General features: G+C 40.3%; 1 protein-coding gene and 1 pseudogene across 1 annotated transcript; both read left to right on the top strand.

Annotated features, from left to right (window-relative positions):
• Positions 1 to 37,263: 37,263 nt before the first annotated feature.
• chrm2a (cholinergic receptor, muscarinic 2a) lies at positions 37,264 to 141,239 on the top strand. Its single transcript, XM_088348546.1, has 4 exons — positions 37,264 to 37,414; positions 81,387 to 81,495; positions 82,572 to 82,620; positions 139,419 to 141,239. Exon 4 carries the CDS (start codon positions 139,462 to 139,464, stop codon positions 140,965 to 140,967), a length of 1,506 nt encoding a protein of 501 aa, XP_088204672.1. The 5' UTR covers positions 37,264 to 37,414; positions 81,387 to 81,495; positions 82,572 to 82,620; positions 139,419 to 139,461; the 3' UTR covers positions 140,968 to 141,239.
• On the top strand, positions 123,991 to 124,140 carry LOC148357248 (U2 spliceosomal RNA; annotated as a pseudogene).
• Positions 141,240 to 144,179: the final 2,940 nt, after the last annotated feature.

The raw sequence follows: 144,179 nt of genomic DNA, 5'->3' as shown, positions 1-144,179 counted from the left end.
AAACAACGTGTTCTCATGCTCCCTCCTGAATAGCCCGATAAAGTGCTGTTATCGCCCACCGTGCTCAACATTACCCAGTCAGACGTGACGAAGCTACTCAAGCGATCCCATCACCCACACTTAGTTCAGGACTTGAACAAGAAGATTTCCCGAACTTTTCTGGAATTACATCAGGGCTGAATGATTCTTCTGAGCACAGGATATTGAAAATGTCCTTCAAGACAACAGAGTGGGCAGATTGACATCAATGAGGCTCATAGGTTTATATGGCAGCGATACGAGATCAGGTAGACCCAAAAATTTCATTTTGGTACTTCAGGGCAAGGCCGAGATTCATTACTGATTTATTACTAGAACTTGTAAGACACTAAAGGAAAATGGAACAACAAAAAAAGGGGTTTTAATTTTGAAATATGTAATGGCCTATGATTAGTGATGTGCCTGGGGAGGCAGGTGTTGCATTGCATAATGGAATCATTAAATTATTGTATTTATTCAAAGGAAGTGTCCGTAACTTTAAAATACTCTACTGGCTGACACCATCTTCTGGCTGTAATCATCACTGCAGCCTCTGTCAAGCCCCTAGTGTGTGCAACTATGTTAAATTATTATACGCACAAGACAATAGCACGTTATTTTCTATGCTACAGTTTGTATATTGATGTCTTCCTCTGCCGATTAAATGATGAATAAGATGGAGGTTAATTTATTTGTAATCTGACTGTGCCTCACGAGACAATAATCTCTGGTTATGATTAGATTATTTTTTACTTAAAACTTGTTTGAACTAATTTTTACTTTGATTTACTTTTACGTTTTTTAACATTTAGATATATACTTATTTCTTTTCATCAGTTGTTCTGTATGCTATAGTTATCAGGCAGTGTTGGGAATAACAACATTATAGATAACTCTGTTTTTCAATGGCTTTAGTTTTTCAGATACAGGTGTTATAAAAAAATATTTTTTCCCTCCTGTTATAACGCCGTTACTGTTATTAACGGTCAAAATGGTACATTTGTGTGTGTTCCCATACGTTTTTCAGCATGTTTCCGGAAATTTTTGTGCGTGTTACCCTTTGTTTTATGGATGTTTACCTACGTTTTTGTACGTTTTTACGTACATTTTATGCGTGTGTAGGGATCTTTTTGTTTGTGTTTACGTACGTTTTTGTGCGTGTTTACATATTTTTTTGTGCAAGGTTAAGTATATGCTGATTGTTACTTTATTATTTTGTTTACTGTTTTTGTTGAATTTGTAGGATAAATCTCTTGCAGTTGAGGCTCAATAAATATGTGACGGTTCAAATTTATCATCAACACAATTACCTGTTCTATTCTAATCAACTCACTTGAATACTGCTCGGAAAATTTAAATTATTTTACATACAACACTTTCTTTTTTAAGTAAAGGAAATAGTTACTTTCCCTGGTAACTAGGTATTTTTTCTATAGAGTAATTCAGTTAGTAATTCAGTTATTAACTCAGTTATTTTTTGGAATAAGCCGTGAGTAACTAATTACTTTTTAAAGTAACGTGCCCCACACAGGTCATAAGTGGCCTTAAGTGCTACTGTTAGGTTTATTACCTTATTTGAGAGCAATACACAATGAGAGACAGGAAATATAAGTTCCTGCTCGTGAAGAAGTATGTACAGGCACATTTTTGAATGCCAGCATGGAAGATCACATCAAAGTACAGCATTTGTCCCTTTTAACAAAATAAAATTGATTTCCTCAGGCAAATGTTGAGCGGTTTAAGCAATATTTATGAGAGGATGACGAGACTATTGTCAGTAAAAAAAAATGCTCCCGTTAACTGTGCGACCCTTTTAATGATTAATATTGTAATAGATTTATAATAGGTTTATGGACCGCACTTTGTATATAACAATGACGGTAAACCACCTTTGTCCTTGTATTTGTGTAGTCCTACAGCTATTTCCTGTAGCTCATTTATGCCCACAATATTCTGTAAATAAAACATTTGAAAGATCTGCTCATCGTATTTTAGACTTTATTTTAAAAACCTACTTCTTCACTACCTAGAATCAAACAAACGAAAGAAAAAGAAAAAGTCAACTTACAACAAAAGTTTTGGCATCATTTATCTGGACCACCCCCAAATGGCTCATTAGAAGCCCTTATTTTGTGTACCCAAGCGATATGTCATTAATAATCCAGTTAGCTTTTGCGGCATCGAACGTGCCATGGATTGGGATCATTTGGAGGAAACTATTTCACAATGTTCCACCATTATACCAGCTTTCTATTGATGTCTAATACCAATGAAAATGTGTAATTATGACACCAGATCATGTGGTCGTGTACATCCTTGGTTTGTGAACCATTTTTGTCTGTTTTGTGAAAAAGAATATAAATTTAAAGTCAAGTCACATTTATTTGTATAGGCCTTAATCACAAGAAATGTTACAAAGGACTGCACATGCAACAATAACACCATCGCCTGGATCTGAAACTGTCAAATGGACAAGGAAAAACTTAAAAACCTCAGCATGATCAACGTAAGAAACCATGAGACGGGGCCACACAAGTGGTAATCCCCCTTACAGGATGACCAGGCTGCAATAGATGTTGCATTGTGTAGCAATACACAATACGTAGTCAACATCATTAAACCATAAAAAACATGGGTAACATGAAAATTGTTCAAGAAGTCTATGAGAGCGACAACGTAGCTTGCCATCTCAGCTGGATGGTCGATGCAGATAATGATATGCTTCAGGTCCAGGTGCAGATCCGCTGACTCATCCTGGTTCTTCCTTTTCCCTCATTTTGCCACCAACCAGTCAGTCGGAAAAGACAGGCAAAGAAAAGTAAGTTTTGCATCAATCATAAGCTATTGAATAATGGTGTGTTTTAAGTCTAGATGAAAACAATTCCACTGAAGTTGCAGATCTTACCTCAAGAGGCAGAGCATTCCAGAGCACAGGGCCCGGAGTGAGAACGCTCTTGAACCTGCACTTTTATTTTTGGCTCTTGGAATCACAAATAGACCAGTATTTTTTTAAGTGAAGGCTCTGTGCAGGAACATAGGGGAATCAAATAAGAGGGATAACTGGTGGCAAGTCCATGCAACCATTTGTATGTTAGTAACAGAACCTTGAAGTCACATCTTAAACGGACTAGGAGCCAGTGCAAGTTAGGTAAAATTGAAGTTATATGGTCTGAGTCAAAGGTCTCGCTGCCGCAATGATACGAAGGTGGAAGAAAGCTATTCTCGTAATAGTTTTTACATGTCATCTGCGTAGCAATGGAAACTGAAATTATACTTGTGAACAATATCACCTAATGAAAGCATGCAAATACTGAAAAGAAGGGGGCCAAGTACTGAACCCTGCGGAACACTACATGTAACACTAAAGGGCTCAGATGTCATTTCACCATATTTAACACAGTGCGTCCTATCTGAGAGGTAGGATCTCAACCATAAGAGGACGATTCCTGAAAGACCAATCAATTTTTCCAACCGCCTAGTAAGATATCATGGTCCACAGGGTCAAAGTCAGCACTAAGGTTCAGCAGCAGCAAGAGTGATGAAGTGATGAGTCAATTGCCAGTAGAAGATCATTGGTTACCTTAATCAGGCCCGTCTCAGGAGAGTGGTTAGCCCTGAATCCTGATTGCATGGATTCAAAAAGACTGTTCTCAGTTACAAAATCATTCAGCTGCTCTGCCACAACTTTTTCAAGTATTTTAGAAAGAAAAGGTAGGTTTGACACAGGTCTATAATTACTTAAGCTTTCTGGATCAAGGTTGGGTCGTTTCAGTGTAGGTTTAATAACAGCGGACTTGAGAGCCGCTGGAACTACACCTGATGAGAGTGATATTTTTATAATATTTAGAACTGACAGTCCAAGGACCGCAAAAAGACGTTTAATCAGCGAACCCGGAAGCGGGTCAAACAGGCAAGTAGTTGGTTTGGCTACAACAACTATTCAACCTGTCATTTTTTGAGTAGTATTTAATAAATTCACCCTCCATAAAGGATTTGCAGTTCTTGGTGATCAGCATAGCGACTTCATAGCTCGCCTTTGTCGCATTTTCAGCGCAGGGTCTTGAGAAAAAGCGTTGCAGTGCCGACAAAAAGATTCTAGTTGCTTCACGTTTTCACAGTGTTCGTTTCGAGTTAGTGTTTTGTAGTCTATATTAGTCGTCTAGCAAAGCCTCTTGGCATTATACTCTTTGAAAACAACCACAGTGTCTTGGCAAAATTCTCAACCTGAGGGCAAGGTGGCCAACTATTTCTGCTGGCTTAATTTTTTTTTTTTTTTTTAAATACAAATCTATTTTATACTGCGGTCAACATTATTGGCGGGCCACATATTATTAATTGAATGACAGAGACCATGGGTATGTAGAAATTTGATCATGTGGTGTAACAATCATGCCTGATCTAGAGGTAGTTAAGTGTCTGCCATCTTGCTAGGAAGAGTGAAAAAAAAAAAAAAAAAAAAAACGTTGTGAAAGGCTGTGAAAAAGATAATTTTCGTCAAATATTTGTTTTATCTGTAGTTTGTATTTATCTTCGGGCTTTGTATCACTCGTTTTCAGTTGCACTACACAATACAGAGATATCTAGTAGTCAAATGTTACGCAGTGTCCCTAAATAGTTCACATGAATGAGCATACAACGTTCCAGTAAAAGCCATTAAAGCATTTTGCACGGATGCCGACTTTACAAGACATTAGTGGCACGTTGCAATGCATGCAGAATTCAAATGAAGGCGTGCTTGATTAAAAACACACAAATAAAGATTTTACAATGGCAACAAGGTCACGGCATTCCCACCGGAAATGACACATCCGTCAAGACAGATTGCTCACGAGCTACTGAAAGCGGATACCGCGAAAACGCCCTGGTCCGCCTTCACCGTATCGGCGGCGTCTTTCCCACTAGAGAGATTACACGAAACGGCCCGAGGCGGGATCGATGGGGGCCGCTTCCCATTTCCATGCCCCGGCCAAGAAAAGCCGTCCAAATTGGATGGATGGAATATCGACCGGCGTGCTAACACACCGCTAACGTGTGTACACAAAGCGAGTGCACTGTAACACGTGTTAGATGTGTTTGTGTTATGGGCTGTCCCATGATGCTTGTTTGTTTGTTTAATGGAATTCTGCAGGACTCTGTTTTTGTGCATAAGGGGACGTCGATAGTGCAACAGACGGTACATAGTCCCTATACAGTTATGACACACACAAGCACTATATACATATACATTTCAATTGGTTTGTGTTTAATTTTTAAGCTTATCATGGCATACAATAACTTAATAACTCAACAATAACTTTCAAATGTATAGTCAAATATCCTATATGCAAATCATACAGCACAGATGAAATTACCGTATTTTCCACACTATAAGGCGCACCTAAAAGTCTTAATTTTTTTCAAAAGCTGACCATGTGCCTTATAATACAGTGCGCCTTATATATGGCTCAATATTAAATCGCAAGGTGTCGCAATTTACGCAACAGCCGCCGACTCGATTTTCCCCTGAACGTGGAGTAGTCCGCGGTGTATGCCGGGATTTTTATACCGGCGTTTCATTGGCTAACCAATGTGTCAATCATCATTTGAATCGATCGCTATTGGCTAAAGTTATTCGGAGCCTCGGATAGGCTAAAGGGCCGAAACAAACCCTGCAATTGGCCGAAAAAGATGTGTCAATCATCCGTTAAATCGATCGCTATTGGCTGAACTTATTCGGAGCCTCGGATTGGCTGGAGGTGTAGGAGAAAATGTAGGTTCGATAATCTTTTAAGTCTTCTTACGTGATTTAATAAAGTGCACCGGAGCTTGCCATGAGGGGGAGCCTTTTATTTCGTCATCCCAAAGAAACTCAGAGAACTCCAGACATAACAACGCTTTTATAGCTTCAGTTTGAGTACAACCCAAAAGGCGACCCTAGTAAAAACAAGGAAGATGCTGTCGTACCCTTATTAGGACATGTTGTTCGCCTCAGTTTGCTCAGAGAGTCCTTGAAGAGGGGCCTTGCAGGTCTCATGCCCTTTTAGGGAAACTCAACTGTCTTGCCAAGGATCTTCTCGAATGATATCAACATTCCCTCACTACTTTAAGCAATGTAAGCAAGTCTTTCTACATTTCTAAATGTATGCAACTCTATTCTACAAATGCAAGTCTATTTTCCACAACAGAGGGCCAAAACAAACCCTGCAATTGGCCAAAAAAGATGTGTCAATCATCCGTTAAATCGATCGCTATTGGCTGAACTTATTCGGAGCCTCGGATTGGCTAGAGGGCCAAAACAAACCCTGCAATTGGCCGAAAAAGATGACTGAATAGCAAGCTTGCTAAACTACGCCATAAAGAAACATGTTTCATTAGTCTGTATTTGTAAATATTTGACTCTCCTGGATTTACTCACTCACGGTTGTAAGAAGACCATGATTGCGTATCATTATTGAACGTGAGAACTTAGGTGAGCTATGCGGCTTTATATTTTCCCGGTATCTTGTTTTAGAACAATCTTGATGTTGCTGTGATGAGTTGAGTGAATTAAACTCAATTCCAAGTGTTTATTGTCATACGCACAGTAAAGTTGCGAGCAAAAAAGAAAATAGAAACTAAGGAATGGTTGGCATTTCTTGAATCCCAAGACTTTACGGACATCGTACGGACACCGCATCCGCACGTGTCTACGACACGTATTTGCTTCTTTGCAAGCTTTGGGAAAGTTAAGGGGGTAATCAGTTTGACTGAATCATCTGACTGTTTTGTCGACGTTCCCAGTGTAGCCTCTTATAATCCGGTGCGCCTTATCTATGGAAGATATAGGACCAAAAACTATTTTTTGGGGGTGCGCCCTATAACCCGGTGCGCCCTATAGTGCGGAAAATACGGTACTTCTTCTTCCCCGTGTGCTAACATAGGTATATAAAGAGGAAATAATAGCAAATGGAAATAATAGCAAGGTAAAAAGAAGAACAATTCTTTGTATTGAAATATACAAATATTTAGGGTCTACAACAAAATAATAGGCAAAAAGAACAAGAATCTAGATAGAGCAGTTTTGCATTGAGCAGTGGGGTGGGAGGGAGTAGGGCAGAGAGAGAAAGTTGAGAGTCCTGACAGCCTAACAGAAGAAGCTGTCTTTGAGCCTGCTGGTTCTGGCTCTGAGACTCCAGAGTCTTTTCGGACGGCAGCAGGTTGAAGAGGCTGTGAGACTGTTGGGTGGAAGTGGTGATTTTAGGCCAGGGTGAGGCGAGCAGCCACCTGGGACGGCATTTTTACCAAGACGCATGGGGGCGGCACGAGATCTTCCCAAAATTGTTTTTAAAGCAATTTCAGTAAATGTGCGCCGAAAGGCATTTTAACAACATATGGCTTTGCCTATTGTCGTTACAGTTTTAACGTCCCTGCTTGCTGTGAAGGTGTTCGAAGAGACTGAGGCTGACGAGGAAAAGCATAGGGGGGGACTTCACCTTTGGCTAAGGGAGGGAGAAGATTCTCTGTATTACTACTATACAATAAAAACAGTCACGATGCTTCGAGTAAAGAGGAGCTTTTCAAAGCGAAAGTTGATAAAGTTGTAACTATGGTCAACCATCTCTCAGTACCGGCTCACTGGCATTTCTGTCATGAGCATTAATCACGAAATAGGGGAGCAGATTGCTTATGACAATTTAATTGATGATTTTGCATCAGGGACAGCCAGGAGGGTCAGGTTTTAGTTCGTGTTTTCTTTTATTATACAACTACATTTTCTTAAGTGTGTTTTGTGTGGAACTGTGTGATTTGTTTTATAAGAATATTAGTCTATTTATCATTTTTATTATTATTGTTCTCTTTACATTTTTTGATGAATATCTACCATTTGTATGTAAGTAGTATAATTGTATTTATCATTCAAGCATTTTTGATAAATATTTCTATATTTTATGAATATAGTGTATTTGTATTTATTATTTAAATAATTGTGCAACTGAGAAACATATCCACCTGTTTTATTCATGTTCAATATGTGTCTTGGCAGTGTTTTTGGCGGGTTTTTGGGGGATCTCAAGGGAGGCTTTAGGTGGCCTCGCCCAGGGAGTAATTTAGTGTAAAAACGCCACTGGTGGGTAGGGTCACCTCAAACCTTGGTGGCCTTTCTGAGTGATGTGGTAGTTGTAGAATTTAGGAAAAATAAGAATAACGAATTAATAAGACAAGAACAATACTGAATAATAAGTAATTGGATCATGCATTATTATTACCTTTTAAATTGATTTATGTTAAAAATTAATGTTGCTTTTTTAACGGGACCTGACATTATTTAAAGTCCTTGTAATCATCTGGTGACGTCACAGCTCTACAGGATATGACCAAAATCAGTCAACTTTGAGAAGATTCCTCAAATCCCGCGATGGTTGGAATATTTTGCTACATATCTGCATGATTGGAGGAACACAATAAATCTGTGGCTATATGTGTCAAGAACCGAAAAAGGAGAAGAACCCAAATGCGTGACATTTCTCACACAAGCTTTTATTGTAATGGAAATGGGGCAGTCATGCACGTTAAACACAAAACGCCAGTGATTCGGCGACCGCTGGAAGAAAGAAGAAAGATGGAATTCTGGTGTAGAACAACAGAAAGCAAGAGATCGATACCAGTTACATGAGCAGATATCGGACAGATGGAGCGATACCGGACAGCACAGACAGGATTGATATCAAAACTGGACATCGAAATTAAACAGGACAAACTAGACGGGAACGAAACTGGAAATCGATATTAAACAGGACAAAAAAGACCGGAACAATAGCGGACAGGAAACACAGGCAGGGAACCGGACATAGTCAAAACCCACGTCTTGCAGGGCAGAGGTTCGTTGACAGACTGACACAGGGAGAGTGAGAGCACTGAGCTTAAATAAAAAGAAAGTCTATCCGTCAACGAACCGCAGCTGGCACCACATGGGTGCCATGTTAACCGTCACAAATTGAGGGTTTTTTATTTGTGTGTGTGTGTGGGGGGGGGGGGGGGGGGGAGATTCCTTTCATAGAGCGCATATTCATTAATGCTAACATGTACACAGTCCCGAAGAAAAAAAATCATCCTGAAGAACTAAATTTTGATGCCAGATTCTGTATTTTCCGTCAAGCAAACAAGATATTTTTCTAAAGTTATTTGCATAAATCATTTTATAAATTGGCTGTTAGGTTCAAATTGACAAGGCCACATGGAACAGATAGTACTGGTTTCCATTGTTACCAGTAGCAGGAGAATCATCCTAATATGACTCAGATAAGGCACCTTCATCATTTGGTCACCTTTGTTTTCAATGTAAAGCGCCATTTTATTTTGTATCACATCGTATAAAATGCATTGCATCACTTGTGGCATTCATATTTTTCTTGAAAAAGAAACTTTGTGGCAAATCCGTTTTGTACTTTGCTTTTGTGACAGATTAAAGGCTCAAAGGCTTTTGTGCAGCATCTTTGTGTTTCTAGACATGAAATTAATGTTAGCTAAGCGGCTAAACAAGTAAGCCACTCTTTTTACTGACTGGCGTTGCAAAAGAGTAAATATCTCATCTCATCTCATCTCATTAAACGTACCGCTTATCCTCATTAGGGTCGCGGGAGGGCTGGAGCCCATCCCAGCCATCTCCAGGCAGTGGGCAGGGGGACACCCTGAACTGGTTGCCAGCCAATCACAGGGCACACGGGGACAGACAACTCATTCGCTCATTCACACCTAGGGACAATTTGGACCGGACAATTCACCTGAAATGTGAATGTTTTTGGAATGTGGGAGGAAACCGGAGTGCCCTGAGGAAACCCACGCAACACAGCTGGATTTGATCCTACGACAGGTTCCCATGACATGAACTGTGCCGCACAAGCGCTAACCACTGCGCCGCCGTGCTGCCCAAGAGTAAATATGTTTTTTTTTTATTCGGAATTGTTTGTTTCTGTGGTGGCTTTGCTAATAATAAAGTTGTGAATTTATAACAGTGTATACTTGCTTTAATGATAGAATAAGAAAAAAATTATATTTTGAAGATATAGGCGAGGGAGATCAAGTGCCTAAGAAAGGTGAAACTTCATCTCATTATCTCATCTCATTAGCTGCACCGCTAATCCTCAGTAGGGTCACGGGGGTGCTGGAGCCCATCCCAGCAATCTTCGGGCAGAGGGCAGGGGACACGGTGGCGCAGTGGTTAGCGCGTGTGCGGCACAGTTCTAAGGTCTTGGGAACCTCCTGTGGGGGTTCAAATCCAGCTACCGGACTTACGGTGCAGAGATTTTTAAGTTCCCCCCCGTGCTTGCGTGGGTTTCCTCCGGGCACATTCCAAAGACATGCATTTCAGGTGGATTGGCCGGGCGAAATTGTCCCTAGGTGTGAATGCGCGGGTTGTCTGTCCCTGTGTGCCCTCCGATTGGCTGGCAACCAGTTCAGGGTGTCCCCTGCCCGATGCTTGCTGGGATGGGCTCCAGCTCCCCCGCAACCCTACTGAAGATAAGTGGTGCAGTTAATGAGATGAGAAGGTGAAAACTGAAAAATAAAAATACGATAAAAATAAAATAAATAAGAAAAAGAAATAAGAAAAATCTGATTTTACAATTCTTCTGTATCCGGTATCGATACCGTCTGTCCCGTCCTGTCCGGTATCTTGCTCATGCAACCTGCATCTGGTATCGGTCCCGTCCTGTCTCTTATCGTGCATCCTGTATCAAATATCAATCTCGTCTGGCCCGTCCTGTCCGGCATCTGCTTGTGTATCCTATATCTGGTATCAATCCCATCTGTCCCGTCCTGTCCGGTATCTTGCTTGTGCAACCTGTATCCGATATCGATTCCGTCTGTCCTGTCCTGTCCGGTATCTTGCTCATGCATCCTGTATCAGATATCGATCCCGTCTGTCCTGTCCGATATCCTGCTCGTGTATCCTGTATCTGGTATCACTCCCGTCTGTCCTGTCCTGTACGGTATCCTGCTCGTCTGCCACTCTCTTCCTGTTTTCCCGCGCCTGACTTATCTGCCCCACTTCTTCTGCCCAGCGATCGACGAACCGCTGGCGTTTGTGTTCCCGTGCATGACTGCCCCGCTTCCGTAAAATAAAGCTTGGTGTGAAAACGTTGCGCGTTTGGGTCTACCGTCTGTTTGGGTTCTGACAAAGCTAGCCTATGTGCTAGCTTAGTGGCATTACAAATTCACCACTCTTTTTCCTAATAGGGTTACAAAAGAGTAAATGTGAAATACATTAAAGAAAGAGAAATCATTGTCGCTCGCTATTGTAATTTTCTTGTTACACACAAGAGGAAAACACGGGAGAGTGTTGATTAATTAATCTAGCGCCGGTACTACATGTTTAATTTCACACATGGTGCATGAAGGGATTCATAAATCAAAATGTAAACGCTAACCCCTAATAAATAAACGAACGGGGTTATGTCCCCATGGCTTGTCATTGTGTTTTTTTCGACGTAATACCGAAACTGATGTGTTTAAAGACTGCTTGCAAATGAAGGAAACAGTTTTTAATCAGGCAAAAAGCCACTTACATTCTGCACAGCCTCTTGCGAGCGTCACAGTCGTATTATCGGCGGCACGGCAAGAAACACAAGACAAAAGCAATCAAGTGTAGCTGCGTCGCACTCACTCAGCGTAACCTTGAATTCCAGACGAGTGATGAAACGCGCCGAGCTGATGTACTGAAATGTGATTAGTTGCATCACGCTGCTTGTTCTTGGGGGTGAGAAGGGATTTATAGAATGGATTTCAGACATCTAAAACTTATTTCTATATATCACGAGGTTATGTAAATACAGTGATCCCCCTGTTATCGCTGTCAACGGGGTACAGAATCCCCCCGCAAAAAGTGAAAATCCCCAAAGTAGCGTTGCACTTTCATCAAAGCTCAAAAGGGTGGAGCCTACCTCGAAATCACGTCCTAACCGACTGAGAGTAAATGGCTGTAAATTAAACAACAGATCGACAAATGGTAATGGAAATGGTCTGCATTTATATAGCGTTTTTCAAGTCATTGAAGACTTCCAAAGCGCTTTACAATGTGCTTCACACTTACCCATTCACACACACTCACACACCAATAGCGGCCGTGCAGCCATTCAAGGCGCCAACCTGCTTATTGGGGGCATTAGGGATTCAGTGTCTATCCCAAGGACACTTCGACATATAACACGGAGGTGCCGCGAATGGAACCTGTGATCTGTTGATCCCAAGACGAGCGCTCTACCTCCTGAGCTAATGCCGCCCCCAAATAAAAACAGAACTGCAGTTGAATAAATGGTCTTCACTGTCATTATATAAATGTACAACACAATTGGGAATGCTTCTCCTTTCAGATAGATAGATAGATAGATAGATAGATAGATAGATAGATAGATAGATAGATAGATAGATAGATAGATAGATAGATAGATAGATAGATAGATAGATAGATAGATAGATAGATAGATAGATAGATAGATAGATAGATAGATAGATAGATAGATAGATAGATAGATAGATAGATAGATAGATAGATAGATAGATAGATAGATAGATAGATAGATAGATAGATAGATAGATAGATAGATACTTTATTCATCCCCTAAGGGAAATTCACATTTCCAGCAGCATCCCTGAGCTGAGAACAGTACAATAATAAAGCCAAAAGAATACAATATACAAATACCCAGTGTGACATGCAAATGCCCACTGTAGCGTGTTATATAGAGTAACTAAATAGTGCTACACAGAATACATATTTCAGTGCAAGAAAGCAATGTTTAGAGCAGGCTAGGGTACCCAGTCGAGCCATTTCTCTGCAACGATTCAAATACGACCGTTCCGAATGTAGCGGTTTCCCACAAGTTGTGTCTTAGGTTATCTGTTTCATCGGAAAATATCTGCTGTTGGTGAGGTATAAGCTTAGGTTGATTCGCCAGTCCAAATTGTCCCTAGGTGTGAATGAGTGAGCGAATTGTCTGTCCCTGTGTATCCTTCGGTTGTCTGGCATCCAGGGTGTCCCCTGCCCACTGCTGCTCCAACACCCCCGCGACCCTACTGAGAATAAGCGGTGCAGATAATGGACCCTTTTTAACCCATTATAAATATATATATATATATATATATATATATATATATATATATATATATATATATATATATATCCATTAATTATCTGCACCGCCTATCCTTAGTAGGGTCGCGGGGGTGTTGGAGCCCATGCCAGCCATCCTCGGGAATTGGGCAGGGGACACCCTGGTTGCCAACTAGTCGCAGGGTACACGCGCTAAGCACTGCTGCCCTATATATATATATATATATATATATATATATATATATATATATATATATATATATCCATCCATCCATCCATCCATTATTTGCACCGCTTATCCTCAGTAGTGCTGGAGCCCGTCCCAGCTATCTTCGGGCAGTCGGCAGGGGACACCCTGAACTGGTTACCAGACAGTCGCAGGGCACAACTTGCTCGCTCATTCACACCTAGGGACAATTTGGACCGGCTAATTAACCTGACTTGCATGTTTTTGGAATGTGGGAGGAAACCCACGCAAGCACGGGGAGAACGTGCAAACTCAACACAGGAGGTTCGATCTCTTGATCTCTCATGATTAAAGCCAAATTAAGTTTCATTTTCCATTTTTCCAATCCACATCCCTTTCCTATACAAACTAATCAGCCATTTTTTATGCTTGTCTGATGGATGCTTTATCCGAGTCAGGCCCAGAATATGCTCTGTTTTATTTTGTTTTGTTGTAACTGTGCGCAGACAGAAACCTCAGGGGTATGTTCACGTCACAAGATCATCAGGACTGATGAAGATGATCCTCCAAGGCACCGTCTAAAGGGACAGCAGGAGAGGAAGTCCGAAAAAGAACAGGGCTGTCAACATAAAGGAATGGACTGGTGTCAACTTTGCCACGATCCAAGAACAGGCCAGGGACCATTATCAGTGGAGAAGGATGTCCAGAGTTGCGTCTTCATTGGTGCCCCAACAACCCATGCAGTTTAGGGATCCATGAACCATGAATTTTGTAATGAAAGTCCTCAACTGAACTGCTCTCCTCAGCTCTTTTTTTTTTCTTCGTCCAAATAATCAATCTGGTCCCGGGAGACATGGTTTATGTACGCCAACATTGGCTGGAAACGCAAAAATGTGGTTGGATTAGTCTCTTGCTGTATCTTCCACTTCTCTACACAGTGGTCCTCACTTTTGACGAAAAAGTCACACGGGCACAGTGCCTCAAACGCCTGGTTTGTTTTCGGCAAAATCTCACGAAACCCCCGGTTGGATCGGCACAATTCAAGTAGGTCAGTTCCTTTACTTCAATACAGTGATTTTTTCCAAAAGGTAAGGGGGTTTCATACCTTTGTAGCTAGAAACTTTGGACTAACTTTCTAGCAAGTAGAGCTTCGCTTATCGTTGCAACTTTCTGCTCGAGCGAGTGTCTAAACACGTCTTTTAAAAGTGCCGCCGCGAGAAAGTTGACGCTAATTGTGAGGGAAATGATGAATATTTCAAGCACTTCTAATGAGCGTCTTACTTTGCCGTGCCACTTAATGACTTCTATTTTATGGATGAACGGTCAAAAGGTTAAGGCCGGCAAGGCGCGAGCACTTGTGAGAGTGCCGTAACTCTCTGAGCGCGTTAATTGGCAGCGGCGTCTGTTGTCTCCTGATACGCTTTGGAAACCCTTTTCTGTCTTCTGTCTCGCACTCACCTTAATTCCACACAAAGGGTGCAATGTGACGGTCCTCATAAAAGTGCTAACGCTAGCCCTTAATGAGCTTGGTGCGGCCACGCTTATATCATCGCATTAAAAAGCTCGTAAATGCTTCCCGGAGCTAATATGTGCTTACGTTGCCATCCACTCTCGCTTCATCATATGGTCAATATGCAAATAACACAACTTTTACTGGCCACCAGACGACATTTCGAGAAATATTTATTGTTTGTTAGTAGTCGCAAAAAGTAACCGGAGTCAGGAACCTTTTTGAGCCATTGAAGCAAAAATAGTTTGTTTGTTTTTTGAGAGGGAGATAGAAAGCCACTCCATATGTTTTAAGAAAAAAATTAACAAAACCGCTAAACCCCCTCTCCAGACAAAAGCTAATTTTTCAGCATATTTTATTTGGCTGCGTGACATTTGATGACTTTATCAAATCTATGAACTAATAATAATGCCAGAGCCTGTATCCCATCAATATCAATATAAATATGCCACTTTAATCCTTCTCCCTCCCACAGTGACTTGAGAGCGTTGAGGCTCATTTAGTCCTAAATAATAGTTTCAGAATTACATATCAGCAAAGTTATTTCCACCCCAAAATCATTTTCCATAGCCTCATATTATGTCAAATATGAAGGAAGCAATACTCTAAACATATTTTAATTTGAGATGTAAATTATCGATTTTTCAGTTCATTGATATGGATACTGGTTGATCAGTCCAGAAAGAATGATGAACATGTTTGATACTAACAAATTACATTTTTTTACATGACAACAAATAAAGGTCTGGATACCGAAAACCCCCGTTTCCTCAGAAAAAGTATTTTTATCCAGTTGGGTGCATCCCTCAGAATAGAATAGAATAGAATAGAATAGAATATACTTTTATTATCATTGTTACAAAATGGGTTGAACATATTATGACAACAAAATTGGACGTGGCACTCCAGTTTCACATTTTACTGAGAGAATAACAAAACAAAAAAGATAAAGATAATTTAGAACATATTTACACAAGAAAATGTGGGTATTTAGAGGCAGAAGATATTAACATTGAGTGTTTACATACAGTTTGGGATTGTATTAGTGCAATATGCAGTAGTGCATATTCTGCATGAGGTAGTGTGTTTGCAAGAGTATTAGTTTTTTGTGCAGTGTCTGCTAAGGGTGGTGAGGGCTCTGGGAAGAAACTGTCTCTGAGTCTGTTTGTTTTTGTTTTGTGTGACCTGTAGCCTCATGTATAATTTTCCTAGTGTTCAAATCAATATTTTTCTTCACCACTAGGAAGTACTAAGTATTACAAACTGTCCCTTTAAAACATTGACTTTCTAACATGTTTTATTGTTTTCTGATAGAATAAGATATAAAATAATATTTAGAAAAATAAAATGTATGTAATCATAGGGGAGGCTGATTATTATCTTAAAAACCATGAATATTTTTCTTTTGGATTACAACTGTGTTTTTTTTCCCATTTGTTTATACAGTGACTGCCACCTGTTGGCTTGGAGGCTCATTACCTTTCCTACAGTCCTCTAGCAACTTTTTTGTAGCTCATCTTACACCTTGGCATCGGGCACCTTGCAATATACCAGGTGGGCAAATTTCCCATGAGCAATCAGAAGGAAAACAGGGAGAAAGGAGGCAGGGTGGCTAAAGATGTGGGGGGGAACTTTTCCCATCTTGCGGCCTTTCTCGCTCCATCTGTTTGAAGGAGTCGACGTCCTTCCTGCTGAGTTTTGGATCTTGCAAAACTTCAGTGAAATTATTTTGTTGTTTTATTCCTTTTTCAGATGAAGTCAATAAGTTTTATTTTGGCTTGAAAAAAATCATGCATTATTTTAGCAACTACTAATAGATATATAAAATCAGTAATCAACATAGCCCCCAAAAGATCATTGTCGGTTCTCAACCCAATGGAGAGGACATCGCCGGCTTGCATTATTGTAGCACAGCCAGTCACAATTTTATCCACCTGTTTGACTTGTTGCCCTCTGGTAGGTGCTACAGGTCCCTCAAAACAAGGACAAACAGGCTCAGAGATGACTTCTTCCCCAGGGCCATCATTAATTTACCATTTAAGCTGCACACATGCAAAATTGCGCACTGCCCAAACCTTCTCAGTGCGTAAGAAAATCTATCCTGCGCATAGAAATCTCTGCTCGAAGTTGTGAAATTAATTCACCAGTAGATTTGTCCAGAATTGCGAAGCATGCAGGAAAAAATAATGCAGGTATCAGGACCATAACAGAGACAAGACCCACTTGCACAAGTTTCTCTCAGTTTTATAGGGAAAAAGGGAAAGGATTGCACACATGATCCGGTGATCGCTGGTCACGGGGACCAGGTCACTCTTAACGCGGAAGTGGCACTCCCGGGGCGAGCGATGGCGGTGTCGGGAGCGAAAAAAAACAGGTCAGTAGCCGGGACAGGAGAGCAAAAAATGTGGTTGAGATCAGCAACGAGTCGGAAGCCACAAGAGGATAGTAGACGTGGTCAAGATCAAAAGAGGCAGCGGGGGAATGGAGTAGATTGTTTCTTTTAATTATAATTATTATATTACTTTCTTAAAATATTTAAATGTAGAGAGACAACTGAGGTTTACTTTAATTATAACCTGCACAATTAGACTACTTAGCTATGAGACCTTTTTTGTTGCTCTCTAGAGTGTTTTTGTGGCTTTGATCCATATATTACCAATTATTATGTAACATTATGCACAAAATGACTTAGAACACGAAAAAAAATGAAAAAAGGAGAATAAAAGGAAAGGGCAAAAAAGGAAAGAGAGAAAAAGAAAAAAATAGGTAAAAAGAATAAAAAAAGTAAAAAGCTTGGTAAAAAAAAATAAAAGGAAGTAATTATTAAAAGAAAAAAGGAAACTACAGGACAAACAAAGAAAAAAAATTGAAGAACAAAGGATAAAAAGATAAAGAAGAAAAAGGGGAAAAAATGCACAATTTTGTGGTCTCTTTGATTGCTCTTGAATGAAACAGTCAATCTTTTTGACAACATTGTACCTTCCCTAAAAGAGTGTGATTAAATAGTTTTGTATAATGCAATTGACTAACTAAATCCAAAAATATGTTACTATTTTCAAACAAAAGATACTTTTTTAAAACCAAAAATCTCATGTAATAATTGTCAATGCAACCTTTCCAATATTACGAAAAAAACTTGCTAGTGTTGCCCAGCACAATGTAACTTTTGATTTGAGTTAAGTTGATCTCATGTTTTTGACAAGTGTGATCATGATTTTGTTTTAAGACGCAAGACTGATGTTACTCACCGTTGTTCAAAGCAACGTTCAAAAATTTTGTGTGATTGCTCAGACTCGTGGAAGCCTAGAAGGAAGGGTGGCCATCACCACCCTGAACAAGCGCACAAAATTGTAAAATCATATTTCGTAACTTTTGGGGTTTTTTCTCTTTTTTTGCTGCTAATGTTATTGGACAAGACCATGAAAGTATATACCTTGTGACTTATTTTGTTTTGTTGTTACTAATTGTTATTGCACTATTTTACATTTCTCTACTGTTACATGCGTGATTCTTTTTCATTCACGAATATTGCACTATTTTCATACCTTTGGTCAGTCTCGAATCACTACTCAAAGTACATTACATTAGTATTATTTTAATCGATTTATGTAACTGATTACATTTTTCAATAGATTTAACAAGTAACTATAACTGATTACATTATTAAAGAAAACCTCCAAACCCTGTTGCTCAGTATCAATAATGTCAATATTTAGACCGATCTGTACATTCTTAATCTGCAATAATCAGGAAATTCCGAGTTCATTAAACTTGTTTTTTGGTTCGGGAATCCTGTGATTAGTGCACTTGTCATAAATCACACTGTTTGTGCTCATCTCGCGAGGCGATTGATTAGATTCTCTGTTGTAATAACCACAACCGATAAAATTAACGCAGAGCAATAAATACGACACGGAGAGCTTGACCGTCTCTCCAGGATTTTCTAATTGATTGCCCGGAGTCATTTCCCGACTTAAATTTACTGCATAATTAGTTTTGAATGAAAGGAGCGAGCCACTCACGGTACATCGCCGGCAGGCCCTACTTGAGATTCTCGTTCTTGGCCGATGATTCGATGCAATCGGACGGTCATAGTTTGTCATTTTGACGTCTTGGCTGAGGTCATAAAAGTGAGCCATGAGCCACATTTTGGGAACAATTCACAGCAAGTGCGCATTAGAAATATTCACAGTGAAAATAAGAGCAAAAGTTACCTGCCAACTACCATGCCTAGTTATTTTAATGAATTTGACTCGGTGAAGTTCTGTTAGGGTTTGGCGTTCCTTTATCCACCAGAGGGGGCCTAATCTACCGTAAATTCCGGACTATAAACCGCTACTTTTTCCCAAACGTTCAACCCTGCGGCTTGTTCAGTGATGTTTATTTTGGACACTTATTCTGATAAGTCTTGCACTGACCAACTAAAAAGAAGGCGCGTAACAGACGCAGGGGATGACGGGAAGTGGGGACCGCTAAAGGTGATTGTTTGTGGACACGGCAGACAAAAGTGGATAAATATTTTTCCCACCCTTACCTTTGGAAATATACACTTTTTTTCCTTGGATTACTTTGAACGGGACCTGGACTCTGCAGGTCTGCATCATGTGAATTTCCCTTAGGGGATGAATAAAGTATCTATCTATCTATCTATCTATCTATCTATCTTAAGTACCGTTATCATTTTCCGTAGATTTTGCCGGCTATGGTTGTTGAACTGAGTACTATATGCTCATTGGTCGTTGAATTGCAATGATCGTAGCAGGGCTTTGAGGCTAGGACCTTAGCTTGGCCTTTTGGCTGAGTGTAAGAGTCCCGGCTCCTAAGCTTTGTAGCGTATTATGAACTGACCGATAACGGATAATGGATAATGAATAAAGAAAACAGTAACAATAACCCTTAAAAAATCCCCCTCACATAATCGCGGGACTCAAACTAGGGTTTAGGGTAATTTTGTGATTGTGTTTCAAGTTTTAACGTGGGCGCACGCGGCTAATATACTGGTGCGGCTTGTGTAAGTACAAAAGCTGTTATCCTATTCAAATGTGGTGGGTGCGGCTTATAATCAGGTGCGCTCTATAGTCCAGAGTTTACGATATTTGTAATTTGTACAGGGTGGTCCAATCACCTGCCTCCCTAATTAGCCTGACCATTCATAAGGACATTTTAGACACCACTCACTGTCAGGTTATTTTCGTTCTCCATATTAATTTTCCAACATCAACGTTTCTAATCTATATGTCATGAACCAGAACAGATACAGGACCGAATCGCGCGACGTTCTCACGCAAGCCTTTTATTTTATGGGAAATGGGGAGTCATGCACGTTAGGAAACCGGTCTGGCGTGGAAGGAAAGGAAGCCAGACACCGACGAGATCGATAATGAATCAGGGTAACGAAAATAAACAGGAGAAACTAGACGGGAACCAAAACTGAGAAACTAACCAACAGGACAAAAATAGACGGAAAACAAAACTGGAACCCCAATTTAAACAGTACAACAATAAACAGGAACAATACCGGCCTGGAGATATCGCAGGAAAACAGGATCGAGTCAGAACCCACGTCTTGTGGGGCAGAAGTTTGTTTGACGGGCTGACCCTGAAGCAGGAGAGCGCTGAGCTTTATATACACAGAAAGTCAATCTCTTAACGAGCCGCAGCTGGCCCAACACGGGCGGGGCCAATTAGGCAGACATGGGACCAAGTCACACATGTGCAAGTCTCAAGTAAGTCTCAAGTCTTCACCTTCAAGTCCCAAGTAAGTCCCAAGTATTTTTTTCTTGGGCAAGTCAAGTCACAAGTCAAGTCCCGAGTCTTAGATTGCCAAGTCCAAGTCAAGTCACAAGTCATAAAAACAGCGACTCGAGTCGACTCGAGTCCAAGTCACTAAGTCTCAAGTCCCCATGTCTGCAATTAGGCACCATGGCAACTGTGACACACACGAGCACGGCCAAGTGGGCGCCATGGCAACCATTCAACCATCCTGCTTTTTGAAGTTTGTTTTTGTTTTTTTATGACTCAGTTTTCTTTTTGTTTTTTTTGACCATTTGTTTGTGACTGTATTCATTATTTTTAAATTTAAATGTCATCTTTTTTTGCAGACCTTGCAACGCTTCCTTCTTTCTGCGTTTGGGTCAACCGCAAATTCCAGTTGTAGAATGCTAAAAGACATTACAACAATTGAGGCAAGCTATAGCCTGCAGCCAAGTGACTCACATGAGTGACTAAAAAGGAAACATTGAACAAAATGGAAGATGCCTCAATAACAGAACTTGACAATCGTCATGTACAGGGCTTGGCTGCTGTCATTCAGGCTTCCGTACAAAGAGTGCCTCAAGTTGTGTAAAAATAATTTAAAACAATTTAAGTTACAATCTTAAAAAAATCTGTTTATGAGCTACTTCGTGTGTTTTTCCATATATTTTCATTCAGTAGCCAAAATGCCGCTGCCCTCCGTTGCTGACGTCCGGCTCATCTCTTGTGAGGGTGATGACGCTGTACACAGTACAACAATGACCAGATTATGAAGGTTCTGTACCTATGTAAGATCAGTAGGCTTCTTCTGCCACTGGTAACCATTAAAACCATAACTATTTCATGTGGATTGGGCTTTGTTTCCAGGAAATGATTTCACAACTGACTGCTTTGGTGCAAGAACAAAAGATATTTCATTTAAAGCTAAAATCAAAATATGTTTAGAGTATTGTTTCCTTAATGATAAATGCTCGAGACAATATGAGCCTATGTCGAATTAATTCAGTTGAGAAATCAGGAGCCCTATCTGGCCGGTTAGGTAACCATCGAATAACATTCTGGATTAAAAATGTATTATTTTAAGGAATTTACTGGACACCAAATACCAATACCATTAGTACAAAGGTGACGTATCACTTTAAGGAAAAACCTTTGAATTCCAACTTCATTGCAATTTAGGATTACTTATATTTAGCATCCTGGTTGAATAGCCAGTAGATGGCAGCTACATTCGTGAGGTACAAACACTATCAGAACAAAAACTATCATGGCACCTTTATCAGTTAACCCCATTTTATAACAGTTGTAGAAAGTTAGCAGCAGGGTTGAGGAGTAACAGAATACATGAAACGGGGTTGCATAATTAGGATACAAAAACTATAATTGTGTTCCGTTAGAGTAACAGAAAAAAAGACGTAATCAAATTACAAGTACATTTAGTTAAAATAATTTGCCGGATTACAATTGTGTATAAAACCCTTTACCACATATACATAATGCGCCGATAGACAAATTTGGTCTATCATCATTTCAATCACTGACATAAAAGAATCAGAGAGGGATTAGGTTTACACACAATGTACGCAAGCCATATCTGCCGCGCAGATTGTACAGATTGTATGTGTCATGATCTGATACGCTGTCGGAGTTTATAAACATATAAACTCATTGCTGACAAAAGTATTCAAATAAAGGCATAAAAAAGGGTTAAAACTACTGCGCATGTAGTGAGCCCGGCGTGCCAGCCATCTTGCTTGGCTGCCCAGGCCGTTCTGACCACATCCGGTTGAGTAGGCGTTTTTTTTGAAAGGTCACGCATGCGCAGTGAATACAAAAGAGTCGCGCATGCGTATTACATAACAATGGAATTAGACTGAAAATGTAGATCTCTGGAAATGTGATTGTGTGTGTGTGATGATTACTTGTATATTAAAAATAGAAAAACCGGTTAAACAAATTTCTTTCATAGCATAGGAGTCTGAGAAATACACAACTAAAAGTAGCTTATTTTACATACGCTACCTTCCCCCAGAGGGCCCCGATCAGGTTTGGAACAGGGCACAGGCGAGTAGGATCCATACGCACCTGTCCCTAATCATCCTAGCCCTTGTATGACTGTTTGGACTTCAGTGTTTGTCGGGTCATTGCCATACCACTTTTGCTCAAGCTGCTCTTACCATGCCTGGATTCGTTTTTGTTTATGTTTTGGACACTTTTCTAGTTTTAAGACCTGGTTTGTTTTTGTCTGTTGTTTCCGATTTTGTTCATATATATTGTCCCTCGCTTAACACACCTGCCTCCAGCTTCTCCACATGTGGGTCTACCTCAGAGACCATGACAGAATGACCCGCCAACCAAAGGACCCAGCAGGAAGTATCCATCCTCTTGTCCCGATTTTTTGTAGCATTAAAAGAATGTCTGCCGCACCCATTTCTTGTCTTGGCGGCGAGGGGGTCGCCTCGGTCGCTTCTGGTCTCTGATTCAGGGGGGAAAGACAAAGATCTTCGACCGCCGAAGTCCCTGTCGCAAGAAAGTCCCTGTCCTGGCAGCAAATAAGGCTGCTTCTGGTCTTGTTTTGGCTGGGACGAACAAGGGCCTTCAGCGTCCCCTAATCCAATGAAGGTCTCTTTGATGTAGGCTCAGTCTTTTTGATTTTGGTCCGTCTAGCATACGGTCCTTAGAGGGGAGGTAATATCCTGATCTGTTGCGCTATCTTCCCCAAAGGGCACCAAAGACTTGTGTTTTTTTTTTTGTTATAAATATCATTCCTTGTTGAGCACACCTGCCTCCGGCTTCTCCGCATTTGGGTCCACCCTGATACAATGTTTGTCACACAGGTTGCACGTTTCTTTTTGGTCAGTATTTTATTTCTTCTTGCATGTAGCACTGATTGTGTTGAATTAGCGCAAGCTTTCAGTTTCCGAGGGCTGCTTTTTCAAGGTCACATTGTTAATTTATCTTAAGCAAAATTTCCCAATTCTATTTATACAGTGTACTTTCTCTTTGATTAGCATATTTGGTATTGGAGTTATCCAAAAGTCATACAAATATTCAAGTTACATTAGTTTAATACTTTGGTATTCAGATTATATTTCTGATTACATTTCTAAAGGGTAATTAGTAACTGTATCACATTACATATTTTAAAGTATCCCTTTCAAACCTGGTTAGTGGTAGCATCTTAAGTCTATCCCACTTTGCTACCCATATGTCTGTCTGTTATTCAACCACTATGTTAGCTAGCCGTTATCCATCCATCGCTTTTAAATTTATCTGTCTATGGGCCCGGTCACACAGCCGTTTGCGTCTGTATCGCGGGTAAAATTTTGCGGGTTTTTTTTGCCCGTGGTTGCCCGCGATGGAAAATGCGCAAAATTGGCCAACCCGCTGTTCATCGGTGGTATGCCCGCAAAACAGACGCCGGCGACTGTTCCGCTTCCTCATCGCGTCATTTTCGCGTCATTTTCTCGTGTGGACCACGGGTATAAAAGCTGCCGAGCCGGCGTTATGCCGAGAAATGCATCCTTGCCGAGATTTGCATCCCCTCGCTACTACAACCACTTTTACCTCGTTTTATCTCACTTTTATATCACTTTTTTCCCAACAAATGCAAGACGAAGTGGATTTGGTTATATGTTCGCCATTACATTCCCTAAAAGTGAGATAAAACGAGGTAAAAGTGGTTGTAGTAGCGAGGGGATGCAAATCTCGGCAGAGATGCATTTCTCGGCATAACACCGGGCTGTAGAAATCATAACCGCTCAAGACACAGACCCGTGAAGATCAAGATTTCAAGCTATGGCACCGAAGAAGCCAATATGTTATTATTGTAATAGTTTTTCATTTTTATTTTATTATCTTGTTATGAAATGAAAATAAATGTCAAGAAATAAAAATAGATTAAGACGAGGTCACTACGGTGACGGGGATCCATTTTCACCCCTTGACGTCTCGGGCACAACTGACGTGTGCTCGGCAAATCGCGCTGTATATATGCGGAGAAAGGCGTTTGACCGTCACACGCATAACACACTAATTTCACGTAATAACACCACGATACAGGCGCAGAACATGCTATGACCGTGCTCCACCCACGATTACCCGCTGAAATTTCGCGTCCTACCCATGTGTAACCACGCCCTGGCCGCGGCCAGAGCACGTCGTTCCGCGTCATTTCCGCGTCATTACCTCGTGTGCCGCCCGCGGTTAACACGTGGTCTAAAGTTTTGAGCAGCGCAAAACTTTTTCGCGCGGCCAACCGCGTGTGAATTTCCGACCGCGTGTAAAGCACTGCTGTATCTCGTCTATATTGCGATCTCAAAGCGTCCAACACCGTCTGCTTCACAGGCAGAAATTTCTGGCCGTGATTCAGACGCAAACGGCTGTGTGACCGGGCCCTAAGCTAGCGATCCATCATCCATCTATTGTTATTCAATCTACCCATGCTAGTTAGCAATCATCCATTATTTTTAAATCAATCCATGCATTTTTGCCATCCGTCATCCAATCCTCAATTCCTTTTTGCCATCAATCCGTCCGCCTGCCTCCCAGCCTATCTATCTATGCTAGCTATCCATAATCCATCCATCTATGTTTACTCAACAGCTAGCTAGCTAGCTATTATCCATCCATCCTTCCCCTCATCCATCCAGTGAAATAAGTTCTTGTCAAAATTTGTGTTTTGATCGTTTCGACTCTTCGGCTGCATCATATAATAATTACTCATCATTATCTAATTAGCATTCAAAGCTCCATTTAATAGTGTCACAACACATAGGTTATTCTATTTTTTTTTTAATAGATTGGATGCCATAAATGGTCAGACGGGCTTGGAATTTTTAGCTAATGAATATAAATTGCTTGAGTTAAATTGTAATCTAAGATGGCACGATCACACAAAAAAGACGTATAAAGTTGTGGTACACTTTTCCATTCAGGTGGTTTTAAGTTTTAAAAAAAAATGACCCAGATGCTTTAGTCAGTGTATGCATGCTAGCTGAGTTTAGGAAAACACAAACACACTTGGTTGCTTCCTTATTTTGTACACAGAGGTTGTGTATGCGGCATAGATTAGTCTTTGTAATTCTCATGTTCCCACTTTGGGCTACAGGTGGCGGAGGGTCAAATTGCCTCCTCTTGTGCTTTGATATCAAAACATCTGTGCCCAATAAAAGTCTACCAAAAGCGCATGTTCTCCTTTGCGGGTTGCAAAAAAATGACGGGCTATCTTCCGCCGTGAATAAAAGAACAGGACGCGTTCACTAGCAGCGGCTAGCAGCTGCTAGCGCTCTTGTATGAAGAGGTTTGAAGCATGCACATCTGAATAACAAAACAAGATAAGAGCCGGGGGGATGTGTCAGTGTTAACTATGTATTCATGTATGCCGCGGCCCGTTTTGATGCTTTGTCCTGCCACAACGTCTAATACCATCACTTCACTTAATTACCCGCAATTAAGGTACTCAAATGAAGTAAAGGGAAATGCAAATCAACCCATTTGGTGACATGGGGACAGTTAGAAAAGGACATCAATTAACTCACAAAACACTTACTTGAAATATCAAATATCCATGATAGATAGAAGGTTAAAAGGGGGTTAAAATCATTTGTTTTAACCCAATGCATGTTTTTAAAGAATCATGTGTAAAAAAAAAAAAAAACTAAAACATCATTTTAATAATAATATACAGTGAAATGGAGGTAATAACTTGGGCCGGAGTTCAGACAATTATTACACCATGGTTTGGGCCTGGCTTCTTTCTTGCCTATTATCTTTTTTTAGTTATCCACCCACCATTGTTCTTGGTTTCTTTTTGGTTGGACACGGGCGATTGATTTCATTTCCTTCTTCTCTTTCGCTCGGCTATAATCACCCTGTTCCTCCTCCCTAATTCCTCAAATCAAGGTAATTGGTTGGGCCCGGGCTAGTTTGGTGTAAAATACCTGTGGACCCGGTCAGGTCAGGCTGGATTTCTTAGGCCTAATTTTACCTTTACTGTGGTTTGAAGAAGTGTTGCCTTGTGAAGCATTTGTAAAATGTGTTGGGTACTCTTGATATATCTTTGTGTTTAAAGGGACAGTATGCATTATCTAACCATAACATTTTGTCGTGCAAGCAAAAATGCGTAGTAAAAAAGCACAAGGAAAATTATGAACTACAGACTCAAATTGGCAAAATCGCACCATTTTGGTTTTCCAGGTACCCGTTGCAGCAAGATGGCGAAACAATTATTTCAGCTCCTTCTATTACATGCTTTTTTAAGTCGATAGTTACTTTTTGTTACTAATTGAGACAAAGGGCTGCCACTTTGCATTGTTTGAAAAAAACATCATGTCATCACTATGTTTTATCAGCTTGGATATCGCAATTGGGGTTAAATAATTCAGTGAATCCCTAGAAATCTAATTTTACTGGAAAATCACAATGACCCAGCACTGGTGAGCTATCTTCAGTAAGCTGTCCTTAGGGGGCTACCTGCATAGCATGGGTGATCCTGCTCTTTAGACGCACATTTCTGGACCTACTAGTATTAAAAAAAAATGCATAGCTATATTATAGTTCACACGTTATTCAAAGGGACACTAAGTAATATTTGACCACGAGATTTTGCTGAACTGTGTAGTGCATCCCGAATCAAGTGCTACAAAGCACAAGAATGATGCCAAACTATGGAGACTAAACCACACAATTTTTTCCTCATTTTTTTGGCCCAGACTTTCACAAGGTTTTAGTTTTTAGGGGGTATCCTTAGCATCAATATGGCGGACAAATATGTAAGCTACCTATAGGTGAGTCTCTCTACGTAAATTAGATAAAGAGTACTTTTTAAAAATGTAAGTTAATGTAATAGTAATTTTTGCTTGTAATTTAAATTCAGAATGTTTTTAAAAAGTGCTAAAAATTACACAGCCTATGTCAGCAGCAGACTTACAGCTTCACGTTGAACACTAATGATCTAATGCTGTAGGTTTTTGATTTATATAACTGCCTTAACACATTGTTTATTCTTTTTGATTTCTTTAGTAGGATATTGTTGTACACAAAAACTTAACACTCTAGATGCGTGAATCAGAACGGACAATTTATCCTACAAAATATTAAAGGTTAGTCTACAAGTTTTCCCCGCGACCCGACTGAGGATAAACTTTGCAGATAATGGATGGATGGATGGATGGATGGATGGATGTACAAGTTTTTTTTTCCTTTGGCGACTTTAGGCAGTTTCAGAGGTTGGCTTCAATGTGAGTACCGTATATATTGTAATTTGGAATTAGATAGAGAATTTTAGAGTAACGCACTACTTTTGGGTGTCATTAATCTTACTCATTTGTTTATTTTCTATTTTTTATGGAACCATTTCATTTGTTCGGCCATGTAGTTGTTTTATTTATTTAAAAACATTAATAATTCGACTATGCCCTGCGATTGGCTGGCAACCAGTTCAGGGTGTCCCATGCCCACTGCCCGGAGATGGCTGGGATGGGCTCCAGCCCCCCCGCGACCCTAATAAGGATAATCGGTACAGCTAATTAGATGAGATGAGAATAATTCGAATATATATACAAAAACACATGAAATGCAAAGTTGATTTCTGGACAATGGGTGTTTGAGCCTTTACTACATGGTAAAGGCAAATGACATAACGGCATTGTCAGAAAATTTGTTTTTCAACAAAAAAAGAAAGCCACAAATGATGCAATGTATATTGTCAATATGATACTCAAAATTTTAGAACAAAATATTTTTCCCCAGTAGATTAGGATCTAGTATTAGTATTGTCACAAGCCGCTGCCCGTCAATATTGGGGTATGGCTCATCTCTGAAGACAACAGTGACCAGATGATAAAGGTGCTGTATTTGAGTCAGTTCAGAAGGCTTCTCCAGCTACTGGTAATCATGGAAACCAGTACGCCCATCTTTTTCAGTTGGGGGAGCAACCCCTTACCCAAACAAACCGTCCTGGAGATGGATGAGCGCGGCCAGGCTGTACTTGCCCACGACACAACATATGAAGTGGTACCCCGATCCGTGAGCTCTTTAAGTGATTTTTTTTAATGTATAAAGTTTTTTTAACCACTAGGAGGCGCTAAATAAAAGACAGTGTCCATTTAAACATAAAAATTACACTTTAATGGGTAAAAGTAGCCAGAAACGGATTACAAATCAAAAAGATTGTGCCATCATTTATAGATACTCAGTAAATAAAGATTAGGTTTGATAAAAATTATAGATAAATTATATTTCCAATGCTTTCAATTTTAAATACCACAGGCTGCTCAGACAAATATTTCCTTACCGAGTCGGTAAATTTCCATTTTAATTGGACGAAAAAGAAGAAGGCAAATACCTGAGTCCGAGTGCATGTCACAAGCGCTTCTCCAGCACTTTGGAGTCACGCTGAAGTGGTTCGCTTGCCATTAGTCCAAATAAGAAGACAAATCGCTCAGCAAATGGAAGTAAACAGTGCCCTAGCCTTCCAGTTTACTATAGTTCGAAATTGGGAACTAAAGAAAACAATAATCATATACATTTCAGACTTCCCCCACAACAAATTCTGAAAATATACAATATATATTATATATTATATATTATATATTATATATTATATATTATATATTATATATTATATATTATATATTATATATTATATATTATATATTATATATTATATATTATATATTATATATTATATATTATATATTATATATTATATATTATATATATATGGCAACTTTGTGGTTAGCGAGCCGCCTCCCCGTGCGGAGTTAAGTGGATGGTTAATTGGCCGGTCTAAATTATCCCTAGGTGTAAATGAGCAAGTGAGTCCATCTCTGTGTGCAACTAGTTCCGCGACCCTACTGAGGATAAGCGGTGCAGATAAAGGATGGATGGTTATATATAAATATATACAGTGGAACCTCGGTTTTCGAACGCCTCTCAGTTCGAACAAATCGGAGTCCGACCAAAAATTTTGAGAAATTCTTGCTTTGCTGTTCGGTCAAAAAATCGGAGTTTGAACGCCGGTAATGTGTGAGTGCGTACGCTAGAAAGCGATGCTGAGTGACGTACGGGTGTAGATCGCTCTTTTCGTGACCAACTGTTATCGCGTGCAGACATGCTTCGTTTTGCTTTCGCTTTTAATATAGGTGCACGAAGTGTTTTAGCCCCTAATTATGCCTCAGAAGAAAGTCAGTGCAAGCAGCAAAGATGCTACAGGTGATAAAAGAAAAGTAGTGCGTACAACTACTGCATTTAAGAAAGAAATAATAGCAAAATATGAAGAAGGTGTGCGAGTGTCTGATCTTCCTAGGAAATACCCCACTGTCCACCTGCGCCTTCTGCTGACCACCACAAAGGTAAGAAATCCTATTCATAATTATTTTCTTTATCCTTTTTTTTATTTTTACACGTTCATGTAAAGGTAAACATTCAGGGTGTTGGAACGGAGCCCAACTTTCAGGGTGTTGGATCGGAGCCCCCTTTCCAAAGAACCGCTCACCACATGTTGTGGAGACCCGGGTGCCAAATGACTTGTAAACGACCTGATTTTTTTTTATTTTTACACGTTCATGTTAGCGTAATCTTTCGTACGGAAGATTACGATAACGCGGACGTATGATTAGCCTGGGTTAGCTTTATGTTTACGTTAAACATTCAAGGTAAACATTCAGGGTGTTGGAACGGATTAAAACGATTTACATTATTTTTAATAGGAAAAATGATTTCGGTGATCGAACAAATAGGTTTTCGAACAGGGTTCTGGAACGGATAATGGTCGAGAACCGAGGTTCCAAAAACTGTACGTAAAAAATGTTTCGATGCTCGACACGGAATTCGGTGCCCTACCGAAAATTGTTGAGTCAAAATAGCCGAAAATAGTCTAATCGAATGAGATTTGGCGCGTAACAAGTGGGGCCGAGTGGAGCCGAGATGCACTCGGCGGCGCAAATTAGCCGAGCTTTAGCGCCACTTCTAACCGGACCGTCAATGAGTGAAGGGCTACGTCATTTTCAAAGTTAGGTTTTTTTGCAGGCTTTTGTTAAAGAAAATTACCCAGATACAGCTGTAGCAAACCGTGCAGTGAACATTTTTATTGACAATGTCATGTCACACTTTAGAAAAATAGTGCAAAAGAGGAAGAAGCATGTGACAATGGACAGGTTTCTTATTAAAAGAAAAGAGGAGGGCTAAGCAGTAACCTTCTCACACCCATCCCTGCATGCCAGCACACCACTGTTCAAAGTTAGGTAACCGATGTTTTATATTTTCTTCTTTTTTATGTCTATTTAAAAATATGCATATATTTATGGTCTTTAATGTTGTTTGGATACACATTTTCTTAATATTTTAGATATTTTTTTAATGGGTGGAACGGATTATAACACTTACCATTGTTTCCTATGGGAAAAAAATAGTCAGTACTCAACAAAATCGTTACTCAACCAACAACCAGGAATGCATTATGGTTGAGGACCGAGGTACCACTGTGTGTGTATTTACTATATATATATATATATATATATATATATATATATATATATATATATATATATATATATATATATATATATATATATATATATATATATATATATATATATATATATATATATATATATAAAACCCACGCAAGCACGGGGAAAACATGCTTCCCTCCATTGTTTAAATCATGCAAAGGAGAAACAGTTGTGAGGCATTAATCACGCTTCAAATCTTTTCTTTTGTCATTCCTCTCAACATGTTGTTTTCCTCCGTATCTTATATTATTTGTTTTAATCTACAAACGTATTTAGAATTTTTCAAATGCCAACATGTTGGTTTTTTGCCTAGAGTGCATATTTCCTTGCTCTCAAACATGCTGTGCCTTTAGAAAACAATTTGATACTGCCACTGTAGTTCCTTTAGATTCGTGCAATGTTCAGACTTGTGAAAGTCGTGACATGAGTGTAACAGTATGTATCAGACCCTGCTTTAAATCTTTACTTGTGAGTAATTGCCCGCCAATGCTGATATTTGGCTCATTTCTGAAGAGAGGGATGATGCTTTGCATCCAAAAAACAACACTGGTCAGATGATGAAAGTGCTCTATCTGAGTCGTATAAGAATGTTTCTCCTTCTCCTGGGAACCATGAAAATGAGCACTAACGGTTTCATATCGGGAACAAACCCTTTTTTTAAAAAACAACCAGGAGAGGCATTTACACTGCCAAGGCTATACTTGCCCAAGACACACTACAGGAAGTAGTGCCCCCACGACACTGGTGGTTAAAGGATTAATTAACCATGATTCATGAATCAACTCTGTAAGTGCACCAGTTGTTCATCTCTTTGATTTTTTTTTTTTTTTAAGAACAAAAAAGTTAATTCTGAACTGTTGGCACGTCCTTGTGGACATTCTGAGTAAAAGGTCGCAGCAGATTGAATTTGGCCAAGTTTAGTTGAACGCTAGACCTTTAATCTCACATCACCCCATGATTTTTGGGGTAAACCTACTATTTTTTTTAGCTTGACTTTTTATATAATTGTCACACAAGGTTAAAAGGTCTGCCTAAATTCAAACGATCTAAAACAGCAAAGAAACCCCAAGAAAAGTTGATTTGCAATATGTATACCATGGGAAAAGATAATTTTTGCCCTACTGAAATAATTGTAATTATTTATTTAGCATCTCAATTACAATATAAATCCAGATATTCATGTATGTGCATGTGCTTTTATGTGACTTATATGTCCAGAAACAACTGAACAATAAACATTAACACAATTGTACGTAAGGTAGGTGTCTTTAGCTAGTTTTTGTGTCAAGGCACCTTCAAAAAATACCGAAAAATTGATGAATATCTGCTTTCTTTTGGCATGCTTTCTTGCGATATCTAAGTTGGGTACTGCAGCTCCCGAACACCTACCTCTCCAAGCAACCCAATCCAATCTTCTGTCAGCCGGGCCATGTTCCCTGTTCTCGATAAAGTAAAAACAACAGAAAAAAAATGAAAAACTAGCAAAAAAACAATTATCGTAATATTACAAATAAGCAAATAAACATGAGGCTGTTGGAGGAAGTCATTCAGATGATAGAAAATGAAACTGTCAGCGCATGTGTTTTCGTTAATAAAGCTGTGATGGAAGAATTGAGGATTATTATTTTTTTAGCACACGGCAAGCAAGCCGAGTTGTTTTCCGATTGTTTTCATTTTGGATTAGGTGCAGCAAACGCATCCAATCTGCTGTAAACAACTTAGCACAAACTTCCTCCTGATTAAAGACGATCCGTCTCCCTCACGTGGGAGGACCACTTCCCCTCACGCCTCCCATCCGAGCCTTGACTCCCCGGATTGGATTGGGGCTCCGAATACTGATGCGTGCTCTCAACTTTGTTAGTAAACTTGGGGAGGAGGATGAGGCTGACAATCAAATGTTATAAGAGGCCGTTTGAGAAGTAAATCATACTTGCTCTCACATATAACATCTTTCACAAATGCACAACTATACTCTCCGAGAGACACAGTCATACAGATGCACAAACACCACTATACTCAGTCATTCACACAACTATACTTTAATACATTCCATTATAGTTTCATATACACACTACTAGTTTCACAAGCCAGAAACGGAGACAGGACCCAGTAGCGTTCGTTTACTCAGTTTTATTGATAAAGAGAGAGAGAATAGTGCTTGCATACACGATCCGATGATCGACGGACACGGGTAGCAGGTGACTGTAACGCAGCAGTGGCACTTCCGTGTCAAGCGAGGATAATAGTAGGCAGAAAGAATACTGGTCACTAGCCGGGACGGGAGAGCAAGGGCGGTATCGAGTCCAGAAAAGAGGTCGGCAACAGGTATCAGGCAGGAAACAGGGCAAAACAGGTCGGTGGTCGGGATGGCAGAGCAGGGCAGAAACGGGTCCAGAAACGGGTCTGCAACAGGTATCAGGCAGGAGAAAACAGGGCAGGAAAATGTCGGAAGGTATGAGCTTGCCGAGCTGGGAGCATAGGTTCGCAAACGGTCTGACGGCTTCCTCTTGGAAGCCGGGGGTTTAAAAAGAGTCTCTGAACCAAATAGCACTCAGGGCTGTTGGCGCCAATTGGGCAGTCACAGGTGCCCTCAATCAGCAATCATGACAACTACACTCTCGCATACATACTACTATACTCACATATATATTCTTTCACATAAATTAGTATACTCTCTCACAGAGACTACTATACTCTCATATACACACTACTTTACTCTCTCACACATACCACTATACTCCTATACATGCGCTATTATACTCAAAAATACCACAATACACACTTCCTATACTCACTCAAATGTATTTCTATACTTCCATTCACACACACACTACCACACTCTCTAACACATACTACTATACTCTCAAACACTCATTACTATGATGTCACACACATACTACTATACTCTCTCATATAAATTAGAATTCCATCTCACACACACTACTACACTGCCACACTGCCACCCACACACACACACACACACACACACACACACACACACACACACACACACACACACACACACACGCACGCACGCACGCACACACAGACACACACATGCACTACTATTGTCTCTTACACACACTATAATACTCTGGTACACTCAAATTACTATACTATCATACACTCACCACTATGATGTGACACACATACTCCTAAACTCCAATTTGACGTTGAGCTGTACAGCGTATACACACAGATTAGTGTGCACCGTTAGAGGTGAGGTGATCATCACACTACAAGTGAAAAACTCCTATAGTATGAGCAATTTCAATAGTGGGTGATAAATGATGGCAGTGAGTGTGGGAGTAGAGTAGCGTCTGAGATACTGTAATACTGTGTGTGAGAGTCAAATAGGAAGTTTAAAGGAGTTTTATTTTTTCCGAGAAAAAAATCATTATTTCCAACATTCTCAATGCCTCAACTATACTTTCTAATTATTTTGGAACTTATTTGTTTAATAATTAAGTGTGACCTTTAATGGAAAACACACACGTGTATGGGCAGATAATGTTTGCTCAATATAGTAATACATACATAGGTAGACAGGGAGATTATCAGGTAGACAAGTAGTTAGACAATAGTATTTGCAATATTTACCTGAAAAAATAAGATCAAAATCCCAGTTTCAAGGGTGTAAGATTGCACGGGAAAAATAAATCAAAGGTTTTACTCATTTTAAGTTATTTTGATGTAAAATTGCATGGGAAAAATGAATCAAGAAATGTTGCTTGTTTTAAATAGTAGCTTTGTTATTTTTGGAGAAAAACAAGACAAATATATTGTAAAACATAAAAAATGGTTACAAATCTGGTAAATTCCTAAATTACAGCAACTATTACTAACCATAATCAATAACTTGTTTTAATTCCAGAGCCACAGTGACCACAAATGATAAGAACATGATAACAGGATAATTTAAGCTCTTAAGAAAATATGAACCTGGTGCGCGTAGTTCAGTTTTGAACATTTACAACTGACAGTACAGTACACCCCAAAATTTTTTAATGCTGTGGCCCATCCCCGTTATCTTCGGGCAGTGGGCAGGCGACACCCCGGACAGGTTGCCAGCCAGGCCCAGGGCACATGGGGGCATACAATTCACTCATTCTCACCTAGGGACATTTCAATGAAAATGCTAAAAAACAGAATGGAAAATATAGAGAAAAATATTTAATACTGACGTATTAAAACCATCCAAAATATGAAACTATTATGAAAACAGAATGCAATATTAAACCTTCGCAAACGCATCGGAGGGAGATTATAAAGATATATATATATACTCTCTCTCTCTCTCTCTCTCTCTCTCTCTCTCTCTCTCTCTCTCTCTCTCTCTCTCTCTCTCTCTCCCTCTCTCCCTCTCTCCCTCTCTTTTTCTCTCCCTCTCTCCCTCTCTCCTTCTCTCCAAATCTCCTTCTCTCCCTCTCTCCCTCTCTCCCTCCAAACCATCCGTCTACCTCCTCAATTTTTTTTTCGCCACCTCTCTGCCCACATCTCTTCTTTTCCTCCATAAGCTCCGTAGAACATGAGATAGAAAAATAGAAATATAGGAAAGTAGTTGGTCAGGGTGGTAGTTAAAATAAAATAGCAGACAGGTATACACTACTCAGACAGACAGTCTGACAGACAGACAGGTAGCGAGATTCACAGGAAGACTGCTAGGTAGACAGGTAAAGGTAGACAATTGGTTAGAGAGGCAGCTAGGTAGACACTAAAGTTACATAGATAGACAAGCAATTAGAAAGATGCACATGTAGTTGGATACATAGACGGACAAGAATGTAGACAATAGTTAGACAGGTGGTTAAGTATACACACCAGGGACAGGTGCCTACTACATACACAGAAGGAATGACAGACCGGCAGGTAGACAAACAGGTAAACTGATAGGTGGGTATTCAGACACAGGGACAGGCAGGAAGACAAGTAAGCAGACAAGTACTTAGACAGGCAGGTGTATGTTAAATAGTGTATTAGACACTACAGTTACTGTAAATAGATTGATGGCAGGTAGAGAAAATAGACAGGCAGCCAGATAGAAGGACAGGAAGGTAGACAAGTAGTTAGATAGAAAGGTAGGTGGCCAACACAGTTACATAAACAGATGGCTAAGTAGAAAGTGATAAAGTTAGACAAAAAAGTAGGTAGACAAGTAGTTAGGCAGGTGGGTAGGTGGACAAGTCAGAGACAAGTGGACAACACAAAAACAACCAGGTAGGTAGAAAAGTTGTTAGAAAGGCAGGTAGGTATACACTTCAGTCACATAGACAAGAAAAGAGGTAGAAAAGTATAGACATAGACAGACAGGAAGGTAGGCAAGTAGTTTAACAGGTAGGTAGGTAGGTAAGTAGGTAGCTAGGAAGGTAGTCAGGTAGGTAGGTAGGTAGGTAGGTAGGTAGGTAGGTAGGTAGGTAGGTAGGTAGGTAGGTAGGTAGGTAGGTAGGTAGGTAGGTAGGTAGGTCGGTCGGTAGGTCAACACTACACACATAGACAGAATGACACACTGACAGGTAGACAAAAAGGTAAATAGATAATCAGGTTGACATATATAGACAGCCAGGCATACAAGTAGTTAGAAAGGCAGGTAAGTAGCAGCTAGACAGGTAGACCGATACAAAGTTGAACAGGAAAATAGACATGTAGTTATAGGTAGACACTAAATACACAGACAAATTGGTTGATGGATTGACAGGTAGACAGATAAATAGGTAGACAGGGAGATTATCAGGTAGACAAGTAGTTAGACAAGCAGGTAGATAGACACTACAGTTACATTGATAGATGGATCGGAAGAAAGATGGACAGATATGTAAACAGGTAACCAGTTATGTAGACAGGTAGGTAGGTCGATAGACAGGTAGAGACAGACAAATGCATAGTCAAACAAACTCATGCGGTCATGAAGTCACTTATTTATGCAAATCTTAAGTCACAACTTTGATCTTTGGATATCCTTTTGAGGCTTACCTAATAAATTATCTCCTTTGTGTATTTTCAAATGTAACTTTTTTTAGGGGCACAAAGCGCCAAATAAAGAACGTGCTCACAACCCCAAACCTACTGCCTCACCGCCCCATGGACCAACCCACTCCATCTTCCCCTCTCTTTCTCCCTCTCTTGTCTCACTCTCTTCTCCCACCCACCCACACTCACTCACTCACTCACGCACCTCCCCCAGTTCCTTGCGCACAGCTAAGGAGCCGCTCGCCTCCACAAGCAAGCGCGCACACATGCGGGCAGCACGACGCCATGAAGCGGAGCCAAACGGGCGGCAGAAGCGGCAGTTGCGCCTCCACAGGAGGGGAATCACTCCACTTGGAGCAGAATCGTGTGCGCACATGACCCAACTGTGAGAACAGGTAAGTCACACCTGTTTTTGTTTTAAGCGATACGGCACTGCGGCGGGGACCGGGAACCCCAAAAAACTGATTTGAACTGCGCAATAGCGCAGTGTTGAACGCAGGAGGCAGGATTCATCTGCGTCTGTTTTTATGACAAATTGTGCGCGCTCAAGTCTTGTCTATCCAGACTAATAAACATTGTTATTAAGCATTCCAAAACAATCCAAAACTCGTAACTCACTCTTGACATTCGGGATTGTGTATATCTCGAACTGCTACATATAGGTAAAATATTATTACAACGAATGATAATCACAATGATATAATCCAGTAATTTCCTTATTTAATGGACCATTTGACATGCAACCAATTGCATTCTCATGATGCTGCTGGGAGTGTGTACGTGACAACTTGAAGTGCACAGTCTGTGCGTAAAAGCGCAGAACCAAAAGGCGCACATGCACCGAGTGGATTTGTAGCACAATTAGGACGCACAAATAGTCAACATTTGTGGTTCAACTAATGGGGATGAAGACGTTTGACTAGTAGGAAATGGTCACCAGTGTGGTTAATTTTAGGCTGTTATGGTTGAACAGGGGCTTTGGAACTTTTTGACATAATATATTTTAAGACAAAATCCAGCAAAACAAGCAATCCCCCACCCTTGACAATTATAACTATACAGCATATTTCATTTTGTAGCGTTAATTTTTTATGAATTTATGAAATGTTTGAAATATTAAAAATCACAGAGCCTGCATCCCATATTGGCATATGCTTCTTGAAATTTGTCTCTCTCCTGCAGTTATTGAAGATTTTTGAGGATCATTTCAACGCATGTATTTACCTTTAGCTGTGTGGCGTGGTCACGGCTGAAAGCTATCGGGAATTGTTTGGTCGTATTTGTCCTCCATTTCGTTTTAGAGATGCAAATATTCGACATCTTTGAAATCTATAAACATATGCCTTAAAACACCTCGAGCATGATGTTGATTATGCGTAATTCTTCATAACTTGCGTAAACTACAGTTAAAACATATGTACTATCTGCACAGATCCAGCCACCCCTACCACTCACCCGATCACATTCATCTGGGTGCTTGGCTGGTGTTTTCAGGTGTTTACGGTTTGTCCGGTGGTTTTTCTGCATAAAGTGTCTCAACAGTGAATATACATTGTTTAATGAGCTACCTGATTCTATAAAGACGTATAGCAAAAACAGGGTCTCTTCGTGTAATACCATTACTGTAAACTGTATTTGGAACATACTAATGAAAAGAGCCATACCTGCTTTATATATAACCCTGTCGAAGGTTTGTCTTTTTTTTAACGCAGTATCCATGTATTGACAGTGTGGTGCCATTTTTAATGCTTGTATGTAGGAAATGCATCGATAATTTTGACAATTTCCCCATCATGTTTTGCACGTTTAAGCAATACCTTACTGCTTTTTAGTGAAACGATTATGAGGTTTTAACCATGAACACATTTAAATATAGACACTGTAGCAACACATATAGATAGAATTTATTTCAGCAGTTTAAGCTGCTCCTTATAACGACATGGCAGCTGGCAGATCATTTTTCTCATTTAGGGAGATTTGTTTTTCAAAATCAGTGATATATTACAAAAAGGAGCAATAATGAAAATAAATGCTGAAGAAAATGCTTTTAGGTCCAATAAATAAAAACAAAAAAAGGATAAACATATCTCGAAGACCTTTGTGTTTATGTCATTGATTGTTTGATTTTTTTTTCTAATATAAGAACAAGTTAAGATATAGCAAGATATAATGAATGTTCGACTTATTTCAATGGACAAATGAGTTATTCAGTAATTCAGTAAAGTTAAAATACAGTACATTTGAATAACTTAAAAAGAGAATCTCATCTCATTAGCTGCACCGCTTATCCTCAGTAGGGTCGCGGGATGCTGGAGCCCATCCCAGCAATCATCGGGCAGTGGGCAGGGGACACCCTGAACCGGGTGCCAGCCAATCGCAGGGCACACAGGGACAGACAACTCGCTCGCCTATTCACACCTAGGGCCAATCCACCTGAAATGCATGTCTTTGGAATGTGGGAGGAAACCGGAGTGCCCGGAGGAAACCCACGCAAGCACGGGGAGAACATACAAACTCTGCACAGTAAGTCCGGTAGCTGGATTTGAACCCACACAGGAGGTTCCCAAGACCTTAGAACTGTGCTGCACACGCGCTAACCACTGCCTCACCGTACTGCCCTGAAAAGAGAATAGATTTTGTAAATTATTTTGAACACGTTTTCACTTATTATGCATGTTTTTGAATATTTTTTACTGGATTTAGTTTTTTAAGTCTTGGTATTACCCTAAACACTTAACATTTGAATACAAACACTGCAGCGTTAAATAGATTTACATTTGAATACTTTAATTGGATGCATATAACTTGGCAGATGGTAAATTGTTTTTTCTGAAAACAGAAATATTTCGTGAGCTGACAAATAACACTTCAAAATGAAAAAAAACTGAATATCAGTCAAAAATATCAGTGTTCATTTCACTGTATTGTTCAATATTGCTTTCGTATTATAATCCAAAAACAAATATATAATGAGATAAAAATAATAACTATTATTAGATTTGTTTAAATAGACAAACAAGTTCAAGTATAGTGAAATAATAAAAATGTAAAAAAATTCACTTGAACATTTTTTTTATGTTTGAAGTCATTTTCGTTCTTTTTTTTAATTGTTAGGTTTATAACCCTAAACAATAAACACTTGAATACAAACACCGCAGCAAAATATTTTGATCGACAATATTTGAGTTGCATGCACATATTCTTTATCCTCTGTAAAGAAATTATGCTTAAATTTGTGACCCCCTCCATATTTATCTGCGTGCCGCCAAAATCATTTGATTTGCAAGAAAACTTAGACAAAGGCCAAGAAAAGGACAAGGTCTGACTTAAAAGATTATACAAATAAATCCCAGCCAGTGTCATTTGTTACCAGGCAGTATAAGATCTACATTGGACAGCTTGTGTTTCAATAGAAAACATGTTTTTGCGGCGGGGAAGGCTTTCCTCAAGGAATGTATACCACGACGTGTTTAATCCAGAGTGTCTCCAGGTAGGAGGGAACTAGAGCTGCAACTGTTGATTATTTTAATAATGGTTATCCATTATATCGGTCAATATATTTTTACGAATCAATGAATCAGATTTTTAAAGATCACAATTTGAATTTTTTCATTTTTTTCCTTTTATTCAAATTTTGTTTTGGACAGATGCACAAAACAACAACATATTATCCAAAATAAAACAATTAAAGAATCCAAATGTTAGTCAAATAATGGACAAAAATACATACAAACATGGCAGCACGGCGGCGCAGTGGATAGCGCGTGTGCGGCACAGTTCTAAGGTCTCGGGAACCTCCTGTGTGGGTTCAAATCCAGCTGTGCGGAGTTTGTATGTTCTCCCCGTGCTTGCGTGGGTTTCTTCCGGGCACTCTGGTTTCCTCCCACATTCCGAAGACATGCATTTCAGGTGGATTGGCCGGTCCAAATTGTCCCTAGGTGTGAATGAGCGAGCAAGTTGTCTGTCCCTGTGTGCCCTGCGATTGGCTGGCAACCAGTTCAGGGTGTCCCCTGCCCACTGCCCGATGATTGCTGGAATGGGCTCTAGCACCCCCGCGACCCTACTGAGGATAAGCGGTGCAGCTAATGAGATAATGAGATGACATACAAACATATGCTATACTTGTAATTATGTAAGATATTCTTTTCCTACCACGTTATCAAAAGATCATATTACATTTGGACTTATATTTCAAAACAAACTCAAAGAAAGAACAATACATTTAATTTTATGTGAAGCAATTTTTGTAACCACCCAAAAAAATCCATAAGGAATATAAACCCTCTTCAAAATGTTGTCAACAAAATTGTTTTTTAGTTAAATCGTTAAATATGATAAACATTCAAAATGTGCAAATTATATATAATATTCTAAAGAATCTGCCCTGTGTGTTGAGTTAATCATCATTGTTTGTCTTTGTACTTTTGATATTTTAATAATTTATTTTCTGATTTGTTTTTCTGTATTTCTGCAGCACTTTCTGTTCCCTTGAAAATAGTCTTAAACCTTTTATTGTTTGAGTGTCTCATACCGATTTTGTTTGGAAAGATGTAATGTTCAATAAATAAGGGGTGTTTTAAAAAATGTAGGATACTTTTTATAAAATGATCTTGAGATGCCCGGGCCAAAGTTATACTACAGCCCTTAACTACACAGTGAAATTCAATGCACTTATTTGCACTGGTTTAACGTGCTTAGTGTATCATAGATCGCGTGACACAACGAATCGATGATGAAATTAGTTGCTAACGCTTTTAATAATCAATTTCAATTGATTTTAGCGATTCTTTTGCAGCCCTATAAGAAACGACTCCTCTTTAATAAAAACAAAAAAGCAAAGCACGCATGACTGATTGCTAATAGCGTCTCCTGGTTGTTGTCAGCATGGCTCGACATCCTGCGCTTGACAGTGTGCCGCTGTGATTAAATATCTCCTCCTTAATACGACGTGCATGCTGAAACGTGCAAGCAGAAACGTGCACCAATGGCCAATGAGTGATTGCTAATGGCGTCAATTGTCTATCAAGTGCATCCGTTCTGTGTCGGGGAGAGAGGCCGACAACAATGAGGAAATGCTATAAGTATTTAGCCATAAGGTAGGTGAGTGCATCTTTATTAAGAAGGAGGCTTACAATCATGCCTAAAGGAACTTTCTAATATTTTTACTGTATTTTTCGGACTCTAAGGCGCACCTCATCACCCCGAATTGGCTAGAAATTTGAAAGTGCACCTTATCGTCCACTGCACGAAATATACAGTGCCTAGAAAAAGTATTGACACCCAAACTCCCCCAATAACTTTTTGTCATATTGCCACATTTCTGGCTTCAAACTTAAGGTTAAAAAATGAAAAAGTTTCTAAAGAATCAACAACATATGAGGCAAAATCAGAAAGTGGAACCAAGTTCTTTCAACATTCTATATCATATTTACAAGGTAAAAAAATGTTTTTGGCTCAAACAAGGATAAAACTAATCAGAGAGGCTACCTAGAAGCCCATAATCACATTGGAAGACCTGCAAGCATACACAGCAGAGGTGTGCGTAAGGCAACCATAAGTCGTATCTGGATAAATCAGTCCTTTATGGAAGAGTAGTAAGAAAAAGCTATTTCTGAAAGGATACTATAAAAAGGCCCATTTTAATGAAACCCAATGGGAGACACAATTAACATGTGGAACAAGATGCTGTGGTCAGATGAGACCAAAATTGAATTATTCTAGCTGAATGCAAAGCGTTACGTTTGGCGCAAGACTAACACTGCACATCACCCTGAAAACACCATGCCAACTGTCAAACATGGTAGTGGCAGCATCATGCTCTTGGGCTTCATTTCTTCAGCAGGGACTGGGGACAGGGCAATTCTGGCAGAAGATCTTTCAGACCTATGAATGTGGCACAGGTCCACCTGGAGCTTTTTTGCAATTATCTGAAAAATGCTGTAAACAAACAATCACCGTCACCCTTTAAGGAACTTGAGCTGTTTTGTAAGAAAAGAATTGGCAAATATTGCTGTGTCAGAATATGCAAGATGTTCAAAACGTATAGATACATACAAAAAAAGACTTGTGGCTGCCAATTATCCTCATATGCATGTTTTTGGAATGTGGGAGGAAACCAGAGTGCCCCGAAGAAACCCACGAAAGCAGGGGGCGAACATGCAAACTCCACACCGGAAGGCTGGTAGCAGCCTTTCGGTGTGGAGCCACGACCTCAGAACTGTGCCGCAGACGTGCTAGCCACTCAGCTAATGTGGGATCATTTAATCCCTCCTTGACCGTTAAGGGGGGTACAGAAAATCCTGGGTCTTCTAGTGTTAACGCGAAACCTAGCTAAAGACACTCAGGGAGGCTAAACATACAACTGTCTTTATTTTCGTGAAAATTGGTTCAGTTGTTTCTAGAAATCTAAAAAGTGAGATTTGGAGAAACCTTCAAAAAAGATTGCTTGAGTGGATGATCATAGGACAAAGACGGAACCGAAAAAGCTGTTTGGAGTGGTAGGTCTTGGCGTGGGTGATTTTGGAACAAGGAGGGAATTGAAGAGGGAGGTTGTGGGAGGAGACGCTTATCATTTTGGCAAGTGGCAGTCTTTAGGAATCAAAAGTTTTGAGCAACGTGAGGTTGTAGCCTTGGGTAATTATAGTAGAGGTGGCTAATTGTCTAACTAGATTCACCTGGGGAGAGGAAAAGTGAGGGTGACCGGAAAATGGAGTAATGGTGCCATATTTTGGAGAAAAGACAGACGGCAGGCGCGAAACCCTGACACTTGTTAGCATTTCTTAGCTTAGAATGTATCTGTATAGTTAGAAAACTAATGGAACCTTTTTTGTACCTTGCTTTAAGTTCTACGGTGACCTTCTAATGGTAATGGTTGAGCCATTGTCCAAATAAACAGCAACTAAAGAAAATAAGTCTCATGTTACGGGATGTAGTTCACTGGCTGTTTATCTTGTGAAAAATGGGATACTTCGGTGTTGATATCCTGCAAAAATGAATCATTCCATCCAGGACCATCCATTCAATGCAACAGTGTAAAATATTTCCTCCAAATCCGCCTAAAAGCATTCCTTCTTCTTTTGTCACAGACCAGAGCGGACACAGGACTCGATTGCATGCGTTTCTCAGATTTTATTGAAAGAGAGTGAGAGTAAGGCTTGCTTGATTGCTTGATCCGAGGACTGGCGGAGAGCGGGAACGAGCAAGGCGGAAGTGACACTTCCGTGTCGAAAGAAGACAGGCGGGAATGACAAGTCGTTTGACCAGGGCTGGAGATCAGAGGCGATGTCAAGTTCGTAATAGTGGTCGTAGGCAGGCGGCAGGCAAAACAGGCGTAGTCAGGTCCAGAAACGGGTTGAAAAACGAGACTTAGGCAGGAAACAAGGATTAACAGGAACGGAGTCGGACGGGAACGCTCACTGAGTGAAACACAAAAGCTCGCAACGATCTGACAAAGTTTGAACTGAAGTTGGGGGCTTAAGAAGGGTGTGGCCACCTATCAGCTTGTTCGGGCTGTTGGCGCCAATCAAGCTGCCACAGGAGTTCCAAATAGGGCAATTATGACAGAACCCCCCTCAAGAGACAGCTCCAGAAGTCCCAATGAAAATAAAGGAAAAGTAATCCAACAGACAGGAACAAAAAAAAATAATCCAACAGGTCAAAAGTAATCCAACAGGCAGGTATCAAAGCATCAGAACTCCTTGGAACGGACTGAAGCCCGGTCCAGAATTTGTCGAGCGGGGATCCACGAGCGCTCCTCCGGACCGTATCCCTCCCAGTCCACCAGGTACTGGAATCCCCTTCCCCTACGATAAAAGCGGAAAAGAGCGATGTACCATATAAATGGGATCACCATCCAGAAAGCGACGACCTGGAAGAGGAGGAGTCTCAGGAACCAGCGGACTTTGGCGGACAGGCTTGATCCTGGACACCTGGAAGGTAGGATGGACTCTCATGGTACCAGGCAGGCGAAGTCTGAACGCAGTAGGACTGATGACCTTTTCCACCGGGAAGGGACCCAGGAATCGTGGGGCCAATTTCTTAGATTCCACCCGCAGCGGAAGGTCCCTGGAAGACAACCATACTTGTTGGCCCACCTGGTACACCGGAGCCGGGACCCTCCTACGGTTGGCCCCATTAGAGTAGGTGTTGACTACCCGTAGAACATTGGTGCGTGCCCGAGTCCAGGTGCGGCGACAGCGTCGGGCGTTGGCAAACGCCGAAGGGCAGGAGACCTCACCCTCCTGGCTGGGGAACAGAGGTGGCTGGTAACCATATACGCACTGGAAGGGGGACATGCCAGTGGACGAGCTGATCAGGGAGTTATGGGCGTACTCCACCCACACCAGCTGTCGGGCCCAAGAGAGGGGCTCCCTGGAGGCTATACAACGAAGCGCTGTTTCTAATTCCTGATTCAGCCGCTCGGACTGACTATTGGACTGCGGGTGAAAGCCAGAGGAGAGGCTGACCGAGGCCCGCAGAAGACGGCAGAACTCCTTCCAAAAGCTAGAGGTGAATTGGGGACCTCGGTCGGAAATGATGTCCTTAGGTATCCCATGGAGCCGGAAGACGTGTAACTGGACCGCCTGTGTGGTTTCCTTGGCGGACGGTAGCTTGGGGAGCGCCACAAAATGGACCATTTTACTGAAGCGGTCCACGATCGTCAGGACAGTCGTCATCCCATCCGAGGCAGGCAGTCCAGTTACAAAGTCCATTGAGATGAGGGACCAGGGGCGATTGGGAACTGGTAGGGGTTGTAGCAGACCCGCAGGAGGTCGATTAGACGCCTTGTTCCGGGCACAGGCCTGGCAAGCTCCGACGTACTCCTCAACGTCCTTAGCCAAGGAGGGCCACCAAAAAGGTCGGGACAGGAAGTTGCTGGTGCGGGCTGCTCCCGGGTGGCAGGAAAGGCGGGAGTCGTGCCCCCATCGGAGGACCTTCGGGACGTAATCCCTTCGGGACAAAAAGACGACCCTCCGGACAATTACTGAGTCCTGCTTGGTCCTGGAGAGTCTCTCGGACACGATCCTCAATGTCCCAGGTGACCGTGGCCACCACCTGGGAAGCAGGAAGGATGGATGCCGGACCCCGGGATTGGTTCTCCTCCTTTTGAAACTGACAGGAGAGAGCATCAGGTTCATAGGAGAGGGTGAAATTAAACCTAGCGAAGAAGAGGGACTAGCTCGGGTTCAAACGTTTTGCAGAGCGGATGTACTCCAAATTTTTATGGTCGGTCCACACCAAGAATGGAACCGCCACCCCCTCCAGCCAGTGACGCCATTCCTCTAATGCCAGTTTGATGGCTGACAGTTCGCGATCCCCCACATCATAATTACGCTCAGAGGGGATAGACGTCGTGAGAAGAAGGCGCAGGGGTACATATTGTTATCGCCGGCCGACCTCTGGGAAAGCACCGCCCCAACTCCCACGTCGGAGGCATTCACCTCAACCACCAGTTGACGTTCCGGATCAGGCACTTGCAGGATAGAAGCCGTCGAGAAGCGGTTCTTGAGGGTGGTAAAGGCATTGTCGGCCGCTGAAGACCATAGGAACGCACCTTTTGGACTGGTGAGAGCCGTGAGGGGGCTGCTACCGTGCTGTAGCCCCGAATGAAGCGACGGTAGAAGTTAGCGAAACCCAGGAATTGTTGAAGCTTCTTCCGGTCATGGGGAACGGGCCAGGAGGTAACCGCCGACACCTTTGTGGGATCCATCTGTAGCCTCCCCTCTGCCACGATATATCCCAGAGAGGATACGGTCTGAGTATGGAAGTCACATTTCTCCACCTTCACAAAGAAGGAGTTCTCAAGCAGTCGGCAAAGAACGAGTTGGACGTGCTGCTTGTGTTCTTCGTGGGATTTGGAAAAAATTAATACATCATCCAGGTAAACGAAAACGAACCGGTTGAGCACATCACGCAATACGTCATTGATGAGGGACTGGAAGACAGCGGGGGCGTTGGTTAGTCCAGAAGGCATGACCAGGTACTCATAGTGTCCCGTGGGCGTATTGAAAGCCGTCTTCCACTCATCCCCCTCCCGGACACGGACCAGGTGATAGGCCTTTCGGAGATCTAACTTCGTGAAGACCGTGGCCCTTTGAAGAAGCACGAAGGCGGAAGAGAGTAATGGTAAGGGGTACCGATTCTCACTGTTATGTCGTTGAGCCCCCAGTAATCGATGCACGGCCGTAAGGACCCATCCTTCTTTCCCACAAAGATGAACCCGGCGCCCGCCGGCGAGGAAGATGGTCGTATAATGCCGGCTGGCTGCGCATCAAAAAAGTACTCCTCCATCGCTTGCCTCTCGGGTGCGGAGAGAGAATAGAGTCGACCCCTAGGGGGAGTAGAGCGGGGCAGGAGGTCAATAGCACAGTCGTAGGGGCGATGTGGAGGGAATGAAGTAGCCTTGGCTTTGCTAAATACCTCTCGTAAGTGGTGGTAGCAGGCAGGAACCTTAGACAGAGGGAGGCTTGGAAGCAGCGGGTTGGTCGGGGTGAGATGCGGCGCGCAGACAGGTTCGATGGCACTCGACGCCCCATTCCATCACGGTTCCAGAACGCCAATCGAAGTGGGGGTTGTGCCGTACCAGGCAAGGATGACCCAAAATGAGCGGCTGACCGGGGGATGGAAGCAGGTGGAACCGAATCTGCTCTTGGTGGTTGCCTGATAATTTCATCTTCACCGGTTCCGTAACTTGTGTGACTTTACCCAACAGACGCCCGTCTAACGCCCGGGCAGTGATCGGGGACGAGAGAGGGACCAAGAGTATTCGTAATTTGCGTGCGAGGGTGATGTCCAAAATGTTTGCTTCTGCGCCGGAATCAACCAACACAGATAGAGACTGGGGAATTCCGGAAATCACGAGCCGGGCCTCGAGGACAGTTCTTGGGGTTCTGGATGTTGGGATAATGGCTGAGTTTAATCGGATCCTTCCACCGTCCGACGAGCTCTTCCTTTTAACGGACAAGCTGAAATTCGATGTCCCTCGCCGCCACATTATAGGCAAAGCCCCTCGGAAATCCTTCGCCAGCGTTCCTCCGCAGATAACGACGTGCGATCCACCTCCATGGCTTCGTGAGGAATCGAATTCATGGGTTGTGCAGTTGTGAAACCACCTGGCTCTTTGGGCGAGTTGGTGGTGAATCGTCTCGGCTGGCCCTGCTCCTGTCTTCGTGCCTGGACTCGCCGGTCGAGCCGAAACGTCAGAGCGATAGCTTCGTCGAGGGTAGACGTGAGACATGGGACACCAATTCGTCTTTCAAATAATCAGCCAGACTTTGGAGGTAAGCGTCGACCAGCGCCTCGGCGTTCCAGTGACTCTGGCTGGCCAGGGTTCGAAAATCTATGGAGTATTCGGCGACTGTGCGTTTACCCTGGCGGATGTTCAGGAGGGAACGGGATGCATCGGCCGCTGAAGATACAGGTCAAACACCTTTGCGACCTCCTGGGCCAAGAGATCGAATGAAGAACATGCCACTGAGCCACGCTCGAACTCGGCGGTTCCCCACAGTCGAGCTCTTCCGGTCAGATGATTGATGGTGAACGCCACTTTCGCTGCTTCAGACGCGAAGTTACCAGGTTGTAAGTTGAAAATTAGACAACAGTTCACCAAAAATGCACAAACTTGTGCCAGGTCTCCAATGAACTTTTCCGGTGCGCCCACTCGCGGTTCTGCCAATTCGATGACGTGAAAGGTAGGAAGCGGCATTACAGGCGTCGTCAATCGGGTGCTCGGGGACTGAATGTCGGAAGGCGGAGCTGATGACGTCAGTTATCCTTACATCTGTTCTGATAGTCTCGCTACTTGTTGTTGCTGATTTAGCAGTTGTTGTTGTGTCCGGACTTGTTGCAGCAGGGCGGTGATGGTACTCGTGTTTTGTTGAACTTTGCCTTCAGCCCATTGTAAACGCTGCAAGGCGGAAGGAGGCTCTGCGTTACTTTGGTCTCCACTCGGAGAATCGCGTGCTGAGTCCATATTTTTGGTCAGATCGTACTGTCACAGACCAGAACAGACACAGGACTCAATTGCATGTGTTTCTCAGATTTTAATTAAAGAGAGTGAGAGTAAGGCTTGCTTGATTGCTTGATCCGAGGACTGGCAGAGAGCGGGAACGAGCAAGGCGGGAGTGACACTTCCGTGTCGGAAGAAGACAGGCGGGAATGGCAAGTCGTTTGACCAGGGCTGGAGATCAGAGGCAATGTCAAGTTCGTAATAGTGGTCGTAGGCAGGCGGCAGGCAAAACAGGCATATTCAGGTTCAGAAACGGGTTGAAAAACGGGAATGAGGCAGGAAACAGGTATTAACAGGAACGGAGTCTGATGGGAACGCTCACTGTGAAACACAACAGCTCGCAACGATCTGACAAAGTTTGAACTGAAGTTGGGGGCTTAAGAAGGGTGTCGCCACCAATCAGCTTGTCCGGGCTGTTGGCGCCAATCAAGCTGCCACAGGTGTTCCAAATAGGGCAATTATGACATATTTGGACGTTTCTTATAGAAATCAGTTTGTTTATCTCCATAACTCTCCTTTAAAAATAAAAAAAATCGTAAAAGTATCCCCTTATGGTACTCAACCTCTGACCTTTTGATTGACACTAATCTTGACCAATAGCAGGCTTTCTTCATGGTGCACAGCCCGCATTAGCCTATACGGGCCTGTTTGATAAAATGGAGATTGCCTCCTGTTCCGAATATCTTCAACCAGTAGTAACCAAATAAAATGACCATTGATACATTGGTTAGCCAATACAATTAGCAACATCATTTTATGCCATCTTTCAGGGTGTATTTAAATCAAAGCCGAAAATAAACATTATTCATTTTTACACCAATATTACGCACCATTGTTGATCGACTTCTGGTAAGAGAAGTCAATATTTTACAACTCTTTCACAATGTCTAAAATATGCCCAAAGTACAATACACAGTTGCCGAGGTTTTAGTGTCGTAAACTGATCGTCTCCAAATGGCCACTTTTGGAAACACCTAAACCTACCCTTAGAGAAATGTGTAAAATACAATGTTTTGTTTTGGAGATCGTGATTAAATTTGACAAGGTAAAAGGTAAAGCTATTGTCTCACCTGTTTTCCAGCTAAAATATCCATGCTACACTCATCTGCAGGCATTTAATTGCTGAATAAAAAAATCATTCAGGCAAGGATAAAATCCAACTCAGATTACTCAATGTTACTAGCACTCGCAGTGAATATTTATAATACTTCGGAGTCTTACCTTTCGGAAGAGACCCAAACCGTCCATATTCTCCAAACGGTTCTAGAACAGAATTAAATTGACTTGACGTCTTGGATTGGGATATTAGGTGAATTATACAAGAACATTAAAGGGATAATTTATGCAACAGCAGCTCTTACTGTAGTTTTAATTTCATGTGCTTTATATGTGAAAAATATATAAATACATGAAATGAAATGAAATGAAATGATTTGCATTTATATAGCGCTTTTCAAGTCAATGACTTCCCAAAGCGCTTTACATTGTGCTTTACATTTCCCAATAGCGGCCGTGATCTGTGCAGCCATGTAAGGCGCTAACCTGCTTATTGGGGGTAATTGGGGGTTCAATGTCTTACCCAAGGACACTTCGACACGTAACACGGACAAGCCGGGATTCGAACTGGGATCCCTCAATCCTAAAACGATCGCTCTACCTCCTGAGCTACTGGTTATTAGGTCTCACTGGGTTATTAGTTGCATTTTTGGGGGAAATGTATTTGATAAAACGCAAACAATAGAGTGAGTCTGTAAGTTATACAAACGTAACGTTACATGATCAACATGCCTGGACTCCAATTGACCAAATCTAAAGACATGTTCATCCTCTACGTCACGGTAGCGACACGCCGCTTCCTTTTCCGGCTCAACGTTGCTTACGTCAGACATTTCCGCTCCTGACCAGTAGCTTACATGTGTAGCGTGTGCTTTTGGGGAGGGTTTTGGATGACTCTTCGGTGTAGAAAAATACACATAGAACACGTACCTCTTTGTTACAGAGCAACACAGTCGGCACCCATTTATTGAACACAGGACAACTATAACTCTAGCTTCTACTTTTAGCAATATCGTTTTCTATTTGGTGCCATTTTGTTTAGTCTTCTTAGTTGTTTTTAAAAGTTACCGGTGTGTGCAGAAATATGTCCTCCTGCCCAAAGGTCACTAAAATTACTTCTTATCTAACTTTTGGGAGAAATGTAATAGAACCATAATGTACATAGCATTTGTTCCTTGCGCAGAAATCCATTTCGCGCAAGTTGAAAATATTTACTTTGGCGAAATGACGCCGTGTCTTTTGAACAAGTCATACCTAAGACTTATAACATAGGTACCTGCTGCCTTACATCTTGGCTCTCGGCATTGGGGTTGGATTTGGGGGCTTTGGTCACCTATTGACTAGTAAAAATCAAGAAAAAATATATATTCTTAACGTTCGTGTCCTGTTTGGTAAAAAAAGCGGGGACAACATGACAAGGTTGAAATTATCAACACAGGCCTAGAGCGCCCTCTTGCGGGTTAGTGTGAAGATAATATGTGAAGTTATATAGTTATATTCCCAGTAAACACGCGTTAATAATTTCACAGTTTATAACTAGCATCTTGTGCCGGACTAAAAGCAGGGATTTATAGTCCAGAAAGTACGGTAGTCAGGAAACCTGCAGTGGTGAAAAGTAGATGTAGCAGTGTGATACCTGAAGTCCTTGAGTTTTATCAATACTTGCAAGACCTGTTCTAGACAGAGGACTGGTGTGAATAAGGTATTTTTTTTAGTACTTCTAAAGTTCTTTTTGTCACAATCTACCCTCCTGGTATTAAATGATTATCAGACATTTTGTCTGCACATTTGTGAAAGAATGCAGTCCTGTTCTGTACTCACGTGTTCAGGATGAGCAGTTTAATCATTTAATAACAGGACTGCTCTACTCAAGCGTTAGTTTAACACTCTTATGACATGGGTATTAAACAAACACACAGATAAACAAAACTCATTCATTCTTCTTCAGGAGCTATTGACATTCTATATGTTGGACTGGGGCCTCAAATGTGCCTTTATATATGTGTTTACACAGAAAATCTGTGTTGAAGCGCCCCCCAAAAGACTTACGGCATACGCATCATAATATTTGGTTAGACATAAAAAACCACCCAGTGGTGACAAAAAGTTAAATGTCCTTTGTTTATATTTTGTACGCTAGGCCTAAATGTGTGCTCAAATTTAAACACATTTGATTACAGTCCAAACCTGAAGACATTTGACATAATCTTGGTCGCTTAATTCCAGGCACTTTAACCAGATCTTCCTAATTTTGGCTCAGAATAGAGTTAAGGCCTCTACTTTGTGGCTTTTTGTATAACGCTGTTGCTCTGGCAATCTGAAATTCATTTAAAAAACTATAGTAATTTTGAAGACCTAAATAGTCACGAAAACCCGCGAAACTTGTTCTCACTAATGCCACTGACAAACATTTGAGAAATTGGACATGTTTGTACGTTTAGAATTCAGAACACGTCTTCCATAAAGTGTTAAAATTGTGTAAAGCATACACATCCTTATTTCACTTGATCTTGTTTGCAGTCTTTTTTGGGCTGGCTTTCAATATTAATTCTCCGAATCGATTCGATTTTAAAGTTTTATTAGCTCTTTTTAAACATTTTTCATGCGACTCGCTCTAATTTAATCCAATATTGATCCATATAAATATATGAATGGAAACACATTTTTCTTTTGCATCAAGGACACGGTAAACTCATTAGACTCGAATTTAAATAATGTGGAGAAGGTCACGGGGCCAATGATTAAGTTTGTTTCTTTGACTGATGTTTTAACAGCTACATTTTATAAATTAATCAAAAATAAACTGTAATGCACTGGCATTTATGTGTAAAAACATTTTGAGATTTTTTTTTTTTTTAAAAGACTCTCATAAATATATTCGGAAGGGAAAAGACTGCACTTCAACATCAACAGTTAGTAATCAAATTATACCCATGCACTTTAAAACATTGGTTAATGCTTGCTTCTTTTACTATATTTAATTATCAATTTTTTTTTTTACATTATTCCGATTTCAGCATATTCTAACTTTTTTTTTTAAATAAAAAAAAATACTCACCAAAGTTGATAACATTTTCTGATATATCAGATGGTCTGTGTTTTGTTTTTATTTTAACAATTATTTTTTTGCAAAATGATTCATTAGTACAGCAATATAATGGTTTCTAATAAGCCATAATATTTGCCTTCTACCATGTCAGACAATTCGTCTCACTTAAAACGGACATTGTGTACTGTTAGGCTCCTCCCAGTGGTACAAAAACGTAATTCATTGACAAAAGAAACAATATTGATTTGAATAATAAGCGAAAATACATGAACGTTGTCTATATGTGCATTGTTTTAAATACTCATAGGTAAAGTAATTTGTATTCATATTACATAACATGAGGCTCACCTACAGAGAAGTCACGTATTTGTCCAACACCTTGCTGCTGGGGTACCTGAAAAACCAAAAACCTTGTGAAAGGCTCAGCAAAAAAATATTAAAGAATACTGTTACGGTTAGATCACTTTGAGTCTCTTTAGCTTATAATCTATCTTGTCGTTTGGCATTTATTTTTTGTTGCACTCCACAATACAGCAACCCCTAGCGGTCAAAAATAAAAATATCATATAATATCATATAAAGAGGCACTGCCAGACGAAACATGCTGACTACAAAAAAAGCTAATTCGAAACGAACGCGGTGAAATGGTGAAACAACTACAAGCTGTTTCAACGGCACAGCAGCCCTTTTTCCATGAGACACTGCGAGTCAAATGAAAGTGCTACAAAAGCAAGCTACCAGGCCACAACGCTGATCGCCATGCACTTTCACGGGGGATAAATTTATTGAAGATTGTTCAAAGAATGCCAGGTTAAATAGGCGACATTTACACAATTTCACCTAACCAAGTCTGGCACGCTTTCTGAGAAGTTTGGACACCCCTGGCCTACACACTCTCAATTGGTAGATACAGGAAGCAAGACTGGGAAGTGGGGGCTTCCTCAATTTGTGGAAAAATATCTGGTCAAAGTCACTCCTGTCATATAATGGTGATGTTTCATACTGAAATAATTCCAGGAGTTTTATACTTACTGGTGAGCTGCGTCAAACCAGTATAATGTAACAAAAAACTTGTGTTCATGTTTTGGCACACAGGGAGAATGCTTTTGAAAAACTATTTATATGTTATGGCAGAGAATAAGTTAAATCAATGGAATTCTATGAACCAAGCCCAACCAAAGCTCTCGTTTGACAAAAGGATGCCTTGATAGCTTCTCCTTGGTACCACCAAATGGCCGCCAAGGCCTTTTTAGCTCCTTATCAAATGCAGAGTGATTACGGAGCTTCACGATATGAAGTAGCACTAAAGCGGCCATTGATTGAAGAAGCTTCGCAGGGATGGATGGAAGGCAGCAGGGGTGATTATCTCGGGCAAACAAACGGCATTTGGTAATTGCCTTTGGAACTACACACAACTGCACAAAATCCAGAAATCAATGTAGCCTTCGCTTGCGTTTCCACAAGCACAAAAAAAAGAAAACGATATGCAGCGAATGTTCTTTTTTGGGTAAGGTTATAAATTAATCATATGTGAGACGAGTGCACAGGGAAAGCCAAACTGATATCCATGAGTAAAGTCAAGTCATTTGTATATTATCACTTTTTTATATTACCTAAGAAATAACCCGAGACTATAGCAGCAGGACCTGAAATAGTGCCGGAATTTTCACAGCCACTCTGAGAGTAGTGATGTTATTAAAATAGGATGCAGCAGGATAGGGAAGCGAAGACTGTGGAATTCTACTGGGAATTATGTGGAAGTAAGCCAGTCCAAGAGAGAGAAAAAAGCCTCAGGTGTGTCTTAGCCTTGCCGTGCATCCAGAAAACAGGCTTATTAGTTATTTCCCCAGTTTCACTTTGTGACATGAAATTTGTATAGATAAAATGACAACACACAATGATGTGCTGGAAAACTTCAGAAACCCATTCAAAAAAATGATGCAGAAGGATTCCCATGTTTTTTCCAAATACCCAAATTATTGATAAAAATGTAAACTGAAGTATTATTTTGCTTTCACTCTAAAAAGATGAAAAATACAGAAGAAATACTACCAAACTACGGCTCCAGTAATTATATAATACAAAATCAATACTAAAACATTTATTACTGCAATACAACAAAAATAAAACTGCACTAAAATAAAAATAGAAAATACTAGAAAAATACTACAATGGAAATACTACAAAAGTACTTAAAAAAACTACTAAATGACTCCTAGAGAAATACTTCAAAAATACTTCTCCTGAAATACTACAAATACCATTACAAAAATACTACTATGCAAAAATACTACAGCACAAATAATATGTCAGAAATACCAAAATACTACAACGGAAGTATAATGACAAAAAAATTACAAAAAATATTACAACAGAAATAACACAAAACACGACTACCCTAATACTATAAATATACTACAGATATACGACAACCATTCTACTATAGAAATAATACAAAAACACTACAGAAATAATAGACTACAGAAATATTACAACAGAAATACTATAAAAATAAAACTACAGTAATACTTCAAAACTACTACAAATATACTCCACAAACTACCATAGAAATACTATAGAAATACTACAGTAATACTACTAATACCACAAAATTTGAAGTGAGAAAATCCATTTAAGAAAAGGTGGAGGAAGATTGGGAAGTGTTCTAAAGTTTTTGTTGCTGGCATTCGATAGCCGACTATTAACACATTCAGGGCTCTGGCCGGCTATGGATTTAATTTTAAGTTTGATAAACTGTAAAAAATAAATAGCAGAAGATGATAATCATTTTTATTGTTTTTTTTTTAGTATAATTTACCCTATTTTTCAAATAAAAAAAAAAATAGTCCTGAGAATTAGCTAAATTACATGACATGGCCGATAGCTGAAGATTTTCCTCATCTAATTATTTTTAATATTCTTAAAATGAGCAAATATTAGAAAAAATGTTTAAAACAATAAAGATTATTTACCGATATAAAAGAAACACTTGGAATGAACAAAATTATCTAACATTGATTTCAATCAAATGAATGAAAACTAATACAAGAATAATGATAAATATCGGATGCTAAAAATGTTGCACACATTAAGTTTGATTTGGATTATGTCACTAAAATAAAAATATGGTTTTAAACAGTTTGTTTCTATTTTCCCTACCAACACTAATACAAGTATAGTAAAATGAAAATATAATACTTAAAGTAAAGAAAATAACATGGCAGACACTTTTGATTATTGTAAGTATGAATTTTCTGATGTAAGTGAAGAAAAAAACCTTTTTACAAGTATTATTTTAATCCAAAAACAACCTCAAATATAGTTTATTACAAATATTGCTTGAAGTGCAATTAAATGGCAGATAAACAAGCTTATTTTGAGTAAGATTCTTATGTTGGTAAAATAAGAATATTTGTTAAAACACTTATTCTTATTCTAATCCAAAAACAAAGACAAATGAAGTAAAATTAAAAAAAACAATACTTAAAATAAGAAAACTTTTTCCCCAATAAGGATATAACTTTTTTCAGTGTAGAAAGGGTTTAATTAAAAATGTGAAAATAAAATGCTTACAGTATGAATAACAGATGGCCAACGCTAAATCACAAGAGTGTTGTATCGCTGCAGGCGAGTATCATTTTGGCAGCTAATTGAGTTGTGATTAGACATGTAATAACTCAAAAACCCTTAAGAAGATAGCTGCATTTCGGTTCGGTTTGCTACATATTTCTGCACGCAGTTGCAATGATTGCCATCCGCTGATTTTTATTAGAATTTTATGGAGCTGTTGCATGGGAAGAAGAGCTGTTTATGTCTTTTTTTCTTCTGCATTGTAAACTTGCACTTTCTTTTTTTACGTGCTCGGGGACCTCGGATTTATCGCCGGTGTCTACGTTTTGTATCTGTTACACTAATGCGGGACGGCGTCCAGATGATGGCCGTAAAATAAGAGATGTCTCGCTGCGATGGCGTTCCGGCAGCGCACCGATTTGAAGGTGCCTTCGGGGCCTCAGGATGCAGGCCGGCCAGATTCCTTGATGAGATAAGTGGCTCGAGTGGCTCGTTTCCTGTCCTGGGGCGATGCGGACCACCGGACTACCGGCCCTGGATGTCCTTCTGTCGGGGTTTGATGGTGGCGGGGAAGCGAGCTGTGATGTGCCTCACCTGACATTATGAAAATATAACATTTCGATATATGAAACAATTGTATTTATTAGTGTTGAAGTTCTATGCCATTTGACTTGACAGTTTTTGATTTTCCTATTTAAAATTGCTGAATTTTCACATTCCAATATATATTTTACTATAGGTAGCATAGCAGCTGGGTGGTTAGCGCACAGCCCCAAGGGAGCGAAGCTCCTCGGTTTAATTACAGTTACCGGCCTCCACGTGCTGTGTTTGCATATTCTCCATGTGCCTGCATGAGTCCTCTTCAGGCATTCCGCTCTCCTCACACGTTCCAAAGACATGCATGGCAGGTCAATTGGCAACTCCAAATTGTCTTTAGGTGTGACTGGTCTCTGTGTGTCCTGCGACTGGCTAGCAACCAATTCAGGGTGTCCCTTGCCTACTGCCTGAAGATTGATGGGATGGGCTCCAGCACCCCCTTGCACCCTAGCGAGGATATGCTGTGCAGCAAATGGATGGATGGATTATTGAAATTAGTATTAGACAATCAAGCCTGACCTGAACCCGGGGCCCGCGGCTATCAAAGCCGGACCCAGCCCATGCCCAAGCAAGTAACTTTTTGTGATGGACAAGCCGGAAGAAAAGCCCAATTTTTATATTATTTCTGCGAAAGCCAGGCTGGGTTTCTCTCTCGCTGACTTTTTAAAAATTATTCACCTGTCATTGTCATTTGTTTCTTTATGTTTGTGTCGCACGGTGGAGGTTCCACGGGATGGATTTAGTCCACCTAGCAGACTGCCGAGAGCCTCGCGAAGCACGATATCGGGCTGCGCTGCTTGATAAGGGGACGAAATCCATCCTCCAGCGTGGGACAAAAAGATAAAGAAAAAATACTTCAGAGTGTAATGATTGACATTTTTAGGACCGGGCCCGGGCCGTGCTCCGGCTTAAGATTTTCCCTCTAAAGAGTATGTAATGTATTACCGTGCTGAGCGTCTGCAGATGCAGTGTGTGGAACGCAATTTTCTTGCCTTAATGGAGAGGGCGATAGTGAGATAAAGAATAGTGATTTGGCGCACACCTCAGTCCCAAACAAAAGCATTGGTGATAATATTAGCAAGCTAACAGCAAGTCAAGCCACCCAGTAATTTATTTCTGGTCGCATGGACTTTGTTCATAATGGATGATTACCTATCTATTGAAGCCTTTATTCAAAAGGAGCAGCAAATAGACTTCATTTAAAAGATAGGGTAGGAAAGCAAAATTATTTCCCTTGCTACAGTTTATATATTGCGTTCTTGATCTGGCAATCAAATGATGTAGACGATGTATTCCCACATGTAAACTTATACGAATTCCCTTATGTTATAAAATGTTTTGATCATTTCAAATTATGAACGCCATAAAACAATTTAGTACTGTATTTTCTTATTCTTTAAGATATAGTGCTACTTAAAATAAATTTCAGGCAAATACAGTGGGACTTCACTACTTCGCGGTTCCACGTTCGCGGGTTCAGAGTTTCGCGGGTCTAAAAAATAATAATAATGAAATAAAATAATATATATATATTTTATTTTTTTTTTTTAAGCATTTTTGAAGGGGCGTCGCTACTTTGCGGATTTTCACTTTTCGCGGGTGGTTTTGGTCCCCATTAACCGCGATAACCAAGGGATTACTGTAGTGAAAAAACTAAAAAAAGGTGCTAAAATAACAGTTTGTTGTCTATTTGGTAGATAACTTTTTTTAACACAAATGATCTTGTTTTCATTCTGCATAATATGCCTTTCTGTAAGTGAATAGCTTGTGTTTGTAAACTTTATTATCACTTAATAAGAGGAATTGGAATCATTATTGAGGGGAGCTCTTACCTGGGGTGGACAGGTATGTGTAGTTTAGATTATTTGTAAATCTGACTGAGCCTCACCAGACACATACCACACGTCACGTCACTGGAAACTGGAATACTCTAATTTTACAAACACTTGGGTCAAAAATAACCCAAAGGGCTAGAAAATGTTTTTGAAATAAATGGACTGATCGATTACTTGAATCAATATCACAATTCTCGCACATTGTTTTGATAGATACCACTTGGACCCATCTTTTAATTATTTGATTCAGTTTTTAGGGTTGTTCTGTAAAATAATCAGTTTTTTTGTAATATAAAGTTTATTTTAAATATAAAACGCCCAAATGTTTTTTTTTTTTTTAGACAAACTCATCTGCTTTTTTAATAAAAGAAAAAACAATGAAAATACTTTGGGTGGTTTTCATAACAACTCAGGTGGTTGGGTCAAATTAATTTAATTATATGTTTTTGTTGTATTTGTTTTATACATAAAATATTTTAATGTTAGCACATTCAGAAATAGTTTTTTTTGCCTATAGAGACACCACTAATGTTCCTTTAGACCAATGGTTCTCAAACTTTTGCAGGCTGGCGCCCCCTTGGCTCCCCAGTGTATTCCTAGCGACTACACAAAAGCAAATTCTGCAACGGGCGTTTACTTCCCTTCCACGTCCGCTTCGTCAAAACCAAAATAGGTGGAAGCTTTGTTTTCTTCTCGTTTGTTGACTCTGTTTAGTCCGCCATGACACTCAATGAGCTCACAGGGTGGGTGTGGCAAAGTGTGGTGCTTGCAAACTTCGAATCGCGTTTATTGGCTTGTGCTATTATTAAAGCTTGCCTCTGATTGGTTGGCACTTTTTAAAACTCGAACAGTAACAATCCTGGTTGGCTAAAACTCACTCACTACAAAACCTTGAAAAAAACAGTGCTTTGCGGTTTCACAACCACACTACCTTTAAACTTCTGACTTCGACTTCAGACTGCTGCCCCCTACCGCCTCCTACTCCCCCTTACCACCCCCCTACCACCCCCCTACCGCCCCATTATCCTAACCAAATCTTTCCAGCATCCCTTGGGGGGCAGTACTGCCCCTTTGGGAACCACTGCTCTAGACACATGCTGTGTCTTGAAGTCTTCCGTTTTGCAGAAGTCGAGTTTGTTAGACTCAAATATTTTGTTGTGCGTAACTATCTGTATATAGTTTATTTTGTATTGTTTTTGACATTGACATTGACTGTGCATGCCAAAACCAGCTGTTTGACAAACAGCATACACCAGCCAGTAGCGCACATAGACAGTCAAACCCACCCAACACAGAGCGCCCACCGTAATCCTTCCCTGCTGTCTGCTGTCATTTAGAAACCCAATGCACGATACGTTGACATAAATAGATAGATAGATAGATAGATACTTTATTCATCCCCTAAGGGAAATTCACATTTCCAGCAGCATCCCTGAGCTGAGAACAGTACAATAATAAAGCCAAAAGAATACAATATACAAATACCCAGTGTGACGTGCAAATGCCCACTGTAGCGTGTTATATAGAGTAACTAAATAGTGCTACACAGAATACATATTGCAGTAAGATTCGGTAATATCCAATGTAGGTGGTGTGGTTTAATGTGGGCCTTTACTCTGCCGGGTGGAGTTAAAGAGCCTCATGGCATGAGGAAGAAAAGATCTCTTCAGTCTGTCCGTAGTACAAGACAGTGACAGCAGTCTGTCGCTGAAACTGCTCTTCTGTCTGGAGATAATGCTGTGTAGTGGATGCGATGGATTGTCCATGATTGACCTCAACTTTTTCAGTGCTCGTCTCTCAGCTACTGTTGTTAGGCTGTCCAGCTCTTTGCCCACAACAGAGCTCGCTTTCCTAGCCAGTTTATTGAGACGAGAGGCATCCTTCTTCTTGACGCTGCCTCCCCAACACGCTGCCGCATAGAAGAGGGCGCTTGCCACTACTGTCTCATAGAATATTTTCAGGAGCTTTTTGCAGATGTTGAAGGAGGCCAGCCTTCTGAGGAAGTAAATGACCATGAAGACAATTAAATTCAATTAAAAATCCATCAAATAGTGAACCAGCGATAACCGAAGTGAAAAGTAGCAAAGGGTCTCTATTATATGTTATCTGGTGCACTAATTTTCCATCTGGCAAAAACTTCTGAATGAAGAGGAGGACATTAAATAAGTGTGTTTTTTTTTTGTTTTTTTTAAATCTGAATCCCCAATTAATCGAAAAAAAAAGAATGGATTTATTCATTAATTAAAATAATCGTTAGTTGCAGCCTTAATTTAGAACTTTATTTTCACACTTATTTAGTTGCGAAATTCCCGACTACGGGAACAGGACTTTTGACACTGTCCAGAGACGGCGAAACACAAACAAGCTGTTGGATGGATTCGCAACCACGCCAAGCTTGCTTTTTATTGCCTACGCACTGTTCAGCAAACACAAACAAACAGGCTGAAACGCATCCATCACACCTTTTACCCCGAGGTCAGATGATAGACGCGATAACACCCTGCTGATAAGCCGAGATTCCAACTCAGTTTTATGCTTGGTGAATTCAAAGCGTCTTTTGAGAGTGACGGGGAACCCCGGAGAGCAGTACGACGACGGGACGCCACGTTTCCAGCTGCTTTTAAACGCAGCGTCTCGCCCGCATGCGTGTCAATTACACTCAACATTACAGACTATTACGGGGGCGGAGCCTCCAAAGGGCATTCAGTTCCCTGGCGGTACCTGCAAGGTTAAGGAAGTGGTAATACTAATCCTACGAATAAGGCCAACTCCAGAGAGAAATGAGCTGTTCTCTTTGGAATGAACAAAGTCCCCTACAACGTGACGTCAATTTGCATCAAAGATGTGGCGGTTGATGACGAAGACCATGGAGGAAATCTGACGATAGACAATTTGCAGAGAAGGTCAGGGCAACTCCGATTTACATTTCAAACCTTAACCTCGTCCCGGCTGAGTTGAAGGTCGCCAAATGCCAAGGAAGCTAACAGCAGATTTTCATGTCAATTAGCAATGGTGCAGAGGTGTTTTTTTTTTTTTTTGCATAAATCATCAGGTGTCTATTCATTGTGCCCTCTTGTGTAGGGAAATTCAAAGGCCACGACACGCTGCGTTAATAAAAATGCTTCCAGAGACCCAAAAACAATGAACAAACTTCACAGAAGCTACAATGCCGTGACAAGTATATTCCCTCTGTTTGATTTGTGTGATTTTGTGCATATGTATCACTCACAAAAGTTTAAGATCACAAACCAGATTAATATCACACACAGACAACCCAAGGAAATAAAAAATGCAGTTTGGAAATGTTGATTCAATGTTTAATCTTTGACTTGGCCATCCAGAACCTTCATTTTTTTTTTTTAGCCATTCAGGGGAGGACCTGCTGGTGTGTTTCGGATCGTTGTCCTGCTGCATGATCCAAGAGTTCTTGAGTTTAAAGGCCAGATGGTTCTCCTTCATGGTCTTCTTGTAAACACCACAATTTATTATTCCGTCAACCAAGATAACTCCTAGAGTGCAATGACGACTCATCAACGTTACAAAAGTACCTCAAAAATCACCCAAAAAACTGCAGGCCTCTCTGGCCTGAGTTAAGGTCAGTGTTCATGCCTCTAATATAAGAAAGACACTGGCCAAAAATGGCAACCATGGGAGAGTTTGCAGGCCAAACCACTGCTGTCACAAAGAATGTTATCATATTCGCCAAAAAGCATCTTGATTATCCTTAAGACGGTTGGAGGAACATTCAGTGAACTGATAAGTCAAAAAATGAACTATTTTGAAAGTGGGTAGCTCATTATATCTGGAATGAAAATGGCATGACAAAAAGAACGTGATTCCAACAGCAAAACATGGTGGTGGCAGTGTGATGGTCTTGGGGCTGCTTTTTTGCCTCAGGAGCAGGACCACTTGCTGTGGTTGAAAGAAAAAATATTTTTGGTGTTTACCAAAAGATCCTAAAGGAGAACATCTGGCCATCTGTGCCCCTTAAACCCAAGCGCTCTTGGATCATGCAGCAGGACAATGATCGGAAACACACCAGCAAGTCTACTTCGGAATGGTTTAAAAAAAAAAAAAAAAGGTTCTGGAAAACAAAGTCAAATTCCGGATTTAAATCCATTTGTGTTGTGGTTTAACCTTAAATTGTATGGTCATGCTAGAAAACCCTCCAATATGGCAGATTTGTAACCATTTTGCAAGGAGTGTGCCAAATCCCCCCCACAGTGTTGTGAAAGACTCAATACCAATTATCATAAATGTTTGATTTCTGTTATTGTTGCCAAAGGTGGCCCAACTCGCGATTAGGTTCAGGGGGCAATTACTTTTTCACATAGGTTTTTATTTTCTATTTTTTGTGCCTTAACAAATGGAATAAACATTCTAAAACTGCATTTTGTATTTCCTTGGGTTCTCTGTATGTGATATCATAATTAGTTTGATTGTCTGAAACCTCTGTGAGTAATAAATATCCCAAAAAACACAGACATCTGGAATGGGGCAAATACTTTTTCACAGCACTGTACAACTTATACCTCACTGCTATTGACACACAGGCAGACGCAACATACAGGGAGTGCAGAATTATTAGGCAAATGAGTATTTTGACCACATCATCCTCTTTATGCATGTTGTCTTACTCCAAGCTGTATAGGCTCGAAAGCCTACTACCAATTAAGCATATCAGGTGATGTGCATCTCTGTAATGAGAAGGGGTGTGGTCTAATGACATCAACACCCTATATCAGGTGTGCATAATTATTAGGCAACTTCCTTTCCTTTGGCAAAATGGGTCAGAACAGGGACTTGACAGGCTCTGAAAAGTCAAAAATAGTGAGATATCTTGCAGAGGGAGGCAGCACTCTTAAAATTGCCAAGCTTCTGAAGCGTGATCATCGAACAATCAAGCGTTACATTCAAAATAGTCAACACGGTCGCAAGAAGCGTGTAGAAAAACCAAGGCGCAAAATAACTGCCCGTGAACTGAGAAAAGTCAAGCGTACAGCTGCCAAGATGCCACTTGCCACCAGTTTTGCCATATTTCAGAGCTGCAACATCACTGGAGTGCCCAAAAGCACAAGGTGTGCAATACTCAGAGACATGGCCAAGGTAAGAAAGGCTGAAAAACGACCACCACTGAACAAGACACACAAGCTGAAACGTCAAGACTGGGCCAAGAAAAATCTCAAGACGGATTTTTCTAAGGTTTTATGGACTGATGAAATGAGAGTGAGTCTTGATGGGCCAGATGGATGGGCCCGTGGCTGGACCGGTAAAGGGCAGAGAGCTCCAGTCCGCCTCAGACGCCAGCAAGGTGGAGGTGGGGTACTGGTATGGGCTGATATCATCAAAGATGAGCTTGTGGGGCCTTTTCGGGTTGAGGATGGACTCAAGCTCAACTCCCAGTCCTACTGCCAGTTTCTGAAAGACACCTTCTTCAAGCAGTGGTACAGGAAGAAGTCCGCATCCTTCAAGAAAAACATGATTTTCATGCAGGACAACGCTCCATCACACGCATCCAAGTACTCCACAGCGTGGCTGGCAAGAAAGGGTCTAAAAGAAGAAAAACTAATGACATGGCCTCCTTGTTCACCTGATCTGAACCCCATAGAGAACCTGTGGTCCCTCATCAAATGTGAGATTTACAAGGAGGGAAAACAGTACACCTCTCTGAACAGTGTCTGGGAGGCTGTGGTCGCTGCTGCACGCAATGTTGATCGTGAACAGATCAAAGCACTGACAGAATCCATGGATGGCAGGCTTTTGAGTGTCCTTGCAAAGAAAGTTGGCTATATTGGTCACTGATTTGTTTTTGTTTTGTTTTTGAATGTCAGAAATGTATATTTGTGAATGTTGAGCTGTTATATTGGTTTACCTGATGAAAATAAATAATTGAAATGGTTATACATTTGTTTTTTGTTAAGTTGCCTAATAATTATGCACAGTAATAGTCACCTGCACACACAGATATCCTCCTAAAATAGCTAAAACTAAAAAAGCCCCACTCCAACTTCCAAAATATTCAGCTTTGATATTAATGAGACTTTTGGGTTCATTAAGAACATGGTTGTTGTTCAATAATAAAATTAATCCTCAAAAATACAACTTGCCTAATAATTCTGTACTCCCTGTAGAAGAGCCGGGGTGACTGTTTAGCTAATCAAAATACAGAGCACAATGCATGAAAATGCGAAAGTCAGCAAAACCACGTAAAGTAAACCACAATACAGAGAGGGATCACTGTAATAGATTATGACCCTGCTAATAAGAAAACTGTTTAATTTAATCACCGGCAGCCCATTAAAAATAGGTCCCTGACGTCTACAGGCATTAATTGCATTGAAGGAGTTAATGATCTAGTGAGTACAGCGAGTGACTTTAGCAAAAAGTGAGCGTCTTTCATTTGGCAATAAGCACTAAACCACGACTTGCAGGTAAAGAGTAGAAGGGTCAAACCGAGGCAATGTGATGGAGTCTCGGGATGAAACTGTGCGCACGGGTATTATCCTTTTAGATTCTGGTAGGAGTGACCAGGTTAAGGGAGGTTCAGAAGCCTTGTCAATCCCCTGGCAAGTTAAGAGGTACACACCTATTATTGATAATTATATATATATATATATATATATATATATATATATATATATATATCATCTCATCTCATTAGCCGTACCGCTTATCCTCATTAGGGTCGCGGGGGGGGGGCTGGAGCCCATCCCAGCCATCTCCGGGCAGTGGGCAGGGGACACCCTGAACTGGTTGCCAGCCAATCGCAGGGCACACAGGGACAGACAACGCATTCGCTCATTCACACCTAGGGACAATTTGGACCGGCCATTTCACCTGAAATGTATGTCTTTGGAATGTGGGAGGAAACCGGAGTGCCCGGAGGAAACCCACGCAAGCACGGGGAGAACATACAAACACCGCACAGGAAGTCTGGAGCTGGATTTGAACCCACGACAGGTTCCCATGACATGAACTGTGCCGCACAAGCGCTAACCACTGCATCACCGTGCTGCCTATATATATATATATATATATATATATATATATATATATATAATATATTTTCCCCTCATTCAAGTGCATATTTCTCACGGCTTTCCCAAGTCTTCATTACAGAGCCGAATGGCCAGGCTGATCATTAGGATGATGGGGAGGTAGGCGGAATAAGCGGAATGATGAAGCGGGAGGCGAGCCGGATGAAAAATGCCATTGCGGCCGGCGCAGAAAAGGAGAAAAGAAGTGACCAAATAAATCACCGGCCAGCAGATAATTGGACGAGTGGCTCTCTTGGGGAACGACGCGGTGCTTCCCGTGAAAAGTGACACCATAATTTGCAATTAACTTGAGAGAGAATGGACCAACAGATCGCTTCTCTTTGGATAAATGGTGCGAATGGAATACCTGGTAGAACGGACGGCATTCTCATTACGGACATTAAGCTCGGGCCAAAAGTCGACGCTCGAGACGCCTCACTTTCTGAATGCGGTGTCCCCGAGCAATCAAGGCGGCGGGATATACGTTAGGTCAGGCGCAGGTTCCTCTGTTTTTTGCTTTTTCGTTCCCGACAATCCGCTTGCATATATCAACTTCCGACCGGGGCAATTTCAAAGTAAATGACTCGCCTCGTTCCAAAAGTAAAGGAATGATTTCAAGCGAATCCCCTCGGATGAGTCGCTGCAGAATGCAAAGCAGGAATAATGACGCACGTTTGCAGATGGATATGATGCTAACACTTTATACGCTCTATCGCAGTGGTTCTCAACTGGTCTGAATTAAGGACCCATTGTCCCACCCTGATTACAACCCGAGAAAATTGACGACTCGAAGTAATATGAGATAAAAAACACGTTGATTTCCAAGTAATATACAAAATGGTCCCATTAATGTACACTAGTCATGTACGTCCTGTGATCTGTCATACAATTTATAATATGGTGGCCGCCAGTATTGCCTACCGCAGTAAAAAATAAATGGGTACTGTAAATTAAAAAAGGAAAGTTGACTTTAAGGGCTGCTGCATTGAGGATAAAGATTTTATTTTTTACTGAATCTGGAACAACTGCCTAATTTGCCAAGGGATTGCTGCTGTTTTCAAAGTAAATGAAATGCATTTATATAGCGCTTTTGAGGTCACTGAAACCTTCCAAAGACCTTACCCATGTATAGACACTCACGCGCCAAGGGGAGTCTTCTATGCAAGGCGCATTTCTGCTTTTCAAAGTCGTGATCAAGTACTCAGAGAATCCAGGGATTGAACTTGCGATCTCTTGGTTCAAAGAGAAGCACTCTACCTCCTAAGCTACCGCCACTGAGTCAATATAATATTGTGCTGACCTGTCAATTAATGAATGGGGTTAAGAGCCTCCCAATGGTAGTTTTAGGTATTGCAGCTACAGTTTATAACTTCCTGTAGTCCGCATGAACCACTTCCTGTTGTAACAAGCCATGTTGGAAGCACTTTGTATGTTCTCCGTGGGAATTTCAGTTATATTAACCTTGGAGTGGAACAAACTTTTTACTATTCTGACCTGGATAATAAGTCCGGGGTATTGACGACAGATAGCAAACAACTCGTTAAGACCAGAAGATTTCAGCAAAGCTTTCAACCTGGAATCAAGCCTCGGTCTTTATTGTTGTTAGCTTTCTGTCGTCACTACGTATTATCCAGGACAGAATAAATATCAAGAGGCACTGCTAGACGAAACATGCTGATTACAGAAACCTGGAAATGATTGCGGTGAAAAGGCGAAGCAACTGTAAGCTGTTTAAACGGCAAAGCAGCACTTTTTCACAAGTCAAATGAAAACACTACAAAGGCAGGCTACGAGGTCGCGACGCTGATTGCTAAGCACTGCAAACCTTTCACGAAAAGTGCATTTTTAAAGACTGTTAAAAGAAGGCCAGACTGAATAATCGGCCTTCCCACATTTTCGACTTACCAAATCTGGCTCGCTTTGAGAAAAGATTAGACACCCCTAATGTACACACAAAGTCATTAATGGTAGAAACCAGGCATATCACTCAAAGTGTTGCTATACAGACACAGGTGTGCTTACATATTAAACATGTGTTTATCTTGATGGCAAAGAGAATAGACGACTACTTAATTAAAGATTAACGTACTGCTTTCACTGCTTATAGTTGGATCTTGACTTAAACATGTTACCCGTGCCATGTGGTTTACACATTTATTTTCCGACAGTTCAATCATATAATTCTTAGTAGATTTGAGAAGATAAGCACACACTTTTTGTGATTAGGGGTCATACAAATAAAGGTGACTTGACTTGATTTGGAAAATAAAAAAGAACTAAATAATTTCTTGTCATTATTGCACATTTCCAACTAAGCATGGTAACTAGTATATGCAACAAAATTTGAGTTGGTATTCCAAGGCAAATACATAATAAAGGCTTTGAAAGCCCAAGACTCACTAAAATGTCGTCCCACCAGTTGAGAACCACTGCTCTATCACATTGATTATTTTTAAGGTACCTAGCCAGTTAGCAGAAGTGAGGGTTCACTTTGATTTTAGAGATTTTTTTCTACTTAAGTCTACACCTTGTTGGGGAGATTTTCGTAAAATTAAGAATGTATTGACTAAGTCAGATATTCAATTACTGATGATTTGATAAATAAAAACAGCGCACCTTTTTTTTGATGACTTGATCTGCTTTAAGTTGTCTTTGTGAATTGCAGTAGCTTCTGTCCTGCCCACTTGTTTACTCACAATAGCAAAACTAGCTGGGATTAACACAAGGGGTGTCAGACACACGGCTTGATGACGCTGAGAGAAGCACAAGATAAAAGCAATCTGCAGTTTTAAATATGTCCACTTGATGTTGTTAAAGCCAGTCACCACTGCCAAATACATTGTAGCTGTTTACTCTTTCTTTCTCTTGTGCACTCTCTTGCTTTTCTCTCTCTATCTTTCTCTCTCTAGCTATCTTTCTCACTCAGTCTCCTTTCCTCTCTTTTTTCTCTCTTTCTCTCACTCTGTCCCTTTCTCCCATTCTCTCTCTATGTATCTCTCTTTGATTCTTTCTCACACTGTCTTTCTCTTTTGTTTCTCCTTTCTCTTGTATTCTATTTCTCCCTCTGTCACTCTCTTACATGATCACTGTTTTTCTCTTAACCGTACAACGTTTAGTATATTTTAAAGGGACGCTGTGTAATATTTGACCCCTAGATTTCGCTGTATTGTGTAGTGCAAATAATAATAAGCGCTACAAAGCACAAGGAAGAATGCAAACTACGAAAATTCAAAGTGACCAAACTGCATCGTGATTCTACTCATAAGTTTTTGGGGGTACCCTTAGCAGCAAGATGACGGACAATCATGTCAGCTCCCTTGAGGTTTTGTCAGGTCATGTTATCTAAAATCAATATATATTTCACGTCTTAAAAAAATGCACGTATATATGTTCATTCATTTGGGAAGCTAAGCAGGGTCGGGCCTGCTTACTACTTGGATGGGAGACTGCCTGGGAGTAAATAGGTCATTTGGGGCACACTCTGCTGGGACAGCAGTGACTGTACCCCCTGGTACAGTCGTTAAAAATGAATTTCTCCAAGGGGACAAAATGATTGAATTATTATTATTATTTTCACATTAGCATGTGTTTTTGTTATTTTTTCAAATCAATATGTTTTATTTTATTTAAGTTTTTGCACTTGGAGGTAGTGAATTATACACAATTTCCCTTCAATATTAACAAAAAAAGGTCCCATATTTCAATACTTGAATAAATACAATCAGATTTGTTTTGAAGTGTTATTTTTTTACTTAATAAAATCAATCATCAATTGTATTTTCCGTTTAAAAATACAGGATTTTATTTTGGGGCAAAATTACCAGTTCTATTTCAGATCCATAACCAATATGCTAGCTTACCATTGCTTTTGTTATTTCTCAACTTGCAAATGAATTGGATGACATATTAAGCAAAAAAGATGTTACCAAATAATAAGTAATAAAGAGTAAAGAGAGCAAACAGTATGAAATTTCCTTTTCCTGACTTAATCGACACAGAGATGCTGCAAATCGGCTAAAACTTTTCCGTTAACAACAGTCGTGTTGACCTTTACGTCGTAAACTCAGACTTATTGCGAGCCTCATTACGAGCCAATACAAAAGCGTTTGAAATTCCACTCATGCTAACTTGTGATTGACAAAGTTTGACGGGAGCTTTGCGATCCTGCGAAACAATTACGAGGACCGGCTTGACCCCGAGCTCGTCAATATCGGCGGGTTTGCGTCAGTCTCGTTCAGTAAAAAGCCGCCAGCGCTGAGCTGTTTGGTAATCCTAACCCATCGGGCCCGGTTAACAACTTCCAATTATGGGTGACGGGGGAACTAGACCCCATCTGCTTAAGCGACTTCGGCCCCCATGCGATCAATGGCGCGGGAAAAGACTGTAAAACTGCAGGAAAGCGAGACGACCTTGTCCAACCGCCTGATTAACCGCCCCAAAAAGGTTGAACGAGCCATATTGGACCCAAAAAAACCCAACATAAGTTTGTAGCCGCAAAAAAATTAAAAGCTTTATATATGCCTTATAAGAAAGGCTATGCATACTGTATGTATATACAGTAATCCCTCAGTTATTATGGTTTATGGGGACCAGAACCCCCGTGAAAAGTAAAAAAATCCACAACGTAACATCGCACCCTGACCAGAGGGTCAAACTTACCTCAAGATGAAGTCCATATAACTCTAACAATTTAAGATGAAAAAAAAAAGAAGAACACAGAGTTGCAATTTAATGAATGGTGTTTATTGCCATTATACAAAAGTACGACAAAATCGGAGGGCTCTTTTCACTGTAACATGATTCAGAGAGCAGCTGGCTAGCTGCACGCTAGTATTGTTTATATTGAGCGAATCCTCTGCAATGATTAAGACATAAGCATCTCAAATTGGTCGTTTCCCTCAAGTCTCAGTTTGATGTCATTCGTTTCACGACGTTTGTGAGATACAAGCTGCGTAGGGGTAGCTCTGGAGGGTTGTTACGTAGATAAGTCATAGCAGAGGTAAGTTCAAGTCTGGCCTGGGGGCCTGTTGTGTCCCGTGATCAAATTTTTACCGACCTGCAGCCTCTTCTGTAAATTAATACTTGGGTCGCCAGTAATATTGAAAGAAGTATTTGTACAAAAGAATAACCTATCACAATTTCACCAGATGATGGCAGCAGCCATTTGGCCACCCTGCCGTTGGTTTTCCGTGATAATTTTAACCCACCTTATGGCGACTGTAAATAAAAGAAGGAAAATTGACTTTGAGGCCTGCAACTTCCAGGACAAGTGGAAATTTGAGTATCTTTCTCACCGAAATTCGAAACAAATGTGTCTCCCTAATTTGCCAAGAAAATGAAACTGTTTTCAAATAATATCATATCAAGAGGCACTGCCAGATAAAACATGCTAATTACAAAAATCTATCTGGAAACAAATGCTGTGAAAAGGTGAAGCCAGTGGAAGCTGTTTTAACAGCACAGCAGCGCTTTTTCAAGAGTCATCCGGGATTGCTTCAAAGGCAAGCAAGGAGGTTGCAACACTGATCGTCAAGCACTGCAAAGCTTTTACGGAGGATGAATTTATTAAAGACTGGACAAGGAATGCCAGGCTGAATAGTTGGCCCTCACACATTTTTGGCTTACCAAATCCGACCCGCTTTCTGAAAAGTTTGGTCACCCCTGTCATAGCAGTAGGATGTACCGGCAGCCTTTCTCCCTAAGCCGCCTTAGTTCCTTCCCGAACCCAATCACAATCCACAGTGGCGCTTCTACAATTACCTCCAAACATAATCAGACGTTAGTGTCAATATCTGCAAACGACACAGGAATAATGTGGCGAGTGCTCCCTGTCAGGATTAGCGGCAATCGCTTAATCAAGTGGACTTTATTCCATAATAGTAAGAAAACAATGTTAATACCTCCGCTGGGACTCATATAAAGACCATTTTGCTCGTTGTTTTCTCAAATCTTTAGGATGAAGATAGAAGATGAAATTCTTGACCCATGTTCAGAAAAATAATTTTACCCAATGGAATGAAATGTTTCAGTTTTTATGTATTATTTCCCTTTTTACAACATTTTTTTTTGTTTTGTCTTTCTATTATCAAAATGAGGAAAAAAATCATTAAAATGATCAAAATGATCTTATATGGCAAATGGTTTTCCGCTTTTTAAGTATTATTTTCAAATACTCATCAAAATTTGTTCTTGAAAGGGCAGTATTTATTTTTTAGCACCTCCTAGTAGTCCAGAAAAATTTCATTCATTAAAAAATACAATAAAAAATAATAAAAATATATATATCTGTATATATATATATATATATATATATATATATATATATATATATATATATATATATATATATATATACCGTATTTTACGCACTATGAGGCGCACCTAAAAGCCTTTGGTTTTTTTCAAAAGCTGACCATGCGCCTTATAATACAGTCACCTTATATATGGATCAATATTAAGTCGCGAAGTCTTGCAACTAAGGCAAGCAGCCGCCGACTAGATTTTCCCCCGAAGGCGAAGTAGCCCGCGTTGTGTGCTGGGATTTATATACAGGCGTTTCAATTCCTAACCAATGTGTCAATCATCATTTGAATCAGTCACTATTGGCTAAAGTTATTCGGAGGTAAAGGGGGCGGATCCTTTTTATCATTTACAGGCTCGCATAGGCTAAAGGGGCGAAACAAAGACTGCAATTGGTCGAAAAAGATGAATGTGAATCACACGTTGGGTTGCACTACGGCATAGAGAAAACATTTTTACTATTCTGTATTTGTAAATATTTCACTCTCCTGGATTTACTACACTCACGGTTGTAAGAAGACCATGGTTACGTATCATTATTGAACGTGATGGCTGCAAGAGAACTTAGGTGAGCTATGCGACTTTATATTTTCCCGGTATCTTGTTTTAGAACGATCTTGATGTTTCTGTGATGAGTCTATTTTTAAACTAAATTCAATTCAAAGTGTTTATTGTCATATGCACAGTAAAGAACCCTGTTTCCCTGCACAATAAAATTCTTACTTTGCTGTCCACACAGTTGCCAGCAAAAAATAAAATGGAAACTAAGAAATGTTTGGCATTTCTTGAATCCCAAGACTTTAACCTTCCGAATGATATTTGAAACGATGCATTTGAGTGATTGGTGACATCGTACAAACACAGTGTCCGTACATGTCTGAGACACGTATTTGCTTCTTTGCAAGCTTTCGGAATGTTAAGGGGGTAATAAGTTTAACTGAACTATCTTACTGTTTTGTCGATGTTCCCATTGTAGCGCCTTATAATCCGGTGCACCTTATGTATGAAAAATATAGGACCAAAAACTATTTTTTGGGGGTGCACATATATATATATATATATATATATATATATATATATATATATATATATATATATATATATATATATATACTAAGCAAAAATAGATGAACCATCATTTCAAACGTGCATTTTTTTAGTCAAGCTACTGCTTTTATTATATCAAATGCCACACAGGAAGCCATCTTGGTACCCAGAAAACCAAAAACCTCACAAGATGCTAGGGAAATATATAGAGAATAAAATGAAACCATTTGGTCACTTCGAGTCTCCGTAGTTTCTTCTTTGTGTTTTGTGGCATTCATTTTTGGACACATGACACAATACAACGACATCTAGTTGTCAAGTAATGGACACTTTAGAATAAGTCAAATCATCTACCATCTACTATAACAGACCATTCAAATTCATATATGTATATTTATGTATAAGTGTGTTTTTATTTTACTCAATAAAAAGGTAATTAATAGTAAGATGAGAAAATGTATCCCTAAAATGTGTTTCTTGTGGTGTAATTTTAAGCATTTTTTTCCTTATTTTACTTTCTTCTTTTCTTTGTTATTTTATGAAATACATAAAATGAGCAAAACAGTTCAATATGGCAGGTTATAATGATCATTTTCAGCATATTTATTTTGGCCAAAATTGCTTCTTAATATTTGTAAAATGATCTTCTAATCAGCCGATAATGTAATCGATAAATCCCCCCCCCCCCCCCCCCCCCCAAAAAAAAAAAAAATTAGCATTTGTTAAAATGAAACACAAAAAAATTGTCGATGCATCATAACGTTAAAAAAGTATTTGCCAACAGGGAAATGCTTTTCCCCTTTATTCGGTTCTAAAATGGCTTTAAGACAGAACTCCACTGATCTGAAAGTGAGGCTTTAATACGTCTCCAACAGGGTTTAAATATGATTGGATTACGCCGCTGGATTACCTTTAGGAGGGTTAGCTTGCCTCCAGCTGCTAAAAGGAATGTAGAGCATTAGCGATTAAAAGGGGGTAAAAATGAATGGATTAAAGTGAATTCAATTTAAAATAAGACCAAAAATATTTCTCGAAAACTACAGTGCAGAATGATTTAACTGCGACAACAAAAAATGTTTAAATAATTTATAAAACTATAAGAAGTAAATGATATCTCCAGACAGAAGAGCAGTTTCAGCGACAGACTGCTGTCACTGTCTTGTGCTACGGACAGACTGAAGAGATCTTTTCTTTCTCATGCCATGAGGCTCTTTAATTCTACCCGGCAGAGTAAAAGCCCACATTAAACCACACCACCTACATTGCATATTACCGAATTTTATTGCAATATGTATTCTGTGTAGCACTATTTAGTTATTCTATATAACACGCTACAGTGGGTATTTGCACGTCACACTGGGTATTTGTATATTGTATTCTTTTTGCTTTATTATTGTATTGTTCTCAGCTCAGGGATGCTGCTGGAAATGTGAATTTCCCTTCGGGGATGAATAAAGTATCTATCTATCTATCTATCTATCTATCTATCTATCTATCTATCTATCTATCTATCTATCTATCTATCTATCTATCTATCTATCTATCTATCTATCTATCTATCTGATAGAATAAAGTGATGTTTATTCAAGTGGGACAAAAAAACGATACGTTTAAATAAAATGTTAACCATATAACAAAAATTTTAAACGTGGGTGTTATTTAATCACATGTTTTTCATTTATCACACCAATCAATTTTCACACATTTATTCTCACGTGTCTGTTTAATGAAAAGTGTGCTAATTTTAAATAACACACATTCTCTTGGACATTCCTCCTAAAATGTTAAGTAAAATTGGACTAATACTAATGAAACAATAAACTTACCAAACATGCACGGAACAAGCAACTATTCAAATTACATTTTTAACAATTAGGGAAATAACTAACCAACCATTTGTTTATAGCAGAGGTAAACCTATATGTATTTTCTTTAGAATATGTTCTACACCTGCTGACAAAACTTAAAGGGGACACTGTGTAATATACAGTGCCTCCTAGTGGTACAAACAATTTTCACCCAGTAAAAAACATGATTTTGAATACCAAGCAAAAATGCATGAACTATCTTAGCAATGTTGTTCGTTGAGAAATGTGTCTTTCTTTTACACCGTGCAATTCCCATTTAAGCCGGCGCCATGTTTGTGCGGCATTCTGCCGCCACGCTGTGCCGTTTTTCACTGGCGCTCGCTTGCACCATATAACACTGAGCCATCTAGCGGTCAAATATTACACATCATTGGTTTTAGTTATCCTTGTTTGTCGTGTATGAATGGAAGAGTAAAATTAAACTGTTGTATCCATTCCATGGGTCAGCCATTTTGACACATGTTGTAGAGCTGGCATGTCAAACATCATAATTTCATATGGTTCACTCGGACATTTTATTATGTAGAAAAAACTCAGATCACAAACATGAAACAATCGTAGGGCCATTCCAAACTGCAACATAATGTCATTCAGAAACACTAAAAAAATTACTGAAGAAAGTAACTCTACTAGTATGGTTGCCAAAGATGTGGGCTGTTCACAGTCAGCTGTATCGAAGATTTGGACCAAGTAAAAACCGCATGGGAAGGTTGTTAAAGTGAAGCGTACTAGTAGTCCAAGGAAGACATGTAGGTGTGAAAACAGAAAATGCACAACAAGACAAATGAAGAGGAAATGGAAAGAAGTAGTAGTCAATGTATGTGAAAGAACTGCAGAATTTCCGAAAGAAAATGGGATTTTCATAAAGGAAAACTAAAAGGAAAAACACAAAAGAACAAAACTGCAATGGGCTGAGGAGAGGCAATCATGGACTGTGGATGATTGGGTTATCTTTAGTGATGAGTCACAAATCTGTATTGGACAAGGTGATGATGTTGGAACTTTTGTTAAGTGCCGTTCTGGTTAGATTTACAAAGAGGTCTGCCTAAATAAAAAATAAGAAAGAAGAAAAAAATCCAGATTCCCACAGTCCTTAATGATATCGAGCTGCATGTCAAGCAAAGGCACTGGGGAGATGGCAGCCGTCAAATCTGCAATAAATGCACATATTTAGATTGACATTTTGGACAGCTTTGTTATTCCTTCTATTAAAAAAAATGTTTGGGGGGTTTCCCAAGATGACAATGGATCATGCCGCAGAGAAAAAACTGTGAAAGCATTCCTTGAAGAAAGATGCATCGTTGCAGATGCAGTCAATATGATGGCTTGCAAATAGCCCAGATCTCAACCCAATTGAAAACCTGTGGTGGTAATTTAAAAAAATTGACCCTAGCAAGCAGCTCGGCGGCGCTGTGGTTAGCGCGTGTGGGGCACAGTTCTGAGGTCGCGAGATAAAACCTTTCTGTGTGGAGTTTTCATGTTCTCCACGTGCTTGCATGGGTTTCCTCCGGGCACTCCGATTTCCTCCCACATCCCAAAAACATGCATGTCAGGTGAATTGGCCTTTCCAAATTGTCCCTAGGTGAATGAGCGAGTGAGTTGTCTGTCTCTATGTGCCCTGCGACTGGCTGGCAACCAGTTCAGGGTGTCCCCTGCCCACTGTCCGAAGATAGCTGACATGGGCTCTAGCACCCCCGCGACCCTTCTGAGGATAAGCGGTGCAAATAATGGATGGATGGATGGATGTCCACAGCAAGGCCCGAGCTGCAAAGATGAACTGGCAACTGCAATCAAAGAGAGTTGGCACCAGATTGATGAAGGATACTGTTTGTCACTCATCAAGTCCATGCCTCAGAGACAGCAAGCTGTCATAAAAGCCAATGGTGGTGCAACTAAGTACTAGTGATATTGTAATTTCTTAGTCTGTTTTTCATGAATCCAAATTTTCCTTATCAGAATGCAGTGATTTCATGTTTTTTCCCTGTGCATGGTCTATAAAAGTAGCATTTACTGACCACCACAAAGTTCTTTATTTGTTTACTTTTGTGTTTCTGAATACCAAGGAGTTGCACCTTTCAATAACTTTATTATTTTTCCATGCTTTTTATCTGAGTTTGTCCTACAGAATGAAATGTCGGGTTGAGGTACTGAAAAACAAAGCTAAACGTTTGGCGTTGACATTTGTTTTACTGATCTGGCCCACCTAAGAATATAAAGTCGGCGCTCAGCCCCCGAGCCAAACTGAGTTTGACATGCCTGTTGCCGAATGAAATGCCATCATTATCAGGACTTTTTGACCCCCAGACCCGAGTCCTAATCATTTGAACCAACCAGGAACCAATACTGACATTGAGTCCCTACCTGATATTTATTTTCCTAGAAAAAAAGGGAAAAAATTCAAACTTTAAAAGAGTTATACATGATAGTAAAATTTCATTTTACAGCAAAAATAATTCACCAAAATGAATTACTTCCAATCTCTCCTGAGCCACCATGACCACAAGTAATGAGAAAAGCTTTATATTCCCAATTTACTCAAAATTTTAAAGGGACAGTATGAGGTATTTAAATTTAAAAATTTAAAAGAAAACTTTCATTCAGTAAAACATTGAAAATAATAATAATAATAATAACAATAATACCAGGCAATAATATCCAAACCATCATACTGATGTTAATTTTTATTTAAAAAAAAAATCATAAGTCGAGAAATGTGTTTTTCTTTTACAAAGGTGGAATGCCTACCTAAGATTGCCACTATGTTTGTCTGACAACTTGCTGTTACACTGTGCTCTGTGGCACTGATTTTTGGTCGCATCAGACAATACTGTACCGTGTCATCTAGTGGTAAAATATTAAAAACTGGGGCTTTAAGCTATGAAACCACCCAATTGAAACTGATGTATAGAATAAATTTTTAAACTTTTTCGATGGATGGTGTGCCTCGTGATTGTCTAATGAAAAAAGGGGCCTTAGCTTCAAAAGGGTTAGAAAACAATAAACAAAACAACTGCAGAAAACCGTCAAACCGACTTAACAACAGAAATAATGTGGTACATCCACTTTATTCTATTGAACTTCTCCGTTGTGATTTATCCATCAATCATTTTGCAGCTCATTCTATAAATTTTCATCTGAGCGTGTTGCCAAGAAGCGTTCATTTGACTGGAATTTTTTGACTGTTGAATTATGCGATCTGGCAGCATTGGCAGAATTTCACTCGCACAGCAGCAGATGTGATCTCGGCTGGCAGATCTACCGTAAGACATGGCGCTCGTTTAAGCTCCCTCGCTCCTTTGCCAGCCTCCTCCCAAGGGGTAAAATGAAAACCTAGGAGATGGACGTGATGGAGCGGGGAAGACCACAGTAGCCACTGCTTGCAAAAACTTCATCAAGTTCAAAGCAACGATCTGATGTTCTTTGTCGTCTTTAGAATGAGTCGAAATGATTAACCCATGGATGCCTGACCTACCAGTACAGTCTTCTATGAGTGGTGGTGAAAGACTAATGGCCAAAATAATAAATTTCATCATTTTATAAACATGTTTTATGAAAAATACCTGGAATATGAGAATATTACAAATGTTATATTTGTAAATATTTCAATGAATAAAAACCCATGTGGTAATTTCAGACCCCACTAATGCAGGGTTAAAGGAGCCGTACAGAATCTGGAACTTTTTTACTCCCTGCCTCCATCTCCTGGGTACGGGCATGACTTCAACCTCACTCAGCTCATTTATGATGCGCATGCAAGTATGTGCATTTTTAAATGAGCCCAAATGAACTTGTTTTTTCATGTTTCTTGGGCTTTCGGTTAGTGCTTGGACTCTTCTTACGCTCACCATTTTCTTGCTACACTGAAAAACAGAAACAAAATAAAAAGATCCATCTCCAGCACGTTTCCCGTCCCCGTTTCTTGTACCCAATGAGTTCCGCTCCGAACAGCTTTACTATGTATGATAAAAGTAGAAAGGCGCATTGTAAAATAAAGCATAAGGGCGGTTTGAACTTGGTTGATTATGATTAAGATAAATAGCAATCCCCGTTTTTAGTGGTGTTGCATTCCAAAATACAACCTGTCATTTAGTGATTTATTTATATATTGCTCAAGAAAAGTAAATTGGTGGCTCAAGTATTTGTTTAACAAATAAAAGTACTGTACTTTATACTTTTTTTTTTCTTTACAAATAACTTCTGTACTTTTAAAATATCATTTTAAAAATCATCTTGCCTCTTAAGCATTTACTGATCCGCTTTACTTTAAATTATGAATTGCAGCCATCATGTGGATGTTAAAACTGCATTTACTTTCGAGGTTTGTCCTAAATCAAAATAAATGTTCAATTATTAAACATTTTTCCAAAATTACCAGGGAGCACCAAGTACCCAGTATGGCTCCAAAGTTAGTTTAGCTGTTCAAGAAGTCAAGCTTTGTTGGCGATAATACACCTCCTCAAAAGAATGCAGAATTTAATACATGATGAAGAGTAGCAAAACCACGATATGTAAACGGTGATACAGCAAAGAATTACTGTACTTAATAGAGAACACATTATTTAACTTTCAACTTTTTAGGAACGCTTTAAACGACACAAGAATAAAAAAGAAATGAAGTAGGGGTGCAGGGGCGATGAGCCATTTACAATCTTCAGGAAAGACAAGCATTTGTTTTTGTTTCCTGCTGTAGATGATTCATTTAAAAACACAATTTTTTGGCTTTGTGATGAGTCAAGACAAAGCCAAAGTCCATTATCGGAAAGCTCTATCTACACAGCAGACAAACAGAACACATTCCCAACTTCATTGATATAATCTTCTAATGCAGCTTGTAAAATCCTCAAATAGTAAAAACAGTGTGTTTTATGTAACAGTCTCGGAGCGAAAAGCTTGCAGGCTAAGAAAACTCGAATGCCTCAGTAGGATTATCAACCATAAACTTGATAAAAGATCTCCTTGAAAAAGGTGCCGGTGTAAAATAAAATAAAACACTTCATAACATGAGCTAAAAGAGTCATGATGAAAGACATTCCACCGGCTTTAAAAAGTTGCATTTGTTGGATGAAGTTTAGAGTAAAAAAACAATTCAATCCAGTTCTAGAAAAATAAGCTTGATGGTAATTAAATAACTGCAGACATTTAAAAGAGGCGATTGGTCAAGAACCTTGCAAAATACGAAAAATGACAATAAAAGCATGAATATCTTTTTATGGAAATGAGTTATTTACAGGGGTGGCACAGCACCTGAGTGGCAGGGTTCTAAGGGGGGGCAGTGGCTCAGGAGGTAGAGCTCTCGTCTTGGGATCAAGAGATGGCAGTTCGAATCCCGGCTCCTCCGTGTTGTATTTCAAAGTGTCCTTGGGTAAGACACTGAACCCCTAATACCCCCAATAAGCAGGTTAGCGCCTTACATGGCTGCACGGCCGCTATTGGGAAATGTGAAGCGCTTTGGGAAGTCTTGACTTGAAAAGCGCTATATAAATGCAGATCATTTCATTTCATAAGGTCATGGGTTCGAGAGTTTGCATTTTTTCTCCTTGCTGGCTTGGGTTTCCTCTGGGCACTCCGGTTTCCTCCCACATTCCAAAAACATGCATGTTAGGTTAATTTGATGGTTTAAATTAGGTGTGAATGAGAAACTGATTTGTATGTGTGCCCTGCGACTGGCTGGCAACCAGTTCAGGGTCTCCCCTGCCCACTGCCCGAAAATAGCTGGTATGGGCTCCAGCACCCCCGCCACCCTACTGAGGATAAGCGGTGCAGGAAATGGATGCATGGACGGAGTTATTTCCTGGAAGTTTTTAATCGTTGACTGTTAAGTTATAAAAGCTTTGGTTGTATGAAATAATTGTGATATAAACATTTCTGCTGAACGATGTCAGGTTATAAAAGGGATCACTCTATCCTAAAATAGTCTGTAAAAAGTGTTTTCATGTTAAAATTAATACGTTTTCTATCGGTATGTGACACTAATACTAACGTCACGGCTTTTCTTGCACAGCAACCATGGCAAATCATCACAAACCTGGAGGAGAGCCTGCCAGCTGCTTCCCTATTGCCCTGATTGGTGTCAAGTCTGGCTTGAACATGAAGGCGGTCGTGATAGACCTGTAAGTACCATCCGTCCAGCCTCTTCTGCATATCTGATATTGGTTAAAGGGTCGCAACAGTCTCAGGGGAAGTACAGACCTACCTATTTCCAGCCACTTTGTACAGCTCATCCAATGGATCACAAGGCCTTCCCAGGCTAGTATGGAGACAAAGTCTCTCCAGGTCACATGTCCTAGGTCACTTTTAGAGCATGTCCGAAAACACATCCCAAGGGAGGACTTCAGATGCCCAAGCCACCTCAATGGCTCCTTGCAACAAACTATACTGTGCCCCTCCTGGATGATTGAGCATCTCACCCTATCTCTGGTTCAGGGAAAACCCGTACACTCAGCGGTCAAACTCATTTGAGCGGTTTGTATCTGGGATTCTTTCAAGAAGTCACGATTCTCAGATCCTTAAACTCTCCCACTTGGTGCAGGATCTCATCCCTGACATCGAAGAGGGAACGACACTCTTTTCTGGATGAGAACCAAGGTCTCCAATTTGGTTGTGCTCATCTTGGTCCCAGGGTCTGCGAAACATTCCAGAATTAGTGTCAATGGGCAGCCTTGGTGAAGTCCAGTCATTACTGGAGACAAACTCGACTTGCTGCCGACATCGCGGACCAAACTTTGGCACCGATCATTCAGGGACTGTACAGCCCGGTTCAGACAGTACGGTATCCCATACCCCCGAACCACCACCACAAGTTTCCCCAAGGTACCTGAGCACTAACATCTGTCCCGAAATGAAGGAAGCCATCAGTCAGTCTGAAGTGAATTGTAATTGGAAATTGGAAAAAGGGAAGTCTTCAGGCCTGGTTGAATCTACTTTTAATGTATGGACTCGCAACATTTACATAATGCACGTGCTCCACTTAGCCTAGAAGGAAACATCCATTAGCACAAATGAATTCTCAATACTTACAGTGTTATTATGCAGAATGCCAGCGACAGGTGCTATTTCTTTTTCTTTATTTCATCTGGTCTTTTTTCTTTGTCTGTTTGTGTTAATGTTAAAGCTCGCACGTCTGGCTTGTAAAGACCTTGAGTCTCTGGATGAGAGTTAAACATCTTTCTTTACTTTCCTTTTATAGTTCTGCCGGAGCGAGAGGTTAATCACCGAGTGGGAAGAGATCTTCTCAGGTAAAGAATGCGAAGTGGTGGCTTGACTTCCATGCAATTGAGTTCATAAGTAAAAAGTCATCTGAGAAAGACAACAAACCATTGTTCAGGATGCAGTCGATGCATTACAAAAAGTGGGGGGGAAATGCAGGAATACTGTACTGAGGCACCTCGACATACAAGCTTAATTTGTAACAGGTTCTAACTCGTAGTTCAAATTGCTTGTGTAACGAGCAAGTTTAAATAATTGAAAACCAAATTGCCCGTTTCCGACCTCTCAAAAAAATCAGTATGACCCCAAATCACTAAAAAATACAGTTATAAGATGAGATGGTGTGGAAGTGTGTCGGAAGGAGGGGAAGGTCGGTGCGAAAAGAAGGATGGACCACTTATATTTATTTTTACACCCCGTTTCTTTCGTCCATCTCTTCTCAATTTCAAAGCCCTACAGAAAATGTAGTTCTGTAGCTATATAGGCATCAGATATATCAAAAGAAAGCTTAAACCCTCATTTCTCATTAAAAAAAGGATTGTTTCTCGCTTTTACTTATGTTTAGTAAAAACAGTTGAAAACACTGCTAAGTTTCATAGAAATACCAAGAAAGCTTCTGAGGAAAAGGTTTTTTTTTTGTGAAAGGATGGATTTCAAGCAGAACATTAAACTGGGTGCTTTTTTTTTGTTTGCATCCGTGATACCTCCAATATCTAAACAATGCTTTCCATAAACACACGGGCACTTTGCTTGCAAAATTGCATTTTTATTGCAATAACACTGAACAATACATTAACTTTTGGACACCTTGGCGATCGCGTTCCCACGGCCGACCGTGTCCCTGCGGACATGCACGAAATGTCATACTCTCTTACAAGACGACGACCATGGGACTTCATCATCTTATTTTGAGAGGATAAAGCTCTGTTGGGGAATTGTAAGTGTGTATTACTATATATCCATAAATTTGCTGTTCTCAGCACATAGGTACACTACACTAACGCGCTACGTGGGTCTGCCCATGCAATCTCCTTAGTTGGAAAAAGGTAGCAACAACACGAAGTGGGTGATCCCTCGATGTGTGGACAGAGATCTGTTTAAATCCACTCCTGCCATCTAATGTGGATTTTTCATACGGAAATAATTCCCTGAGGCTTTATTTTTGCTGAGGATCTCCACCAAACCCTGGGGTAGCAGTAGTTCAGGAGGTAAAGCGCTTGCCTTGGAAAAAACAGGTTCCAAGCTCAGTCCCTGGCTCCTCTGAGTTGAATGTTGAAGTGTCCTTGGGCAAAACACTGAATCCCTAATGCCCCAGATAAACAGGTAGATCCCTGCTATATGTGTGTGTGTATGGGTAAGTGCAGGGTTGGGTAGGGTTACTTTAACTTGATTACTTTCAATTACTTTTGGATTACTCCAATACCAAATATGCTAATAAAAGACAAAATAAACTAAATATGAATACAATTCTGACTCACAACACGTGGTAATCTTTATCTCCTGGCTCTGATCTCTTTGATCTCCGGCAAAACTAACATAAAATGCAACAGAAACAAAATGAAAATAAATCCTAACAGCTTGCCAACATCATTTTTGCCGTTCCATGTGTTCTGTTACTCCCCAAGCCTGCACACAATTTAGTAATTGTACTCATATTTAGTTTCTTTTGTCTTTTATTAGCATATTTGGTATTGGAGTAATCAAAAAGTAATTGAAAGTAATCAAGTTAAAGTAACCCTACCCAACCCCGGGTAAGTGTGACGTACATTGCAAAGTGCTTTGGGAGGTTTACAATGATTGGTTAAAAGCGCTATAGTAATGCAGTCCATTTACCATTTATAATGGTTTTGAAAAACACAAAAAAAACGTATTCTAACGTTTTAGCATTCAGGTACAATGCTTCTGAAAACATATTATGACATTAAATAAGTTAATTCATTTTCTTTAATGATAGGTTTGGAAAATGCCAAAAAATGCCCGAGTATGGTCAAGCACGCAACACCCTCATTGTATTGAGCGTCCTTGCCCAGTCATTTATTGTTGGGCTTCAAAATCGTTTAGAAAGTCCTACCAGTTGACACCACACATCACATCCACTCTGTTCACACTCTGAGTCCACTTGTCACTTTATTATCATCCACATTTGCGGCCTTTCGTCTGACGCATCGGCATCGAGGGCTCTTTGTTGCCACTAGGGCGAAGCAGAGGGGAATGGAACGGGAAACGGATCGGGGAATGGATTGGGCCCGAGCGTACGGCGCGAGCATCTGATCCGTATGCAGCACGGTGCCGCACGGCATCCATTAGCGGCGGGACGTGGCGCGAGCAAGCGGCTAAAAGTGTCAAATATGCATGAGTGAGCGACATCCTCCAGGCAACGAATGCGATCGTTAAGATGCTAGCGTCCTCCCTGCAGGCATGCAGATATGCGACTGTTGAATTTTTTAAAGCGCTCGTTTAAAAGAGACTCTTTGGCCACAGGCTTGCCTGTATAATTGAACAATTGTACCAATGACATTATGAAACAGCTCCGAATAAAATCGTATTTATTAAGGACACACTGTTCTAAATGACATTGAACTACTTTATTTTAGATGTCTTTCACAAATGACTTTATTCAGGATTGTAATTGGCAAAAGCAGCCTGAATACTTCAAGGAAAAAAAGGAATGTTTCTAGACTTCTTCTTGCCTTAAGTTCATGTTCGTTTGTGAGACCGTCAAGCTAGCCAATGTTTGAACCCTGTTTTAATTACTTTTACAAATATCAACGTCCTCGTTAAAAAGTGCTGTAGAAGATTTGGACCTTTTGACTCAGTAACGCCATCTTTGGCTTAAGTTATCATTGCAGCCTCTGTCAAGCTCTGCAGGTACATGCATTTTTTTTTAGACGGGTTCAAAAAAAGGCTTCTTTTTTCATCTCTTTGGGGGTTCGGATTGTCAATTGAAATGTATTTGAAAGCGGCCCTTTCTTACTCTTACCTTTTTTTGCTAGACTAACAAAACCGTGGTGACAAGCATTATGTCACTCTCCGCCCACCCTCATCCCCCAACCCCATTCCTGCTTTCTTATGCATTGTGTGTCCCAAACGGCATTGCTACAAATAAGCTGAAAGCAGATAGGTGCAGTGGAAAAATATTATAAATACTTTCTACTTTTAACTTTATAAGGACACCTCCAACCACACAACCCACCTTTAGGGGTGATCCAAGATGGCGGCGCGCGCGAGTGCAGCGGCTTTATGGTCTCCAGTTCGTCTTTTGTTTTTCAGTGTTCTTTTATCCCTCATATTTTCCCTTCGACTCCTTTCACAACTACAATAACATCCATAACATCCCGAGGGATATATAGAGACCACCGGATCTCCCTGGGTGATCCGCCTGCTGACAACGACGGAGTAAAAGTAAAAAGCTGCCGGTCGGGCCTAGGCTAAGAAGGCGACCACACAGACCAGCGCTTCCAAGCATGTTCCTGACCAACGCCAGATCCGTTGTCCACAAGATGAGTGAATTTGAGCTGCGGATCGCCACCAACAGCTTCGTCCGACATTGCAGTATTTTTGTCATCACGGAGTCTTGGCTTCCCCGACGCCGCAGTCCGACTAGCAGAACGCACGCTTCACCGGCACGACCGAGACGGAGACTTCGTTAAAAACAGGGGTGGGGGGCTATGCGCTACAATAACAGCCTAATCATTGACACACACTGATAAAGAGTTTCTAGCAGTATCGTGTAGACCCTTCTACGCTGTATATACTGAGAGAGCTAACTGTGGTCATTGTGGTTGCTGTTTACATTCCACCGGATGCTAACGTTCCACCGGATGCTAACGTTGGCATAGCGCTAAATCTCCTGCCCGCTGCTATCAATAAACAGCAGCTTGCACACCCCGATGGAGCTTTTATCGTCACCGGCGACTTTAATCATGCATGCTTAAGGACAGTACTTCTAAAATTCATTCAATACGTGGACTGAGCAACCAGGGGAAAAAACACTGGACCGTGTGTACAGTAAGATCAAACATCTAGTTGGATCCGGCCATCTCTGTCTGTCCCTCACCCCCTCATGCGCCCCCCTCCGGAGGAAAACAAAGCCTGCAACAAGGACAGTACAAACATCTTCTTTGTTCCTTTATCTTTTTTGTTTTCCTTATCCTCACTGTAAAACGTGGGCCTGGAGTGCCTTGTCCAATTCCGGTGTCACAATATATTCAACCCATGTTGTAACAATGACAATAAAGATAGATTCTATTATATTCTAAATCATGTCTATGTACTAATTAAGAATGAAAAAAATAAAGACTTATGGTAACATAATTGAAGCAAATGTTAGCATTAGAAGCATTAGCTAGGTGCTAGCTAACATAGAGTGTTCAACATAGGCTGGCAAAATCCGCAGCAATTTTAAAAATGCAATTTAACAGACTGAAATATTTCAAAATCCCTGCGAAGACTAAATTTAAAAAAATAGGTTTCTAACTTTTATATTAAATGCTTTGATGCAAAAAAATAACTTTTTAAATATTTCTCAAAGGGACACTGTAAAATTTTGCTACTAAATGTTGCAGTATTGTGTAGTAAAACCTTAAACGAGTGCTACAAGGCACAAGGAAGAATACAAACTACGGAAACTTAACATTGTGTAAAATAAATGCAGTTTTAATGATTTTCTTATTTGTACTTATTATTTACACTTATGTACATTGCACTATTTACAATGCACAATTATTGATTTATTTATTTTCCTATTTATACTGATAGTCTGATCTTTTTTACATATTTTTGTTTACCCTGGGGTACCATGTCTAATCTCGTTACATACAGTACATTGTTTCACAATATTGATATGAATGACAATAAAGACTATTCTAATTCTATTCTTCTATTTTTTTAATTAACATTTATATGATAGTTCATGCAGTTTTGCATATCATCTAAATTATTATGGTAACTTTTCTTTATGAAGGCTTTTTTTTTTTACCTCTACGATGTGATAAATAATGCACACTGTCCCTTTAAGGATTCAAAAAAAAAAACAATTATGACATGACTATTAGCTAGTTGCTAGCTGCTAGTGGAGTGTCCATTATATCCTTGCAGAATCTGCAACACAAATAGTTCCATTATGACTCTTTACACTTTGATGCCAGCAAATAGATACAGTTACATTTAAATATGGCGCCTTTCTAGTAAAAAAAAGCTCCAGTTGTACGGACATCGCTCTGTTAGCTTTTATAGTACGTTTCTTGCGTGCTTAGGTTGGTTGTAGGAAGTCTCAAATATAAGATATGAAACATAACTGAAAACTATTCATTTTTTCATCATTCGGCTACCTTATGAGATGCCGAGCCTGGTTCCTCTCAATGCGGGTCTCTCCGGGATGACTGAGGTTTTCATTCTATCTGTAAGGGAGAGCTTAGCCACTCATTTCAGCAACTTTATCCGGGATTTGTTCTTTTGGTCATGACCCACAGTTAATGACCATCGGTGAGGGTAGGACAACCGCAGATCAACTGGTAAATCGAAATATATGCCTTTCGGCTCAGCGCCTTCTTTACCACAACAGACTGGTACAGGATCCGCTTGACGGCAGATGCTGCACTGATCCAACTGTCCATCTTCTGCTTGATTCCACCCTCACTCTTCAACAAGACCCCGAGATACTTACACTCCTTCATTTGGTGCAGGATCTCATCCCAAAGCCAGAAAAAGGATGCCATTCTTTTTCGGCAAGAACCATGGTCTCTGATTTGCAGGTGCTGATTTCATACCGATTACTTCGCACTCGGCCGCGAACCATTTCAGTGAGAGCTGAAGATCACAGCTTAAGGAAGCCACCATCACCACATTATCTGCAATAAGCAAAGATGCAATGCTGAGTCCCCAAAACCAGAACCCATACCCGCCTAGAAATTCTGTCGATTAACAGAATCGGTGACAAAGGGCAGCCTCGATAGAGTGGAAACAAATCTGACTTACCGCCGGCATTGCGGACCTAACACTGGCACTGGTCATACAGGGACTAAACAGCCGTCTTTTTTTGGGGGGGTTGTTTCTGGAAAATGGGGTACCGTTTTTTATCAACTAATTTCTTGAACGAATTAAGTACAGTTTCAACAAGAGTTTAACGCTTGAGTAGTTTTTAGACTTTTGTCAGTAGTGGCTCATTATGTGGTGTATCAGGTCATGTTTTGGGATGTTCTTATAACCAAATAAATGAACGGTCTGCTGAGTTTTCAACAAATGTTAATTGTATTTTGTCTTATAAACAAAAAACTTAATGTAAGTTCTGCTTGTGGGTCCCACTGACAGTACATTTCAAATATCTGTTGAAATAAGTGAATACTTAAAATAATGTAAATATATTTAAATATTTTTGTCCAATTCGGTTACTACCAGTTAAATACAGTATTGATAAACATAAATATATGAATTATTTTATGGAAAACCATTATTTTCTATGAAAAATGTTATTAAAATAAACATTAAAAAATATGAGAGTAACTGGTCAAAAGATTCCTTTTATTTTCAATAAATTGGATTTAAGTGCAATAGTCTTAAGTGCAAGACTAAACTTATAGCACTATGTTTACAACATATACAATAAATTATACGATACAAATAATCTGCTTTTCTCAAAAAAATATATTGATTTAAAATATAAGAAATCATTCGTGAAATATCAAACAAACATGCATTTTTTAAAAATACTTGCAAAATGCGCATGTATTTTACTTAACACAAGCCTCACCTAGAGGGAGCTGACATGATTGGCCGCCATGTACGGGTACCTCCAAAAACTTTGATAAAGACTGGGCGGGGGAAAAAGGAAAATGGTGTTTTGTTGTCACTTTGAGTCTCAATAGTTTCCATTCTACCTTGAGCGTATTAGCATCCATTATCAGTTGCACTGCACAACACAGGAATATCTAGTGATCAAGTAATACACACTGTCCCTTTAAAAAAAAGTTAAACATTTATGGTTTAATACATGGATTGTTAAATTTTGGTCATAATGAGCCCTAGTGGGGGAAGTCACAACTGCAGGCAGAGGTGCTCAAAACAAGGGATTGTATTTTATAACCAAAAAAGGTACCAGGGGGCAAACAAATATGGGTTCACAAGCAGGATATGACTGAAAACTGAAAAATGGCAAACACACAACATTGTGTGCAGCTTAAAATGTCCTTTTGAAGGATGCAGGATAATTAACTAGGATAACAACCAGGGTTTGAACTGGGCACAGTTGGGCCAATCACCACACACCTGTGCCCAGTTCAAACCCCTTAAGCCTGAGCCCAATCCCGACGCAAGCCCGAACCGAATTTTCCTTTAGCGAGTCGTCACAAATAAAATATAAAAAATGGCTCGGTCCCTCAAATCAGGTTAATTGTTTGGGCTGGTTCAGGCTTGAAAACCTGTAGGGTTGGGTTGGGCTCGAATTTTTAGTCCTGATCTTACCTCTAACTTAAACCCAACCATAATAATAATAATAATAATAATTTCCTTTGTATTGTCATTCTTTGTAACAATGTACACAGAACGAAATGTCGATACACCTGACCCGTTGTAGCGAGTCGATGCAGCCGCAGCCAGAGGGCGCCGCCATTATACCAATTAGGTATGTCTCGGCCGAGGCGCGAACCAGCGACCTCCCAGTCTCAAAGCGGGCACACTACCATCTAGGCTACTGAGCTGGTATATTACTCTATCTAATTTTATTTTATTTTATCCCATTCTTACAATCATATGAGATAGCAAAGAGACGAGACTTCCGGGTATTTTTTTTATTTATTTTTTTTAACTGGCTGTTGCTTTGAAATTAAAAAAAAAATGATCTACTTGTGTAGATATGCTTTGTGTTCCGGACTCCCTCCGGTCACCGTGCTATCGATCGCAGCGTGTGGAGAAGAAGTAGAGCGCCGGGTAAAGGGAAGCACTATTGATTTTGCTTAAAGTGACAAGATGGAGAAGGTCCGCACTGACATGTTATCCCTATCGCCACCAACAGACAGAGTGCGAGACTGCAGAGCACACTCAATTGATTTGCGCCGGTGGCCATCAATCACGGCCGGCTGGCATAAGACGGCTATTTTTCAGGGACGGAACTCGCCTTTCTAGTCGTCTCTGCGCGTGGAGGTGATGCCGTAGCCTCCTGTAGCCCGTTCACATGGTCATTTATCAGGCAAAACGAACCGCTGCCAACATCAGGTTGCCGTGCCGTTGAGACAAATTACATTGACTAATGGCTGCCCGTCACAAAGTATTCAGTGGGTTCCATTTGTTTACATGACACAGCTTTGATACAATATTTATTCATAGGACTACATCATTTTGCTGTTTATAGACATGGTAGCAGTGATGGACGGAGCAGTTCATGTCTGGTGAGGAACAATCAGATTTACAAATAAAATAACCTACATCTTATTCATTATTTGATTGGCGGAGTAAAAAATAAATATATGAACAAGTGTTTCTCAACTGGTGGATCTGGACCCAAAAGTGGGTCGCTGACCTGTTTTCAATGGTTCGCAGGCCTTTTCCTTTGCAAAATAATGCTAGAAGGAAGAAAAAATGGTAGTTTGATTACACAGTAGATATCGATAATGCCCTGCTTGATCTCTTTCTTCTGTTCAGTCAATCGACCCCATCCCAATTGCGATTGAGAGGGACCATACCTCATTTCATCGTGATTTTTTTTGTTTTATTTCCCTTTTCTGTCCATAATAATGGATCATAAAAAAGTTAGTGATGAGGGAGAGAAGAAGTGGTAAACAGAAACAACAATGATTCGAAGAAGGAAAACCTTGGAAAATACCGAAATATTGTCTGAGTATCTGTCATCAAAGCACTACCTGAAGGTACAGTAAATGCGTTTAAAAATATTTCTTTGTAGTTTTGTATTAGTATATAGATCTCTATAATTGTGACCATTAAGTCATTAACATATTATTATTGTTTCTCTTTGGTACAAACTTATTTTAGTATGTGGCTATTTTAAGAGGGTCGCTAATATGCGATGTAGGCTTGTATGCCAGTATATACGGTATTTGAAGTCATTCTGTTTTTTTTGTGTTTTTTGAATGAAAAAGGTCAATATATTCTACTATCTCTGCTTTAAACTTAACAGTCCTTTCATTTGATAAATATGATAAGTAGAATTTATTTTTTGATTTGGATCACAGCTTGTCATTGGTGTAATAGTGGGACCTCAAGTCAATGATATAGAAGGTATCACAAAAAATATTTTCATCTGACTAAATTATTGAATAAGGGAGTACATTTTGGTGTGGGACAAAAAATGGAAATTGAGAAAACTAGGTTCATTGAGGGGAAAAAGACAAAAAACAGTTTGAAAGATACATTTAATATGGTAATTGATGGAGATCACAAGTCATGTCAGGTCCCTCTTGGTTAGGATTGTGTTATGTAAAATAAATGCAAATTTAGCAGCCTGCGAGTATTTTTTAAAATGCATGTTTATATGATAGTTCATGATTTTTTTTCCTATCACAAAATATCACACAACTCTTGTTTGAGTTTCCCTTATCTTGAAATTGTAAATTAATAACTTCCTTTAATTTAGAATTAAACCACCCAGGGTTCTCCCTTAATCTCCTTTTTCAGATAGACCTTCCTGACCCAAACTTTTACGATATGCAAATTTTTTTTTTATGTGATAAGGTTTTTTTTTCCTACATGACTGTTAAACCAGTATACCGTAGTTCCAGCTATCACATCATCATTCTCATCATTTCACTGTACTTATTTTATTTTATTCTGTTTAACTTTATTTTCCAATTTTCACGCGTCATTAAAAAAAGATTTGTTTTTCATTTAAAGGAAAACAAAGGTGGTTGATTTAAAATATTTGTGTCGACACAATGCAACATTTAAAATGGACCGTCTTCTTATGGCTTCAAATGAAGGCACTTGCGAACACCAAAATGACAATGTGTTTTGAGCAGTGTTGGGCACATTTCTTTTAAAACGTAATTACTTATAGTTATTCCCTAACTTCTTCCAAAAAGTAAATGGGTTAGTAAGGCAAGTCAAGTCACATTTATTCATATAGCCCTTAATCACAAAAATGTCTCAAAGGACTGCACAGGATTCCAATTACACAATTACCTGATCTTAAACCAACATTGAGTAACTGAATTACTCAACAGTAAAAGGAACTAATTACCAGGGAAAGTAACTATTTCTGCTACTTAAAAAGAAATTGTTATTGTATGTCAAGTGCTTAACGCGTACGCAGCTCAGTTCTGAAGTCATGGGTTCAAATCCAGCCGCCACCTTTGCGTGGGTTTCCTCCAAACACTCCGGTTTCCTCCCACATTACAAAAAAATGCATGTCAGGTTAGTTGGCCGGTTCAAATTGTCCCTAGGTATGACTGAGAAGAGTGAATTGTCTGTCTCAGTGTGCACAGCAACTGAATAGCAACCAGTTAAAGATGTCCCCTGCCCACTCCCCAGAGTCAACTGGGATGGGCTCCAGCACCCCGCAACTCACTGAGAATAGGCGGTGCAGATAATCAATGGATGGATGTTGTATGTTGAAGAATTTGACATTTTCGGGCAGCATTTGCGGCAGTTGAATAGAGAAGAACAGACAGGTAGTTGTGTTATGGGACCTTGTAATATTGCACCTCACCAGAGACAAATTTATCCTACCCTTGATTTGCAACAAAAAAAGTAAAAAATATCAAGAAATAACGATCAGCATGTACAGTACATAAACACACACAAAGCCTTTGAAAACACACCCAAAAACATACTTAAACACACAAAATGTACGTAAACACATAGAATGTACATAAACCCACACACGAAAACATACGCAAACACCTAAAATCATACGTAGACACACAAAATGTACGCAAACACAAAAATGTACATAAAAAAATACAAACAAAACCAAATCATACGTAAAAACACAAAAATGTATGCAAACGAGCACAAAAACTAATGTTATGCACCACTTTTGACTGTCACTACCTTTTATGGCGTTGTAACGGTGGAAAAAAAATTTGATTACCCCGTTACTGAAAAAAATAACTCTGTTAGGTAATGGCGTTATCTATAAAGGCGTTATTCCCAACACTGGTTTTGAGTCATGGAATATATATTTGAAATGTACTGTCAAATGTGGCGATAGATGGAACGCTCGAGTTTTTAATGGCGCTACTAGAGAAAGCTAGTAGCAACGCTAAGCTAATCGCATTGGTCAATTTTATGCAGGATCAGGATGTGCTGTTTGTGTGGTTATGTAATGCATTCAATCGATTAATTGCTCAATTAAGATGTAGATTATTCAATTAAATACATTTGTAGCACTTGTTTTCATTTAAAAAGAACTCCTTGCCTGCCAGGAAACGGACCCGGAAGCAGGAAGTCGGAACTCATATCCGTAGACGATCTGTCACTTTAATTAGGAAATAAAAGTTGTCCAACACACAAACGGACCAAAGACAAAACAAAACAGGTTTAAAGGCAATCAAAATTACAAACTAGGTATTACTCAGATCAAACAGGCATGAACAGGTCTTCAACAAGGTAAAGCACTGGTCTGGCAACGGGCAGTCCCAAAAGAAGCGTTTAAGTACTTCACAAGCAATCAGTTCAATGCGTCTCAGCCGGTGTCAGGAGGCGGGGCCAGCTGGGTGCCATGACAACCGTGCAGGACATGACATTGCCGTTGCCGCCAGGACGGATAGCTATTCCATTCTCTTGGAGGCAGGAGTCGACATTGCCCTTGAGTGTGAGACAAGAAGAGAAGTGTTTGACCGCTAATGAAAGCTGCTTTCAAGAGGCCAACCCGCGCAGATTGATATTTTTTGCGAACCCATCAAAAATAATCTAGGAGGAAATTGCAAAGGCGAACGCTAATCAAGATACACTCGCCAAGAGGGTATGAGTCTTGAGATGGAAAATGTAAAGATAAAGAGAAAATGGAAAAGTATGTGCGTTTTGTGTGTTTTCACATAGACAACTTGAATGAGCGGGCAACACTAAACATAATTGTATCGTTATGAATCGATGGACTGAGTTCGTTGTGTTGTGCTTTTTTTTCTGCTTTCCTGCAAAGGCTGCTTAACCAATGAACCGTGATGTTTTTAAACATATACTCTTTCCAAATACAAGAAGAAAAAAAACTCAACACTGCTGTTATTAGTTTGTTAATGTTTTTTTTTTTTTTTAATTTCAAACATAGCCACTGTTGGAGCTTCTCTCCTACTGATATATATTTTTTTGCCTATTCAGAGTGGCTTGCTGGGAAAGAGCAATTTGAACAGGAAAGGTCTGATTTCCACTTCCCTAGCCACTTCTTCAAACTCCTACAGTAGGAACATGAGCCCATTCGAGAGAAATAGTCAGAAAATATGGAGCAGGTTCGGAAGACCTCTGCAGGGAGGCATCTAGAATGATCCAAACAAGATGCCCAAGCCGCAAGTTTCAGGTTTAAGTTTTGTTTATTTGAAATGGGACAAGTATGCTCATGTCGCATACTATAACATTTTGGCCAAGTCTGGTTTTCAATCCCCAAAATAGTTTTTACAGAAAAAAAATCATACATAAGTAACATAACATACACCATCTGTTTATCTACCCTGGTCATATCCCTCAAGAGGGGTGACAGAAAGCAAGTCAAACACAAACACAAAAACAAAAAAACAAAAAAAAAGGGAAAACGTAGCAAAATACACACTTGTTTTTTGTTTTTTTTTACCATGTCAAACCCAAATGCCCAAACACCCAAACAAGTTAAGCACCTCGGCACCCAAGTTGGTCATGCTTTCTTCCCTCCAGATGAAACGGGACACAAGAAAGCGACCATGTCACTTGGGTCAAGGTGACACAACACACTCGTCTGTTCAACAGCAGGGCCCAACAGCTTTCACTTGTTTACCCCTGCGCATCATACAGGTGCCCTGCCCATCCTTTAGAACGCGTTCAAACATCCAACTATCCTTTCGCAACACCTCTCCACTCATTCCTATCACCAACAAGAGCTCGAGCTTCCACTACATTTATACCTCTTTCCTACAGTGCACTCATAACACCATCCATCCACGTCAATCGCGGCCTTCCTCTTGGTCTCCTTCTATTTACTTCTGCTCCTCACATACACAATATTATAAAATAGCACAATTGCAGGGGCTACAGGTGGTCACATATCTGACCTCCAATTAAAAAGTCTTTAAGTTTATGTCTGAAAAATACCCAGTTTGACTTTTCATTTAGTTTAGTGGGTAAACAGTTCAAGGCTTTGGTGCCTTGTACAGTAAAAGCTGATTGTCCAAAAGTCGTTTTTCGCCTCTGGACTTGAAAGGTCCCGCTATGATCTCTTCTGGTTCTGGAGCCCACAGCCCTAAGGGGAACTATGCTCTCACTAAGAACCTGAGGGCTCTGTTGATGCAAGCATTTATAAACTGTGCACATTTCATGAAGTTGTTAAAAGATAACATTTTTAGGTTCTCCAAACTAACACAATGATGTGACCTAATAGACTTCGTATCTAGAATTTTAACCACTCTATTGTAAATCATTTGTAGTGGCTTTATTGTAGTGACCATGGCCTATGACCAGGAGCAGATGCAGTAGTTTATGTTTGAGAAGATCATGCAGTGCATGAATGTGTATGCAGCCTGGATTTTTGATCAGTCTAAATGTATACAAGTTTGCTTGGCAACTCTGCAATTTTTTTTTAACATGGCTGTAAAATCTAAGTTGCGAATCAAGTACGAGTCCAAGGTATATGATTTCTGAAACCTGTTCAATCTATTGACCATTTATTCGTAAATTTAATCGGTTATAGACTTGTTTTTAGAAGCAAAGAAAACAGACATGGTATTTTTAACAATTCAATTAGATCCTCTCAGCGTTGAGCAGCAGCAATGGCTCTCCCCTAACTTTTCACCCCATCTTTAAGCAAGGATTCCACCAATTCTTTTTAAGCCCGGCAAGGCACCAGCCTTTTGTTTTCTCCCTGTCGGGCTATGAAAGAACGGAAATTTCCCCAAAAACTCTCTGTTCCCGTTGAAATCCTTACCTCACTTATTCACGTAAAGATAAAAGCAGCTACAAGTCATCCTACCCAGTATCAAACAGGATTGTAGTCAGATGACCATCCACTTCGTCATATACAGTTTTTCGTAAGGTCCCCGTTTCTATAAACCCTGACTTCCAGGTTTAGTGCTGCAATTGTTCCAGAAAAACCAAAGCACTCCATTTTATAAAATAATCTTCTCTTTACCCCTGGTGGGTTGGTGTCTGTGTCATCCTCAGAATAGGATCTTCTTAATGCAATCCCATTCAAATAGCTAATATTATGGGACAATTCGAATACCGATTTGTCTTATTTAACCTCCTGATGAAACTATACTCTTGTTGGATAATGTGTACATTTTCTACTGGTTAGCTTAGTCTAAATGCAATTGGTGACACTGATAAACCATGACCACTTGTAATTGCAGCTCTGTAGCTGTGGTGTTCTATTTGTTGCATCCATTCATCTCCTAATCAGAAAGCAAGCAGAGCAGGAGGAAGATTTATGTGCATACATGGGGGTAGAACACGGCGCCTATGAAATTCCCCGGCATGCTAATATATCATAATAATTTGCATATCTACAGGATTTGCTGGGGCGAATTAGGGCTTCCACCTGCAACCAGTCGAACCGCTAATTAGCCGCTAAATGTCAACATGCAAAGAGCACCCAATCCGTGGTCCATCATCGGATCACACGCCAGGTAACTAGAGGCCGACACTCTTGACCTCTGCTCCTGTACGTCACAACAGGCCACTCTGTCCCGGCAACAGCCAATTACGGTTGTCCGACAAATAATGAGCTCCGGTAAACAGTAATTATTGGAAACGGGCTATTGATTAGGCGCGTACTGTTATGAAGCGGCCCGGCGGGAACGTCCGCACTTCCAAATATCTCTTTGATAGCAACGTGTGATGTGCAAGGTTTTTGTCTCGCTCACTCCATCTGCATAATTCATGGAGGCCGCTAAATCCACTTGCGTGTCGGCCAGGAGATGGATGGCGTCCCTTCAACATTTATTCACGCCGGGCGTTCGTTTAGTGCGCGATGATAAATCTATTTATGGCGGCAGTATCGCCTGTATGAAATATGCATGTGGTATAGATTGGGTCTGCGTATGAAGACGCGGGGAAAGACGCCAGAGCCCCGCAGCATTATTGGGACTCGCTGATTAACTGAATGTAGTTGTGTAAAAATTCTGATTGTTCTTGCTCGGTGGACTTATCTGAAAATCATGAAACATGTGTACCTCAAATCCTGGAACATTAGTAAGCTTGAATCAAAATCAGGTCTATCAATCAAAACATTTGCCATTCACCTAAAAATATTATGTGAATACTCACGTCTCAGGGTTCCCTCAACCACCAAAGTTGTTAGGGCACTGCTCCAGTGCTGTGTCTTGAGCAAGGACATCCTGGTGGCACCCATCCCTTTCCAAGCAGTTTTTGGGGTAGGGATTTGCTCCCTCACATAAAAAAGATGATACAGGTGTCCAGGGTTACCAATAGTACAAGAAGCCTCTTGATCTGACTCAGCGCCTTCATCATGCCGCTGTTTTTCGGCATCATCACGCTCTCTAGACATGAGCCTACCCTTAGCAGTGACGGGCAACGGCATTTACGTGACAATACTAATACTAGATCACTACGTTCAAAAGTTCGGGGTCACCCAGACAATAGTGTGTTTTCAATGAACAGTCTCACTTTTTTTTATCAATCAAATGAGTTGCACAATAAATACAAAATACACTTTACACATTTCGAAGGTTAGAAATAATAATTTTTGTTTGGAAAAAAATTGTTCTTCAAACTTTTACTACACAGTAAAGGAACATCTAATGGTTAAATATTACCGTTTTCCTTTAAGAGTATAGTTAACTATATAGTTTTTTCTTTACATTGCAAATCTAAATTTCTTTATTGCACCAAAAGTACTAAGCCAGTAAAGAAAAGTACATATTTTTGAATGGCTGGCAACCAGTTCAGGGTGTCCCCTGCCCACTGCCCGATGATTGCTGGGATGGGCTCCAGCACCCCCGCGACCCTGCTGAGGATAAGCGGTGGAGCTAATGAAATGAGATGAGACTTTTCAATGTTTACTGTCATGATTACTGATTCGGGACACCTGCGGCTGCCCCGGTGGCGCCAACAGCCCTGGTCGCTGATTGGCTCCTTGCCACTTTTTAAACCCCCGACTCCCTGTTACCGGTGTCCGATCGTTGCGAACCTTCAGTTCCCGCTAAGGCAAGCCTTCCGAACTTGACTCCCTGTTTTTGACTCTCGTACGTTTCCCGGCTTCGACCTATTTCCGTTTGATCACGTCTATGCTCCTGCGCCCCGGTAACCTGACCTGCTTTTCCCTCTTCGACACCGCTATCGCTCGCCAGAGAAGTGCCACTTCCGCGTCCCGAGCAACCTGCTCCCCACAATCAACGATCACTGGATCGTGGGTGCCAGCTTACGTCTTCCTCTCAATAAAACTAAGAAACTAACGCAATTGGGTTTCCGTCTCCGTTCCTGGTTCCTGACAGTTTACAAAGTAGTAGTATGTGCCAAAAAGGAGCATTTTATTCAGACATATACACAACAACAAACAAAAGATTGGTCCAGTGGCAGATTATTTTGCACATTTTAAACATTAGTTTTCTAATATCTATTGTACTTCTATTCTTTGCACTATTGTTATGATGCACTATTCTTCTTTATTTACAAACATCGCACTATATTTAAAACTTGGGCCAGTCTCTAAGCACTATGTTGTAAATATTCATTCTGCCTTTTATCCTGGTAGACTTTCATCTTTGTTTTCTCTTTAAAGTCTTTATTACATGTTTATTCTGGAGTGCCATGTTTAATCTTGTTGCATACAAGGTTTTCTACATTGTCATCAATGTCAATTAAGATAGTTCAATTACAATCAATTCAATATGACTAAATTGTGGTTAAAAAGTCTGTGGCGGCAGATGGTAGATAAAGTTTCTTCATTTAAGTATTTTTCTTAATCTACTAACGTGTTAAACAAAACGTAAAGCAATACATAAAATGCTTCAACTACTAAAATGATCAGCCTCTGGAAAAATAAAATTTGCCAAAAAGGATTATTTTAACATATATCATATCATAGCAAAGTGAAGATTTCAGGCAAACCAAGTCAAAATATTCTTCTTACAATGTGTTTGACTCACAAATGCTGTTGCCCGAGATCCTTTTAATTTGCAATAATCCATTACTAGAAAAACAATTAACTGCCGAGCCCTGAAACTTTTTGAATCCCAACAAAGTGGCTATCGTGTTTTTCTAATGTGATTGCTCGGCGGGGTTACAAGAAAGAACATTAGCGGCGCCGTGGAGCGAATTACGGGTGCATTGTGCCGGTCTGCGACAGGACAAAGGGTGGCGGCAAAAGGCCTGATACGCAAGCGACGCTCTTTCACGTTATTACCATTCATCAGCGCTATCATCATTAGAGCCGTAAAAGCCGCCGCCACGCTCGCTGTAATCTTCGCCGAAGCCTTTTTGCCTTTGCCGACGGACACTTACCATTTTCATATGTGTTGGGACCACTCGCCGTGTGGGTAACATGAACAAAGCAATTTTATGGCTGACTTGCCACCAACTGGAGATGGCAGCCAGCTACAGAAAGCACCACTGAGAGAGACAAGCATGGTCAAGTGAAAGGCAAGATCCAAGATTGTCTTTATTGTCATTGACATAAAATGAAATGTTCTTTGCAACCTCAGTATACAGTGTCTACAAATGAAGTTCACAACAGGATATAATAAAAAATATGTATAAATATATATTCGGAGAGGGGCAGCACGGCGGCGCAGTGGTTAGCGCTTGTGCGGCACAGTTCATGTCATGGGAACCTGTCGTGGGTTCAAATCCAGCTCCAGACTTCCTGTGCGGAGTTTGTATGTTCTCCCCGTGCTTGCGTGGGTTTCCTCCGGGCACTCCGGTTTCCTCCCACGTTCCAAAAACATGCATTTCAGGTGAATTGGCCGGTCCAAATTGTCCCTAGGTGTGAATGAGCGAATGCGTTGTCTGTCCCTGTGTGCCCTGCGATTGGCTGGCAACCAGTTCAGGGTGTCCCCTGCCCACTGCCCGGAGATGGCTGGGATGGGCTCCAGCCCCCCCGCGACCCTAATGAGGATAAGCGGTACGGCTGATGAGATGAGATGAGATATATTCGGAGACCCTTCAGTTTTCACGGTGTAATCAGGACCAGAACCACCTGCCAAAGGTGAAAATCCAGGAAGTAGTGTCGCACCTTCATAAATACCCTAGATGATGTAATTATCAAGGTTGGGTAGGTTTACTTTATCTTGATTACTTAAATTATTTTTGGATTACTCCAATACCAAATATGCTAATAAAAGACAAAAGAAACTAAATATGAATAAAATTACTAAATTGTGTGCAGGCTTGGGGAGTAACGGAATACATGGAACGGCAAAAATGATGTTGGCAAGCTGTTTGGATTTATTTTCATTTTGTTTCTGTCGCATTTTATGTTAGTTTTGCCAGAGATCAAAGGGGGTCAAAGCCAGGAGAGAAAGCTTACCACGTGTTGTAAGTCAGAATTGTATTCATATTTAGTTTATCTTTTATTAGCATATTTTGGTATTGGAGTAATCCAAACTAAGAACATTAGCGGCCCCTTGGCAGGTGGTTCTGGTCCTTGAAAGTAATCAAGTTAAAGTAACCCTACCCAACCCTGGTAATTACCGACTAAGATTATACGACTGTAAAAAAATTACAATTAGAGATCCATAAATAATAACACACAACACATAAATGCAGTTGAAAGAATGGTGTTACCGTCATTCTACAAAAGAGATTCTTCTTTCGGTTTAAGAAAGAAATATAAAGAGTGGCTGACCAGTTGCATGTGAGCATTGAGTGTCCTCAAATTGAGCCACATCTTCGTGATGATTATTTATATCATGAATTATGTATATATATATATATATATATATATATATATATATATATATATATATATATATATATATATATATATATATGTATGTATACATATAAATAATTGTGATTTCTCTGATTTTTCTTTTTAGTTTATCTCCCTCACAGTGGACTTGCACCTATGATGAAAATTTGAGACCCCTTCATGATTTCTAAGTGGGAGAAACACAGCAGGGTGTTTAAATACTTATTTTCTTCACTGTATATATACACACACTCACACAGTATCTCTTGACTTCATCATAAGGCTTATATAAAAAATGTTTCGGGTCCACTATGGGCCTTTCAATATTTTGAGTTAGGTGATAGACCTTACAATGGCACTTACCAATTCTGATTATATATAAAAAAAAGTTACATGATTACAACAAAAAAATGAAAAGTTACATATAAAGAGATGACATAATATAGGTAGTGACATATTTCAAGAGTGAACCAATAGGAACAATTATTTTTTATGGTTTTCCCTCCCATCGGTGGAAATTGAGTTCATTTCCCTCCACACACCTACTCCAAAAACGGGGGGGAAAATGTATCCTTTCTGACACTACAAGAGGAATGATAGGTTGCGTTCCAGCGTCACAGCTGGCTTCACGCACTTTGGAACCCACATGCTCTCCCATACGAAAAAAAGTCCTCCCAAAGTATTTCAAGCTGTACCATAGCAGTCACAATTTTTTTAAAGAAAGCCTCACACGCTCCTCATTCTTCCTCCTGCAAAGCTGCGGCGGCCCTTGCATTCAATCAATGCCACGACTCCCAAGAGACATTCAAGCAAGTGTCCGGCATGTTCAATTTCTAACGACACTCCTGCTTGGGTTTCGATTTGCCGCATCAATATCACTCTGTAAACATTAAGTAGAATGCAGAAGCAGTCAGCATGGAGCACGGAACATTAGCACAAGCAGTGTTGGTTAGATTTAATAAAAAAGTTTTTTCAGTAACGGGGTAATCTAATTAATCCTTTTTTCCGGCAATACAACACGGTTACCATTACTGACGGTTAAAAGAGATGTGTTACTTTGTCTAGTACGAATCAGCATGCTGTCTCATGTTAAGGCTATGTCAGATAAAAATAAATAAAATAAGCAGGACAAGAACGTTAACATGGCTCTAGTTCAACCTAACATGGTGGCCATCTACAATACAGTAATACCAAACAATCTGGTGCGTGTGTGATGACATCACACAATGGGGAACGTCCTAATGTAATATCATGAGTTAGAGGGCTATTAAATCCACAATATTTAACGTCTCACTTGGGAGATACTAGGATTCTTTCTCAGTGGTTCCTGTTTTAAAGCTATTTGTACCAAAACTGTTGTTTTCTTGTTGCTGAGTAGTCTTGTCAGCTATCATAGACAGAGAGGGAGGGAGAGAGAGAGAGAGAGAGAGAGAGAGAGAGAGAGAGAGAGAGAGAGAGAGAGAGAGAGAGAGAGAGAGAGAGAGAGGTAAACAAAATATTTAAAGAACAGTTGTCTATGTCCTCTTGACCAGTTGTCTCAGGTTGTGAAAGTTTGATTGATTTATTTTACATTGAAGCGTTAAACACACTTCGTATTGTTAAACTGTTTACTTTGGTTTTGTGAAAATACTTGCAGTACTGTAGCTTGACCAGCTGTCTCGGGTTGCAAAAGTTCTATTTAATTTATTAAACTTACTTTATATTGTTTACTGCTGATTGTTGTTTTATTACATTGTGTACTGTTTATTTTTGCTGCTTTTTATTTGTAAGATACATCAATGAGGTGCAATAAATATTACAAGGTATGTCGGTTCTCTATTCTACTGACGTGAATACTGCTCAGAAAATTTCAAATAATTTTAACTTATTTTAGAGTAATTGAAATAGTTACTTTCCCTGCTAACAAATTACTTTATAGTAAGAGTAGTTAGTTAGTAACCGAATTACTTTTTGAAAGAGGTAGCGATTGACTATATCGAATTACTTTTGTAAAGTAACGTGCCTAACACTGAGACAGAAGCGTGAAGGCGCTTCCTGGCTTTGTAGAGACGGCAGTCAGATCGGCGGTGTCAGAAAAGGGCATACACGCCTTGGTCCTGAATGTGAGTTGTCAGCGCTTGATGAATGTCTGACATCATCATTGCACGAACGGACTTGGGAAGGGTGATAAGGCACGAGGAATTGCTGATGGATGGGCCGGCCACCTCCTGCAGAGATAAGACTCATTTCAGCTGTTCGGAAGAGAAAGATTTCTATTTTGACTTTAAAGACCTTGCGTGTATCGCATCGGGGGATCTCATCCCGCTCCTGGTCTGTCGCAACAATAGCTACGAATTCGCAAGAACTCGCCTCGAGATTGCCCAGCCCTGGTGATAAATACTGACTCTGCGTAAATGGTTTCCCTTTTCAAAGATGAATTTGTTTGGTCGGATCTGTGGTGCCAGCAACATAGGAATCATAGTTATAACAGTCCTCGGAACATTGCCTGACCTTTTAACCAGAGGTGGACTGTTGGGAACACTAGGACATAGTTATTAAAGTCCGACGGTATAAGTGATAGCTTGTGTTGGGGGTCAATAAAAACTTTCTGAACAAATGCACAGTAGGGAAGACCGGGTACAGTTGTGAAACGGGGATAGTTGTAACAGTCAAAGTTTGACCAATTGGAAGAGATGTATCCATGCCATTCATATAGGACAAGTCTTTTTTTCATTTTGACCTCACACGAGATGTTTGAAGACATTGAGCGACATTGTTTCAATATAATTTTCAGTAAGATTTCAAACTTTTTCTTGCTCCTATTTTTTGTTTCATGTCAAATATGCTAAACATTGACACATTTCTGGCGCATGGCTGTAATGTTCACATTCTTGGCTTCAATCATTTGTGTTCTTTTCATGCTAGCTAACAACCACATGGAAAAAATGTTAGCTTAATGATGGCTACAGTTGTACCACATTGAAAAATTACACATTCTGTATAGTCTAAGGGAAAACTCTAAGGGCAAAGAAAGAAAAGCAAACTGGGCACACTGTTTTGATGGGAAACGATTTGCCATGGAAGTCTTTACCCTATTCACAGGCTTATACATTTGCCACTACTGCTTGTCAGATTTCGGATAAGAAATGTTGTTCATACAAAAGGATGGATATGACACTGGCACTTTGTTCCATACCATGCCCTTCTTGTCATTAAGGTCAGGGTTAACCCTATAGTTCTTTTAAATTAAGATTTAGTTAAATATTACATTATATGGAGCTTATTTTTAGTAAAACATCCTACTGTTACCATTGTCCACTAACAGTGTTACAACTTTTTCTGGTACCGGGTACGATTGTAAAACTGTGCAACTCTCTGTTTGAGGGACTGTCACAGACTTTTGGAGCTACTATGCACTCTACCATTGATGTCTACTTGTAAAAGATAAGTTAAGGTATCATGTAAAAAGTTTAACAGGACTAGCACTTTATAAAATAAAATTGGGAGGGAGAAAGCAAAATGTGTTACAACTGTACCCGGTCTCCCCCACTCAAGTCAAGTCAAGTCAAATTTATTTGTATAGCCCTTAATCACAAAAATGTATCTACGGACTGCACAGGATTAGAATGACACAATTACCTTAACTTAAACCAACATGTGGGCAAGGAACAACTCAAAACCTCAGCGTGAGGAAAAAGAGAAACCTTGAGAAGGGACCTCACAAGTGGTATCCCCCTTTCAGGATGACCAGGGTGAATTACATTTAGCATTACAGTACACAAACATAATAAACACTGGGTAACATGTTGAAAACTTGTCTGGAAAGTGCATGACAGCAGCGACGCCCCCAGCCTGTAAACTAGTCCAGAAAGTCTATGACGGCCACGACACAGCTTCCCATCTCTGCCAGCTGGTCCATGCAGGCGTTCACATGCTTCAGGTCAAACACTGGTCCACTGACTCATCGTCCTTCTCCTTCGTATCACCACCAGGCAGGCAGTCGGAAAAAGACAGGACAATACAGAATATGAGGTGGGCATCAATCATAAGCTTTGGAATAGTGTGTCTTAAGCCTTGATTTAAAAACTTCCATTGAGGTTGCAGATCTTATCTCCGGAGGCAGGGCATTCCATAGCACCGGGGCCCGGATGGAGAACGCTCTCAAGCCTGCAGACTTCTTCGCTCTCGGAGTCACAAGTAGACCGGCATTTTCCGAGCGCAGACTCCGTGCAGGAACATGGGGGGAAATCAAATCAGAGAGATAAGAGGGTGCAAGTCCATGCAAACATTTGTATGTTAATAAGAAAACCTCAAAGTCACATCTTAAGTGGACTGGAAGCCAGTGCAAGTTGGCCAATACAGGAGTAATATGCTCAAACTTTTTTGTCTTAGTCAAAAGTCTAGCTGCTGCACTCTGAACCAGCTGCAAACTTTTGATGCTAGACATCGGGAGACCAGAAAGCAATACATTACAGTAATCAAGCCGAGAAGTAATAAACGTATGAATTAAAACCTCTGATTGGGACAGCATCGAACAAATCTCTGCAATATTACGGAGGTGGTAGAACGCTATTCTAGTAATATTTTTCACGTGTGACTGAAAGGACAGATTAGGATCAAATATAGCACCTAGATTTTTGACCGAGTCACTATGGGTGATATAACATTTGTCTAGGTTCAGGGTAGTGTTTGAAAACAACTGACGACAGTGAGCTGGACCAATAATCAACATTTCAGTTTTTTCTGGGTTAAGGCGTAAAAAAATCAAAGGGTGTTGTACTGCACTGTACTTTGTGAACATCTTGACTGGGTTAGAGCTCTTGTATGGATACTCAGATTAACATTAGAATTTAGCTAACATTGAGAGTTTTAAGGCCACATAAATGCAAAAAGAAATCCAAATATGATTCTTTGGAGGTGTAATGGGATAGATAAAAGGGTTACTCTATTCATATTAAATTAAATTCCTTGTCTGATTTTTGGGTAGTCAAGTAATGGCAAATCATTTGACTGATACAATTTTATTGAGATAGCTAAAGGACATTAAAAAAGAAGCACTTCAGGTTTGGGAACTTGATCCAGATTTATAAGCTCTTTGAGGTGTTGGGTTTTTTTTTCACGTCCGAACAAAAGTCTCTGTTGAAGACCTACAAAACCAGTTCGACCCAATTCACAAAAATTGATGTTTACACAAATCTGGGATGAAACCTTGATTGGTGGACAATGGGGTTCAACGTTTCCTGATCACATCGAGTCACTGTTAGATTATTGTCCTCAGAATAATCATTTGAGTAGCTGAGGTATAAAGGTTTACACTTATTTTGCAATTTTACAGATTGATTCTACCAAGGTTAAAGTGATTTTAATCCTAGCCCCGTGTTTTGTTTTTTTTTTATCCCTATTTTGAATTAAGGCTAAACTCTACAAAGGTTAGAGTGGCTTTAACCTGCAACTTAGTGGTTAAAATATAATTTAGAGTTGATCAAATATTTACACTTTAAGACCCGTGTGGATGTTTACCACACACTGTAGTTTCCATTATGGACCCAAGTCTTGCATGGTCAATAGCATTGATGGATGTTATGTCGATAGCACACAAAACAGGCGGGATACGCCCAGTCCTTTTTCTTTTCACCGTCCATGCTCCAGTCACTTGGAATTTATGTTAAATGGACAGGCAAGCCTGTTAGAAAGATTTAGCATATCTCCCAGGCCCCTACAATTGATTTAAGGTGATGCCCATCCAAGCAGAGTAAATGAAATGTCAACATCTGTGACGTTTGAGGAAATTGAGCGGCAAGCACAGAGAAGGAAATCAGAGTAAGGAATAAAAGCCGGAGATAATGGTACACGTTTGGAACAGTGGACATACTACACGACATCATGAACTCGATTTGAAAACTCTCGTCCTGCAAATGAGACTAATATAATGTGAAACGTGGAGTATATTCTTTCACGCCATCATCTTGGCAATGAATACTACAAACTCTAGTAACAAGTCCCTTCGGAACTTGTCTTTGTGAGTAACAGTAGTACAGTACGAGCATACTTTGTTCCAAGATTGTGCTTGTAGCTTAATTTGCTCAAGTAACAAGCAAAATGTGAGTTTATTATGAGCATTAACCCCAAAGACAGTCACCTTAACAAAGGTTAGCGTAATTTATGTATTTTTTTATAATTTCTAATTGTGTATGCCGTATGAAAAGATTTGTACTGGGAAAAAAACAATTGAAAAGAGACCAATTTTATATTGTCCATTTCGTCTCTTATCTGAATGGTCTCTGGTAACAAACAGCAACTTTATTGTAGACTGCTATAATTGTCGCTGTATTCTACAAAGGCTGTCTTCCTGTGAGCAAGTAGGTGCCACGTAGTGTTTGGAAGTTTTTTTTTCGCTTAATAAGGAGGATTAGAGGATAAGCATAAGAAGAATAATTTGCAGAAATAGACAGGTATATGATTGAAAAAATGTTAATGCTATTTAAGCACTTACCGTATTCTCTGGACTATATGTCTTTCAGGCGTATAAGTCGCACCAGCCAAAAAATAGATAATTAAAAAGGAAAAAACATATATGAGTCGCACTTAGCGCATTTTGGGATTTGATTTCATAAAAAAAAAAAAAAAACACCAAAAACATACATGTAATCTTGAAAGGCAATTTAAAATTAAAATAAAATAGAGTAAACTAATGTTACACATAGTGCATAGCTTAGACACACTCTCCTGTAACAACTTTACAGTAACTCGAGCATAAAAAGAATGTTATCAGTTTCCTTCCAAATTGCTAAATCTAATGAAATATTCATCCTCTGTGTCACTTTTACCGGTAAACAACTCCCCCAATTTGGGATGATAATCCACTTTCTTCTTTCGGTTTGAAAGATGGTTGAAATTGTCAACATAGACCTAGAGCACCCTCTTGCGGTTTAGTGTGAAAATGCCGTGTGAAATGATATACAGTACCGGTAATATAAATGTAAAACTCAATGATATAAAAATGTGTTAAAAATTTCATATGTATTTCTCACCGGAGCACAGGTCGCACCCCCGCAGAAACTGCAACTTATACTTAAAGTTACTGCAACATAAAAGGAACGTGCAAGCAACAAATATTTACAGTACAATTTAATTTTTTTGACTCTAGTAGTTTGCACGCGCAGATTGGACAAGCTGATGCTGGCAGCAAGCAGTCACATGTAATGAGCGGTCTCGAGGGGTCTCTAGTGGTAGCCTCTGGAACCACTGGATATAACGAGCAAGATTTTTGTTCACTTTAAACTCGTATACCGAAATTTTCCTGTTTGGAGGTGCTCATATAGAGGTACCACTGTATTTCATAATTATTTCTGCAATTATCATCTCATCATCATTAGCCGTACCGCTTATCCTCATTAGGGTCGCGGGGGGGCTGGAGCCCATCCCAGCCATCTCCGGGCAGTGGGCATGGGAAAGCCTGAACTGGTTGCCAGCCAACCGCAGGGCACACTGGGACAGACAACTCATTCGCTCATTCACACCTAGGGACAATTTGGACCGGCCAATTCACCTGAAATGCATGTTTTTGGAACGTGGGAGGAAACCGGAGTGCCCGGAGGAAACCCACGCAAGCACAGGGAGAACATACCAACTCCGCACAGGAAGTCTGGAGCTGGATTTGAACCCGCGACAGGTTCCCATGACATGAACTGTGCCGCACAAGCGCTAACCACTGCGCCGCCGTGCTGCCCATTTCTGCAATTAGTGTTGAAGTATTTCTACAGAGGGGCTGATAACTATTTTCCTATAAGGCCACTTAATCCCTCAAAGAACACTGCGAGTGTTACCACTACCGCTGAAAATTAGTTTCAGTGGGCTTTCAGGGCACCGGGTATCAAGAGATGCATCACAGAGGGCACGTGGCACTTGTCACGCGTCAATAGCAAGCGGTCGCCGGCCACTGCCTGGTCATTACATGCGAGGCCACGCGACATGATGGATCTGGGTCGCCAGAGTGCGAGCGAGGTCGGATCAATGACAAGCGAACGGCCTTGATTCAAACATCCCCGGAAGGGAAACATAATTAAGAAAGTGGAATTGTACACTGATGCCCTAGGGCCTGGGTTGGAAACGTATGGTTTGCGAGTAGGCTTGGGGAGCAGTGTTGGGAATAACGCCGTTATTTTTATTTTTCAGTAACTGGGTAATCTAACTAATTCTTTTTTCCGCCGTTACTGTTACTGACGGTCAACAGTGGTGCGTTACTTTGGCTGCAGGAGGCAGATCTGCCCTTGCACACCGTACCGTGTTTTCAGGGGCATGATTTTCCACTCTCCTCTGAGTTGTTTTTGTCACATATTTTTGGATTATATCAACGTCCAAATCAGCGACTATAATTTACTTGGATAGCAATTACAAATATAGTATTTACTGAAGCGGCAAAAGAAAAGGTGACTAAATCGCAAAAAATATGAGCTCTATGTCTGACAATGATGTCATTGCCGCGGGAACGAACTCATGTAGTTCCCGAACGAAATGTTTCTATTAGTCGGCTCTTGGAACTGAACAAAGTGTGCCGGCTTCCCTTAAATTAACAGCTGGTTCCCTCCAAGAAGCTTTCGTTCACTTGAGATTGTTCAATGTACATTTTCTGGGAGATTCTGTCTTGTTGACTTTAAATCTGTTGAGCATAAAAACTTCAAAATTGTTTTTTTCTCCATTTTTCCCTTTTTTCAGGTTATTCTTTGCATAATAAAAAAAAAATGGTAATAAAAGGGTCTAAGTCACAAAAACTACCTAAAGAGCCATAGTAGTGAGCAGAGCCGAGACATAAAAGCCAGTTCTCTAAAAATAGTTGGAATTACAGTCAAATATGTCACCGCTGTGTTTTGTATTTGCTCAATTTAATTCAAATACCTTCACATACAACAACTTATTTTTAAAGTAACTGAAATAGTTACTTTTCCTGGTATCTAGTAACTATTAATATCGAATAATTTTGTTATTTTTTTGTAAGAAGTAGTGAGTAACTACAATTAATTGCTTTCTTAAATCACATGCCCAACACTGGTAACGGAAAACATGTTGCAGTGTTACGTAATCAGGATACTTTTTTTTTTAATTGTATTCATTCACGGTTACATAAAAAAGAAGCAATCAAATTACAGATATATTTTGTGAAAATGAGGATTACTTAGCACGATTACAATTTTATTCAAAAGCATTTTTGTGTTGCAAACATTACCCATGTGTGTTCACTACCGGGTACTCTCTTTCTATGTAGTCTCATTCCCACACCCACGCACTAGTGCGCTGCACTCTCAGGAGTCCATTACTTACGAAAAAATGGCAGTCCAAATGAGCCTAAACCATCTTAATCATCTGCTGAAAGGAGACAAATTTTAAGTAGTTTACAGTGAAACCTCTTCATAAAAGATTCATGCAATCCCTGATTGAGCTGATGTCTAGAACTCTTTGTATCTTGAGCGAATTTTCCTGATACAAAATAGTTAAAAAGTTAATCAGTTCCCAAAAGCATCCAAGTTAACCCTAAATAGCTAAAAAGAAATATCTTCCTTCTCACCAAAAACATAACCAAATAGTATTGGAACATAAAAATACATTCATAAGATACATTTTATTTTAATAAAATAACTTCAAAGCCCCAGCCTCAAGTTGGATTTTCACAAATATATTGGTCAACCTTTTTGCTCGAAAGACATCTTGTATCCCAAATTACTCGTTGCCCGTATGTGGAGGTATCACTGTATGTGTTAGCATATTTTATTGACTGAGTCCTGCAGTAAGGCTCCGTTAATAGGGGTGCAGAAGCGCTGTACCTCGGGGAACTTTTCATTTATTTTTACTTTCCAGAGAATCAAGTGCAGTAACATCTTCACTACACTAAGGAGCAGTGGTGCTCTCATTGGCAGTGTTTTGTTTACATTTAACCTCCACGCCACGCATATAGCACAGATTATAAGCATTGAGTATGAAGTGTCGATACAAAGCGGAGAAGACCCTCAAGTGACCCTATGCGATAATAATAAACCAGGAGCGTGAGAAGTTCTCTTCTTCCGAGGGGGAGCGTGACAGAAAATAATTGAAGAGCACTGCATTAGTCACCCATCGGTCAGTCACGCATCCCTTAACCGCCATGGTTATCCTGGCACCATTTTCTTGTGGTGTTTGTTGGGCAACTACAGCCTTGTGGTGCCCATCCTTCACAAGGCCATTTTTGGGCGAGGTTTGCTCCCCTACTTGAAACAGATAGTTTAGGTTTTCGTGGTTACCAGTAGCAGAATAAGCCTCCTGATCTGACTCAGATACAGCACCTTCATCATCTGGTGGCTGTTTTTTTTCAGTGTAAAGCGCCAGAGATGAGCTGGACCTCGGAATTGATAATAGGCTGTGACAATACTGATCCTAGATTCTGAATCACTTGGGAAAAAAACGATTTTGTTCCTAAATGATGATTATCACATCGTACAATGTGTATTGCATCACTTGTGGCTTTCATATCTTTATTGTATTATGTTTAAAAAACAAAGTTTTGTTCCCAAAACGTAAAATACAGATATCTTTTTTTTTTTAATCTGTGGCATCTGAAAAAAACTGAGCTGTCAGGAATCAAAGACTTGCATGAGGAAAATGGGAATGCCTTTTATCTGATGTGTCTATGCTAAATTAAAATTTGCAATATGTGGCAAGCACAGGAAACGGAATCATAAGATCTGCAGAGTTCAAACGCAATAGTTAAATTCGTTCTTCACACTATCATTAATCACATAAAAAAATGTGCTTGTCTGATAAATTAATCTGCAAGAATCAATGGCAATGGAAATTTGACAGCACTGGGTGTGTTTGATTGTTGGATGAGCCATTGCTCTAGTATGGCTTTCCCCCAAAGACCGATTTAGAATTAGATAAATGTTATTTAACTTCACGCAGGGAAGATATTTGATCTATGGCAGTATTTTGCAGTGTTTTTTTAGATCAAATATCCTAGACTTTGATAGTACTCTCATAGACCGAAACATGCCAACACTGCCGCTTTACATGGTACACGAGGCATGTCCAAAGTTGGGCCCCAGGGCCAGATACATTTGTACTGGCCTCTGTCATAGAATTAATAATATGTGGGCCGCCAGTCATGATGACCGCAGTATAAATTGCATGTGTAAAGAAAAACAAAAATTCACCATTTTACCAGATGATAGTAGTAGCCCTTTGGCCACGTTGGCCTTGGCTTTCTGTAAAAATCTTAGCCCACCCCGTTGCTGACATTGCGAATGTAAATAAAAAACGGAAAATCGACTGAGAGGGATGGCCCTTCCTTGACAAGTAGAAATTGGAGTATTTTTTCAGGGACATCCTAAATATTTCTGTCTGCCTATGTAGCCAGGAGACTGTGGACGTTTCCAAAGAACATAACAATAAGAAGCACTGCCAGACGAAACAAGCTTACCACCAAAAGCTAACTTGAATCGAACGCTGTGAAAAGGTGAAGCAAATGGAAGCTGATTCAACAGTTCTGCAACGCTTTTTCACGAGACCCTGTGAGTCAAATGAAAACACTACAAAGGCGAGCTACAAATGTGGGTACAAAGGCGAGCTACGAGGTCGCTACGCTGATCGCCGAGCACCGCAAACCTTTAAGGCTGAATGCCCCGCTGAATAGTCGGCCCTCACACATTTTCAGCTTACAAAATCTAACATGCATTCCAAAAGTTTGAGCACCCCTTCGTAAGACTACGGCTTTTCATCCCGTAAAAATGCCTACCGCTTTTTTTTTTTTAAACTATCACTTTTTCAGATTAAAACAACAACAAAAAAATCTTCACTGGAGACCATTATTTTGGTCCACACGGCTGCCTCATTTTTAAGGGCCCGGTCACACAGCCTTTCACGGGCGTATCGAGGCTGAATCACGGCCAGAAATTTCTGCCCGTGAAGCAGACGCTGTTGGACGCTTTGAGATCGCCATACAGACGAGATACAGCCGTGCTTTACACGCGGTCGGAAATTCACACGCGGTTGGCCGCGCGAAAAAGTTTTGCGCTGCTCAAAACTTTAGACCACGTGTAACCGCGGGCGGCACACGTGGTACACACGAGGTAATGACGCGGTACAGACACGGAACGACGTGCTACGGCCGCGGCCAGGGCGTGGTTACACGCGGGTAGGGCGCGAAGTTTTAGCGGGTAATCGTGGGTGGAGCATGGTCATAGCACGTTTGATCTGCGCCTGTATTGCAGTGTTATCACGTGAATTAGCGTGTGTAACGCGTGTGACGGTCAAACGCCTTTCTCCGCGTATATACAGCACGATTTGCCGAGCACACGTCAGTTGTGCTCGAGACGTCAAGGGGTGAACATGGATCCCCGTCACCGTAGTGACCTCGTCCTAATCCATTTTTATTTCTTGACATTTCTTTTCATTTCATAACAAGATAATAAAATAAAAATGAAAAACTATTACAATAATAACATATTGGCTTCTTCGGTGCCATAGCTTGAAATCTTGATCTTCACGGGACTGTGTCTTGAGCGGTCATGATTTCTACAGCCCGGTGTTGTGCCGAGAAATGCATCCCTGCCGAGATTTGCATCCCCTCGCTACTATAACCACTTTTACTTTGTTTTATCTCACTTTTATATCATTTTTAGAGAATGTGATGGCGAAGATATAACCAAAACCACTTCGACTTGCATTTGTTAGGAATGTATACAATTTAAACCATTCTGTCTTTGTATTTGTTGTGAATGTAATCGAACGGTAATGCACATCGTATAAAAATCACTTTTGAGAAGTGTTATGCACTCTACCATAAAGCTTATTACGCTGAAATAAGCTTTATGGTAGAGTGCATAACAGTTTCAATACGAGCGATTTGAATAGAAAAGGGCAAAATAAACATGTTACCTGCTCAACAGTGATTTATATACGGTGTACATTACCGTTCGATTACATTCACAACAAATACAAAGACGGAACGGTTTAAGTTGTATTACATTCCCAACAAATGCAAGACAAAGTGGTTTTGGTTATATGTCCGCTATTACATTCCTGAAAAGTGATATAAATGTGAGATAAAACCAGGTCAAAGTGGTTATAGTGCCCAGGGGATGCATTGCTCGGCACAACACCGGCTCGGCAGCTTTTATACCCATGGTCCACACGCGGAAATGACGCGGAAGTGACGCGATGAGGAAGCGGAACAGTCGCCGGCGTCTGTTTTGCAGGCATATCACCGATGAACAGCAGGTTGGCCAATTTTGCGCATTTTCCATCGCGGGCAACCACGGGAAAAAAAAAATCGCAAAATTTTACCCGCGATACAGACGCAAACGGTTGTGTGACCGGGCCCTAAGCAAGATAGTTTTTGTTGGTGAATAAATTGATCAATCGCAATAGATTTTTGTTTTGATAAAAATTTGCCATTACCGGTTTTAAACAAGCACATGTTCTTGGTTTTATTTTTCAATATTCTGGAGACGGATTGTGTTTTGCCTATAAAAATGGAGTGTGCGATGAAATCCACCGTTTTTTAATGTCAAAAGGTATGTACAATGTGTATTGCTACTGAGCTGCTTCGGGCAAATTTCTCACTTAAATATCAATACAATTATTATAAAACAAATACTATTCTTCTTCTTATTGAATTATAAAGAATTGTTTCCAACTCTGCTGGTAAACAGGGTTTGAAGGGGTTACTTTAAAAATGTAATTCGAAACAGTTTCAAGTTACCTGTTAAGAAATGTAACCAGTAACGTAATCTGGATTCTATAATATTGAAGCAATGAAACTGGATTACTTTGGATAACTTTTGGAATACTCCAATACCAAATATGCTAATAAAAGAAAAAAACAATCTAAATAAAATGACTTAAATATGTTGGACATAACTGACCAAATGTAACATTGAAAAAGAATTGGAGGAAACCAAGTTTAGGTAGTGGAATTAGTACTACAAAAAATGTTCATATTTGGACCATGTAGTATAGTTTATTAAGCAAAAATAAAAAGCTCTCTTTCACATTGAAGACAAAATATTCTTTGTTTTAGTTTACATGAAAAGGACATTGAGAACCCAATATTGTTTTAACCACACCAATTGTTCTAAATTTTCAGCATTTTACAACTTGTTTGAAGTGGGATAGCCAAACTTCTTAAAAGTACAATATTTAGATTTACAAGGATAAGTTAATTGTTCTTGCAACATAACAACACAGTGAGCAACTATTACTTGCAAAAAAAACTAAAAGTAGATAATCGATCAAATTTACTAAATGTTCTTAAATGAATCACAAGCCAGCAACTTAAGTGCATAGTGCCCAGTACACACACACACGTTAGCAGCCTCACGGAACTGCAGGCTCACACCAATTCAACAAGATTAGTGCTAAATTGAAAGAAGAATAGAATAAAGACAAAAAGAAAAATTATTTCACCTGCAACATACTCTGGCCAACATGCTCCTGCGTTTGTGTAAACTTAAGCTCTCTAGGCCTCATTCATGTCTCATCTCATCTCATTAGCTGCACCGCTTATCCTCAGTAGGGTCGCGGGGAAGCTGGAGCCCATCCCAGCAATAATCGGGCAGTGCACAGGGGATACCCCGAACTGGTTGCCAGCCAATTGCAGGGCACACAGGGACAGACAACTCGCTCGCTCATTTACACCTAGGGACAATTTGGACCGGCCGATCCACCTGAAATGCATGTCTTTGGAATGTGGGAGGAAACCGGAGTGCCCGGAGAAAACCCACGCAAGCACGGGGAGAACATACAAACTCCGCACAGGAAGTCCGGTAGCTGGATTTGAACCCACACAGGAGGTTCCCAAGACCTTAGAACTATGTCTGCACACGCGCTAACTACTGCGTCGCCGTGCTGCCCCTCATTCATGTCAGTGATTGAAATTATGACACATTTTTTTTATTGGTGTATTATGTATATGAAATATAGTTTTCATCAAAATTATAATCCTTTAAAGTAATCTTTATTTCAACTAAGTGTACCTGTCATTTGATTACACCTTTTTCTGTAACTGTAATGGAATTATATACAAAAAAAAAATATTGTGATAACACAGTTACATGTATTCATTTACTCACCAACCCTGACTACATTTAAGGAGAAATAAAATACAGACAAAAAGAAAGTTCTTTTACATACAACACAGCGTATTAGTTGAGCAAAAGATCACTACATTGTGCAGACACGTCATGTGTAAGCGTCAGCTTTTTGTCACTCAAGTGTCAGTGGTTGAAATTATGAGATAGGCACAATTCGTCTATCAGCGCATTCTGTGTATTTAGTTTTAAGTGCAATTGTTATCCTGCAAAGTAATCCTTATTTCAACTAAATGTACTTGTAGTTTGATTACGTCTTTTTTTCCCTAATTGTAACGGGATACAATTACATGTTTTTGAATCCTAACAACGTAACGCCATTACATGTATTCCGTTCGTCCACAAACATGCAGGTTATTAAATAAACAACTTATTTGTTTCAATGTGTTCAAATAAGCTTGATTAGCACTGTCAATCAGCTAAGTTAAAGAAAACACTGAAAACGGTAAAAAAGGCGAAATTACCTACGTTTGCTTATATGTGGTGCTTTTTCCATGCTAGCGGTAAACTGTCATCCTTTTTTTCTTGCCATAAGCTAACGCTGCTAAAAGCGAAACAACCACCAAAAAAAACAGTGTCGGTTACGCAAGAGGCGCGAAAAATGCACACTCCCACGTTTGCAGCCTGAAAGCAAATCAATAGACTCACCTGAAAAAGAGCCCACCTAACACTACAAAGTCCCCCACCCCCTCACTAATGATGCTAATGCTCTCGGGAATCATTTATAGCGCCGATAAGGGCGGCGACCTCATATGTAACGTTCTAATCTGAAAGGCCGCATTGTGCGAACGCAGCCATGTTGCTGCTCAAATGTCAGCCGTTTATAAGAGGTTTATGATCTTCATAAACCCTTTCAGAAGTGCTTGGCTGGAACTGAAGGACTGCTGCATGGAGTGGATAGCAAATGTCTTTCTCGTGGTGATTCACAAAAATTAGGCCGAGATCAAGGTTTGTACGGGTTCTTGAAATCATTGAAAGTGCTTTGTTATAATGTTGTGTTTTCAAAGATTGAATAGTGCTTAAAATTTCGGTGAATTGGTTTTAAATGCTTGAAATTGTTGCAATGTTATTTAAGAAGTCTTCTTAGAAATGATGCTGACTATTCAAAATGAATATTATGCAGCTTTCGGATGAAATGGGCCACAAAGTCAGAAAGAACAAAGACCGATATTTGGAGAAACTGAGTATAGCATTAGCAGGGCTTTTAACCGACCCATACACTCTTCCCCCTCAAATATTCAGAGATCTAACCAAATCATCCAGGCTGCCTGACTTCAGTCCACATGATCTGTACCACTGTAATGTAAATGGAGTATCCCCATACACCAGTTTTTACCGGTACGCTTTGCTGTGCTGACAGAGAGGCACCTCAACTGCGTATGCTAATTTGTTTTATCCAGGGTGTCATCAAATCAGAAAACGACTGTAACCGAAAGCTACTCAAATTGTTTATCATTTATGGTCATTTTTAATAGGCCAATAATGTGTTTATTGACAACCGATGTCAGACACTCTCAGTTACAGTAGTATTAGTTAATTTTTTGGTAGCTACATTGACTCTGACGTGACTCGTACCTACCTAACATAAAGTTGCTTGGAAATATATGAAACATACATTGTAAAAATGCTTGGTGCAAATCCTGGAATACTTTGAAGGCTGACAGTCCTTCTGATTGATTGCTGATATCTATAGCCGTCTTCTGTTTACTTCAAAAGGGATATGATAAAGTGCCAAATTGGGCTTAGAACCTTGTGGACAGCCAACAGACACAGCCAACCGCACAGCAAGAAATCACCACGGTAAAAAGTTCTTCTGTCATGGTTATTGATTTTTGATTTTTCTCCAAAACAAATATTTTTCACGATTTACTCAAGATCTAAAAATAATATGTATTGATAAATGCTCATGCAATATTAAAAATCGCACAATAAATTGCAGATATATTTGTGGCTCTGCAACACTTTGCATTCCTTTCCCTTATTTCCCAATAGGGTGATACAGTAAAAGATTAGAATTTAAACAAATCAAGACTAAATAAAAATGATCAATCAAAAGCCATATTTAAAAAGTGGGTGTTGAGTGTCTGCTTGTGAAATAAGAGCCAAATTTCCAATATAACCCCTCTTTCTTCTCTAAAAATAGAACTACATCATGTGTGTTTGCGTTTCCATGACAACACAATGACTGACCCACAAAAGATGGCGTCCCGTTTGCTGTGACTTTAAAATCAATCGTGGCATCATTTCACTCCCATTTTCTGGCCTGGAATCCTTGTTGTGTGTTTGTGTGCGTGTTTGTGTCCGTGTGTGCACACATGCGCATGCACGACACTTCATTTAGCTGCGCTCCACAGGGGGAATGGAAAATCATCCAAGGGAGAGCTCAAGCAAAATAACAACTAAACAAACAAAGACCCTTACAATATAGATGGTTTTCATCTTCTTCTTGTCTTACACATGCTAGTATTTTAATGTATTTTTGGAACCACAAACAATCACTGCTCACGGTTCAAAGATCCTTTCAACAACTGGGTCGTAGGGGCACCTATTCCTGCGGTGTGTCTTGGGCAAGTACAGCCTGGCGGTGATCATCCCTCTCCAGGCTGTTTTTTGGGGTAGTGGTTTTCTCCCCCCAGATGAAACAGATAGCACTGGTTTCCATGGTTATCAGTAGCAGGGGAATCCTCCTGATCGGACTCAAGTGTAGCACCTTCATCTGCTGATCATATTCTTTTTTGGTTAAAGCGCCATTCCACTCTTCAGAGATGAGCCCGGATCTTGGATCTTATTGGCAACAGTGTGCGAGTGACAATAAAAACACGAGATCCTGAACGACTGGGGAAAAACTCTTGTACAAGACAGAAATAAATAAATATTTTTTATGAACTCACGTGAAAAATAAAAATAAAAAATATTTAAAAATCAAAGATAACAAAATAAGAATAGGAAAATAGCCATTGTTTAAAATGAAAAGGATATTATTATACTATTGTCCACTTAGGTCAAAACCCACTCAAGTTTGGATAAAAACCATGGACTAAACCCACACTTGGGTGGATTTGACACAGCGCTCTGTGTTGTTTTGCAGAAAAGAAACACAAAAATGTGTATTGTTTTCAGTTTTGTTGGAGAAGAATATTTCGCAAAAACTCGATTTTGGTTTAAAATGACAACCCCTAAAATGCTATAATAAACAGTCTTGTTCATCTTGTCTAGAACAAGTGTTTTTAGAATGTACAATACAAATTCAAACACAGGGATTTCATTGACAACCCCAAGAAATGCTTTTAAAACAGCTTTTTTTTGGAGTCTGAACACCCTTGAGTGGCCAAATTGGGTACTGCAGCTCCGGACCACCAACCACTTCAAGCAGTGACAACAGTGAGCGCATAATAAAGGTACTGTAGTTGAGTCCGATGAGCAGGCTTCTCCTGTTATTGGTACCCATGGAAACCATTTTTTTCATGTTGGGAGCAAACCCTTACCCAATAAAAGGAGAGGGATGGCCTCTGCCAGGATGTACTTGTCCAAGGCACATCACATGAAGCGGTGCCACAACAACCATAGGGCTTAAAGGAACAGTGAACATGTGAAATGCACAAAAGGATTAATATTCGCCACTGGTATTGTGACTAAAGATGGAGTGATAATGAGATAAAACTATGCTTGTTCATATGTCATCTATATTAATGTTAGTCCAATGGTAAGAATTTGGCCATCTCACTACTGTGACTCGGGTTTGAATCCCGTTACAAACCCAAAATACACAACCAAAATTTGAGATCTCTATGTAAAAAAAAAAGGTGCGCGTCAAAATTGTCTATGGTTCTGCGCACAGTAGTTCAGGGACCTCTTCAATTTGACAGTGACATTTTATTTACCTTTACAGAAAGTGGGCTAGATCATGTAAGTCTTTATTTACAGCCCGTGTTTCAGGAAAAAAAAGGCTTTTAATTTCGCAGGTAGTGTGTGAGAATAAAGAATTGTTGGCTGCCGTACTTCCCTACTTAAATGAGCCATGAGGGAGTGTGCTTCGGTAGTAAATGAACAAAAGGCTTTTCCCATCAGTAGTGAATGGATCACTTACTCCGTGTTTGTGTGTATGTGCTATCTGCTTTGCCGCCACATTACTTGACGTTACATTTATGTGTCTCTACTCGTAGCCAAATAAACTCCCTCAGTGTATTTCAGCGGCTCTTTTTCCTTGTTTACCGAGCACACTTACAATCACGATAAGAAGCCTGCAAACAGTCACCCTCACAGCTCGCCACCTCCAAAGCACTGCTTGCCATCACTTCAATCACGCCTAGTCTTTTCCTGTCAAATTACAACAGTGTTTTTTTTCACTCCATACAAGGCAAGGTTTTTTTTTTGTCGACCCAACGGTGAATTTTTCGTCTGGAGAGCTAACGGTGCGCGACGTCAAGGCCGGGCCGCAGGTGGATTACGGCGTGATCAAAGTTTAGCTTAGCTCGCCGCTTGACATTGCTGCAGGTTGACCCGATCCGGGGAAGAAAAATACATTGCCAGCTAGCGCTGCATCTGCTGCCACTTGAATCGAGCTCAATCGTGATTGCATCCCCACTTCTGTATTAAGAAACAAGGGGGATACAAAAATGAAGCAACAGTTTGATATAATTCAGTATATGCAAAAAGAAGTACAGAAACCTCTCGCTACTTTACGTTTCAGTTATCGCTGATGAACTGCTCCATGTTTTTTTAAATTAAATTCATTTGTCTTTATTGTCATTGGTAACAACGTATCATGCATTGTGTTCTGAGCAGATAGCAGCTACAATGGGGACAGGTTAGGGAGGGCTTTCTGTGTCCTCGACTGTGATAGGCTGGTTTATTACTGTCAGTCAAAGAGCAGGGCGGGCGCACAAGTGGCCACCAAAACTGTTAAGCAAGGTGCCAGATAGCTTTTAGCAGCATTGATAATACTTTTATCAATTTAATAGCACTTTGAGGAGTGTCAAAAGAGCGCAAAGACATGGTGATCACCAGCGGCTGCTCCATGGATTATTACTGAGTTCGTTGAGCGACTGAGGCGGCGTCGAGAGAGAAGCTAACAACGAGGCTGCAGGTCCGGCCTACTGCCACGGCTATGCTAAGAAATTTCTTAAGTCAACCCTCCCGAGCTTGTATATCGCCAACGCCAGAGCCATTATTCATGAAACCGATGACCTTCAGCTATAGTTCGACACCCGATACTAGCATGTAGCTATCCAGCTGCTCTCTAATTTGCTTTTTTGCGCTGAAACCAGAAGCCCTCCAATTTTGTTGTATTTTGTATAACGACAATAAAGACCGTTTACTCAACTGCAATTCTGTGATATGTTTTTATTTGTAGATCTATAGTAAAGCCAGAAAAGAAATATAACATTTTACACCATTTATTGAACTTTTAAGCAGTGCTTCAATGGCAGACACTTGTACAATATCTTCGTATTTCACAATCATTTCCTTTTTGGATGCACTTTCATTTCTCTTATCACTAACTTGCCTAGGACCTATTGCTTTAGGCAGAAAAAGGAAATAAAACGTACAAAATCACAATCAAATGAGATATAAAACCCAATTGGAACGGCACTGAATAGGAAAAAAAAATTGCATCCCGACCCACCAGTTGAAAAACACAGTTCTAAGAGGTACTGTCAACTGATTGAATAAAATAGCATGGCTTCAAGTGATTCATAATAGATTGGCCGCATCACTGTTTAAGTCATATGGTTCAAAACCTAAGAAAACAGCAGCAATTTGTAGTCTGTTTTATGGACTCCCAATAAACCATGAAAAGGAAAATACGCACTAAGCTCTGTTGACAAGTTTTGAAGTGGGTGGAAAAGAATTAGCAGAGAGCCTGGGGCATGTTTCCCATAAAGGATCTAAGTTTTATAATTTATTACTAATACTATCTCGGCGGGGAATTAGGTCAAACGTTGCACTTTATGAATTTTGGCTGGATGAGGGCAAAATTCGCCAATTAGCAAAATCAAAAACGACAGTAAGCTTCCTTGAGCTATAACGCAATTAGCCGTAGGCATTTTGTACGCCACCACGATGGGGGGCAAAATGCTAATTAGTTACCCGGACACGGTAGAGAATCGTCGGTCCGGTAGTATTCCTATCTCGAAGAATAAAGCTGTCAACTAGGAAGACGAGGAAAGTGACGCGGAGGACGAATGAGTCGGTTGTAATTACACAGCTGCTGTTTTTTCACAGTAATATTTCAAAAGGCGCCTTTGTTTGAGTTTTTATTTTTAGGAATCTGCTTTCTTGAGCAGAGAAGTTTGTTCTTCCAGTATAACAAGCGTCGCCTCGATCAAAAGGATAATATTGCGTCTGTTGCGTTTGGTGATCAAAAATGTCACATAGAAATCTGATACTGGCACTTGTCAGTAGGCGTGGGTGATACTGGGATTTTGGTATTGATCCGATCCAGGTATATACATGGTAGTATTGATAAATACGGATCCGATACCTAGGTAATGAGCAATTGAACTCACACCCCGTTGAGTTAGTTTATAATTACGAAAAACACAGCACAAAGGTTTTAGGCAGAAAAAAATGTTTCATTTCATATTAAAGGTGGGGTACGGCATTTGAAAACTTAAGGTTGCGATCATGACTTTAAAGCCAGGAGATGGCGACAGAGTAACACATGATTTGAGTAAGTACATGGCATGTCTTTGACGCACTCGAATAAACCCTTCTTATTTCATCTTTTTAGGGGTTTGTTCTGCCCCAAACAGGCCTGATCAAAGCAAGATAAATGCAGAAAGATGCAGTGGAAAATAAAGTATAAGGGTTCTTTAAACTCAGTTGGGCATTGATAACACATACTTAATAAAAAAAATATTTAACTGTCAAATTTTTAAGGACACCTCAAACTACTCACCCCACCTTTAAATAACTACATTGCAAACTTTAACGGCAATAAATATAAATAAAAATATTTCTATTTCAACTGTTTCGGGAACAAAAGCAAAAATAATCAACCCAAAAATATTGAATGTAAAAAAAAAATTCTGTAGAACAATACATCCATCCATCCATCCATTATCTGCACCGATTATCTTTAGTGGGGTAGCGGGGGGTGCTGGAGCCCATCCCAGCTATCATATTTTTAAAGAGTCATTTGGTGACTAATGCAAAAAGGTGCCTGTCAGTCAAACACGCAGCTATAAACTTAAAGATTGGCCAAGGGTGCTAGGTGAGAGAGAGAAGAGCTTTGCCATATACATTGAGAAGCAGTGCTTTCGTAATGTGTCGGCGCGTGTCGGGCTTATGAGAATCTAGATGTGTCGGCTTGTGACGGTCAGGACCTTCATCGTGGCTGTGCGTAATTGAATATATTGCTGATTTTTGCTATCCGGAGATGGAATAAGAGCTTGCTCTGTCCACTCCACGCATCGGCCCGGTATTGCAGTACCTCCGGGAAGGGTGCATTCGCAATGATCGCAGCAAGGCTTTAGGGCTAGGACCTTAGCTCGGCCTTTTGGCTGAGAGTAAGTGTCCCGGCTCCTTGGCTTTGTAGCGTATTATGAACTGACCGATAACGGATAATGGATAATTAATAAAGAAAATAGAACAATAACCCTTAAAAAAATCCCCCCCCCTTTGAGAAAATTGGTGGAGGATCGAAGTAACAATCACAGGACAATAGTATAGAAGTACTTTCTGAGTTCAGATATCGATTGGATCGATCCTCCCACCCTTACTTTTCCGACCTTGAGAGATAATTACCCATCTGACGGAATATTGTCAGACTTATCAAAAAATAACAATGTAAGTGATGTATTTTATTTAAGCAATGTGAATTAGTGATCTTAAAAATATTGCTCTCTAACAGGTGTTTAACAAAACAAAGCATCATTGACCATGTGGCAGATAACAAATGCAAACATGCCGAACCAAACATCTAATCCGTTTCTATGCTGTTTCAAATTTGTCACGTCCGAGATTTCTGTTGCGATACAGTAACATCTGGTCGCTAACGTTTATGTTAACAGTAACGGGAGGGACACTTGGGTACAAGTCTTTCCATTGGTACACTGTAACAACCATCTTTTTGTCCATGCCATTTTCAACAACACTTTGCCACCAAGTTACTTGGTTACAATGAGCTTGGGTGCGAGGACCGTTTGGCAGACACACTTGGGATGTCACACTGAGACCAGCGAGAGGAAATGAAAGCGATCGCAATCTTCAGCTGCTGAGATATAATTACAGATCTGCATTTATTTTCTTGCCCCATCCACTCATGTCTCAAGGGTACCTGGACACTGGGGTGGGGACAGGGTTTTGAACAGATTCCTGCTGAGATACAACATAAATATTTAGACAGACTGCCTCCCCTCCCATTAACAGCCTCCTTTGTGTTGTTTTGCATGCCCAAGGGCTTTGTATTCCCTTCAGAATGTTCTGCTGTATATATCTGCTGGGTAGAGGACCACCCTCGGGGAGAAAGGCTTTTTCTTCTTTTTTTGGCCCCTCTCCACTTTAAGGTGCACTGTCTGGATAATGTCTCATTGAGTACGCAGCGAGCCAAGAAGAGACACCAAGGTCAAAGAATTCCGTCTTGAGTTGTGCTTCTTGAAGAGTTTGTCAGAGGACACATAACTTATTGTGAGGAGCTAATTCCTAACTGACACGTACAGGCTCCAATCTTATAAATTATTTCCGAAAAGTTCCATGGACCAGTTGAAGGCTCCTCATTTGGTCACTCTGATAACCCACTTCCAATTGTGATCCCCCAAATAATAATATCAGACAGGTGCAACCTTGTAGGTGTGGAATAGCAGAATTTGAAGGAAGTCTGTCTCTTGAAGTGGAGTGAGTTTTAGAGCGAAGAAGAAAAAAGAAGGGTTTTAGCAGAAGAAAACAGGTATCAAACAAGAAAGAAATTCGAAAAAATATAAAAGTTCAAATTTTCAGTAAAAACACAGATTGGCTTCAAACACTCCAATGGTCAACCTTCCAGCACCAGTTGCTTGTCTCCAGCTGGTTTTGAAGGCTGCTGTCCTGATTTAAGGCGGATGCACTTGGGCTGATTGTGATCCTCCCCAAACTATGCTGGTCAAAGTAGAAGGCTGGCCCAGGAGTGATGTGGAGATACTTGTGAGATTGGGATGTGTTTAGCCCACCTAACATGGATTAATTCCAGACCTGCCCTCACCCGTAAAAAGATAATGTCGTAACGTGTTTATGTTGTTGAAATAAACCTCCAAAAATGAACTCGCACTCTGGCACTAAATTCCCCTGATTAGTTGTGATTGCTTCAGCAAGGCACAACTACATTGCCAAGTGCTGTAAGCACAGGACTCTCTAATGTATTTTGAGAGTCTCCCATCCGGAATACATGGGCCCATTCAATATAATGGGCAGCCATGGTAAACAAGGCTTTTCCCTAGGGTAGTCATAGGAACCAGGGACTGTCCAGGGTGGCTTGAGGGGGCCCGACCCACATTACCTTTAACCATAGGTAAATGGTGAATTCCAAAGAGTGTATGCTAGTGAGAGGATGCTAACAGCTATGTGCGCCGCTAGCAAGTGCGCCGCTAGCAAGTGTTGGGCAGGCTATGCCAGCCTAAAGTATTAGCGATGAGAGATTGATGCTATGCTTACTCATGCTAGCTATAAAAACTGTTGGTAACAAGTTGGGCTGGCTGTGCCAGCCCAAGTATTAGCGCAAGCTAGCTGTAAACACTGTCCGCAATGGGTTGGGCTGGTATAGCCAGCCCAAAGTATTAGCGATGAGAGATTGATGCTATGCTTACTCATGCTAGCTATAAAAACTGATGGTAACAAGTTGGGCTGGCTGTGCCAGCCCAAGTATTAGCGCAAGCTAGCTGTAAACACTGTCCGCAATGGGTTGGGCTGGCATAGCCAGCCCAAGTATTAGCACAAGCTAGCTGTAAACACTGTAGGCAATGCTAACTTCTTCATGCCCAAAAATTTTCGGAATGGCTGCATTGAAACAACTTCATATTTACAAATTATGCTAATGGACAATAATGAGTTATGCTAATGGGTACATACTAAAAAGTGATGCTAACGGCTAAATGCTAACTTCTCTATGCTAAAAAATTTTGGTAATGGAAATATTTTAACGACTTCATATTTACAATTTATGGTAATGGGTACATGTTGATGAGTTATGCTAACGGATACATGCTAAAAAGTGATGCTATCGGCTAAATGCTAACGCCTTCATGTTAAAAATTTTTGGTAATGGCTATATTTTAACGACTTGATATTTACAAATTATGCTAATGGATTCATGTTGATGAGCTATGCTAATGGGTACATGCTAAAAAGTGATGCTAACAACTAAATGCTAACTTTTTCATGCTAAAAAAATTTGGTAATGGCAATGTTGTTACGACTTCATATTTACAAATTATGCTAATAGCCTCATGTTGATGAGTTATGCTAATGAGACATACTCAAAAGTGATGCTAACGGCTAAATGCTAACTTCTTAATGCTAAAATATTTCTGAAATGGAAATATTTTAACGACTTCAGATTTACAAATTATGCTAATGGCCTCATGTTAATGCTAAAAAGTGATGCTAACGGCTAAATGCTAACTTCCTCATGCTAAATTTTGGTAATGGAAATATTTTAATTACTTTATAGTTACAAATTATGCTAATGGACTCATGTTGATGAGTTTTGCTAAGGGATACATATTAAAATGTGATGCTAACGGCCAAATGCTAACTGCTTCATGCTAAAAAATTTTGGTGATGGCTTTATTTTAACAACTTCATATTTACAAACTATGCTAATGGATACATGTTGATGAGTTATACTAATGGCTACAGACTTAAAAGTGATGCTAAATGTTAAATGCTAACTGCTTCATGCTAAAAATGTATGCTAATGGCTACATGCTAACAAATCAGCAAAATTAATGGGCTCAATGGATTCCGTATCGGCCAACTCAAATCTAACAGCCCATTCTATTTGAACATGTGTATTTTAAAAGTTTCTAAAGTGTAATAACAGTGTTATTACTATGTTATTACCATAAATGTGAGTTTTAGACCTCCACAAGGCATATCATTGTTGCTAACGGTTGTGGGCCCATCTCAAATGAACTTGCCAGTACCGGGGTGGGGGGGGGGGGGGGGGGTGGCTGTCGGAGTCCCCCCACAAAACCAACTTAAAAATTACAATACATCTCTCTGAGTTTAAATTTTATGCTAACTCATAATGCTAACAACTCAACACTACCGGTTCTCTATCAACATCTTCCAGATCAATCACAACTCTTACAATTGCCGCGGGAATTGTCTAGTTTCATTTAAATCCTTCTTTTCAACATGTTTAAAAACTCTTTTTTCACGTTCAATTTTAATTAATATTTTTATCAGACTAACGTAACATTGATGAACTAATGTTAAAACGTTTCAGTCAATGTAAAACAGAAAAGTAACCCAATCCTTTGAAATGAGGGGTTTCCATGTCTTTACAAAACCATTTGATGACACAGAGGCCCTAAATTCCCAAAGTAAGAAAAGGACCGTTTCAAATACCTACCAAATATGCAATAGTCCAAATACCTACCAAGACTTAAAATAAAGAAATTTAAAAAAGAAGAGTTTATTCGAGCGCGTCTAATAAAGACACGTACTGTACCTAGAGACTGCAATGTTGATTTCAGCCACAAGATGGAATCACCAAATAAAATAATTTGAACTAACGGACACCACCTTTTACGTGGTCATTTCAGAAGGTCTTGTAAATAATTTGAAATGAGGACAAAGTGTCATGATTACTGATGCGGGGCACCTGAGTCTGCTCCGTTGGCGCCAACAGCCGCGGACGCTGATTGGCTGCTTCCTCTTTTTTAAACCCCCGTCTTCCTGACAACACTCGTCAGATCGTTTGTGAACCTACGCTACACGCCAGGCAAACTTTTTTGACTCTTGACTCTATCCTGCACCGTTTCCTGCCTGATACCAGTTGCTGACGTCTTTTCTGGACCCGTTGATGGTTTTGCTCCTCCGCCCCGGCCATCGACCTGTTTGTTCTCGCTGTCAACGACTACCTTTGCTCGATACGGAAGTGCCACTTCTGCGTTCCTGCTATCTGCCACCCGTGACAGACGATCATCGGATCGTGGATGCAAGTACTGTTCTCCTTCTTAATAAAAACTGAGTTAAACGAACGCAGTTGGGTCCAGTCTCCGTTCCTGGTCTGTGACACAAAGAGGCTGCAGATCATCAAAGCTATTCAGAAATTAGTTTTAAATGTTAACTTTTCATTTGATTATTCGAAATTATTTTTTAAAAAAACATTAAAATGTGAGACGAACAAGCTGTGATCACATGATCAAAGGTAACGACTGAGAAGCACCTCTGTGGGGCCTAGTGAATGCAAAGAACACCCAATTCAAAACAGAAGAAAGACTTAACATGAAGCTCCTGCAGCATTTTAAGAATCCTAAAGACTCATGAAAAAGGTGACCTCTAACAGCTCTTTTGATACAGCAAGTGCTTTGGACCATCTTAGAAGAATCGCAGTGTCACTTCCGACCTCTGTCAATGCCAACAAAACTCTGGCTTCTCTTTGACCCCAAAGGAAAAATGTGCCTTTTGAAAATACAAGGGCGAAAAAAGATGAAGAAGCTGAGCCATCTTGCATATGTAATTTGAAAATGGAATCTTGCAGTAATAACTCACTCAAGAATCCTCCACTGATTTGCCTTTAATTAGCACATTTCCATACATCGAAAGATAATAGCTTCTCCAGAGAAGAGACGCAAGGGATGGGTAATGCCGCTTCACCTGCAGCAATTTTCTTCCACTCCACCTCAATGGAGAGCTTTAGTTTCCTATTAAAGTTGATCAGATATCAACGAGACGAGGCATTTGTTAATAGCGACCCACAGGCTACAAATAACAAAAACTTTTTCCGGGCAGATTGCACTGACCCGAGAGACACCGCCTCTTTTGGTTGTGTAAGTTGGCTCTGGTGTTATTCTTGACAACTATTCAAGGACGCATGCTTCGAAGCAAAAGTTGAGCAATGGCGTTTGAAAAATATGTTGAATTGTCGAGTAAACCAAATAGACAACTTGGGCGTCCCAAAAACCAAGCGTACATCATGTCCATACACCATGTTCCTTTCTTTGTTGTTTTGCTTTATTGGATCTGAAAATATATGATTATATATCATCAAGGTTTACGAATCTCTTACCTCAAAGATCGTTGGGGCACCACTTCATGTGCTGTGTCTTGGGCAAGTACAGCTTGGCAGCGCCCATCCCTCTCCAGGCTGTTTTTTGGTGTAGTCAAGTCAAGTGATGTTTAATAGTATAGCCTGTAATCTCAAGAAGTCTCAGACTACTATGACACCATCCCATACTCTAAAACCTACATTGAGGGCAAGGAAAACTCCAAAACATCAGCAAGGAAAATGAAGAAACTGAGAGAAGGTGCCGCAGATGTGGTAATTCCCCTTTCATGATGGCCAGGCTGAATGTTGCAAGGGCATCAACAGACAAGACAGACATCATCAACAGGAAATATAAGAAATAACGGAATGTCAAGTTGACAGCTTCCTGGGATCGACATCATTCATAAGCTATTGAATATAAATGTGTTTTAATCTTAGATTTAAACACTTGCACTGAGGTTGCAGATTGAATCTCAGAGGGCAGAGCATTCCACAACACCGGAACCCGAATGGAGGTCGCTCTCAAACCTGCAGATTTCTTCCTGGCTCCTGGGATCACTGTAGTCCAGCATTTTCAGAGTGAAGGCTCTGAGTAAAAACATAATGGAAAATTAAATCTGAAAGATATGAGGGAGCGTGTCTATGTTTGCTCCACCAGATAAAAGAGATTGCACTGGTTTCCATGGTTACCAGAAGCAGGAGTAGTCTCCCGATCTGACTCGGGGACAGCACCCTCGTCATCTGGTCCCTGTTGTTTTTCTATGTATATTGTCATTCCGTTCCTCAGAGATGGGCTGGACTTTTGCATTGGCAGGAGGCAGCATATGAAAATACTGATAGTAGATCCTAAATCACTGGGGGAAAACTATTTTGAAACTAGCAATAATATTGAGTATCACATCGCACAATACGCATACATCACTTGTGGCTTTGATTTATTTTGTTAAAAAACAAACTTTGTGACGATGATGGGTTGTCCTTTGTTTTTGTGATATATTAAATGATCAAAAGCTCTTTATCCACTTATAGAATTACAATATATTGTATATTATTTTTATTTGCAATATATTTAAACATTTAAATGAAGAAATAACCTGATGGACAAAAATGAAATGGTTCCTTCGAAAATAAAAACATAAATCATTTAAAATAGGTTACATCATTAAAAAATAATTTTAAAAAATGTTCCATTAAAAAACAGAAATAAATACATAAAATCTAAATAAATAAATGTGACTGTCCGTACATGATAAATTATGTGTAATAAAATGTAAGCAGTCTAAACACAGATTTCAATAGCTTAAACCAGGTGCGTCAAACATGCGGCGCGCGGGCCGAAACAGCTAAGGGATTCAATCCGGCCCGCGAGACAACGCTCAGAGAAGCGCAAGAGAAAAAGCTGCAAGTTGAAAAGCTAGGTGCCTCTCACAAATACGCTGTACTTGTATTTCTTTCTCTTTCTTTCTCTCTCTCTCTCTCCATCCCTCTCTCTCTCTTCTCCCTTTTTCTCTCACTCTCTGTCTCTCTTTCACTCTCTCTGTCTCCTTTTTTCTCTTTCTTTGTTCCTAGTTGACTCTCTCTGCGTGTCTTTTTACCTTACTCTTTTACCTGCTCTCTCTTCCTTTTTTTCCTTTTCTCTTTCTTGTCTCTCCTTCCCTCTCTCTCTTTCGATTTCTCTTTGGATTTCTTTCCTTCTCTCTCTTTCCCCCTCTCTCACTATTCCTTTTTTTTCTCTTTTGATCTTCACGTCCTCTCTCTCTCTCTCTCTCTCTCTCTCTCTCGCTCTCCCTCTTTTCTCTCTCTCTCTTTCTCCCTTTCTCTCTTTCTTTGTCCCACCCTCTCTGCTTTTCTCTTCCTCTCTTTCTCTTATTTCTTTCTCTCTTTTTTTTTCTTTCTCTCTAATATTCTAGTCCGGTCCCCGAGAGAATGTTCTATCGTGTGGCCCCCGAGTTAAAATTAGTTTGACACCCCTGGCCTAAACCATACAATGCATGTACTGTATTTGTGCAGATTGTTTTACTGTTCACATTAACTGGTTCCAGACAGCACATATTGGTGGACTGCAGTCATCACCTTTTTCTCGCATCCTTTGTTTCTGCTCCAGTGAACTAAAGGAAATGGATCCTCTGCTATGCTGGGAACCCCATCATAATGCGTCCACATAATTCGTGGTCTTATCATTGCTGTCCGTTATGATCATTTCCCAAGAAAGGCGTTAGGGCGAACCCTTGCTCGATTTCACGTTGCCTCCGGGAATCACCCGTTTCTCTGGCTTGCATGCATTCCAATGAGCTGGCTCATTATGGATAGAGCTGGCCGAGAACATGCGCAGGGCTATTGTGTTACTTCTGGGGTTTCAGATAAAGCATGTCCCGGACGGACGTTTTAAAGAATCCTTGCTGCTGTTGTTTTGCTTTCTATTACGGCACAAAAACAATGTTGCCTTCAGCGGTATGGTCATTATGATTATAAAGAAATTCGAGGTAGGGGATTTGCAAATAAAACAAACTCAAAAGAAACGTGTCCCAGCTCACAACTAGGTCCAGCACAAATAAGAGAATTGTTTGCTCTATTCGCAGCTCATAAATGAACATTGCCAAATGAAATATAGCTAAATAGTCAAGTTGAAAGCTAATCTACAAGCAACTGCACCTTCATTGCACTTAAGGATATTAAGAACATTCTTTTATGCCAACATTAAAAGACTAAATGACTGAGTCAATTTTTAACAGGTTATGCTTGTGCTTAATGCTTGTTCTTGAATAATAGAGTACCACCGCAAGGCTTCGCCAATGGGGGGGGCATTTGAAATTGGGACATATTTGATTTCTCACTGTCCTAGAATGAAGTGAATTGTACCTCCACTACATTAGGGTGCAGCAGTGCTCTCATTGGCAGTGTGAGCTCGGTGGTACACTTAGCAGAGAGAATAGGAATAGGAAGTGCAGACACAAAGTGTTGCAAACCTCCAGTAACCCCATGAAAAAGTATTTACCAAGAATTAAAAGACATATATGACAAATGTGTAAAAATAATAAAGCTTTCTGCCAGGTTAACATTATTAGCCCATTTTGATTAAAAATGATGTAAACATACTGACACTTTGTATTTACACAATCTGAATTTAAAAGACGCTCAGCAAAAATATTTGTCACATTACCATAACAAAAACACTTATAATAATAATGGTGGGGTAGGAGGTAGATTTTGCTGTTGTTGCCAATGTTATGCTAAAAGGCGCAGGCACTGGCCTGCAACTAAGAATTTAGCCAATTGCCCAACCTTGATGGAAAGTGTTATGTCATGGCGTTATTCAATTTATTACGGCGCTATTCTAAACGTTGCTGGTACCAATTTTCTGTGCCTATCTCAAGGTAGGGTGCAAAGTTTCTACAATGGAAATCAGGCAATGATTTGAGTTGTCCTGTTTGGACACTCAATGAGGAAAGTGGCAAGAAACTTTAGGGAGTCATGCATTCACATTTCCCGGCATTGGCTTGCCAAAAAAATGGCACTTTTCTACGGTTTAACAAGCTCCAGAATATTTTTCTTTTGACAGGCTGCTGTCAATCGAAAAATTCCTAATAGGGAAGTAGGCCTCCTCCACGTGTCCCTCGAATGCCTCGCAGTGCAATGCTTCGGCTGGCTGACTTGCACTCGCCCTCGATGGAAAGCTGGCGCTCATTAAGATAGCAGCCGATAGCGACAACAGAGAAAAGGCAGGCACAGTTGCGGCAGTGGCAGCGGCGGGTGGGGAGAGATAAAGTGGGTGCCTGTTGGATTTGTTCCACTTCATTGTTTCTGCTTTCGGCCAGCCATCCCCCACACGTCCTCCTGTGATTCACAGCAAAGCGATAAAAAAGAAAAGCAAACGTTGCCCTTGGACAGTTTGCGCTATTTACAGTTTGCCGTCTTAGCCGCGCAGGCCCATGGATGGGTACCGGCGAGGCAATGTATGCTTTCGCCATTGCGCAAGAGGCACCAGACGGTGACAGAGTGTCTGGTAGGACTTGAGACGTGCTGCCGTCAATCAGGAGAAGGCTACGCACGAGCGCAACAGCGTTATTAGAAATAAAGCCGACGGAATGTTAATTCTCGACCGAGGCCCGTCAAGTCAAGCTGGGTTGTGACAGCTCCCACTTAAACCACGTTCCTAAATCTCGCCTTTCGTTTTGCTTCCCTCCCCTTGCGAGAGATTAGCGAAGGGATAATGCAACACCTGTCAAGATTTTAATCCTCCACTTATGTCCACCGTACAGGGGATATACTTGACACTTTTGGAAAAAATTCATTTGGCGAACTTCAGCTTCTGAAATTATATTTTCGCTGATTCGTGATGTAACAATGGCTTACCTTAAAAGACTCTGCCTTGGAAACAAAGTACATAAGAGCCTAATGGTGCCAAACACGATTAATCACATTTCTTAGGCTTGAGCACTGTTCTGCAGCTGGTACAGAAATAGGGCCATAGTATGAGTACATTTTTGGAGGTTTAATCTAAAAATAAGTAGATAGTTGTAGATCCATCCATCCATTATTTGTCTTAGTCCCACCAAAGTTGCGGGGTGTTGGAGCACATCCCAGCTTTCTTTGGGCAGTGGGCTGGGGACACCCATAGCTGGTTGCCAGCCAGGCGTAGGGGAAAGTTGTAGATGTGTGTGTGTGTGTGTGTGTGTGTGTGTGTGTGTGTGTGTGTGTGTGTGTGTGTGTGTGTGTGTGTGTGTGTGTGTGTGTGTGTGTGTGTGTGTGTGTGTGTGTGTGTGTGTGTGTGTGTGTGTGTGTTTATGGGGGGGTGCTGCTATACTCATTGGGGAAAAATAGGCAAAAGTTTCGAAGGGGGAAAGAGGGACAAGGTTTTCAGCTTACTATTAGATTTGCGACCAGCAATGGTTTGCAGAGTGTGGTAAAACAGCCATTGTGAATTATGAATGCGCTTTTATCTCCTTGAAGGCAATCTTTACAAATATGTATTTTGAAAAAGATATTAACTGATATTTAACTATTTAAGATATTTAACTGAGATATTTGTATGTTTTCTTTCCGGGAACCTGACCCAGCTGGAAAAGTCAAGTGTCAGAGTCAAGCCTTTTTGTTGGAGGATTAAGTTTCATAACAGCAAACGGGATATGACCAATCTGCTATAACAACATCCAGTGTTTGGTTGACCCATCATAAAAACACTGATATCGACTTTCATTAAGTACATTGGCTTAGACCAGGGGTGTCCAAACTTTTCAAAAAGCGGGCCAGATTTATATATGTGAGGTCAGACTATTCATCCTGGTATTCTTTGAACTGTCTTTAATAAATGAACCCTCCGTGAAAGGTTTGCTTGTAGCATTTTCATTTAACTCATGGGGTCTTGTGAAAAAGCGCTACTGTGCCCTTAAAACAGATTTCAGTTGCTTTACCTTTTTACAGCGTTCTTTCCCAGTTAGCTTTTTGTATCCAGCATTTTTTGTCTGGCAGTGCCCCCTGATATTATATTCTTTGAAAACCGCCACAGTCTCTTGGCAAATTGGGCAGACTCAATTATTTTGTATTTCAGGGAAAAAGTACTCGAACTTTTAGTTAACCTGGAAGCGCTGGCCCTCAGTTTCCTTATATTTTATTTACAGTCGGCATTTTGGAAATGGGGTGGGCTAAAATTCTCACTAAAAGCCAAGGGCAATAAGCCAAAGGGATACTTCTATCATCTGGTGAAATAGTGATTTCTTTTTTTTGTGTAAATGCATTTCATACTGCGGGCAACATTACTTGCGGGCCACATATCATTAATTTTGTCACATAGGCCAGTAAAAATTTGATCACGCGCCGTGACTGTGCCCCAGACCGGACTTTGGCCTTAGTTGCATTCACAGATGTTTAAATTGAATCAGAATCTTTGCATTTGTGTTCCTGGAACTGCAGTTAAGGGAGGGAGAGCTGGTGGTCCTCAAGAAATGCCAAACCACCTGTGTTATTTGATCAAGCTAAAAGCACTTTCCAATGAGTTTCTGAATTTATATTGTAGGTCTAAGGACATTTGATTTTATGAGAATGTTCAATGCTGTCAGCCATCCATTTCAGGGGTTAATTGTGTATTTTTAAACAACAAAACTTGATAATGATCGGAAAGATTGATTGAAGGCGTTCATTTCATAGATTATTTTCAACTGTTTTTCTTTTTCTCTTTACCATATGGTTGATATGTAGAAAGAGAGAGAAATATTGAGTGCATCAACCAAGCCCATCCTCTCAACATCCCTGCTGTGCAGCCGAAATCACACCTTTCTCATTCCGGTCATGCTCGTCTGCAAATGGTAAATGAACGCCAGCCAAGCTCTTGATGGAGAGTGCCGCCGATGATGGAAATCCAAACGCTAGGGATGGGGGGGTGAGAGGGTCGCAGGTGCCCTCTGGGATTTATCTGGGATTTGCAGATGTAAAAGCGTGAACCAAGTACGTGGCCGAAGCAGCCAAGTAGGCCACTTTAAACACACAGCTGCCACAACTCACGCCAGACGCCCAAAGCGGACGTCACTCGCCACCTGTTTTGTATCGCATGCAAAATAAGCACTGACCCAGTCAAGCAGCTTCAAATTAAAAACGCAATACAGGCCTTGTCATTCACTGCTCTCGCTCTCTGTTCACCTGTGTAAAGCACAAAATGCAAGGGTTTTTTTGGGTTGGGGTCGGTTAAAGATGGCTGTGAAAGGGCGAGCTTGGCCTTTTGTGCTATCAAAAGAGCATAAGCAATTTTCAGCTCCGGTGAGCAAACTGCAGATTGGAACAGGAAACAATACAGAAAGCTCATTCATTCACATGGAGGCGTCCTTCAGGATAATTCCTGAGACAAAAGAAGCCATTTAGGCACCGGCATGAGGTATGTCGATCTGAAAGGAAGCTGGCACTTGCATTATGTTCATCAGTCAAAGTGTGCGATCACTGGCGTCGGCGTTCTGATGAGGTTGGGGCAGATGCGCGGCAGGGGAGCTCAATGATTGATGGCTTGGCTGAGATAAATCGCCGACGAATCTCCCCTGGCGACCGTTCACTCAGCATGCTGGAGAGGGAGGGTAAAAAAAAACTTTCCTTTTGGCCACCCCAAGGTGAGATGGTGCAGCGTGTCAAAGAAAGGGGAAGGAGTGTCCAAGGCGATGCCAGAGGGATTTGTTTGGACTCCTGTGAAAGAGTACGTGTTGTCTGGTGCATCGATTCTTAGGTGGAGGACAAAGAGTGGCCACATTGGGGATTGCACTGTGTCCATCAACGCTGTGACTCTAATCCACCAGGCGGGAAACAAGTGTGTCCCGTTTGTATTGTCGCGCTTTGCTGGCGTACATTGGCGGTGTTAAACATTTTATGGAGATTATGCCAGCTTAGCTCCATGCCCCAATGCCACCATTGGGGATTTCTGGCACTGCAGATAAGTGAATGCTCACCACTGTGCACTCAATGTAGCACAAACATTTACGTCATCTATTGTACTAATTAGGACCAGTGTTTTTTTACAGGGTGTGCAAACATTTAGTATGTTTTGAAAATACAACCCCTGAAGGCAGTTAATTTAAGCAACAGGTTATCTGGGTGGTGTATTGACACAAAAACAAAACACTAATGATTCCTGAATAGACAAAGGAAGTTTTCCTCTTTCGTTACAAGCAGACATATTAGTTTGTGAATTACCTGCAAATTATAACCACCAAACAAACAAAAGGTAGCCAATACATAATCAAGTTTGTCACAAAACTCATCCCAGCTCTCTGCATACATTGAGCCACTCCATTATGGAATCCTCAAAATACCCATAAAAAGAAAGTCTGTCCAAGGTCATCCCTAAGGATTCCTCCTTGTTGGACTTACCCAAGAACAGAAAAGGCGTCAGAAAACTTTCTGATAAAGCTTAATCCGACTATTATTGGTGCAAAGAATGCCTTTTTTTTACTTTTGACTTTGAGTCCGACTAGGATGACAAAGCTTCTTACACAACTTCTAGACGATTACCTTAAAATTTGGACTATAGAGTGCAACTGATTATAAGCCGCACCCAGTAAATTTTTAAAGGAAAAAAACGTTTTGAACATACATGGGCCCCAACTGACTGTAGGACGCATGTGCCCACATTGAAACATTAGATATTTCTTAGGAAACAGTTTTTAAAATATACAGTACCTTAACCCGTTAACGTTCTGACGGCCCGCCAGTGGGCCGACGGACTTTTGATACGTGTCTGTATGTCATGCCACATATCATAGCTTAAACTCTTGGGATTCAAGATATGCTAACAATTTCAAAATATATTCGTCAGAAAAACATCACGATCAGTCTGAAACAAGAAACCTGAAAAATATTATGCCGGCGTAACTCACCATTACGTCCCCTGGCCGTCTTCAACTTTTTTGTATGTAAAATGGCTTTGTTACATCAATTACATCCCATAGAATTCAACCTTGTAAAAGATTTACTCCAGCGCACAATAATGCAAACAGACAAATAGAAACCTACCTGAAACATTTCTGCTTTGTTGGACGTTGCTTCATATAGTCCATTCGTTTCCCCACATTACTCCCATTTACAGATAAACAGACTCGTAAAATTATTCCAAAATATGGTAGTTAGCCCTCCCCTTTCGATTGACACATTTTCCATGATGAGGGTCTGTTCATAATACTTTTATTCATGTTCAAAGCTCGAAGTTACATTAAATTTGTGTCTTCTCAAAACATATATTCCACTTGTCTCACTTCTACCTTAACAGTTCGGGCGCTATTGGCGCCTGTTAGAAAAAAATGCATGAATTAGCCGCATCATTGCATAAGCCACAGTGTTGAAAGATTTGCAAAAAAAAGTTGTGGCTTTTTATCCAAATTTTACGGTTACCATTTAAACCCTTTTTTGAATAATTTTGGACATTTTGTTTTAAAGATAAATGAGGGTAGGAAGGTAGACGGACCAGTAAATAAAAATATTTGCCCTTACACGTCTTTGTGTTCACCACTACAAACTGATACAGAGTCGAATCGGGCTGTCAATCTGTCGCTCCATTCTAACCTCACTTATGAACAAGATTAAATTCCTCATTATAGGACAGGATGCAGTTTAATTTTTGAACATAATTATTTTAGCGTATTCCCAAAGTCTCAGTCGTTGTGGCGCTTGTTGACAAGTCTTACATAGGCCTTAAGGACATTGCTTTTGGAGTGGTAGACAGCTGAGGTGATATATTCTCTCCCTTTTGATTTAAAAGGGTCCAGATGTAGAGTTTGGAACTAAATATTGTTTCTTTTTTTCTTTTTTCAAAAATGGTCCAATTATTTACTACCGAACCAATGTCATATTTCTGTCTTGAGATCTAAAGGTACTTTGAAAGCACAATTTAGTAATACAACATGAAAATGAAAATCACTGTCTCAACAATTGTCAGCTCAAGGGTTATCAAACAAATGTTTAGGTCCCATGTCGGCTTTGTAGAATATTAATATGCTAAAATGACAGCACTTTTCATTTCAAAGGGTTTAAATCTCTTTTTAATCAAAAATTCTCTTTTGTGTTCATCTAAAGGTTCCGTGTGACTAGGAGGTGTCAAGCAGCAGGAGCGGATGCCATGGATGCACTGAATTTCAGCAACTGGAATGCCTCTGAGGGCAATGATACTGATGTAACAGAGGAGCGCGAGGGCGCCTACAAGACAGTGGAGGTGGTGTTCATTGTACTGGTGGCCGGCTCACTCAGTCTGGTCACAGTGATTGGAAACATCCTGGTCATGCTCTCCATAAAGGTCAACAGGAACCTGCAGACTGTCAACAACTACTTCCTCTTCAGCCTTGCGTGCGCAGATCTCATTATCGGACTATGTTCAATGAACTTATACACCGTCTATATCGTCATTGGATACTGGCCTCTGGGCCCAGTGGTGTGCGATTTGTGGCTGGCCTTGGACTACGTGGTCAGCAACGCGTCTGTCATGAATTTGCTCATCATAAGCTTCGACAGGTACTTCTGCGTCACTAAGCCACTCAGCTACCCTGTCAAAAGAACCACCAAAATGGCAGGCATGATGATCGCTGCCGCCTGGGTCCTGTCCTTTATCCTCTGGGCACCGGCCATTCTCTTTTGGCAGTTCATCGTGGGTGGGCGGACAGTGCCGGAAAAAGAGTGCTACATTCAGTTCTTCTCAAACGCAGCCGTCACTTTTGGCACCGCCATCGCTGCCTTTTACTTGCCTGTAATCATCATGATTCAGCTCTACTGGCAGATTTCCAGGGCGAGCAAGAGCCGAGTCAAAAAGGAGAATCGCAAGCCATCAGGAGGTAACGCAGAGCCTTTGTCGCCTGCCAAGCGCAAGAGCAAACCTAACAACAACAACCTACCGGCCGAAAACACGGCAGCCTCCCACAGTCGTGACACAGAGGACGGCGGCAGCCAGCACGACGGTAGAATGCAGAATGGCAAAGCCCCTTCCTCTACCACTGCCGATGGCGAAACAGAGGCCGAGGACACCGCGAGAGAGATCTGCGCTGCCGGCGAGGAGAAGGAGAGCTCCAATGACTCTAGTTCTGGCAGCGCGGCCGCATCTAACATGAAGGATGAGGAGATTCCAACTTCAGCTGCCAATTCTGCCCCAGAACTTGGCTCTGGCAGACCGCTACCCCGCCTGCGCACCAAGGCCGGGGTCTCCAAGCTGACCTGTATCAAGATCAAGGCAAATTCACCTAAAGGTGACTGCTACACGCCATCCAATGCTACGGTGGAAATTGTGCCTGCTTCCGAGCGACAGAACCACGTGGCCCGCAAAATTGTGAAGATGACCAAGCAGCCACCCATCAAGAAGAAGAAAGCGGCCCCATCGCGGGAAAAGAAGGTGACGCGCACCATCATGGCCATCCTGGTGGCCTTTGTGGCCACGTGGACACCATACAACGTAATGGTGCTGATCAACACCTTTTGTTCGAGCTGCGTCCCCAACACAGTGTGGACACTGGGCTACTGGCTGTGCTACATCAATAGCACAATCAACCCCGCCTGTTATGCTTTGTGCAATGTCACTTTCAAAAAGACATTCAAGCACCTACTGCTCTGCCAGTACAAGAACATTCGCTCTGCTAGATAGACATTTCCAAGAGTGTGGGATTGCGGATGTTTTGTGTGAATGACAGTTCACCCTACCATTTCCATCACATTAATACATAGGGTAATCCTCACTGACTTTGCACAGATTCAAAATTGGAAAACACATTAGTTCTATGTAATAGCACCAGAAGTTAAGAAAAAAAAATTCCAAAACAGTTCGTAAAAAGTAATTTATTTTTCTACCATCACAAAGAATATGGAAACACTTGTGTGTTATTATGTTCAACAAAATAAAAAATGAATAATTGAAAACTTGTAGTACAGATTCAGGCACTGTTGTCATAGATGATTATTTAGAAAACAGCTAATTCGTAAAATAACAATCCATGAAACGTCCTAAGACTGGTCGTGGTAAATGCACAGTGAATTATATTATATTTTAAACGTATCTGGCAAAATTCCTTCCAAAGGACTAATAATCAAAGTTTAGTTCTTACTCTGTCCTGTTACTAAAGGGGTGTGAAATGTAAGAAAATTAGAGAATGAAGTACTTTTGACACAAATTCAATATAGAAAAATGCAAATTCATAAGAGCTGCCACTCACTTTTGCAGTTAAAGCAACTAACACTAGCTGATAGTTTTAGTAAAATTACCGAAAAATAAAAATCATCAAGATTGTGACAACTTGGGAAAAAAACGTGTGACATTATGTGAAATGATCTGCATTTTTATAGCACTTTTCAAGTCAAGACTTGCGCTTTACAGGTGTGCTTCACATTTCCCAATAGCGGCCGTGCAGCCATGTAAGGCACTAACCTGCTTATTGGGGGCATTAGGGGTTCAGTGTCTTATCCAAGGACACTTCGACATGTAACACGGAGGAGCCGGGATTCGGACTACGATCTCTTGATCCCAAGACGAGTGCTCTACCTCCTGGGCCACTGCCGCCCCATATATATATGTTTTCCATATAGCCCCACCTCCACTCTGCCACCAAATATTCTGGGGAACTTTACGGACTTAAAATAGGCACTCACTTTACACTTGTTTGTCAAAGATTTGCCTGGGTAAAGTTAGATTATTTGGAATGGATTTGAAAATTAATTTTAGGGTGTGATAAACAACACGAACATGTTTTTGTCATAAGTTTATATTTGGTCACCAGTAGCCACTCGCATTATGATACATTGACGTAGGCTGGTCACAAAGTGTTTACAAACATAATTAGCTATCGTAGATTTGGTTTGTTACAAAACTGGCTTCAAGATTTTGATGCTCCACAATGGGAAAACAGGGCTGCCTGAATTTACAAACCTCACACGTTTTAAGTTCAGCGACAACACTTGTAGATAACTGTACAAAGTAGAATTATGTTGGCCTGTAACCTTCTCTATGGAGCTCATCTTAGACCCAAACCCTTAGAAATGAATTTTTTCCATCCATCGTTTCACTTTTTGTTTGCAACCACAAAAAGACTGAACAATTGCATACAGTACATAACAATGTTAGGGTCTTGTCTGTTTCAATTTTTTTTTCGTTCTCAAAAATTGCAGCAAACAAATGGATTTTTTCATCCCAGCCTTCTGCTCGCTGGTCTCTTTTTGGCCAAAATCTTTTTGCTGATGCTGGTTAACATGTTCATGCACATTGTCTCATTACGAATCTCAGTAGCTAAAGCTCAGAGCTTATTAGACTTTCTTATGGAGTGTGAGAATGTGTGCATGGTATTGTGTGATTGTGTGCTCCAAGTGTGGAGTTAACTTCTGATCACACCTTCACCGGCTCGTGATTTAAAAAGGGCTATTTAATTGTGTTTAATGTCTTTAACATGGCCACATTTGAATCGTTTTAGAATTTTGTGTACATACATTCACACAGAACAGAACTTCTTAACAGCCACCTGCTCCCTCAACTAAGTCTGGTTAGATACAAGAAATTAGGACATTAGCATACAGGTTTGCATTTTGCGGTTCTAAATTGGCCCATTACACGCTCAGCTGGAGCACATGTAGGCTCACTGGCACAGGTATGGGCAGTATTTTCTTTATTTGATTTGCCTCAATACTTTCTAGGACATACATACAGTGCATAGAGACTGTGACGCATTTTCTATGCCTGGAAAAATTCATATTTCTTTATGTATTCAGCTGTAGCATTGAGGAAAATGCATTTCATGTGATCAAAATTTAGCATTACTCTATTACCGCTAGTCTTTTTTGTATCTGTGCACAAGTTAGATTCAAAATGTACTGTAGCTAGAATGCGCACTTAAGTAAATTGCTGTAAGCGTATAGCAGGGGTCTCCAACTTTTTTCAAGCAGAAAGCTACTTTTATGTTACTTATTATTAAGTAGGGTTAAATAGACTTTGTTAACCACTAAAAAAATGAAGAGCCTAAACCTGAGTTTAAAACCCTAACTCCAGCCCAAACCTTATTCCGGAACGCTAAAACCAGTTTAAAACCCTAGATCCCAGTCCAAACCCTAACACTTCTAACTCTTGCTATACACCCAAGTAACTCTAACTGTAACCCTAGCCCTAACCCTGTTTCAAACCGTAACCCTAGTTCTAAATCTATTTTTGAACCCAACTTTCAGTTTAGAACCCTAATATGGAGCTCAAACTCTAGTTCCTAACCCTAGACCTAAACCTAACGCTAGCTGTGACCCTAGCCTCATTTCAGAACCCTAAATTCAGTTTACCTCCCAAATAAGGACCCTGAAACTGATTTTATATATATATATATATATATATATATATATATATATATATATATATATATATATATATATATATATATATATATATATATATATATACAGTATATATATATACATATAAATTGAGTCTATGTGCTGCTCATTTTGAATAAAGCATCAATAGATATGGAATCCCCCATTATTAACAAAAAGGTCAGATACCGTTGTCTCACTATCGCTCTCTGCCATGAGACAGAGGAGAATTGCGTGCCTCACTCTGCATCTGCTCAGCAGAGTAACGAGGTACGAAGTAGTTGTTGTAATAACACGCACAATACAATGTGAACGTTCCGCAATTTTGAAAAAGAAAATACAGAAATGTTGAAGTTCATTGAGAAAATACACTCAATGCATACAACCATTGAATTTGTTTTTATTTTATATTTCCATGATGACAAATAAGGCCTCACCTGTTAATCGATTAGTGCAATAAATGTCTACATGGCTGATTAATTAAAATCAACTTAACTGTCAACTTCTCACTATTTCTAA

This window comes from Urocampus carinirostris, chromosome 11 (genome assembly GCF_059441175.1).
Source record: "Urocampus carinirostris isolate Australia breed hairy pipefish chromosome 11, RoL_Ucar_1.0, whole genome shotgun sequence".
Taxonomy (NCBI): Eukaryota; Metazoa; Chordata; class Actinopteri; order Syngnathiformes; family Syngnathidae; genus Urocampus; species Urocampus carinirostris.
This window is presented reverse-complemented; position numbering and strand designations above follow the sequence as displayed.

Coding starts and splice junctions, on each gene's coding strand:
- chrm2a (XM_088348546.1), top strand. CDS start 139,462: ATGGATGCACTGAATTTCAGCAACTGGAATGCCTCTGAGGGCAATGAT.